This window comes from Schistocerca cancellata, chromosome 9, assembly GCF_023864275.1.
Source record: "Schistocerca cancellata isolate TAMUIC-IGC-003103 chromosome 9, iqSchCanc2.1, whole genome shotgun sequence".
NCBI classification, from domain to species: domain Eukaryota; kingdom Metazoa; phylum Arthropoda; class Insecta; order Orthoptera; family Acrididae; genus Schistocerca; species Schistocerca cancellata.
The window spans coordinates 39,826,083-39,970,261 of NC_064634.1; the positions used below are offsets into that span (position 1 = coordinate 39,826,083).

Consider the following 144,179-nt stretch of genomic DNA (forward strand, 5'->3'; position numbering starts at 1 on the left):
ATGGAAGAAGCCGACAGTCTGTTCGTTCAATAATAATGTGGCTTCCATTCCCAAATTATCCTCCAACTTTGTACGACACAATATCTGTATACTTCTTCTAACAATAAATAAAAACGCGTTTATTCACTTTCGATCAGCCACTTTATCTGAGCGCGATGAATATTCTAAAAGCGAAGGCAATAAAACATGTCGTCGTTGTACGATTAGGTGGGTTTCATCTTCTAATGTCCTTCTTGAGATGCATCGATATAATAATGGTAGGAAGTGAGAGAATTACTGTCCGCACTATTTGCTGAAAACAGTTTAGATGGAGTTTTGAGAGGGTATCGGTACGCTAGAGCAGTAAGAGCTCACAGACTGGTTCACGTGATATTGTCACATTACATCTTTCAGGAGGCTGACTTCGAAGAAGAAGTAGCGGAAACAGTTGAGGAACTGTTGCCTCCTCGTAGCAGACAATCATTATTCAAATACCATGGAAACGACGGTTACATATTTGTTATACCCAAGTTTGATAATGTGATTTGCAGCATTGAAGCAAGAGGAAAAACAACTCAGTTATGGGTGCAATATTATTGCATGGCAACGCTCACAGAAGAGCTCATTGAAGCTGAGCGTACTGGAAACTGGAGACTGCTTTTACATCTACATCTACATCTACATTTATACTCCGCAAGCCACCTAACGGTGTGTGGCGGAGGGCACTTTACGTGCCACTGTCATTACCTCCCTTTCCTGTTCCAGTCGCGTATGGTTCGCGGGAAGAACGACTGTCTGAAAGCCTCCGTGCGCGCTCTAATCTCTCTAATCTTACATTCGTGATTTCCTCGGGAGGTATAAGTAGGGGGAAGCAATATATTCGATACCTCATCCAGAAACGCACCCTCTCGAAACCTGGCGAGCAAGCTACACCGCGATGCAGAGCGCCTCTCTTGCAGAGTCTGCCACTTGAGTTTGTTAAACATCTCCGTAACGCTATCACGGTTAGAAAATGACCCTGTGATGAAACGCGCCGCTCTTCTTTGGATCTTCTCTATCTCCTCCGTCAACCCTATCTGGTACGGATCCCACACTGATGAGCAATACTCAAGTATAGGTCGAACGAGTGTTTTGTAAGCCACCTCCTTTGTTGATGGACTACATTTTCTAAGGACTCTCCCAATGAATCTCAACCTGGTACCCGCCTTACCAACAATTAATTTTATATGATCATTCCACTTCAAATCGTTCCGCACGCATACTCCCAGATATTTTACAGAAGTAACTGCTACCAGTGTTTGTTCCGCTATCATATAATCATACAATAAAGGATCTTTCTTTCTATGTATTCTCAATACATTACATTTGTCTATGTTAAGGGTCAGTTGCCACTCCCTACACCAAGTGCCTATCCGCTGCAGATCTGCCTGCATTTCGCTACAATTTTCTAATGCTGCAACTTCTCTGTATACTACAGCATCATCCGCGAAAGGCCGCATGGAACTTCCGACACTATCTACTAGGTCATTTATATATTGTGGAAAGAAATGGTCCCATAACACTCCCCTGTGGCACGCCAGAGGTTACTTTAACGTCTGTAGACGTCTCTCCATTGATAACAACATGCTGTGTTCTGTTTGCTAAAAACTCTTCAATCCAGCCACACAGCTGGTCTGATATTCCGTAGGCTCTTATTTTGTTTATCAGGCGACAGTGCGGAACTGTATTGAATGCCTTCCGGAAATCAAGAAAAATAGCATCTACCTGGGAGCCTGTATCTAATATTTTCTGGGTCTCATGAACAAATAAAGCGAGTTGGGTCTCACACGGTCGCTGTTTCCGGAATCCATGTTGATTCCTACATAGTAGATTCTGGGTTTCCAAAAACGACATGATACTCGAGCAAAAAACATGTTCTAAAATTCTACAACAGATCGACGTCAGAGATATAGGTCTATAGTTTTGCGCAACTGCTCGACGACCCTTCTTGAAGACTGGGACTACCTGTGCTCTTTTCCAATCATTTGGAACCTTCCGTTCCTCTAGAGACTTGCGGTACACGGCTGTTAAAAGGGGGGCAAGTTCTTTCGCGTACTCTGTGTAGAATCGAATTGGTATCCCGTCAGGTCCAGTGGACTTTCCTCTGTTGAGTGATTCCAGTTGCTTTTCTATTCCTTGTACACTTATTTCGATGTCAGCCATTTTTTCGTTTGTGCGAGGATTTAGAGAAGGAACTGCAGTGCGGTCCTCCTCTGTGAAACAGCTTTGGAAAAAAAGTGTTTAGTATTTAAGCTTTACGCGTGTCATCCTCTGTTTCAATGCCTTCATCATCCCGGAGTGTCTGGATATGCTGTTTCGAGCCACTTACTGATTTAACGTAAGACCAGAACTTCCTAGGATTTTCTGTCAAGTCGGTACATAGAATTTTAAACGACATTAAGAAAATACTACCATACTTCCATGCTGCTGATCATTACTTCCTGTAAGCTAGAGGTGTTCACCTTAACTTACAAGAGATGCTCACATTGGAAAACAGAATGGATGCTACTGATTTCACCAAATTTACAACTTAAGCGAAGTGATAAATTTTGGTGTGGCGTATGGCCTGATATGACAACACAGCAACTTCAATGATGACAATGAAATTTAAAGGCGGTTCAACTCATGGGCGTGGGATTCAGGAATCTGTGCCCACAAAATGGACTTCCAGGATGGACTCCTGACAGGATGTTTGTCAAAAAATGAAAGAATTCTGAGTAGGGGAACAAAGATCGTCCTGGTGCAGACTGAATTGTTGTCAAATTTGTTCAAGATGGTGGCTCTTCTTGGGTGCCCTCCAACTCCTATCCCCTGGGGTGTAGACGTGGCAATGGCCCTATTTATTCGACATACAAATTAATTAAATTGATATGCAGCTTAATTAAATTAATTGTGCAGATTAATTAAATTAAAAATGGCGGAAAATTAAAAAAGGCAGGAATTTCAAAAATGGTGAGAAATTCAAAATGATGAGAATTTCAAATTTTGGATATCTAATTCACAACACCACCACCAGTGGAGACTGTAGGACTCTCACCCCTCCCACTTCCACTCTCCCCTTCCCCACTTCCTGACTCGTGAACTGGGAAGAAAAAGTCTCAGTCTATGCTGAGATGCTGGAGAGGAAAGTATTTATTTATTTATTTTGAGGGAAAAGCTCGACTGTGGTTGTGGAAGGTGCATGCATTGGCAACTACATATTCTAATTACATATCATTATATTAAGAAAATACTACCATACGTTCATGCTGCTGATCATTATTACCTGTAAGCTAGAGGTGTTCACCATAACTTACAAGAGATGCTCACATTGGAAGTGGTTCAACTGGAGATACTGACAGATTTCAGATAGATTATATAACGGTAAGACACAGATTTAGCAATCAGGTTTTAAAGTGTAAGACATTTCCAAGGGCAGATGTGGACTCTGACCACAATCTATTGACTATCAACTGTAGATTAAAACTGAAGAAACTGCAAAAAGGTGGGAATTTAAGGAGATGGGACCTGGATAAACTGACTAAACCAGAGGTTGTATTGAGTTTCAGAGAGAGCATAAGGGAATAAATGGCAGGAATGGGGGAAAGATATACAGTAGAAGAAGAATGGGTTGCTTTGTGGGATGAAGTAGTGAAGGCAGCAGAGGATCAAGTAGGTAAAAAGACGAGGGCTAGTAGAAATCCTTGGGTAACAGAAGGAATATTGAATTTAATTGATAAAGGAGAAATTATAAAAATGCAGTAAATGAAGCAGGCAAAAAGGAATACAAACGTCTCAAAAATGAGATCTACAGGAAGTGCAAAATGGCTAAGCAGGGATGGCTAGAGGATAAATGTAAGGATGTAGAGGCTTATCTCACTAGGGGTAAGATAGATAATGCCTACAGGAAAATTAAAGAGACCTGCGGAGAAAAGAGAACCACTTGTATGAATATTAAGAGCACAGATGCAAACCCAGTTCTAAGCCAAGAAGGGAAAGCAGAAAGGTGGAAGGAGTATATAGAGGGCCTATACAAGGGCGACGTACTTAAGGACAATATTATGGAAATGGAAGAGAATGTAGATGAAGATGAAATGGGAGATACAATACTGCGTGAAGAGTTTGACAGAGCACTAAAAGACCTGAGTCGAAACAAGGCCCCAGGAGTAGACAACATTCCATTAGAACTACTGACGGCCTTGGGAGAGCCAGTCCTGACAAAACTCTACCATCTGGTGAGCAAGATGTATGAGACAGGCGAAATACCCTCAGACTTCAAGAAGAATATAATAATTCCAATCCCAAAGAAAGCAGGTGTTGACAGATGTGAAAATTACCGAACTATCAGTTTAATAAGCCACGGCTGCAAAATACTAACACGAGTTCTTTACAGACGAATGGAAAAACTGGTAGAAGCCGACCTAGGGGAAGATCAGTTTGGATTCCCTAGAAATGTTGGAACACGTGAGGCAATACTGACCCTACGACTTATCTTAGAAGCTAGATTAAAGAAAGGCAAACCTACATTTCTAGCATTTGTAGACTTAGAGAAAGCTTTTGACAATGTTGACTGGAATACTCTCTTTCAAATTCTCAAGGTGGCAGGGGTAAAATATAGGGAGCGAAAGGCTATTTACAATTTGTATAGAAACCAAATGGCAGTTATTAGAGTTGAGGGGCATGAAAGGGAAGCGGTGGTTGGTAAGGGAGTGAGACAGGGTTGTAGCCTCTCCCCGATGTTCTTCAATCAGTATATTGAGCAAGCAGTGAAGGAAACAAAAGAAAAATTCGGAGTAGGTATTAAAACCCATGGAGAAGTAATAAAAACTTTGAGGTTCGCCGATGACATTGTAATTCTGTCAGAGACAGCAAAGGACTTGGAAGAGCAGTTGAACGGAATGGATAGTGTCTTGAAAGGAGGATATAAGAAGAACATCAACAAAAGCAAAACGAGGATAATGGAATGTAGTCCAATTAAGTCGGGTGATGCTGAGGGTATTAGATTACGAAATTAAACACTTAAAGTAGTAAAGGAGTTTTGCTATTTTGGGAGCAAAATATCTGATGAAGTTCGAAGTAGAGAGGACATTAAATGTGACTGGCAATGGGAAGGAAAGCGTTTCTGAAGAAGGTAAATTTGTTAACATCGACTATAGATTTAAGTGTCAGGAAGTCGTTTCTGAAAGTATTTGTATGGAGTGTAGCCATGTATGGAAGTGAAACATGGACGATAAATAGTTTAGACAAGAAGAGAATAGAAGCTTTCGAAATGTGGTACTACAGAAGAATGCTGAAGATTAGCTGGGTAGATCACATAACTAATGAAGATGTGTTGAATAGGATTGGGAAGAAGAGAAGTTTGTGGCACAACTTGACTAGAAGAAGGGATCGGTTGGTAGGACAAGTTCTGAGGCATCAAGGGATCACCAATTTAGTACTGGAGGGTAAAAATCGTAGAGGGAGACCAAGAGATAAATACACCAAGCAGATTCAGAAGGATGTAGGTGGCAGTAGGTACTGGGAGATGAAGAAGCTTGCACAGGATAGAGTAGCATGGAGAGCTGCATCAAACCAGTCTCAGAACTGAAAACCACAACAACAACAACAACAACATTATATTGTTCAAAAAATTACATCGGTATCATAGGGAATAAAACCACATTCTTCCTTGTAAGCTGTGACACCAAAACAAAAACTGACCATCTCTGAGCGCTTCAAGAGAAGACGTGATTCACTGAAAAGGACCTTAATACTGGGGACGCTTGAAGCGTCAACGAGAGGAGGGCGACAAATGATGAGATGGGTCAATGGCAGCACAAAAGAATGGCTTCCCGCCTGGATTGCGTAGGAGGAAGTTCAAGACAGAAGAAACTGGAATGCATTAGTTCATGTTGGTTATGAAAAGTCAGAATCGACTAAACTTACAGAGAGAGATGATATATATATATATATTAGAAACATGATTTTCATGCATTCATAACTAGCACACTGTCAGGGGCTCCTTTTGTGATCTAAAAATGGTTCAAATGGATCTGAGCACTATGGGACTTAACATCTTAGGTCATCAGTCCCCTAGAACTTATAACTACTTAAACCTAACTAACCTAAGGACATCACACACATCCATGCCCGAGGCAGGATTCGAACCTGCGACCGTAGCGGTCCATCGGTTCCGGACTGCAGCGCCTAGAACCGCAAGACCACCGCGGCCGCCCTTTTTGTGACCTTCTGACTTATACAGAAAAGTGTCCCCTTTCCCAGAGCAACAATTTTCTCATCATTTAAATTCAAAATAAGGTCAACATATTACATCTAATTTGCCTTTCTAACAATAACGTTATAAATCACGAAGACAGTAAGAGGATGATGCAGTTGATTCGTTAGGAGCAGTATGTGGCAGTCAGCGTGAAGGATACGGTAACCCAAAGTGTACTTTGTGTTTTACATTAGTGTTTCCGTTCCATGTACTTGCTTGATGGTAACGCTGATTTCATATATATTACATTTTCGGCCAGTGTTTGGCAAAGGAATATAAGAGGTTCCTACCAATCGAGTTGCACAGTATTAACTCACTCCTTTCTGCAGATGACCAGGCCGTATTGGAAGGTAAGTAAGAAAGCCTAAAAGAGCTGTATGCTACATACGAGGGTTGCCCATAACTGCATTTTTATTTCTCAGCCGATAACAATACTACGAATGCGTAACGTTAGTATGTATTGTTTGAAGTCTCCTGACTGAGAGCGATAAATTTCCTCCACTTGCGTCGGATAGAGTAGCTGCAGGCAGTTTCAAAATGGCGTCTGTAGGTGATGTGCGTTAAAAGCAACGTCCCGTCATTGAATTTCTAACTGCAGAGAAAGAAACTGTGGGAATATTCACAAACGTTTGTGCAAAGTCTATGGAGCAACTGCTGTCCACAGAAGTACAGATAATGGCTGGGCACGTAGAGTGAGGTCATCAAAAGGCTGTTCGGTGGAGCTCCACGATTAGCAGCGGTCGGGGGGACCGTCCGCAGCTGTCACACCTAACATGTTGCTGCGAGCTGATGTTGTCATTCGTGACGACAGACGCATTACGACTCGCCACTTCGCGCTGCATCTTCCAACCAGCAAAGGATGTGTGGATGCAATTATCCGCACTCTTTGATATTCAAAAGCGTGTGCAAGATGGGTCCTGCGGTGTCTAATGGTGAATCTCAAATCGCACAGAAAAGACATTTGTCTCTATTTGTTGCAACGTTTTGAAGCTGATGGGGAGGCCTTCTTGTCCTGGATTGCTACAGGTGATGAAACCTGGGTTCACCATTTAAGCCCGAAACAAAACGACAGTCGATGGAATGGCGCCATTCCCACTGCCAACAGAACAAGAAATTCAGAGCAACTCCTTCCGCTGGTAAGATCATGATCACCGTGTCCTGGAAATGCGAAGTGTGATTGTCATTAACATGATGCCAAGAGGCGGTACCATTAGTTCAGAAGCATATGTCAACACATTAACAAAAGACGCGCTTCCGGCGATTTCAGCGCCACAGCAACCCAGAAGATGTTTTGCTGCAACAGGATAAAGCTCTGCCCCACACAAGTCTGACGACTGCTGAACTCATCGCAAAACAGGGTTGGACAGTGTTACCCCATCCACCCTATAGTCCTGACCTAGTTGCCAACCCCCCCCCCCCCCCCCCGCCGCCCTCCGGCACCCGGACTTCAATTTGTTTGTGCCATTAACGATTTCAATCGTATGTTACACCATAGCTCTAATGCTGTACGGGTTTATTTTGCCTTTTGTTTTGTTTTAATGTTATAACATTGAGTATCTGTACATGTTATTGGATCGAATCGATACCATGAGAGTGTTTATTCTTTTCTGTGTAAAAAACTTCGATGTCATGGTTTGATTCTATGCAGTGTAGTGTATCTATCATTTAAATTCTTTGCCTCAATTGGAGGCAGACAAAACTTACTCTATACATTTGGAATTTGTTTAAACAGTTTTTTTTGAAATGTCAGTATGTGCAAAGGTTCTGTTTTATTTAAAATGTTTGTTCTCTGTTATGTAAACTGCTGACCTTCACTTAGGGTTCTTAGTTATTTTGTATGTAAAAGGTGTTGTGGTTCCCCTCGGGAACGGAACTGTGTAGCGCGCGCAAATTGTGGTTGGCCTAGGTAGAAAAGGTGGATTTAAGAGACAGTCGGGAACGAGCTACCAAACTGTGAACTGCCCATGTAAAAGTTGTATATTGTGCTGGTTCCGAGAGAGGCTTTTCCTGACTCTTTCCAATGCCTCGGATGTATGGATAAATAGCTGGAACTATTCTGGAATTGGTATCTATCATCGCCACCAAGAAATCACAGAGTCCAGCAATTCTGCCTGCAAATCCACCTCCCAACATGCAACTGCCACCACATTGCGCAACCACTATAATGGAGCAGTACAGTAATGTACAGTGAAGGATCAGCTTATTGGATGTATCAGTGTGCTCAAATATAAGGTAATTTATAACTGAATTTATGTACCTACCTTGATTTTCTTTGCCTTATCATAAGACCTCTCAGGTTCCTCTCCGTTTGAACTAAAGTGAATACCGAGTGTCCTTACTGAAAGAACATTAAAGCCCAGTGTTTTCCTAATTAATTCCTCTTGAACATAGTGAAAAGAAAGTTAAAGTTAATGTGGCAAGAGAGTGAATTAAAGTAAATGATGCTTGCTGGAGATAATTTTCCTTTAAAACTGCTTATTAATATGTTGTTGTCATGTTCACAATTAAAAGTTCTTACGACTGAGGCTTATAAAGTTTTGGTTAGTAAATTATCACATTGCTGCCTGTTGTAAATCGCAGAAGGTGAGTCAGTATCTTCCAAATATGTTAATTTTGTGTCTCACTGTAGTAAAAGTGGAAAACTGCAGTTGTGGAAAGTTATATACTCATGCTTGCAAAGCATTTGTTTCTTTTGGGTATTTAAAGTGTATTGATAGTGTAATAGGATCCACAGGTAATCCTATATGCTCATGGTAAATAACAATTAACAGAAAGACCACTATTTATTAAAACAATAATTTCTTTATTCAAAAGATAGTGAGAAGTAAGCTGTTAGTGAATTCCATTTAATTTTCATTCTAAATAGAAAAGTATTTAACTGAGAGAGACTTAACCTGTGACCAGTTCATAATATCGCAGTGAACTACATTTACAATTTTATGTCAGCTAGGAAAATGTGTGAAATGTAATACTGAACCTATGTCTAATTTATGATTCTACAGCGAAGACCATCCAGTTTGAATAAGCCCTGAAAGTAATAGTGTGTATTGTTATCTGTTATATTTATGCCAGTAGTTTGTTCTGCTCTGTCACCTCCAATACTACCGTGAACATATGCAGGTGTCAGAGTTCATTACACTCGCGTGTGGCAAAGTATAGGTTGTGTTAGGCCGTTAAAGTTACTCATACTTATTTTCTTGAACAAGAATGTTAATCATTCTCTTGCCTAATTAGGCTGGCGACCGTTTTCTTTATTCTTTAAACAGTGTAGCCAGGTAAAATATTATTTGTTACTGTTTGAATATTTACGTAATTCTGACTTTCACTTCCGATAATCCACCTCCGTTGGGTACAATACGGTCAATATAAAAAAATTCCTCTCAGAGGGTAACACTGCTCTGTTGCTTTATACCATAATTGCTTTAACAAGATAGTTTTATTTCACGACCTGCCTCCAACTTTAAGGTTATGGTATAGCAGTAGCAGACTGAAGTGTTATACGTGGCTTTTCCGTGACAGGACTACTTCTTCTGCTGGGGCATAGTACGTAAACCAAATTTGGTGTTTCATAGTACAAGCTACGTAAATTCAGTTGTAGTGTTATACGTGGAAGACATTTTGAGGACGATGAAGGGGTGGTTCACACAGTAAAGCACTGGCTCCGCCACTAGGACAAGGATTGGTACGAACAGGGCATATACACCCTTGTGTCGCGCTGGAGGAAGGCCATAGAATGGGATGGAGATTACACAGAAAAATAGGATGTGTAGATGAAACACCATCCTTTCGTGTGTGTAAATCTCATTACGTTGAATACAGAATTGTTGAAGAAAAAATATGCGATGAACTACTTTCTGTGCGACCCTCGTACACACCATATTTGTTATACAGTGTGTTCATAAATGTATATCCTGATTTCAACGTCAAATATTAATTATGTTTAGAATAGTAACGTTCATTTTGTTACAGGTCTGTTAGCGAACTCATGAAGTTTCTCATTCAACATTTCCGCCACATCGCCACAAGGAGCGCTGTGTGATCTATACACTGTCGTGAAAATAACTCCCCCCTCCCCCCCCCCACCCCTCCCCCCTCCCGCAGGAAAGAGCTCAGTGCGTTGTGTGGCTAGCAGAAACCAAATCACTGATTACTGTGCAGCGAAAGTTTGTGTCCCATTATGGAAAGAAAGCACCTGGCATCAAGTTAATCAGAACATCGATGATAACCTTTTCAGCAACGGGATCGGTTCAGAAGCTGAGAAGCAGCAGCGGACCATCGGTTACGGAGGAAACTGTGCAGGCTGCTCAAACCACATTCACGGGGTCGCCATAGAAATCTATCAGAGAAGTTTAGTGGCGCTTCAAGTACCAAAGAGTACAGTGCATAAGGATTTTCATGAAGTCTTAAAATGCATGCGTATGCATACACAGTCAAATTTTGTTGAGGCAATAAAACCAGATGATCTACCAGAAAGTGAAAAACTTGCAGTGGACATGCAGAATCTCTTGGATAAGGATAATGATTTCTTGAGGAGCATGTGTTTTCCGATAAGGCTTCATTTCATGTTTTTGGCTGCCATAATCTCTGGATGTGAGGATCAGAAAATCTTCAATTCGTATGACAGCACATTCAGAACAGTCCAGAGGTTAATGGCTGGTGTGGGTTAATGCATGATCGAGCGATCGGCTCATTTTCCATCCTTGAAAGCCCTGTAAATGGATATCTTTAAGTAGATGTGTTGGTGAATTATGCCTTTCCCCATCTATAGCATATACAACACACTATCATCTTTCAGCTAAGTGTTCCCCCATTTGGATCTAGAAGGCCATGATTTTCTTAATAGGAGGACTGGCAGAGATGGCCCAGTTCCATGGCCCCTGAGATAGCCTGACATTACACTCTCATATTTCTTTCGTTGGGGATATATGAAAGATACTGTGTATAAAATAGCAGTTCCTGATAATGTGACATTACAACAACACTTCAGAGGTGCCATTGGCACAATCACACAAGACATTTTGCAAACTGTGTGGCATGAGATTGCATACCAGCTTAATATTTTGCTTGTTATCAGGGTTGCACATGTAACAGTGGTTTAAATGTTATGTGGGAACAGTAATAGCCTGCCAAATGAACCTGCTTTGCAGGGTAACTTCCGTGTCAGAATCAAACTACAGTATTCTGTTAATGGACATGTAGTCTGCCCTGTGTTGCAGGTTTGTTGGGCTGGAGTAGTATCAGTCTGCCTCATTGACGTGCTTTCTGTGATGGGCTGTATGTCATGGGTAAATAAAATGATTTTCATGCCTCTGATGTGTAGCCTGCCCTGCATCACAGAAGTGTTGTGGGTGCAGTATCGGCTGCGCTATCGAACTGTATTGCTGAGGCTACACATACCAATGACTGGGGACAGGTTGAAATGGATAGAGGAGGAATATAAAGCGATGGGGAGGAGGAAATGAACAGAGAGAGAGGAGGAAATGGAGATGCATGAGGTAGGTGGAAGATATAGAGGGGTGGTGGGCAGTTGTAAAAAGAAGTGGTTGAAGTGGAGATGAAGAGAGAGGAGGAGGAGGATATGGCTAGAGGGAGGGAGTGGAAGAAATAAACGATGAGAGGAGGAGGGGTAGATGAATAGACAGAGAGAGTGGGAGGAGCAGGTAGACAGATAGAGGTTGGGGAACGACGTTGACAGACAGAGGAAGGAGTGAACAAAGAGAGGAGGAGGAGGAGGAGGAGGAGGTGTGTTCAGTATACGTACCAACCGCATAAGAGGGTCAAGTTTTATGGAAAAGGCTAGTAAAGACAATAAAATGTAATTTAGCAATATGTGCGAAGAAAAGTAAATCTACAGTCTTTTGTGGACAATAATATCTTAGAACTAAAATCATAATCGAGAATAACATATTAGAACAAGTCCATATATTCAGCCACCTGGGCTGCTATATCTCTCTTGTTCATGATAATGATCCTTAAAAGAAACTACAACATAATGTACATTTGTTTGGTGTGTTTAAGTGAACGCTCCTGAACATAACCAAGAAAGAGACAGTACTTAAATTTAATAATACCATGCGGATCCGAAGTATGAACTTTAACGACCAAACAATTACAGAGGATTAGAGGGGCAGAGATGAAACTTCTAAGACCTTTGGTAAGGTAAAAATTCAAAGAATATAAGAGAAACCTGAGATGTTTCGAGAATAGTGGAAAAGATCAAACAGTACAAAAAGGGATGACATGACCTATAGCACATATTGATCAAAGTCGAATGCCAAGGAGACCTTACGAGTAGAGATAAAATGGTATAAGAAGTATAGGATGACCAGTATAGGATCACCTATAAATTACTTGGTTACGGAACACCTGTAACTGTACGTAATGATGATAATGATTGGGTTAGTATGATGAACAGCACTGTACAAAGTTTTTTAAGTTATTCGTTGGTACAAACACACAAAAGTATTCAAAACGAAAAACAAATACACTACTGGCCATTAATATTGCTACACCAAGAAGAAATGCAGATGAAAAACGGGTATTTATTGGACATATATATTATACTAGAACTGACATGTGATTAAATTTTGCCGGCCGGTGTGGCCGTGCGGTTCTAGGCGCTTCAGTCTGGAACCGCGTGACCGCTACGGTCGCAGGTTCGAATCCTGCCTCGGGCATGGATGTGTGTGACGTCCTTAGGTTAGTTAGTTTAAGTACTTCTAAGTTCTACGGGACTGATGACCACAGCTGTTAAAGTCCCATAGTGCTCAAAGCCATTTGAACCATTTGATTACATTTTCACGCAATTTGGGTGCATAGATCCTGAGAAATCAGTACCCAGAACAACCACCTCTCGCCGTAATAACGGCCTTGATACGCCTGGGCATTGAGTCAAACAGACCTTGGATGGCATGTACAGGTACAGCTGCCCATACAGCTTCAGCAGGATACCTCAGTTCATCAAGAGTAGTGACTGGCGTATTGTGACGAGTCAGTTGCTCGGCCACCATTGACCAGACGTTTTCAATTGGTGAGAGATCTGGAGAATGTGCTGGCCAGGGTAGCAGTCGAACATTTTCTGTTCCAGAAAGGCCCGTACAGGATCTGCAATATGCGGTCGTGCATTATCCTGCTAAATGTAAGGTTTCGCAGGGATCGAATCAAGGGTAGAGCCACGGGTCGTAACACATCTGAAATGTAACGTCCACTGTTCAAAGCGCCATCAATACGAACAAGAGGTGACCGAGACGTGTAACCATAGCACCCCATACCATCACGCCGGGTGATAGGCCAGTATGGCGATGACGAATACACGCTTCCAATGTGCGTTCTTCGCGATGTCGCCAAACACGGATGCGACCGTCATGATGCTGTAAACAAAACTTGGATTCATCCGAAAAATTACGTTTGCCATATGTTCACCCAGGTTCGTCGTTGAGTACACCATCGCAGGTGCTCCTGTCTGTGATGCAGCGTCAAGGGTAACAGCAGATATGGTCTCCCAGCTCATAGTCCATGCTGCGGCAAACTTCGTCGAAATGTTCGTGCAGGTGGCTGTTGTCTTGCAAACGTCCCCATCTGTTGACTCAGGGATCGAGACGTGGCTCCACGATCCGCTATAGCCATGCGGATAAGATGCCTGTCATCTCGACTGCTAGTGATACGAGGCCGTTCCGTATTACCCACCTGAACCCACGATTCCATATTCTCCTAACAGTCATTGGATCTCGATCAACGGGAGCAGCAATGTCGCGATCCGATAGACCGCAATCGCGATAGGCTACAATCCGACCTTTATCAAAGTCGGAAACGTGATGGTACGCATTTCTCCTCACAACAACGTTTCACCAGGCAAAGCCGGTCAACTGCTGTTTGTGTATGAGAAATCGGTTGGAAACTTTCCTCGTGTCAGCACGCTGTAGGTGTCGCCACCGGCGGCAGCCTTGTGTTAATGCTCTGAAAAGCTAATCATTTGCATATCACAGCGTCTTCTTCCTATTTGTTAAATTTCGCGTCTGAAGCACGTAATCTTCGTGGTGTAGCAGTTTTAATGGGCAGTAGTGTATCTTGCAGGTCAAAACAGTAATTGTAGCCGCGGAAGTTGTGGACTTGTCAGTCTACATACTAAAGTCATAGGGTCTCAATCACTTGGAAATAATAATTATATAAGTACCAAATTCGACAGTTCCTTGTATGACAGCGATATTACTTTTGTACTGAAGATTTCGTTCGTCAGTCTAATAATCAGCTGTATTTATAAGGCATGTGCTTTATTTGTTCATCAAAATCTGTAAACGCCTGACAAACTTTAGTTGATTTTCGAGAAGATTGTAGCTTTCCAGAAATAATTACACCTTACTGCCTGGAGAGTCTTCCAGGAAGTGCGTCTTCTGCGAATACCCGAACCAGTTGTCGACGTGATAAAAAATTGGTATTTCCCCGAAAGTGCGGGCACCTGTCGCTCGCCGGCCGCGGTCCAGGCGATCAGAATTTCATCAGGCCGCGGCAGATCTTGTGGGCGCGGTCGGGGTCGCCTCGGCGCCGTGGTGGGGGAGGTGGTGGGGAAGGCGGCTGGCAGCACTGACTGACCGCCGAGCGCCGCGCTCAGCACGCCAGACGCTGCCCAGCCGACGCTATGCCGCCGCGCAGCCGCAACACGACCGCCGCGCTGCGGGTAAGTACCGCCGCCAGGGTGGCCAACCCCACACGTAGGGTTCCACTAACAGTAGGTAACCCTCGCACGGCTGACAAATGCTCCTTTATCCCTTTCATGACGCGATTACCATCTATATTCCATGTTGTTGTTGGGTTCTTTCGTCTGAGGACTTGTTCGACGGAGCTCTCCGTGCTACTGGAAGTCCCTTCATCTCTGTACAACTACTGCAACCTACATCAATCTGAATCTGCCTACCTGGTCTCCCTTATAGTTTCATCCTCGACACTTCCCTCTACCACCGCCTTATGTACTACATCCCTGGATGTGTCCAATCAAACTATTCCTTCTTGTAATCAAATTATGCCATAAAGCTGATTTTGTTTCCTTTTCGATTCATGTTGTTGTTGTGGTCTTCAGTCCAGAGACTGGTTTGATGCAGCTCTCCATGCTACTCTATCCTGTGCAAGCTTCTTCATCTCCCAGTACCTACTGCAACCTACATCCTTCTGAATCTGCGTGGTGTATTCATCTCTTGGTCTCCCTCTACGATTTTTACCCTCCACGCTGCCCTCCAATACTAAATTGGTGATCCCTCGATGTCTCAGAACATGTCCTACCAACCGATCACTTCTTCTAGTCAAGTTTTGGCACAAACGTCTCTTCTCCCCAATCCTATTCAACACCTCCTCATTAGTTATGTGATCTACCCATCTAATCTACAGCATTCTTCTGTACCACCAAATTTCGAAAACCTCTATTCTCTTCTTGTCTATTTATCGTCCACGTCTCACTTCCATACGTGGCTACACTCCATACAAATACTTTCAGAAACTACTTCCTGACACTTAAATCTATATTCGATGTTAACAAATTTCTATTCTTCAGAAACGCTTTCCTTGCCACTGCCAGTCTACATTCTATATCCTGTCTACTTCGACCATCATCAGTTATTTTGCTCCCCAAATAGCAAACCTGATTTACTAATTTAAGCGTCTCATTTCCTCATCTAATTCCCGCAGCATCACCCGATTTAATTCGACTACATTCAATTATCCTCGTTTTGCTTCTGTTGATGTTCATCTGATATCCTCCTTTCATAATCACTACAGTTCTTACCCGACTCACTCATATAATTTTCAGCAGTGTCCTGCAGCATCACATCTCAATAGCGTCTATTTCTTTTTTTTTTTTTTTGCCGATACTACTTCTTGTCCATATTTCACTTTCATATAAGACCACAATCCAGAAAAATAATTATAAAAACGACTAGCTAACACTTAATTTCATATTTCATGTTAACGGATCTCACTTTTTTAGGAAATTTGATTTTGTTAGTGCCAAAATGTAATTTATATTCATTTTACTTCTTACATCATAGCAAAACTCGTCTATTAATTCCCAATCCCTTTCCCCTTGCACCATCAGACTTAATTGGATTCTCTTCCATTAATCATTACTTTAATTTGGTTCTCGTTTATTTTATAAACTATTTTCAAGACACTTTACATACACCCTCTATCCGAAATTTTTCTTGAAGACATTGTGAGTAAACCAAAGATTCTAATTTTCGCCTAATATTTAGAGTTTTAACATAATTTTTATGTGGAACTAATATGTTCAGCTGGACTCGAATAAAATTAATCCTTTCAATGAGGGAGATCTGTAGGAATAAACTAACAAGCAGTAATATTGTGTCAGACTTTAATATTTAGAAGCTGACGAGTAGGAGCTTTTTCAAAGCGAGGATGACGTCTAATGACTCCTTGCAGTGACTTTATATGATACTGATTGTTATCTCTTCCTTCCGTCTGCTTCAGTGTCTGTACCGTCTGCTTGTGCTGTTTATTGGATGCTAGTCTCCTACTGCTTGAAGCTGCACGTCTTCAAGAACACCAATTCCTGGTTTGCCAAACCGGTCTTATTATCTTACGTCTAACTTACAGCAGTCTTACTAGAGCGAGGAGAAAAGCTACTTGGTAACATTACAAGTAATTATTAAATTATTATAGCTCCACATGAAGTGTAGGTAGATTGTTGAGTGGACTAAGAGAAAATATGGAAGATAATGCCACTATCTAGTCAGCACAGCGCTCATGCTCATTTAGCATGTACGACACACTTCAGCGATAGCTTATAATTGAAAATATGTAGCTAACAGTACACAGGGTATTCCAGGAGGAATGGCCACTATTAAGGAATGTGACAGGACTGATCATTCGAAGTATATAAAAGAAAAGGCTAATTAACATGGGCTCTAAAATGCATACCTGATACGTTTTCATGTTAATTCTCTTCTACTGTCAATTATTCGCTGCCAATATTTTGAGAGGTGCTATAACGGACCAAAACAAATAAAGTATTGCTGTCATGGGCTCTAAAGTGCATGCCCTAAGAGTTATAAGCACTTCTTCAACAGGAGCAACGCGTGTCACAATAGCAAACATGACCACGTCCTCACAGCTCTCAAGGTATGCACTTGTGAGTCCAAGTTCGTTGGACAATTTTTTATTCTTTTCGTCCATACTGCCACCTATCAAGATATGGATAGCAAAGAGCTTGCAGTAGAAGAGATTTGTTTCTCAGTTGCGAAAATGAAAAATTGTTCACAGCTCCTAGGGCATGCATTTTAGAGCCCAAGGTTACTAGACTTTTTTACTTCGAATGATCGTTCTTGTCATAGCTCTGAATATTGAGCATTCCTCCTGGGACACGCTGTGTAAGAAATGTTCAGAAATATCCTCACTGGACTTATCTCTTCAAAACCGAAGCAAAACAGCGAAAAATGCGTATAAATAACTTACTCAACATATCATTATAAAGAAAAGAAAAATCCTGGGCCTGGTGACTTCAAATTAACCGTGAACACACCACTTGGCAGCAGGACAAGAAAATGGGACGATATAGTCCCTGTGAGCATTCGGAAGCAGGTATGTTGGTAGGACACGTATGTTCCACCGATCACGATTATCCCTGCATAATTTGCCACTCACTTTCAATCATTATGGTATGTCAAAGTAGTTTCCTACTACAGTTACTAAACCTCTGCTCCCCTGTGAGAAAGCATTCAAATTTAGACATTTCTGAAACACTTTTTGTTTCAGTGAATGTCTTCTACTTTGGTTGGCATTCGTTAGAGCAGCAATTTATTTCCAATAAATTTTGGCTGTGACAGCATGATTCTGTGTAACACTTTTGGTTTCTTGCCTCCATTTACGGGCGATCTTAATCTGTTGGACAATGTGTATTCTCACAACATAAGGAAGAACTCGTGTCGTAGCGACCCGAAACGTTGACTATACAGATGTAAATGCAGTTGAATAAAATTATGTCCAATTTTATTTCCCTTTGACCTTGAACTTCCCCACATACTGGGTTCCTTGTACCATGGAGAGCCTAAATCGAAGAATGACAGTTTTTTAACTAAAAACTCGTGATTAGTATTATCCGAACAATAAACTGTAATTTTTCGCATTACTGTGCATATCCACTAACGCCCATTGCGCTCATGTATTTCGTAGGTTCTCGGTTTCCTGCGGCGTGTCCCAATGAGTGTGTATCACGGAGTCACTTCTTTTGTCCACTGTTTCGCAACCAAGACGTCCGTTTTCTTCACGTTCCTCTTCCGCTTTCAGTTTCGTATTCAATTAACTGCTGCTATAATAGGCATACTTCGCTTTATTTCTAACTTAGCTCCTGAGTAACTTAGGTCTTTCTCTACTTAGTCATAGTGGACAGTTCTGACAGGTGAATCTCTGCTGACATGCTGAAGGACTACTTTACAGTACATCCACTTCACGAAAGTTTCTGTTTCGTTGATGGTATTCAATGATTAACTTTCTGCACGGTAGAAAAGAGTATTGACCAAAAAAATTAATCTTAAGTCCAGGTAAGAATCTGAATACTAAGCGCCTTTTCTTTTAATTTAACGAACGCTTTTTTCGCTCCTGAATTTTACTGTGCTGACGGGTGCCCATTCTTATGAACGTTGTGCATCCAGTTATTGAAGCTCGCTGACTTTTTCTATTGAGGAACTATTTTTCAGAAGGTGTTAGAGCAAGTTTGTTTCACGACCTGAAGATGTGTCCCCACACACTGAAAACTTTAATGAAATCGAAAATCTCATTAATTGTGGAAAAACATTTTGCAACAGATGTGATTGCTCGCACCCCCAAAACGTACCGTGTACTCTGTCACTGGGGAAACCATTCTGGGCTGAAAATATTTGTTTACTTCACATGTTTAACTAGTAATGATCACGTTCAATGTAGAGTTCATTTGCGTCCACGTGCTTCTGTGTTCAGTCCTTCTCCTGCGTCTGAACTAAATTCCCTATCTACTGCCACTTAGTTGATGAACTTTGATGAAGCTTTTCACAGAGGAAGAACACAACTGGAAGTCGATATTCTGTCTTACTCTAACAAGTCAAGAAAAAAAAATTCGTCACAGATATGAACATTCTTATAACTCTTGTAGGGGTGCATATAACGCAGGAACGTTCATTTCCGAATAGTCGTTACGTTTGTTGACAGTTCTGGCTCATAACAATGATGGAGCACTGCTTTAGAAAATATGCACCAAATACATTTGCCAGCCTAGCTAACAGGGGAATACATTTTCAAAGGCTGTCTCTATATATTTTATGTTTATTTGCCCTGATAGCGTCTTGGTATATCAAAATATGTCATCACCCCGATTATGACCACCTGGATTAGTCGAAACGCTGTAGACGTTTGCATCATAAGATGATGCTAAATGCGGCTGATTGTTATTTAGTTTCCTCAGAATCATTTCTCACTTGTAGTTCCCCGTACTCTCCAATAGAAGATCACGATCATCACCAACCGGAATATGTATTGAATTAGCGCATAATCTTTCCTGCGTGAACTATGCCCATCGATCACGAAAGTGAATTTCTAAAACACAAAGAAGCGAATTTCTAATGGTAGTTACTTGGTTACGGATACACGAAGTAGTATATTTGCATCTAAACAGAGAAAAGATGCCTGTAAACAACTGTCTGAAAATCGAAGTAAAAAAATCAATCTACACGCAAAATACGAAAGAAAGAAAGAAAGAAAGATGTGATTATGCTTCCGGTTCTTCGTAAATATTCGTGAAGAAAGTCAATGATTTGTAAAGAACAGGTGGCGAAAAACAGACACGCAAGCGTAAACGTTTTTTTTTCTTAAGTTAATGCTGTCAACATCTTGATGTTACTCTCCAATCTCTTAACACACGTCTCATCGTCATGTTTCTTCTACTCAATGTTTGCCACAGATTGCTTTTGACCGCCGATTCTGCGTAACACCTCCTTTTTTATCTTAACAGTCTATTTAATTTTCAGCATCCTTGTGTGGTACACAAACTAAATCTATTTGGTTTGTTAATTTTGTGTTTTCCCTGGTATTGATGATTCGTCCGCAGCTCGTGGTCGTGCGGTAGCGCTCTCGCTTCCCGCGCCCGGGTTCCCGGGTTCGATTCCCGGCGGGGTCAGGGATTTTCTCTGCCTCGTGATGACTGGGTGTTGTGTGATGTCTTTAGGTTAGTTAGGTTTAAGTAGTTCTAAGTTCTAGGGGACTGACGACCATATCTGTTAAGTCCCATAGTGCTCACAGCCAAGACATTGATGATTCATTTTAGCAAAATTATGTGCGGTAGACGAATATTCACAGAAATATTATTCCTGAAGAATTAAATTTGCCAAGATCGCTAATAATTATTTTTGTTACTACGGCCTGTTTCGAAGATCTACGCTATCATCATCGGATGTTGTAACATTATTGGGTGTACACGTTTGCCACAATACTGAAAGTCACATACAGATAATGCGTCAAATAAAATGGTAGAATATACAATGATGACAGCGTAGATATATTGAAACCGGTAATAGTAATAAAAAGAATTGCTAGTGATCTTAACAAACTTGATGCTTCAGGTCGCCCCCAACAATGTCAAACAAATATTAAAGGAAATGTATTTGTTAAATTAAGGCTCATGTATGACTTAGAGTTCTCTTAGACAGTAATTCCCAATTTGGCTTTCTGCTGTTTAAGTTCTCCCTGCTTCCTTCGTTATACGTCACTTTGCATCCAAGGTAGTAGAACTGTAGTTCGTCTTCTATGCGGCCCCTAATGTTAAATTTAAGTATGTCGTTAATCTTATTTCCGATACTCGTGAATACTCTCCACATTGTTTGGTTTAGTCCAAATCTATACTGTGTTGTCAGTAGACTGTTCATTCCATTCAACAGGTCCTTTAACTCTTCCGATTTTCGCAGAGGATAACCAACGTATTCAGCGAATATTATTAATGATGCCCTTATACCCAGACCTCTAATCACTCTTCTGAATCTCTCTTTCATTTTCCTCATTGCTTCTTCGATGTACTGTTCAACAGCTTTATACTGCCTCGCACCTATTATCATCTGAGCACTTCACTCGTGGTACTGAATTCTTATTATTCACTCTCAGTTCTTTTACGCATTGCAAATTACCGCTTTTTCTCACATCATATGACTGTTTGCTGAGGATTTTAAACACCTTACTATACTTAGCATTATCGGTCGTTCCTTTCATGGTCGACAAAAGTGTCTCCATTTCTCCACGATTATACTTCCGACATCATATGTGACAGTAGAACTGCCTCTCAAGTGTCTTTACCTTTCGCAAAGCCAGCTCCGTAGTTTTTTCGGTTCCTGGTATACAGTTCTGATCATCTCCCTCTATACATCAGCTGGAAATCTACTTGTTTGGTCCGTCTCGTATTTGTCTGTCCTTACTACCTTTGAGATGCTCAAAGTATGGCTCCAATCTCAAAGGCTCTACACAGTGACTTAGATAATCGTCCGGTTGCAATTCTCTGCGGAGATTTTACAAATTCCGAATCAACAATGCCTGCCCTTTCCACCTCGTTTTAGCGGAAGTCATTCCAACATCTGTCTCACTCTCATATCGGTACGATGTTACTTGTGATTTTCTTTTATAATAGCTGTCGGGATTCGTCTGCAACAATTTAGAAATTAAAATTGTGGAGGCAGATTTGGCTTGAGCCTACGTCTTCAAACGCAGCATCCAGTATGTTTGCTGCATAAATACAGTCTTCAAAACAATTAGCAGTCAATCTTTCAAATACTAACAAAGATGCGTGGAAAGAGAATCAGATTTTGTAGCACTTTTTATTCCTTATTTTTCTACAGCTCGAGTACCATACGACGTGTGCAGGTAACAAAGACCAGAGCGATCGTGCTGTTCACTTGAAATTTATTTATTCATACCCTACAGTTGGAGGAAAACGTAGATGGAGAAGTTGTTAAATCCATTCATAGTTTTTTCTACCTACTTTATGTAGGTCTTATAAAGGAAAAATTACCTAACCGACTTCGTATGTCATTCAAGAAAGCAATAATGTTTGGATGATTGCTCGTAACATTTGCAACTTAATTTCTCTAATAAATGATAAGTAATGTTGTTGTTGTGGTCTTCAGTCCAGAGACTGGTTTGATGCAGGTCTCCATGCTACTCTATACTGTGCAAGCGTCTTCATCTCCCAGTACCTACTGCAACCCACTTCCTTCTGAATCTGCTTCGTGTATTCATCTCTTGGTGTCCCTCCACGCTGCCCTCCAATAATACATTTGTGATCCCTTGATGCCTCAGAACGTGTCCTACCAACCAATCCCTTCTTCTAGTCAAGTTGTGCCACAAACTCCTCTTCGCCCCAATCCTATTCAATACCTCCTCATTAGTTATGTGATCTACCCATCTAATCTTCAGCATTCTTCTGTAGCACCACATTTCGAAAGCTTCTATTCTCTTCTTGTCCAAATTGTTAATCGTCCATATTTCACATCTATAGATGGCTACACTCCATACAAATACTTTCAGAAACGACTTCCTGACACTTAAATCTATACTCGATGTTAACAAATTTCTCTTCTTCAGAAACACTTTCCTTGCCATTGCCACTCTATATTTTATATCCTCTCTACTTCGACCATCATCAGTTATTTTTCTCCCCAAATAGCAAAACCCCTTTACTACTTTAAGTGTCTCATTTCCTAATCTAATTCCCTCAGTATCACCCCACTTAATTCGACTACATTCCATTATCCTCGTTTTGCTTTTGTTTCATATGAATTATACTCTGACGTAAGTTATTCCAATAAGTAGTTTTACGCAGTCGATCCAATTTAAATCATTCCGATTTAAATCATTCCTGCTGGCTAGTCCCGGATATGTAACGACTGCTGTTGTTGCCACTGATTCATATCCGATATCGTAATCGAATAAGAACAGACCCTTCCACCAATAAAAGCACTATGCTTATTTGTGTCTGAGATTAATTGCCAATCCTAGCACCAAGCAATAGCCTTCTCCATCTCTCCCCCAACTTCTCTAGAAAGTTTTAGATTTTACTGAACACAGTCTTCACCATGCTGAGCTCCGCATCTAACCAACATGAATATTAATGATTACTGAAAACTACCACAGCTGTATCAGTAGAAATTTATAAGGTTACGACCGCTTTCGTGGTTTTACATAATTAGGTCTAACGTTACATATGACAACCAGACGTTTTGCGATAAGACAACAGCATGTAACCTGATATTCTAAAATAACAAGACCGGTCGTGTCTATTAATACATCTGTGGTGGATTCCACTGATAATATTTCCTGTAGAAACAGCATTATCGCTGAAGAACTCCACAGAGATTCCGACGATATCGGCCTGATCGCTTATACGTACGTCGTGAGCGGTAATGGTCCTGTAGCAATCTCGGGGTCTTCCAGAAGATACTTCTACATCTGCAGATGTCGACGATTTACGAACAATACGGCGAGTTCTATCAGCTGTAACGTGTTGAATCCAGTTGCAAACTTGCTTGGATACTCCTTAAGCTCTTATTTAGTTCAATAAAAGATAGTACGAAACCGTCTTCTGGAAGTCAAGGATTAAAAACTGTACCTTCTCCAAATAATCATAACAACAGGGCATTAAGTGCATTTCGAGTTTCTGCAAGTGACTGACGTCAGTGACATAGACCTATATTTATGCGCGTATATCCGACGTACTGGAAACGGAGACAATCTGCCATTTTTTTCCAACCGTTTCAAATAGTAATATCTCCAACGACCGGCGACAAACCGTTGCTAGAGGGAGAAGTAAGAAGTTATTTCGAATCGTCTATATAGTATCAGACATGTGCTTCATAAGGTTCTGATGCCTTTGCACTGTTAACGAATTTAGTTCCTACTCCACTATCACTTATGTCAGTACCTTCTAGACTTTGCCAAACCACGTGACGCTAGATGAAGCTACATAGCTACCTCCTCGCATCACTGAAACAAGTTTGCTTCTTTGATCCTTCCAGTTTCACCTTTCTCCACACCATCAGATGCGTTTTGCACGGTGATGAGGTAAATGAGACAGTCTTGTGAAAGACACCGATGCTCATAAAGCACGACTACTAGTTCTAACTGATATTATGCATTAGGCGTAAGGGTATCCCTGTCAAACTGTGATCAGACGTTGTTTCACAGCCTATGCGTCGCTACAGGAACCATCCTGAGCTACGTTTAAATGCAGTTTACTGTTCTTGTCAAATGGCTCCTGCAGAAATTATTAGGGAGTTCTTCCAGACGATCAATCAGTTGAGTCTGTCAAAATGAGATCGTTGCTTGTGTGAGTCGTACAGACGGTTCGTCGTACGTTCTACAATGTCATACGTCTCTACACGAGACAGTACTTTTAATGAAAAACAGAAACGCCGGGACCAGCCTTGTTACCTACGGAAGCGTTGGTACTTAAGTGAACTGTTTGTCCTGTTTCACTATTTTATTTGTAATGGATATAATAGTATGATCGAACTTGACGAGTGCTCTACAGGGTGATCAAAAAGTCAGTATAAATTTGAAAACTTAATAAACCACGGAGAAATGTAGATAGAGAGGTAAAATTTGACACACATGCTTGGAATGACACGGGGTTTTATTAGAACAAAAAAAGAAACTAAGTTCACAAAATGTCCGACAGATGGCACTGGACAGCAAAACTGCTATCGTGACGGGTGAGAGTTACGCCGATATGTTACAGAATCGCATCATCCCCAGCCTGGCTGATAAACACCTGCTGGAACGTACGATGATTATGCAGGATGGCGCTCCACCCCACATTGCTAGACGCGTGAAAGATCTCTTGCGAGAGTCGTTTGGTGATGATCGTGTGCTCAGCCGCCACTTTCATCATGCTTGGCCTCCCAGGTCCCCAGACCTCAGTCCGTACGATTATTGGCTTTGGGGTTACCTGAAGTCGCAAGTGTATCGTGATCGACCGACATCTCTAGGGATGCTGAAAGACAACATCCGACGCCAATGCCTCACCGTAACTCCGGACATGCTTTACAGTGCTGTTCGCAACATTATTCCTCGACTACAGCTATTGTTGAGGAATGGTGGTGGACATATTGATCATTTCCTGTAGAGAACATCATCTTTGCTTTGTCTTACTTTGTTATGCTAATTATTGCTACTCTGATCAGATGAAGCACCATCTGTCGGACATTTTATGAACGTTTGTATTTTTTTCGGGTTCTAATAAAACCCAATGTCATTCCAAGCATGTGTGTCAATTTGTACCTCTCTATCTACATTATTCCGTGATTTATTCAGTTTTCAAATTTATACTGACTTTTTGATCACCCGGTATAACTGACACTTAGACTGTGGTACAACCTTGGTACATGACAAACTGAAAAGTTACGTAAACTGACTCATTTGCAGAGGATATGGTATCGCATTAGTAAAAGCAGCAACGAAAGAGCAAAGCCGCTGGCGACAATAGTTCAACGCCTGCTTCCCCCGTAAATATTTCCGCCATACAGTAATGCTTACAAAACACTTGGTAGAAAACCAAAGGCAGCACGCATAGTGTGAGTGGACCACGTTCGTAACTTCGAAGGCAGATGCAGCCTGGGCGATAGAACGCCAGATCGCATACCACTGTTCGTCTCTCAACTATTACCTCGCAATAAACTATTGATACACCAACTAACCAAAAAAGTAAAACACTTAGAATGGTAGAAGGAAACTGAATGAAACTTCACGGGATGAGAGAGAATCGTACGTTATTTCAGTGATTGCAAATTAGAAAGAAATTTGCTAAGAATTTTGCGGTATGAGCTGACTTACGACTGTGACGTTACTCCCCTCTGGCCTCGATGGATGCACTGATATGGTTGGGGAGGCTGTCATTAAGCCGTTGTATCCTCTCTTGAGGCACGCTGGCCCAGTCCTTATATAGGAAAACAGCGATCTGTGATTATTATAAATAAACTGGAAGCAGTCTTGATCGTTTAACTTTTTTAATGGTGACAAGTTTCGATCTGTAATTTGTTGTAATTGGTTCTTGACGTCTTTTGAGTATGGCACTGGGACGCAGTTCACGTCCGAGCTAGTCCCACGTATCACGTATGTTCTATCATATACATATCTGAGGTTGAAAACATCCGTTATGTGTTGTTCTATTAAATTAGATCACTTAACACAGTCGTGCTTTACAACAACAACAACAGATTCGTGACAGTTTAAGCCTGCAACGTTACTTACGTCTTATGTTATTTCATGTATGGGAACCTGATGATGCTCAGACTACTGAAACTAGTTGTGAAATTTAAGTTTCTTACTAGCAGCTCAAGGCAATAACATGACATTTTTCAAATACACTCCTGGAAATGGAAAAAAGAACACATTGACACCGGTGTGTCAGACCCACCATACTTGCTCCGGACACTGCGAGAGGGCTGTACAAGCAATGATCACACGCACGGCACAGCGGACACACCAGGAACCGCGGTGTTGGCCGTCGAATGGCGCTAGCTGCGCAGCATTTGTGCACCGCCGCCGTCAGTGTCAGCCAGTTTGCCGTGGCATACGGAGCTCCATCGCAGTCTTTAACACTGGTAGCATGCCGCGACAGCGTGGACGTGAACCGTATGTGCAGTTGACGGACTTTGAGCGAGGGCGTATAGTGGGCATGCGGGAGGCCGGGTGGACGTACCGCCGAATTGCTCAACACGTGGGGCGTGAGGCCTCCACAGTACATCAATGTTGTCGCCAGTGGTCGGCGGAAGGTGCACGTGCCCGTCGACCTGGGACCGGACCGCAGCGACGCACGGATGCACGCCAAGACCGTAGGATCCTACGCAGTGCCGTAGGGGACCGCACCGCCACTTCCCAGCAAATTAGGGACACTGTTGCTCCTGGGGTATCGGCGAGGACCATTCGCAACCGTCTCCATGAAGCTGGGCTACGGTCCCGCACACCGTTAGGCCGTCTTCCGCAATTACCTCGCAATTACATCGTGCAGCCCGCCTCCAGTGGTGTCGCGACAGGCGTGAATGGAGGGACGAATGGAGACGTGTCGTCTTCAGCGATGAGAGTCGCTTCTGCCTTGGTGCCAATGATGGTCGTATGCGTGTTTGGCGCCGTGCAGGTGAGCGCCACAATCAGGACTGCATACGACCGAGGCACACAGGGCCAACACCCGGCATCATGGTGTTGGGAGCGATCTCCTACACTGGCCGTACACCACTGGTGATCGTCGAGGGGACACTGAATAGTGCACGGTACATCCAAACCGTCATCGAACCCATCGTTCTACCATTCCTAGACCGGCAAGGGAACTTGCTGTTCCAACAGGACAATGCACGTCCGCATGTATCCCGTGCCACCCAACGTGCTCTAGAAGGTGTAAGTCAACTACCCTGGCCAGCAAGATCTCCGGATCTGTCCCCCATTGAGCATGTTTGGGACTGGATGAAGCGTCGTCTCACGCGGTCTGCACGTCCAGCACGAACGCTGGTTCAACTGAGGCGCCAGGTGGAAATGGCATGGCAAGCCGTTCCACAGGACTACATCCAGCATCTCTACGATCGTCTCCATGGGAGAATAGCAGCCTGCATTGCTGCGAAAGGTGGATATACACTGTACTAGTGCCGACATTGTGCATGCTCTGTTGCCTGTGTCTATGTGCCTGTGGTTCTGTCAGTGTGATCATGTGATGTATCTGATCCCAGGAATGTGTCAATAAAGTTTCCCCTTCCTGGAACAATGAATTCACGGTGTTCTTATTTCAATTTCCAGGAGTGTATTTGTGCCTTGTGTTATTTGTGGAAAAGATTACAAAATTAAATCCTGGTTTTACATTAATAATTCTTAGTTTCCGCGCTTAAATATGTTTCATCAGTTGTGCCGCAATCACTCTTTTTGGGATAGTGTGAAGGGAGCGAGGGATTCTGATGCGACTCAGAGTAGCACTTTCTTTCAAGCTCATCATTTATTTGTGGGATATATTCCATTCTCTCGGTCTCCCTACAGTTTTTGATGTGTACAATTTCTTTTCGTAAGATGGAGATTATTCTCTGGTCTCTTAACAGTTTCTTGCTGGCCATGGGAGTCCCTACAGATCACTCAGATTGTTCACAGAGACAAATGCCAGGTGTCGACGATCGCAGTCACGTTTGAAAATAGCTCTACTGTCGCATGACATATATCACACGAGGATACAGAATACCTGGATTTACCGCTAAACTTTCGTCACCCACTACCAGCCACGACCTGAAGTCATAACCGACGGGCCGGCCGCTGTGGCAGAGCGGTTCTAGGCGCTTCAGTCAGGAACCGCGCTGCTGCTACGGTCGCAGGTTCGAATCCTGCCTCGGGCATGGATGTGTGTGATGTCCGTAGGTTAGTCAGGTTTAAGTAGTTCTAAGTTCTAGGGGACTGATGACCTCAGATGTTAAGTCCCATAGTGCTCAGAGCCATTTGAACCATTTGAAGCCATACCCGATGGCTCCTCACACCGTGATGCCAGGAGTAACTAACAGTGTGCGTCACTAAGACATTGGAAGAAAGGGGCCTCTCCTCAGGTCGCCACCATACTCGATGACGATCGTCATGTGGGCAAGTGCAGAACCGCCAAGAACGCAATGCTACGCCATTCGTCAGCAGTACGTGCTTCGCAGTCATGACGTCACTCCAAAAGCAGCTGTTTGTATTGTGGTGTTAGCGACAGCTTAAGGATGGGACGATAATTCCCCAGTCCGGCCGCTCCTAATTTTCGACCAAGTGTGCGGGATGACACCTGAGTCCATTACTTGTTCTTGGACGGCAGCTACATGTATCAAAGGGTTACGGTGCGGTCTCTCCTTTGCGGCATTCGACCAGTATGCCTACCCTGACGTTCTCATGCAGCCGGTCATCAGGTCAATGACACATTCGAATTCCATCTAATCACGATATCGCACGATTCGACGAGCCAGACAAACGGATACCCACAATGAGGCCCCTTTAAAACTCTGTCAGGTGCCAATAGCGCTGTGTCACCTGAGTACACGGCATCTCCGTGTCCTTCACAGCGATCACAACGTCTGACGCTGTACACGCCACTTGTATACCTGGTAACGGCGCTAAACAAGATGTGACACTCGCAGGAGAGCTTCTGTAAAGTTTGGAGGTAGGAGACGAGATACTGGCAGAAGTAGAGCTGTGAGTACCGGACGTGAGTCGTGCTTCGGTAGCTCAGATGGTAGCCGGCACGGTAGCTCAGCATGTTCGGTCAGAGAGCCGGTTGGCCTCTGTAATAAAAAACTGAGTGGAAGGATCAACCACCGAACTTCAACAGGATGTCTTGCGACGTCCGCAACGACCGAACACAACGATCAATAATGAACAAAAATGCAAAAAAAAAAAAATGGTAGAGCACTTGCTCGCGAAAGGCAAAGGTTCCGAGTTCGAGTCTCGGTCGGGCCCACAGTTTTAATCTGCCAGGAAGTTTCAAGATGTGACACTATTTCCCGCACTACCTGTCGCAGAGAACTGCAGTTGTTATTTACATCCCATACTGATGACGCGTGCATGTACGAAGCTACATTATCACCCAGCAATGTCTTCTAGTTACCTCACTTTTTTGTCAAACAGTGTTTTAACCCAAAAAGAGGAATTCACATGGGAACTAACAAAACATGACATATGTCAATAAGAAGTCCCCTTGCAACTGTCATGCCTCAGTTGTTAGCTAGAATGTCACACATCTAATGATTCGTGTTTATTTTACCTTATTCCAGTTTTCAATTCCTTGAATACTTGAGTTCCTAGATGTATCTGCCGTTTCACTCTTCTATTAGAAGGCAACTTTAAAATCAAACGACCTTTTTATCATATTTCAGCTACTTAACGCCTCAGATTATGTTCGGCGTCCACTGCCAAACGAAAGTGTTTACTAGACTTTTACACACACATACGCTTTGCTCGTAGATGTTTTCTGATGTGTACTGCTTCATAACAACGGTAAGGCGAGGTTAGCCACAGTGTGGCGCAGCAGCTGTCGTCGTAGGGGATCTGGATAGGATCAGAAATGAGATTTTCACTCCGCAGCGGAGTGTGAGCTGATATGAAACTTTCTAGCAGATTAAAACTATGAGCTGGAGGGAGACTCGAACTCGGGACCTGTGCCTTTCACAGGCAACTGCTCTACCAACTGGGCTACACAAGCACAACTCGCGAGCGGTCGTCACAGCTTGGTAGAGAACATACCCACGAAAGGCAAAGGTCCCTAGTTCGAGTCTCGGTCCAGCACATAGTTTTAATGTGCTAGGAAGCATCATATCAGGGCACACCTTGCTTGAGAGTGAAAATCTCATTCTGGAAACATCCCCCAGGCTGTGGCTAGCTATGTCTCTGCAATATCCTTTCTTCCAGGAGTGCTACTTCTGCAAGGTTCGCAGAAAAGTTTCTGTGTAGGCTGGAAGGTAGGAGACGAGGTACTGGCAAAATTGAAGCTGTGAGGATGGGTCGTGAGTTGTGCTTGGGTAGCTCAGTTGGTGGAGCACTTGCCTGCGAAAGGCAAAGGTCCCGAGTTCGAGTCTTGGTCTGGGACACAGTTTTAATCTGCCAGGAAAAATGGTTGAAATGGCTCTGAGCACTATGGGACTTAACATCTGAGGTCATAAGTCCCCTCGAATTTAGAACTACTTAAACCTAACTAACCTGAGGACATCACACACATCCGTGCCCTAGCGAGGATTCGAAACTACGACCGTAGCGGTCGCACGATTCCAGACTGAAGTGCCTAGAACCGCTCGGCCACACCGGCCGGCAGTCTGCCAGGAAGTTTCAGGATCAGAAATGATTAACGAACACTTAAATACGAAAAAAAGAAATTTTATTCAATTCATAGCTTTCTCCAAGCGTTGCTAAGCAACTTTACAAAAGAGCAAACAGGCAATGAAGTCCAACTATTGGAAGAAGCAGAAAGACCATAATGCAGTGTGAGGCTCCCGCTACTAATGTACAGGGTTATTACAAATGATTGAAGCGATATCACAGCTCTACAATAACTTTATTATTTGAGATATTTTCACAATGCTTTGTACACACATACAAAAACTCAAAAAGTTTTTTTAGGCATTCACAAATGATCGATATGTGCCCCTTTAGTGATTCGGCAGACATCAAGCCGACAATCAAGTTCCTCCCACACTCGGCGCAGCATGTCCGCATCAATGAATTCGAAAGCATCGTTGATGCGAGCTCGCAGTTCTGGCACGTTTCTTGGTAGAGGAGGTTTAAACACTGAATCTTTCACATAACCCCACAGAAAGAAATCGCATGGGGTTAAGTCGGGAGAGCGTGGAGGCCATGACATGAATTGCTGATCATGATCTCCACCACGACCGATCCATCGGTTTTCCAATCTCCTGTTTAAGAAATGCCGAACATCATGATGGAAGTGCGGTGGAGCACCATCCTGTTGAAAGATGAAGTCGGCGCTGTCGGTCTCCAGTTGTGGCATGACCCAATTTTCCAGCATGTCCAGATACACGTGTCCTGTAACGTTTTTTTCGCAGAAGAAAAAGGAGCCGTAAACTTTAAATCGTGAGATTGCACAAAACACGTTAACTTTTGATGAATTGCAGATTTGCTGCACGAATGCGTGAGGATTCTCTACCGCCCAAATTCGCACATTGTGTCTGTTCACTTCACCATTAAGAAAAAATGTTGTTTCATCACTGAAAACAAGTTTCGAACTGAACGCATCCTCTTCCATGAGCTGTTGCAACGCGCCGAAAATTCAAAGCGTTTGACTTTGTTATCGGGTGTCAGGGCTTGTAACAATTGTAAACGGTAAGGCTTCTGCTTTAGCCTTATCCGTAAGATTTTCCAAACCGTCGGCTGTGGTACGTTTAGCTCCCTGCTTGCTTTATTCGTCGACTTCCGCGGGCTACGCGTGAAACTTGCCCGCACGCGTTCAACCGTTTCTTCGCTCACTGCAGGCCGACCCGTTGATTTCCCCTTACAGAGGCATCCAGAAGCTTCAAACTGCGCATACCATCGCCGAATGGAGTTAGCAGTTGGTGGATCTTTGTTGAACTTCGTCCTGAAGTGTCGTTGCACTATTATGACTGGCTGATGTGAGTGCATTTCAAGCACGACATACGCTTTCTCGGCTCCTGTCGCCATTTTGTCTCACTGCGCTGTCGAGCGCTCTGGCGGCAGAAACCTGAAGTGCGGCATCAGCCGAACAAAACTTTATGAGTTTTTCTACGTATCTGTAGTGTGTCGTGACCATACGTCAATGAATGGAGCTACAGTGAATTTATGAAATCGCTTCAATCATTTGTAATAGCCGTGTACGTGCGATCTTTTGAAAGCTGACTAAGACTGAAGACTGCCAATGACTGCGACTGAGACCGGGCGTGTAGCTGCCGCTGCCCATCCTTTAATGTGGTTGCAGAGGACGCTCCTAGTCGCAGCTGCTGAAGGCGTGGCGCAGCGGGCACACTTCATTGGATCCGCCGGGTCGCCACGCGCCCTGTATCGGCGCTCGTCGGAAATGTGAGTTTCCGTTGCCAACTGCGAGACGCCGGTGACAGTGGAATCAATCAGTGAAACAACATTTTCTAATGTTATCGAACGCCTTTCAGTTGGTTGTCATCACAGACGTTTCTTATCTCCTGTAATACAGGAAAGAACATCATTAATCTACTTGCCATGAATTCCTCTGAGTACACGTCTCGCCCATCTCCATAATCCAGTACAGTAATAATTACATATTCCACTTAGATCTGTCATGGATTTGTTTCTTTGTTTTCGTATTATTCCTGCTTAGTCCAACCGTGCGTCTTGTCACTGTAAACTGAGAAAATCGATTTTTGTGCGTAGTTCATGTTAAAAGTCTATATCTGTCTGGTATAAGTGAGAACTAGTAACGCACACTGATCATAAAACATTATTTACACACACTTTGGGACACTAATTTTGAAAACATAATCTACTTTCCCTAAAGGCCTTCAAGCCATTTTTATTCTGCAAATTATGTATTCTCTTTCTGTTGTCTCGCACTCTGAAAATGAGCTGTAGCGGAGCAAATATAGAAATACTGAATCGCCGTTGTACGTTTTGAGCCACGTCTTACAAGGGGAGGCCGCCAATTGTGAAATTCAGATTCGATTCATACTGCGCATAATAAAAGCTCATGGCCAGAGGTGTAATGTGGCGAAGCACCAAGATGCACTTCTCAGCCGTTGCCGAGAAAATGGACAGTTAAAAGAAACCGTTGCGGTGAAATACTCTCTACGATTAATAGTTTTCTGTAGCGTTGTGGCGCAGCGGTAAGCGCTGGGGTTCATAATCAGAAGTTCGCCGGATCGAATCCCGCGGCGTGCAACTTTTTTTTTTATTATTAGTTTTTTGTAATTCAAATATATATATATATATATATATATATATATATATATATATATATATATATATATATATATAAACTATTAATGAATTGCTTATGCATGTTGGTGAAGGCAGATCGTTCTCGAATTGTACCGCCTCCATTTTTCCGTTTGTTTAACAGGGTGTACCAAAGCTCTCACGTCCGCACTGATTTTCGACGATGTTATAAGTTGCGCTACCTTCTTTCGAAGTTAGCAGGCAACTACGCTGTTATGCGGCGGCTCGTTTCGGCCCATTCAACATCTGTCCATCAAGTGTAACGAGCGAGTAACGGAGTTTATATTTCATACCTGTCATAGCAAATTTGTGTTCGTGGGGTCTGTATTCTAATTCGAACGTTTGACTTACGCTATACGTATTCGTTTCGGAATATCGTTTCTACGTCTTCCGTTATCTATACGTGGTAAACGTTATGAAGACAATTAATAACATTTGTGAAATACAACTTTGTTTGCGGAAAACATAATGATGATCGAAGTCGCCAGTTTTTCCACGACAAACGACTTTCAACAACTTATTATATGCATAATTGTTGCGACTAATTGCCGGGAATTATATATATATATATATGTGTGTGTATACATATACTCATTTGAATTACAAAAAACAAATACTAAAAAAACAAAAAGGTTGCATGGCGCGAGATTCGATCCGGCGACTTTCGAATTACAAACCCGAGCGCTTACCGCTGCGCCACGACGCTATAGAAAATTATTAATCGCAGAGAGTATTTCACCGCAACGGTTTCTTTTTAACTGTCGGTTTTCTCGACAACGGCTGAGAAGTGCATCTTGGTGCTTTGCCACATTACACCTCTGGCCATGAGCTTTTATTAAGCGCAATATGAATCGAATCTGAATTTTACAATTGGCGGCCTCCCCTTGTTAGTGGAGATGGTTTGCCGTAGCCTTCCTCCGACCTGCTACGAAATGCAAAGTGTGTCTGTCAAGCGCATCTCTGTGATGAGTGCGTGGACAGTGTAGCGTTGGATTTGTATTGTTACGGATGAGGGGAAGGCAAGGACATCGCAGAACTCGGCGTCCTCTTCCGACGGCCGTATCACCATCGAACAGCGTCACAGGCTCTCACTTCATGAGACAATGCGGAGAGTTTTGGAATTTAATCCAGGACATTTTCGCAAAGACTAGTAGTCAAGAAGTTTACAACATCGCCTCCCTCCACTTGTCGATCAAATACTGACAGTGAATGTTGTCTACCACCAGGATTCGAACAGACGCACCTGCAAGCAAAACGCCTTTGCAGAAACTTGCATTAGCCACCTCTGCCGTAAAGGCGCTTTTTTGCTCTTGTAAGGTCTCCATTTCAAATTTTGCATCGATTGCGGTTTATTTAGTTGTTCGGCGATCGGATTTTGAGGGAGACAACTTACAACAGATCACTGTCTCCCTATTGTCCGCGACGTGTCTGTAGTTCACAGCCACGGAATTGAGAATTACGCATGATCATGATCTCCTATAAATACACAAGGTCCATAAACTTATTTTATTGCTTACCAATAATGAATGTTCCTAATGATGCCCTCCGCGCTCATATTTTTGCAATCCACGTTGATAATTTGCCATTCAGACGAAGTAAGCATGTAATTAGCACTGTTTGTTTCCTCGCCCACAGTTTTAGAGTTTACTACTGTCACCTTTTGCGTGTTAATTCCCGTAATTTCTAACTATTAGCCGGCCATTGTGGCCGAGTGGTTCCAGGTGCTTCAGTCCGGAACCACGCTCCTGCTACGGTCGCAGGTTCGAATCCTGCCTCGGGCATAGATATGTGTGATGTACTTAGGTTAGTCAGGTTTAAGTAGTTGTAAGTGTAGAGAACTGATGACAGATGTTAAGTCCCATAGTGCTTAGAGCCATTTCAGCCATCTAACTATTTTCAGTTTTAGCCACATTAGAAGGGCTCACACTCTCTCCTCCTGCTTAACTTTTATATACATCATTATTAATTAATAACCACACAGTTCTTCCTCTCAACACCGTCTTTAGCATTTACTGCAACCGAGCCTAATCTTTACGATCCGAGCAACACTTCTAGCTCCAGACACGTGGGCTCTCCAGTCTTTCTCTGCAACTGCGCGAAATATAAAATTGCAGGTACTGCTTCCATGACTTCACTGTAAATCTTTACTACTTCGTTTTCGATATTTTGGTTGCACATTACTCTGATCTTGTTATAACTGATATTCAGAACTATTTCTACAGATTCTGTATCACATGCATTGTCGACCTGCATTTGCACTAGAGACAGACAATAAACCGCTGGCCACATTCATTCTGATGCCACATATTTTGAACAAACTCTAATGTAATTTGCATTTATTCAAACTGCACGACTTGTTCGTACATAATAATTCCTTCATTCCGTAACTTTTTAAAAACAAGTTTCATAGGCAGTTTGTCTCACAAGGAGAGGACACGAGTCGGGGCAGAAACTGGACAACAAATTGGAATGTGACAGGCACGTACTTTGATATGGCAGAGACCATCCTCTGGAACAGGGCGGTATCAGTTTCAGCACGATCCATGGAAACAGACCTTACGCCAGCATTGGTTAGTTTAACAGGCCCGTTTCTGGCAGTGGTGAGTCAGTCAAGTGTCTACGATGTCAAGTAGACATGGTTGAGGAGTTCGATTCAGTACCAATTGCGCGATTATTTTATTGTTTTTATTCTCGTAAGAGAGGTATACGCTGTGCTATGCGACAGAAAATAAGTGAAATAACCGATGAATTCGTTAGACACCGGGCTATGGCTACTAAACATATGAAGAACCAATATTACACAATATTAATGACATAAGCGTCACATTGATATTTTTTAAAATTAAATGCCGATGTGGCAAGGTATCCCTTCAGTGTTCATGATGTAAAGACAATTACTTTAACCAATGCTTGTAGTAGGTCTATCACTCTAAAAAATATAAATGTAATACCACAATAAATGAATTGTTTCGCATATGCTGCACATTAATTATGAATTTATATCTATTTTCTATCTCTGTCGTCTGTTTAGAAACCATGTTAATAAAAATTGTTAACCGGAATGAAAAGAGAGCAAGAATAAAGAAAGAGAGAATAGAGTCAAAATTCACTTTGGACTATATTCGAACCCATGCTTCTCCACTTTCTGAGGACTACATCTCTTTAGTGAGAGTCTACCACTGTGAAAGGCGTTAGTACGGCTTACCTCGCACCTTAAACTACTTCTTCATTAGTCTGTTCACCGATTCCCACCATCGACCCCGCGCCCTTCCCTTGAAAGTTCTCTGCTAGCTTTGTAACCCACTTCTGTCTGACATTACCTGTCAACTTCTTGCTATGTTAGTATATATTTACGTTCGTACATAATTTTACATGTACATTCAGTGGTATACGTGGATACTGTTAGCATAATGTGCTGCGAACAGAGTTAGCAACTAAGAAGTAATTAATTAAAGCGTCGTGCTTGATGCTGAAGTTTTACTGCGTAAACAGCAGAAAGAAAGAAGTAAATGATAAACTTCTTTCCTTTCATCATTGTAAGCGAGAACATAGAGACGGCGACAAAGAAACTGGTATAAGCAAGCGTATTCAAATACTGATATATGTAAGAAGGTAGAATACGGCGCTGCGGCCTGCAACGCCTATATAAGACAACAAGTGTCTGGCGCAGTTGTTAGATCGCTTACTGCTGGTACAATGGCTAGTTATCAAGATTTTTATCAAGATCTCAGTGAGTTTGAACGTGGTGTTGCAGTTGGCGAATGAGCGATGGGGCACAACATCTCCGATGTAGCGATGAAGTGGAGATTTTCCCATACGACAATTTCAAGAGTGTACCGCGAATATCAGAAATCCAGTAAAACATCAAATCTCCGATATCGCTACGGCCCGAAAAGGATCATGCAAGAACGGGACAAACGACGACTGAAGAGAACCGTTCAACGTGACAGAAGTGCAACCCAGTCCGCCGCTCGTGGTCTCGCGGTAGCGTTCTCGCTTCCCGAGCACGGGGTCCCGGGTTCGATTCCCGGCGGGGTCAGGGATTTTCACCTGCCTCGAGATGACTGGGTGTTTGTGTTGTCCTCATCATTTCATCATCATCCAGGAAAGTGGCGAAATTGGACTGAGCAAAGATTGGGCAATTGTACGGGCTCTGATAACCACGCAGTTGAGCGCCCCACAAACCAAACATCATCATCACTCCAGAAGTGCAACCCTTCCGCACATGATTTCAGTGCTAGGTCATCAACGAGTGTCAGCGTGCGAACTATTTGACGAAACATCATTGATACGGGTTTTCGGAACAGAAGGCCCACTGGTATAACCTTGATGACTGCACGAGATAAACCATTACGCCTCGCTTGGGCCCGTCGACTCCGACATTGGACTGTTGGTGACTGGAAACATGTTACCTGGACAGATGTGTCTCGTTTCAAATTGTATCGAGCGGATGGACATGTGCGGGTATGGCGAGACATCCCCATGAATCCATGGACCATACATGCATGTCATGAGGGGACTGTTCAAGCTGGTGGAGGCTCTGTAATGGTGTGAGGCGTGTGTGGTTGGAGTGATGTGAGACCCCTGATATATCTAGATATGACCCTGACAGGTGACAGATATGTAAGCATCCTGTCTGATCACCTGAATCCATTCATTTCCATTGTGCATTCCGACGGACTTGGGCAACTCCAGCACAATGATGCGGCACCCCACAGGTGCATTATTGCTACAGAGTGGCTACAGGAACACGCTTCTGAGTGTAAACACTTCTGCTGGCCGCCAGACTCCGCAGACATGAATATTGCTGAGCATACCTGGGATGCCTTGCAACGTGCAGTTCAGAAGAGATCTCCACCCCCTTGTACTTTCACAGATTTGTGGACAGCCCTGAAGGATCCATGTTGTCAATTCGCTCCAGCACTACTTCAGACATTAGCCGAGTCCATGCCACGTCGTGTTGCGGCACTTCTGCGTGCTCGAGGGGGGCCCTATATGATATTAAGCAGGTGTACCAGTTTCTTTGGCTCTTCAGTGTTTGTATGGAGTTTTTCGGAAGTCGCTAAGTGCTCTCATCTACGAATATTGGTTGAATGTAGTCTGGGTAACTGATCTGTCGTTAATTACACTGGTTAATGCTGTATCCAGTTTCTAACTGTAATCATTGTCTTAGGGTGTTAAACCTGTAACATAAGGTTATAAACAAAAGTTTATCGCAGCATTTTAATTTTTTTTTAATTTAGTCGGTAATTGTATTAAATCCGGATACCAAATTTTTGTTGCCTCTGGAAGCTATTAGAAATACAACATATTTTATTATTTATTTTATGGCCTTCATTGGACCACTCTAGTCAAAAATACAAAGTTGTAAACAAGTTGTTACACAGGGATACAATTTGGCTGAACAATAACTTAATATGATGTTTAGGTAATATAATTATTAAGAGTCTATTCTTATATGAAAGATGTTTTGCTCTTCTATCTGCCCAATATTTTTTCATTCTTTCAGATATTTTCTTTCTTTCTTCATCTGAGACCACTCTTGCTGTACCCCTTCCATTGATTTTCATTTGGTTTGCGAGTCTTGCAGTATTCTAGTTTTCTCTGTCTTGCTTTTTAGGTCATCTACTGTAATTTGGAGTTTTTTTATATCTTCCTTAATTTCTGTGATCCATTTAATGTCGCTCTTACTGTTCCACAATTTTTGCATTATTTTTTTACTAATTCTGTTTTCTGGAGTTCTCGTCAGATGTCCAAAGAATGAGAAGCGTTTCTTCTTGATCGTGCTCATGACTGGTTCTGTTTTCTTATATACTGTTTCATTTGATGCTATTCTCCAATGTCCATTTATTTTATACTGTTTATTTATACATGTCCTAATTATTCTTCTTTCTATTTTTAGTATTCTGTCAATTTCTGCTGTATCAGTTGTTTTGAAGATAGTTTCAGCTTCATACATTATTTCTGGTTGTGTAACTGTTTTATAGTGTTTTAATTTTGCATCTATAGATAGGCTTTTTTTGTTGTATGTAGTTTTGGTAATGTAGTTTGCTTAGTTCAGTTTTTTTTTATTCTATTCTGCCATGATGGCTTCTCATTTAGATTGTATGTTATTATTTCGTCTAAATGGTTAAAATGCTCTGAGCACTATGGGACTTAACTTCTGAGGTCATCAGTCCCTTAGAATTTAGAACTATTTAAACCTAACTAACCTAAGGACATCACATACATCCATGCTCGAGGCAGGATTCGAACTAGCGCCCGTAGCAGTCACGCGGTTCCGGACTGAAGCGCCTAGAACTGCACGGCCACCGCAGCGGCAATTCGCCTAAATATTTAAATTTATCACCAATTTTAATTTCCTGTTCTCCTATTGTAATTTTATTTGCAAGTGGTGGATCAGTTAGCATAATCTCCGTTTTTTCAAATGATATTATAAAGCCTACTTTCTCTGCTATTTCTTGTAGTGATTTCACTTGTTGCCTGGCTTCTTGAACGGTGTTGGCTAGGAGAGCAAGATCATCAGCGAATCCCAAGCAGTTTACGCTAATATCATCTTTTGCACTTTCAATTCTTATCATCTTTGGATTGTCCTTGTAACAGTATATGCACCAAGAACAATGAACGGTGCTGGCCGTTTAGTAATGTAGATAGGTTTTGTAAACCACCACAAAATAATTGGCAACGTGATCTCAAGTATGGAAGCAACAAGAAACTAAAAAAAGCAAAGGTCCCGAGTTCGAGTCTCGGTCGGGCACACAGTTTTAATCTGCCAGGAAGTTTCATATCAGCGCACACTCCGCTGCAGAGTGAAAATCTCATTCTGGAAACAAGAAACTAGACAGTTTTTCGACGGTTTACCTAACGTGTAACACAAATGCCGGGCTCATTCCTAGAGTCCTGAGACGCGGCCAGAACACCGTCTCTGCGCCTTTCCCACTCCAGCCGAGCTCAAAGCGCTGCATCACCGACGACCTCGCTCTCGGAGAGGCATTCAACTCTGGCATTCCTCGTCCCCCCGCACCTGACCTTCGCGCTGGAACAACGCAGACGCGCCACCGCTCCAAAAGGAAGTCACCGCAGCGCGTCACTGAGATTCATACGCCGCCCGGCGGAGCTCCACTTGGACAAGTGGCGACGCATGCGAATGAGGCCCGGCGGGGCGCATTACCCGCCATTAGCGCGGCCACTTTGCATTCTGCGTCCGCTGGAGGCGTCCACCGCGGCCATAAATCGTGGCGTCGGGAGGCGAGGCGCGGCAGCTCCCGGTAAGGAGAAGCGACTCCGGACCGGCTTCTTGTCTCGGGCAGTGCGCGGCATTCCCAACGTCGGCAGGTGAACACAAGGCGCCCGGCCTTGGGGGGACCGCTTCTTGCGAAGAGACCAGCTGCGCTTCTGTCCCCTCTCCTTACGCCCGCGAGTCACCGCTGGCCGCTGCACAGAAACGCAGCTTTTGTTGAAAACGAACTCGGAGGTTGCCTCGAGTTCTTCTGGGAACACTTTCCGTGAGGTGTGCGAGAGTTTGCGAAGATGTGGCAGCCTATTCCTCCTCAAGAGGCGAAACCAGAGGAGAAGGCTGAAGTCTGCAGTGACGTTGACATTCTCATCTCAAATTAATGTGATCTGCATCTACACCTACATTTATACTCCGCAAGCCACCCAACGATGTGTGGCGGAGGGCACTTTATGTGCCACTGTCATTTTGGGATTCGTGCCAAGCGTTTGCTAGAGTCCCTTGGTGTGGAGCGTGTGGCACCCCAATTCCAGGTTTTACCCGCCTGCCTCCCTGATTTCTCCAGAGGCCCAGCGTCCTTTTAGACTTGTCAGAGTACCGGAGGAGCTGCACTCCTGCGTTTGTTTTTACCTCCTTATTTTACGATATTTTAAACCAGCATCCCGAACATGTACCAGTATTTACGGATGGCTCCAAACAGTGGGACTCTGTTGGTTGTGCTGTTTTCCCTGATCAAGTTACGGCTTCCTGCGGCTTTTACCATCTTTAATGCCGAATTGTTTGCGATCTTGCGGGCATTGGAGCAGATGAGATGTGTTCTCAGTCTTAAGTTTCTCATCTGTTCTGACTCCCTGAGTACCCTTCAGACCATGCAACACTTGTACCCAGTGGATACGGTCGTCCAGAACATACACGATGCCCTACTCCACCTGCAACGGTAGGGGAAGGAGGTTTCTTTCTGCTGGGTGCCGGGGCATGTGGGTATTAGGGGAAACGAACTGGCGGATGTGGCTGCCAAAGATGCATGTTCCCTCCCTCACATTGTTGAATGTGCCGTCCCCCTCCATGCTGTTACATCCCTCCTGCGTTTTCGCGTTATGCGTCAAGAGGAGTGGCTGGCAGTCGGTGAAAATAAGCTGCGTCTGGTCAAGGCCACCACGCGGCCATGGCGTACGTCCTACCAGTCATGCAGGCGGGATGAGGTTCTCCTCACTCGCCTCCGCATCGGGCACAGTCCCTTAACGCATGGTTTTTTACTCCGGCGGGAAGACCCCCCAATCTGTGCAGTGCTTGTGGCGTCCAGATTACTGTGCGCCACATTTTACTTGACTGTCTTTTATTCTCTGACCAGAGGGCGGTGGTTTCCTTGCCACCGGATTTGCCCTATATTTTGCAAGACGACGCAACGACTGTGGTTAAGGTCTTACGGTTTTGTGTCCTGTCCAATTTGTTGCCTCGGATTTTAGGGAGAGGATTTTAATGTGCTGCTGGGTGACTGGCTCGCCCAGGTTTTAGGTAAGAGGTCTGCCAGTCACGATTACCTACTTGTTTCACTTCGATTTCTGTTCTCTTTTCCTTGTGTTTCCTTTCCTTTTTAGTGCGTTTCTTCTCCTCTTGTTTTGCCTCTGTAAGTGAGGATTTGGAACTGCGACAGGTCTGTGTCTTTTAGCCGTTCTCCTTGTTCGCTGTCCGTCTTCGTCCCTTCACTGCATGTGTTCCTGTTTCTATGCGTTTGGGTGCTGATGACCATGCTTTTTAGCGACCGAACACCTCAAGCCACACACACACATTACCTCCCTTTCCTATTCCAGTCGCGTATGGTTCGCGGGAGGAACGACTGCCGGAAAGCCTCCGTGCGCACTCGATTGTCTCTAGTTTTACATGATCTCCTCGGGAGGTGTAAGTAGGGGGAAGCAATATATTCGATACCTCATCCAGAAACGTACCCTCTCGAAACCTGGACAGCAAGCTACACCGCGATGCAGAGCGCCTCTCTTGCAGAGTCTGCCACTTGTGTTTGCTAAACATCTCCGTAACGCTATCACGCTTACCAAATAACCCTATGACTAAACGATTCGCTCTTCTTTAGATCTTCTCTATCTCCTTTGTCAACCCGACCTGGTAAGGATCCCACACTGATGAGCAATACTCAAGTATAGGTCGAACGAGTGTTTGTAAGCCACCTCCTTTATTGATGGACTACATTTTGTAAGGACTCTCCCAATGAATCTCAACCTGGCACTCGCCTTACGAACAGTTAATATTATATGATCATTCCACTTCAAATCGTTACGTACGCATACTCCCAGATAATTTACAGAAGTAACTGCTACCAGTGTTTGTTCCGCTATCATATAATCATACGATAAAGGATCCTTCTTTCTATGTACCCACAATACATTACATTTGTCTATGTTAAGGTTCAGTTGCCACTCCCTGCACCAAGTGCCAATCCGCTGCAGATCTTCCTGCATTTCACTGAAATTTTCGCATCATCCGCCAAAAGTCGCATGGAACTTCCGACACTATCTACTAGGTCATTTATATATATTGTTAAAAGCAATGGTCCCATAACACTCCCCTGTGGCACGCCAGAGATTATTTTAACGTCTGTAGACGTCTCTCCATTGAGAACAACATGCTGTGTTCTGTTTGCTAAAAACTCTTCAATCCAGCCACACAGCTGGTCTAGTATTCCGTAGGCTCTTACTTTGTTTATCAGGCGACAGTGCGGAACTGCATCGAACGCCTTCCGGAAGTCAAGGAAATGGTATCTAACTGGGAGCCTGTATCTAATATTTTCTGGGTCTCATGAACAAATAAAGCGAGTTGGGTCTCACACGATCGCTGTTTCCGGAATCCATGTTGTTTCCTACAGAGTAGATTCTGGGTTTTGAGAAATGACATGGTACGCGATCAAAAAACATGTTCTAAAATTCTACAACAGATCGATGTCAGAGATATAGGTCTATAGTTTTGCGCATCTGCTCGACGACCCTCCCTTGCTTTCAGGTCGAGACAATGGGCCGGCCACTCCGTTTCTAGAATGTTACTGTCCACAGACCGTTGACTCACAAATGTTACATTATGACAACGTGCAGCGTCGTGGACGATCTCCAGAGGCCAGTAGATTGTCTACATGAGATACGTAAACATCAAAATTGTAATATTTCTTACAAAAAGATTGTTATTATATACTTTAAAGGAAAGGCCATGAACGTTCCAAAATAGTGCTAAATGTGCATGCTTTAGAACAAATTTCGTATTTTAACTCCAAAGGTTGTGACGTAAGCTACGTTCAAAATAACATTAAGAAAAATTGAATAATTATGATGTTATGTGAGGGACAAGGGGCAGAATGCTATGAAACGTAGTTTGGAAAGAACTGGAAACAAAATTGGATGCAGTAACGAGTGCACCTGTTTTGACTGCTCTGAGTCCCGGGAAACACGAAAGCAAGGCGAAACGCGTGTAACAGGCCACGTATGAGAGCGTGAGGGATCAGACTGAAGACATCAGAACTTGGTTAGGAATTCATTCATTTAACAAATTAATGAAACAAAATGGAGGAAAACAACTATAACATAAAAAAAGCAAGATCCCTTTTTTGTCTACCGAGGCCTGTGTCATAAGTCACACATGATGTTTATATTCATGTATGGAGATTACATACTACTTGTTTCTTGTGTGGAACAGGTATCTCGTTATACAGTCCATAACACTCACTGCTCACGACTTTAGAGCAACGCAATGTGATAAATATGATCGCATTATCCATATATGTATACTGTTTTATTCTGTCAGTTTCTATTACACATGACGACTGATTATTCTGGGATAATTTGGATCATTGTACCCTGCTCATAAAAACTATGATGCCATATGGCAGTTGTACACTAATCAATGTATTGGGCGATGATCTGAAGGTGGCTTGTTGATAAGACGAAACTAGTAATCAAGCAACATTAATTTTAGATCTAGACAATCAAGGGTTTTTTCTGAATGCACGGCCTTACCTCATTAACGTTCACTGTTTATCAATAAGCCTCATGGGACCAGAAGTTCAAATGGTTCGAATGGCTCTGAGCACTATGGGACTTAACATCTGAGGTCATCAGTCCCCTGGTACCAGAAATATGCAATGCTTTAGCACAAGGACTAAAGGATTTCATAACGAGAGAATACAGTTTCTATTTCATTTTTCACACCACTGTTTACACTATCAACTCCTGCTTCAGGTACTTCAAACTCACACCATGTATTTGAAGAGCCATTTGCGCTACGTTGCTCTTTGTATGTGGTATAGTTACGAAGCCTTCGGAATTTCTTGTACGCTTCATCAAAGATTGATTTTTGAGTTCTTCCACCCTAGTTTCCCAACTATTTTTTCAGACTGTGATCCTTGTATGCATGAACTTTCGACGTCCCTTAGCTCTGGTGGTAGATGTATCGCATTTATAAAATTCGCAGTTCTCTCGTTTGTCTACTTTTCCATTGCTGTTCAGAACAAGCTCATGACAAAAAACAACTGTAAAACATGTGACTATATGTACGTGCAGGAACTTTCGAGCAAAAGTGGAACGATATTATTTTCGTTGAGACACGTGACCGACAAAGATAGATCTTGGCCTGCGTTACAAAATATTCTCCACACTTGGTGGACAGCACTGGCAACCCCACGGCATCTAACTGCAACAGAGTGCAATATCAGCAAATTTTTCCAGCCGTCCATGTGACGTTATTTATTATATGGCTGCCAGTTTCGGTGTTTCAGTGCATCATCTCCAGACCTTAACTGACGCTGTGGTATTTAACTCCAATCGTATACACGAGTCATCAGTGGCCAACATCTATGAACTGGTTTTCGCAGACTACCTGTAACAACGATGCCGTGTCTCAAACCATCAATTACCCCTCACCATCAGAAAAGGACTGGAGGTGGTGCACTGAAACAACGAAAGTGGCAGCCATGTAATAAATAACCTCACAAATCGGCTGTGGGTGTTTCATTTCTATACATAAGTGAACGGCCGAAGTCCCTCAGACCTCCATTCAGAAGGATAGACATGCAAATGCCGCAAAATTCCGTGTCTTGCAGCCACACTGCAGCAATGTAGACGGTAATGCTAATGCCGCTAAAAATTGCCGTAAAATATGGCCCCCCCAAACGCACCTTAACGTACAGATGGCTTCAATTTTTTGCAAGATGTGGCGAGTACTGCTCTCTAGTACCTCAGTTAAGAGAAGCCGAACATTCTTAGCCCTTTACGATCGTCCGGTGTTCGGTTTGTCTCCAAGGGAACAAGTTTAATCAAATTTTGCGAGATGGGTTGTCTGCCTGTGTGGCGTTTGTTGAAATCCACTCGTAGTTACCAGGACGATCTCCATGGGTTTAGGCTACGCTAACGACATCAGCTTTCAAGACACCTGTAAGGAAGAAACATCAATCAGAACACGAGAATGTCTGAAGCTATGTTCGAACGAAGACTACCAGTTTTCCTCGTGTAACCTAATTCTCTGTAAGTCCGATATGTCGCGTGTCCCCCTTCGATTTGAAAATCACGAGTAGCATCGAAGATGGCCGCTTCCAAAATGGCCATGTTGATATCACAGCCTCCCATCTCATACTGCTTGACTTTTCATATCTCTTTATCTACCTGTTTTTTTGTTATGTAATGGTGGTTCCACAGCTGTTGGGCACCATATACCTATTGTTCACATGCAGACGGTTGTCTCGGTATCAATCTGAACACGCTGTTCTAGTCATGTGTAATGCGGTCGCTCGCCTTTTGTACGAAGAGGCAAACCGAGGGTGTTTCAAAAGAATGTACGTATTTCGAACGCACATTTTTATTAACGTGTCAGAAGAACCACTATGAAGTTTGGGACACATATTTACGAATCTTTCAAGTTTAGATTACAGATATTCAATATGTTCTTCATCAGCGACACGAACAATACAACATCGACACTCGAATTCATGCCGTACTCGTGTAAGCACTCATGTTAAGGCAGCATGGTTCCTGTTCTTCAACTCTTCTAGGTTCTGTGGTAGTGTTGGTGCATAAACGTACTTCTTAATGAAATCCCACAGGAAGAAGTCACAAGTGCGTCAAATCCCGTGACCTTGAAGGCCAGCTGGAAAATGTTTTCGCAGCTGTTTGAGGCCAATCCAACGGCCTGATACAATTTCATTCAGATATTCACACACTTGCCGACTCAAGTGGCTGGGTGCCCCGTCTTGTTGAAAAATGAAGTTGTCCTCCTTCAGGCTCGGGAACAACCGGTTTTATAACTTAGCAAGATACTGCTAACCGTTACACGTGTTTCCGTCAAAGAAGAATGGGCCGTAAGCATGTGAGTAGGATATCGCACGAAATTTTGGTGTACATGTTAAGTGTGTGCATGTTGGTTCTGTGGGCCCTAAATTCGTACACTGTGTTCTTTTACTTTGCCACTAAGGTGAAAAAGCGCCCCATCAGTGAACACAATGTGTTGTGCGTGTGTGTTATCATTGTCTACATCTGCATACAAACTCCGCAGGCTACCTACAGTGCGTGGCGGAGGGTACCCTGCACCGCTACTAGTCATCTCCTTTCCTATTTTACTTGCAAATAGAGCAAGGGCAAAACAACTGTCTATACGCTTCCGTGTAAACTCTGATTTCACGTCTCCTATCTTCGTGGTCCTTAAATAAATTGTATGTTGGCGGCAGTATAACCGTTCTGCAGTCAGCTTCAAATGACAGTTCTCTAAATTTTGTCAGTAACGTTTCGCGGAAAGAACATCGTCTTTCTTCCAAGGGTCAAAATGGTTCAAAAGGCTCTGAGCAGTATGGGACTTAACATCTGAGGTCATCAGTCCCCTAGAACTTAGAACTACTTAAATCTAACTAACCTAAGGACATCACAAACATCCATGCCCGAGGCAGGATTCGAACCTGCGACCGTAGTGGTCACGCGGTTCCAGACTGAAGCGCCTAGAACCGCTCGGCCACCCCGGCCGGCTTTCCTCCAAGGATTCCCATCTGATTTCCCGCAGCATCACTGTAACAGCTGTTTGTTGTTCGAACATACTGGTAACAAATCAAGCAGCTCAAGAATAGGTCGCATTAGCGTCTTATATGCGCTCTGATTTACAGATGAACAACACTTTCCCAACCTTCTCCCCATAAACAGTAATTACCATTCGCCCTCCCTATCAGAATCTTCACATGCTCGTTCCATTTGAGATCGCTTTACAACGCTACGCCCAATTATTTAAACGACGTGACTATGTGAAGCAGAACAATACAAATGCTATATCCGAACACTATGGGTTTGATTTTCCCATGCATCGGCACTGACTTACACTTTTCTATATTTGGAATTAGGTGTCATTCATCAAACCAACTAAAAATGTTGTCTGAGTCATCTTGTACCCTGCTACAGTCACCCAATTCCGACACCTTATCGTATACCGCCGCACTTTCACCTAATAGCTGCAGATTCCTGCCCAACCTATCCCCTAGACCATTGACGTATATAGAAAATAATAGCAGTGCTGTACTACAAAACTGTCTACAGCATTCTGAAGTGCGTCAGAAAATGCCACAAATTTGAGTTTGTCGTGATGACGTCAAGGCTTTAACAGCTGCAACCTGTGCGGCTTCATAACCAACCGACGTCTCTAAACACCCCTAATTGTTGTTGCAGGCAGCTGTAACTCCCCATTGGTATGACAAGTTGTTTTAGTTGGACTACGTTGGAAAGCGGTTTTGATTTGGTCTGACATTTTCGTCGGAAATGTGGGAAGGACTTTTCCCTTTACATACACATCCTGTGTCTTCAAATTGTCGATACTATCTGCGAATGTTCCATTCATTCCGAGGATCAGTTTGATACCTCAACCTCGAATGCCTTTGCACTGTAATCACGTAAAGCACGGAATTACACTATGCTGCTGAGTAGCCGTTTCGCAGCACGTGACGGTATTCAAGTAAACGGGAGACAACCGACATCTACCGGCAAGGAGTATAAGCTAAAAATGTATTCGTTCCACAAATACCCGAGCCGTCGCGCAGTGACAAATTTGAGAACAAAATACATTTTAATATGTATATTGATGGTATATTAAGAGCATATATCGTTCTTGAAACGCTCTGTATTTAACAAATTTATTCGTATTTTCCGAATGTTTTGGGCATTAGCTGCAACTGATATGAAGGTGTTATCTACTGATGACAAATGAAAATTTGCGACCCCGGATTTCCCACTTTATATGAGAGGCGTTCAGTAAGTACTGCTACACTACCTTTTCTCGGAAAATTTCGGTTGAAAAAATTCCCAATTTTTAGTGAAATGCTCCCGCTGCAGACCCTATAGTTTCACGACGTTCCGATGGGTGGTGACGCTATATTATTCTATTTTATCGCTTGCACCTTTGTCCCTCATTTTGCTCGAGTTTGGCGTGGTTAAATCGGATTTGGCATGTTAATGTGAAGGGGTGGCCAGATGCCCTTCCTGCCACCACCCCGTACCCCCAGGATGGAATCAGAGTACGCCATCTGTCTGCGTCTAGTGTAAATCATGGAAAAGTGCGGATGTGTTTCAAATGTCTGCGAGTCGTGTAAATGAGGCGGGACGTGGTGACCAGCCCGGTATTCACCTAGAGGGATGTGGAAAACCGACTAAAAACCACATCCAGGCTGGCCGGCCCACCGGCCCTCGTCGTTAATCCGCCGGGCGGATTCAATCCGGGGCCGGGGTGCCTACCAGAGTCCAGGAAGCAGCTCATTAGCGCTCTCGGCTAACCTGGCGGGTGTGGTGACGCTATGCATGGCCCACAAAATGGCGTCCGTAACGGAGGTGAGTTCCTAGCAGAGAGCTCTCATTGAGATTACTTTGGCGGGAAGCCAGAGCATCGCAGGCATTCATATGCACTTGCAGAATGTCTGTGGGAACCTGGATGTCAACAAAAGCACGGTGAGTCGTTGGGTGAGGCGACTATGATTATCGCGACAAGGTAGCGAAAATCTGTCCGATCTCCCACGTGCCGGTCGGCCGCACACACCTGTAATATTGGAACGTCCGGACACTCTCATTCCAGATGACTGACGGGTCACAGTGAAAAACATCGCTCCTCAACTGGGCGTCTCAGTTGGCAGTGATGATACGCTAGTCCACCTGTTGGGGTACACATAGGTGTGTGTTCCCTGGCTTCTTCGCCGCTTAACGTAAGACCGTAAAGAGCAATATTAAGGACCATCTGCGTGGAACTGGTTGCGCTTTACGAGTCTGATCGCGCGACTTTTTTGTCGAACATCGTTACGCTCGATGAAATATGGATTCATCACTTCGAGCCGGAAACAAAATGGCAATCCCTGGACTTGCGGCACGCCCCCTCTCTTACTAAGAAAAAGTTCGAAGCCGTACCCTCAGCCGATAAAGTCATGCTCAGGGTCTTCTTGAAGGGGTTATTCTGTTTCATGTGTTCCCTCACGATGCAACGATCAACTCTGAAGGGCACTGTGCTACCCGCAGGAAGTTGAAGAAACGACTTCCGCTTGTTCTCCGCCACTGAAATGCAAATGAACTTCTCCTTCCCAATGACAACGCGAGACCGCACACAAGTCTGCGGACCGTAGTGGAGCTCATGAAACTTATTTGGTTTATTATTCCTCAACCACCCTACAGCTCAGATCTCACACATTCTGACTTCCATCTGTCTGGCTCAATGAAGAATGCACGTGGAAGCAGCAAGCGCATGATGGGGAAGCTACTGATGCAGCAAGGCGATGGCGACAGGTGTCGACCAGTAGAGCGGTACAAAGTGGGCGTACATGTCATCCCAGCAAGGTGGCATAAGGCAGCCAAATTGAACGGAGGGAATGTTGAAAAACAGGGTTTTCTAGCCAAAAGAACGGGGAATAATATAGTGATTTGGAATCGTGAATAAGACCAACCTGTTTTCAGTAACACATTATTGGATGCCCATCGTACATCTACATCTACATGGATACTCTGCAAATCAGATTTAAGTGCCTGGCAGTGGGTTCATCGAACCACCTTCACAATTCTCTACTATTCCAATCTCGTATAGCGCGCGGAATGAACGAACACCTATATCTTTCCATACGAGCTCTGATTTTTCTTATTTTATCGCGGTGATTGTTTCTCCCTATATAGGTCGGTGTCAACAAAATATTTTCGCATTCGGAGGAGAAAGTTGGTGATTGGAATTTGGTGAGAAGATTCCGTCGCAACGAAAAACGCCTTTCTTTTCATGATTTCCAGACCAAATCAAGTATCATTTCTATGACATTCTCTCCCATATTTCGCGAAAATACAAAACGTGCTTTGAACTTTCTCGATGTACTCCGTCAGTCCTATCTGGTAAGGATCCCACACCGCGCAGCATTATTCTAAAAGAGGACGGGCAAGCGTAGTGTAGGCAGTCTCCTTAGTAGGTCTGTTACATTTTCTAAGTGTCCTGACAATACAACGCAGCCTTTGGTTAGCCTTCCCCACAACATTTTCTATGTGTTCCTTCAAATTTAAGTTGTTCGTAATGGTAATACCTAGGTATTTAGTTGAATTTACGGCTTTTAAATTAGACTGATTTATCGTGTAACCGAAGTTTAACGGGTTCCTTTTAGCACTCATGTGGATGCCCTCACACTTTTCGTTATGTAGGGTCATCTGCCACTTTTCTCACCATTCAGATATTTTTTCTAAATCGTTTTTCAGTTTGTTTTGATCTTGTGATGACTTTATTAGTCGATAAACGACAGCGTCATCTGAAAACAACCTAAGACGGCTGCTCAGATTGTCTCCCAAATCGTTTATCTATATAAAAGGGCCTATAACACTACCTTGGGGAACGCCAGAAATCACTTCTGTTTTACTCTATGACTTTCTGTCAATTACTACGAACTGTGACCACTCTGACACGAAATCGCAAATCCAGTCACATAACTGAGACGATATTACATAAGCACGCAATTTCACTACGAGCCGCTTGTGTGGTAAAGTGTCAAAAGCCGTCCGGAAATTCAGGAATACGGAATCGATCTGAAATCAGTTGTCAATAGCACTCAGCACTTTATGTGAATAAAGAGCAGGTTGTGTTTCACAGGAACGATGTTTTCTAAACCCATGTTGACTGTGTGCCTATAGACCGTTTCTTTCGAAGTAATTCATAATGTTCGAGCACAGTATATGTTCTAAAATCCTGCTGCATATCGACGTTAACGATATGGGCCTGTAATTTAGTGGATTACTCCTACTACCTTTCTTGAATATTGGTGTGACCTGTGCAACTTTCCAGTCTTTGGGTAAGGATCATTCGTCGAGAGAACGGTTGTATATGATTGTTAAGTATGGAGCTAATGCATCAGCATACTCCGAAAGGAACCTAATTGGTATACAGTCTGGAGCAGAAGACTTGCTTTTATTAAGTGATTTGAGTTGCTTCACTACTCCGAGGATAGTTACTTCTACATTACTAATGTTGGCAGCTGTTCTCAATTCGAATTCCGGAATATTTACTTCGTCTTCTTTTGTGAAGGCATTTCGGAAGGCTGTATGCAGTAACTCTGATTTGGCAGCACTGTCTTCGATGGTATCTCCATTGCTATCACTCAGAGAAGCCATTGATTGGTTCTTGGCGCTAACATGCCCTCACATACGACCAGAATCTCTTTGGATTTTCTGCCAGGTTTCGAGACAAAGTTTCGTTGTGGAAACTGTTATAGGCGTCTCGCACTAAACTCCGCGCTAAATTTCGAGCTTCTGTAAAGGATCGCCAATCTCGGTGGTTTTGCTTCTGTTTAAATTTGGCATGTTTAATTCGTTGTTTCTGCAACAGTGCTGTAACCCGTTTTGTGTACCACCGAGGATCAGCTCCGTCGTTTGCTAATTTATTTGGTATAAATCTCTCAATTGCTGCCGATACTATTTCTTGGAATTTAAGCCACATCCAGTACTTGTTTCCTGAAAGACGCAGCGAGTCAGTAACGGCGTGAAATGCTCAGCGTTTGATCACTTACGTGAAGGAGTCTTCTACAAGGCTATTACAAATGATTGAAGCGATTTCATAAATTCACTGTAGCTCCATTCATTGACATATGGTCACGACACACTACAGATACGTAGAAAAACTCATAAAGTTTTGTTCGGCTGAAGCCGCACTTCAGGTTTCTGCCGCCAGAGCGCTCGAGAGCGCAGTGAGACAAAATGGCGACAGGAGCCGAGACAGCGTATGTCGTGCTTGAAATGCACTCACATCAGTCAGTCATAACAGTGCAACGACACTTCAGGACGAAGTTCAACAAAGATCCACCAACTGCTAATTCCATTCGGCGATGTTGTGCGCAGTTTAAAGCTTCTGGATGCCTCTGTAAGGGGAAATCAATGGGTCGGCCTGCAGTGAGCGAAGAAACGGTTGAACGCGTGCGGGCAAGTTTCAGGCATAGTGATGTGAAAGAGTCAGTGTTTAAACCTCCTCTACCAAGAAACGTGCCAGAACTGCGAGCTCACATCAACAATGCTTTCGAACTCATTGATGGGGACATGCTGCGCCGAGTGTGGGAGGAACTCGATTATCGGCTTGATGTCTGCCGAATCACTAAAGGGGCACATATCGAACATTTGTGAACGCCTAAAAAAACTTTTTGAGTTTTTGTATGTGTGTGTAAAGCATTGTGAAAATATCTCAAATAATAAAGTTATTGTAGAGCTGTGAAATCGCTTCAATCATTTGTAATAACCCTGTACAGTAAGGTTTGTCTGCCCTGCAGGTATCCGCCACCTTGTGCGTCCTAGCCACGTGGTCGTTGTGCGCATGCGCCCCGGCCGGTGACGTGGGGGCGGCCGCCACGACCACAGAGGACGACGGGCTGTACAAGGCGCCGCCGCCCGGCGAGGACGGGGCCTACCTCCCAGAGCTCGACGAACAGCAGGTACTCCGACACTGGCAGTAGCAGCCTCATACTATTGAGGAAACGTTAGCGACAGCCCCTGACAATTGCACGAGCCCCGCCCATTTACCCCCCGCCACACCAACCAAGAGTGCGTCAATATGATCTTTGGTAGTCCTCGTCGGTGTCGTGTTTTTGTTCGTCGTTTTCTGTTTTACCGCGGTTGTTCATACTAGCAGTGTTGTGCTGTTAGTACTTGTTAGCAGTTTGTGTAATACTGTCAAAATGAAACATAGATATGCACTCTCAATAAAGTTATCATACACAAGGTATCTAATCTTGACTGTTGTGGCCAACTGCTGTCAAAACTGATTTCTAACAGACATTACAGTGTGATAAGATGTGTTGTGATGTGTTGGCAGAAGGGCCAACACCGTGTTGCTAGAGGAGGCCGAAATGCACGCGTTTAAGCTCACGCAGACTGGCGTGAGGTCTGGAACAATTAAAGGAGTTGAGTCTAATAAATAATGTACGAAGCTCGTGTATACTTAACTTTAATCCATAATTGGAGAACATCGCTCTTGTTTATACATTATATAATCTCAATATAAACTGGTCATGGCGCCTTGCTAGGTCGTAGCAAATGACGTAGCTGAAGGCTATGCTAACTATCGTCTCGGCAAATGAGAGCGTATTTGTCAGTGTAGCTTCGCTAACAAAGTCGGCTGTACAACTGGGGCGAGTGCTAGGATCTCTCTGTAGACCTGCCGTGTGGCGGCGCTCGGTCTGCAATCACTGACAGTGGCGACACGCGGGTCCGACGTATACTAGCGGACCGCGGCCGATTTAAAGGCTACCACCTAGCAAGTGTGGTGTCTGGCGGTGACACCACATGTTGGAATGACACTGACGAAATTATGTACAAATGTTTAACAATAGGCAGCTCTACAGCTCTCAAACACTGAAGAAGAACTCAAAGTAATCTCGTGTCTGCTATAAGCAAGCAGTCATAAGAGCTCACAAGTAAAAATTCACCCATTACACAGGTAAATATTAATGAAGAATGTCACTGTATAAATAACTGACTGCTTGTATCTCGAATTTCTACGTTATCCCACTCTTACATTCTTTAGTCTTAACGACGCAATCAGAAACAAACCAAGACATCGACTTTGCCTTGTTTATGCACAACATTGACTTTACACAATCGAGATAATGGACAGCATCCTTGGCGATACTACCAATTAATATTTTCCAATAGAATTTCTAACACTACGCGATGTGACGGAAATTTGCGCTCACTGCAGTTAACAAATATCGAATTCTTTTATATAGTGGAGATGAAAGCTCATGAAATAAAAAAGACAGTGTGGATACCATTTTTATTTTTCGTTCTTATTGATGATTTTTCAACTCGCATATTCAATGAACATATTTCTAATTCTTTTCACAATGGTACCGGAAAAACTGTATTTCGTACTAACTACTGATTTTCTCCCTTGTTATGGCTAGCATATCTGTGATACGAACAACTTTGATGTTGGAACATGCGGCAGACCATGCGCGGAGCTTAGGATATGGATCGGTGTGGAGGGGGTGATTGGGCGGGACTTGTGCACCGTCCGGGGCTGTCGCTAACGTTAAGTTACTATTGTCCTCAGCTTTTAGTCTGCTCTGCTACAGTGGTCAAGATTAAGGGCCCCCTGCCTGAAAGTAGTTGAAAATGTACAAAGTTACTTAATAATAGAAAGTTTCAATTAATCTTACCATTCAATTCAAAATCTGTACAATATTGCGTTCCACTTGCGTATTAAAAGTCCGCAGCTCGTGGTCGTGCGGTAGCGTTCTCGCTTCCCACGCCTGGGTTCCCGGGTTCGATTCCCGGCGGAGTCAGGGATTTTCTCTGCCTCGTGATGACTGGGTGTTGTGTGATGTCCTTAGGTTAGTTAAGTTTAAGTAGTTCTAAGTTCTAGGGGACTGATGACCATAGATGTTAAGTCCCATAGTGCTCAGAGCCATTTGAACCATTTTTTTGCATATTAATGGTGTAATACAGGGTGGCGCACGAAATATGTTACCAATTGTTTCTTTCACAATTTACGACGCACATTAGATATCCCGCTGGGGTCTCTACAGCAGTACCAGCAGAGCTTGGAAAAACAAATGAGTTACAAAATGACGCGTAATTCACGATACTGCCGCTAGGAGACTAGTAAGCAGCAATGGCTGACAATGAAAGACTGACGACACAGCAATGATCGGCAATTGTGTTACTTTTTCATGGAACGAAAAGCCTTGTTGTGACTCAGAGGCGTTTTCGACAACGCTTTAACACATGATGGGTCCCTTGCAAGAAGACCATCCACAGGTTGTACGATAAATTTGTACAGGAAGGAACAGTATTGGAAGTGAAGCGACCTCAGCCTAAGCCTGTTTGTTCGCCGGAGAATATTGAAGCGGTACGAGTTGCTGCACAGAGAAGTCCCGGGAAATCGTGTAGAAAGGCAGCAGTGCAACTGGGAATATCCAGGCGATCCGTTCAACGCATTCTTAAAAGTGACCTCCTTATGTACCCATACAAGATGACCTGTGCACAGAAGCTCACTGAAGAACACAAGCAGCAGAGACTACTGTTTGCTCCGTGAGCGGAGGATAGGGAAGAAACTCTCAACAACGTTTGGTTTTCAGACGAGGCGCATTTTCGTTTATACGGTGTGGTTAACAAACAAAATGTACGCTTTTGGGCCACTGAAAACCCACAAGTGCTTCATGAACGACAACATTATGCTCCAAGGATTACAGCGTGGTCAGCAATTTCCAGTCACAGACTTATTGGACCCTTTTTCTTTGAAGAAACTGTGAACAGCGAGGGTTATTTGAGCATGCTTCGCAATAGCTTCTTCCCACAGCTTCATGCTACTGCCTAGCCCTTCAATACGCAGTGGTTCATGCAAGATGGAGCAAGGCCACATACTGCAAACACTGTGTTGGGGTTTTTACACGAGCATTTCGACATGTCATGTGGATCATTTCACTCAGGTTTCCAGGTCGCTTCAATGAAAGACAAAATTGCGCCCCCCCCCCCCCCCTCTCCAATAGTCCAGACCACAATCCATGTGACTTTTTTCTTTGGGGGTACCTAAAGGAAAAAATTTTCCCGAAACGTCCACGTGATTTAATGGAGCTCAGAAGACTTATTCTTCAAGCTTGCAGTGAAATTACGGAAGACATGTGCCGTAGGGTAATCACTAACTTCAGTGTTCGTTTGAAGGATGTTAGGAAACGAAATTGTGGATATATTGATCATGTGCTGAGTTAGACCAAATCTCCATGGACGGTTCTTCATTGCCGTATAGGTTCCTTTCAGATTGTATTGACAATAAAGTTTATATTCAAAAACAAAATGTTAACACATTTCGTGCGCCACCCTGTAGGATCCACAGTTCATTCTTTATGCTCATGATAAATAGCAATTAATAGAAAGACCACTATCTATGAAAACAGTAACTTCTTTTACTCAAAATTCAGTGAGAAATTGTTTGTTAGTGAAATACATTTAAATTTCATTCTAAATAGAAAAGTATTTGGCTGAGAGAGACCTAACCTATGACAAGTTCATAATTTTGCAGTGAACTACATTTACAGTTTTTGTCAGATAGGAAAATGTTTGAAAAGTAATTTTGAACTTATGCCTATTTTAAGATTCTACAGTCAATATTGATAATAATATTATTGAGACCATTCAGTTTGACCAAGCCTTGAAGGCAAAAGTATATGTCATTTTCTGTTATCATTATGCAAATAGCTATGTTCTCTTATAACTGTTAGCACTTTCTTTAACGTGAACATATCCAGGTGCCACGTTCATTGCACTCGTGTGTGGCAAAGTATAGGTTGTCTTTGTCTGTTAAAGTTACTCATATCCATTTTCTTGAACAAGAATGTTACTCGTTCTTATGCTTAATTAGGCTGGCGACCGTTTTCTTTATCCTTTGAACAGTGTGGATAGGTAAAATATTCTTTGTTACTGTTTAAATATTTACGTAATTCTGACTTTCATTTCCGATAAGCAACCCCCGTTAGGTATTTCACGGTCAACACAACTAAAATCCTTTCAGAGGAAACACTGCTCTGCTTCTTTTTACTATAATTGCTTGAATAAAAATAATTTCACTATACGAACTGCTTCCAGTTGTGAGGTTATGGTACAGCAGTAGCAGACGGTATTGTTATAAGCTGAATAACTGCATCAGAGCCATCCAGAAAATTCATTCATTTGTATTTGATATTCGAATACTGGAAGAAAACTCACCAGTGAACATTTAAGTCTGACCCTTAAAAGAGCTCACTCGTCGTTCTGGGGCGCTGTAGGTGCTGCAGAATGGAAGGGGTCGGTGGACGGTAGTGGTAACATACGAGAGACCAGTTTTCAGTCATTTTGTTTTATATTTTTGGTTAAATCTGGAAATCATCTGTAAACGTTTGCTTTACAGTGGACTTATTTGTAAGTTTTTCTGCAAATTGTTACACTCTTCTTTACATACGTAATCTGAGATATGGCTAAAAAAATTGCTAACATATTCTACAAAATTGATTACTTTTAACACTGTCCCCACTATAATGCGTTAGCATCGCCTTCGTCAAAAAGTACCTGGCGAAGTTTTGGGAGCAAATGTGCGTCTTTTGCTACCTTACATCACAGACTAGGACCATAGGGACGCTAAACATAAGAAACAAGTAAAAATTCTTACAACAAAATTAACAAAGTAACAATGTCAAACTTTCTGTACTGAGTGAGTAAATACACCAAGTGGTTCCGACTTTTGAATTAAAAAGTAGAAAGCTAGAAGACCAAACCTCGTCACATAAATAAATTACAATGCAAAATGTGTGAATGACTCATGAAGGGACTGCGGGAGTTTTTGTTAGGTGTAGTCGTAATAAAAAAAAAGGTTCATATGGCTCTGAGCACTATGGGACTTCACATCTATGGTCATCAGTCCCCTAGAACTTCGAACTACTTAAACGTAACTAACCTAAGGACATCACACAACACCCAGTCGTAGACGTAATACTAATAAAGCAATTTAGTACTTTAATTTTATTAATTTTTTTTTACTACAAGACTTTCAGTATGGCAATATTTTTAGGAGATACGTAGCGATCAACAATGTGCTATGTACTTTTTTATTTTACTTCTTTTTAATAGAATGTGGGCCAACATATTTTCTTGCTAACTTGAAGTTTTAGAAATTGTCTCTCTTCTTATGTTTCTTTGTAATGAAAAACTTACTTGATGCTTGACCTTCACTGAAATTGTTACCTGCTTCCTACTTCTCTTTCAGTGGATCTAGATAGTGATCCTTCCTAAAAATATATAGATACAATAGTTTGTAGAGAAAAATAGTGCTAACACACTATGTGTAACGTTAATGCCGAAACAATGTTAACCCTCCAAAATGTTTAACTGAGGCTCTTGCATTGTTAAGAGGTAAAACGAACCAGTGACTGCAACAACCTTACAGGAGTTCATTGGTATCTATTACATTACATTTATGTAATGATAACATTAAAGAACTCCCCAAAATTGTAACAAAGGCTTTTCCTATGCATTTCTGCATTGGACTGGTGCCCATATAGTGCTAACCCACAGTGATGAATTCCGGTGCATAACCTGTCATCAAAAAGTAAATCACTGCTGTAATTAACATCCCCCACCAAACATCCTTCTCAATAGAGGGGTGACAGCAGCAGAGGCAGCCAGAAACATTTGCATCGTGTGTGGGATAATGCCATTGGGCACGGTTTATGGAGGATCATTTTGACATTAGTGACTCTTCACGTTCATGAAGACCATCGGGGTTTGATGAGACCATTTAAACGCATTAATAGACAATGATCCAAGTCAGTACTCGAGAACTGGCAAATGTGATGAAATGAGGTCATTTCACAATAGTGCGACATTTGCATCTTATGAGCAAGGTTCAAAAATCGGCTGTATGGGTACCGCATGCTATAAGCCAAAATCACAAAAATCAGCTGGTGCGCATAAGTACATCTCTGCTTGTTCATCATAAATTGGCTCGTAAACAACACCCGTCATTCCCGCCCTTTATCGATTCTGATGACGAGAAATGGTCTCTTTATGATAAAATAAGTAAAAGAAAGATATGGTTGAGCCCGAAAGAAACAGTTACTCTCCGTACAAAGACTTTGCATTGTGCATCCATAAAAGATAATGTTATGCATCTGGTGAAACAGCGACGGTGTGGTGTACTTCCTTGAGGAGTAACCATCACCGCTGACATTTGTTGACGACAGCTGACACGCACGTGTTGCAGACGCAGTCCAAGAACAACGACCAGGAAGACAGCGTGAAGTGATGCTACTCCAAGATAACGTTCGCCTGCATGACGCTAGAGTGACAAAAAACACTGTACAGGGACTGTTTTGGGAAGTCATTACCCACAGACCTTTTTCACCAGATCCTGCGCCCTCATATTTTCACCTTTTCTGCCCTCTGTCAAACAATCCTCTGTCTCAAAACTACGTTATTTCTGCAGAGGCGGAATCTAAAAGTTACTCCAGTCTTGGCAGACAGTTTAAATAATGAATGAGAATATATTGTTGATGACTAAACTCTCAGTTGTGCGTATCTATTGTGTTTATAAACTTATTGCAAAACGCTGCTAATTTATGCACCAACCCAATTAATATTGTAAACCAAAGCAATGTACACTGCTGGCCATTAAAATTGCTACACCGAGAAGAAATGCAGATGATAAACGGGTACTCACTGGACAAATGTATTATACTAGGACAGACACCTGATTACATTTTCACGCAATTTGGGCACATAGATCCTCAGAAATCAGTACACAGAACAACCACCTCTGGCCGTAATAACGGCCTTGATACGCCTGGGCATTGACTCAAGCAGAGCTTGGATAGCGTGTACAGGTACAGCTGCCCATGCAGCTACAACACGATCGATACCACAGTTCATCAAGAGTAGTGACTGGCGTATTCTGACGAGCCAGTTGCTCGGCCACTGGAGAATGTCCTGGCTAGTGTAGCAGTCGAACATTTTCTGTATCCAGAAAGGCGGGCACAGGAGCTGCAACACGCGGTGGTGCATTATCCTGCTGAAATGTAGGGCTTCACAGGGATCGAATGAAGGGTAGAAAAAAATGGCTCTGAGCACTATGGGACTTAACATCCATGGTCATCAGTCCCCTAGAACTTAGAACTACTTAAATCTAACTAACCTAAGGACATCACACAACACCCAGTCATCACGAGGCAGAGAAAATCCCTGACCCCGCCGGGAATCGAACCCGGGAACCCGGGCGCGGGAAGCGAGAACGCTACCGCACGACCACGAGCTGCGGACAATGAAGGGTAGAACCACAGGTAGTAACACATCTGAACTGTAACGTCCACTGTTCAAAGTGGCGTCAATGGGAACAAGAGGTGACTGAGACGTGTAACCAATGGCACCCTATAACATCACGCCTGGTGATACGCCAGTATGGCAATGACGAATACACGCTTCCAATGTGCGTTCACTGCGATGTCGCCAAACACGGATGTGACCATCATGATGCTGTAAACGAAATTGGAGTCATCCGAAAAAATTACGTTTTGCCATTCGTGCACCCAGGTTAGTAGTCGTTGAGTACACCATCGCAAGCGCTGCTGTCTCTGAAGCAGCGTCAAGGGTAACCGCAGCCATGGTCTCCGAGCTGATAGTCCATGCTGCTGCAAACGTCGTCGAGCTGTTCGTGCAGATGGTTGCTGTCTTGCAAACTCAGGGATCGAGACGTGGCTGCACGATCCGTTACAGCCATACGGTTAAGATGCCTGTCATCTCGTCTGCTAGTGATACGAGGCCGTTGGGATCCAGCACGACGTTCCGTATTACCCTACTGAAGCCACCGATTCCATATTCTGCCAACAGTCATTGGATCTCGACCGACGCGAGCAGCAATGTCGCCATACGATAAGCCATAATCGCGATAGGCTACAATCTGACCTTTATCAAAGTCGGAAACGTGATGGTGCGCATTTCTCCTCCTTACACGAGGCATCACAACAACGTTTCACCAGGCAACGCCGGTCAACTGCGGTTTGTGTATGAGAAATCGGTTGGAAACTTCCGTCATGTCAGCACGTTGTAGGTGTCGCCACCGGCGCCAACCTTGTGTGAATGCTCTGAAAAGCTAATCACTTGCATATCACAACATGTTCTTCCTGTCGGTTAAATTTCGCGTCTCGAGCACGTCATCTTCGTGGTGTAGCAATTGTAATGGCCAGTAGTGCATACAATTGTTTCCGTAAGAGCGGCAAAAGTTTTACAGGACACAGAGGATGCTTCACTGAACAATTTGAGGTAGGGAGCCTGGGGTCGAAGAAGCCATCTTAAGGAGATAACAGGAATAAAATCGCGTTACTGTGAACTTTTAAATTTACATTAGTTACACTTAACTGCAAATACAATAATTGACACAGTGAGCGTACTATTTGTAGTCTTTCTTACAAAACGTTCTGAAACTGACGATCATCAGGCTCAGTGCAAGGATGACATCGGTGAACAAGATTTTGATGCACCCTGACAAATATCCCTGGTGTGTTTCGAGTCACATCACCGCTCCGATTCAGGCAACTAATTTCATCTTCGTATCCACTGGGGTCCCATAGACAAGTGACTTTAGATATCCCCACTGGAAAATAATCATGCAGATTTGGGCCATGGAACAGGAAATCCCCTGCCAGTCCAGCGGATAGGAAATACAGCAATGAGATGGTTGCGGACATTCACATTGAAGTGAGGCGGTGCGGCGTCATGTTGTATTCATATCCTATCATGAACAGTCAGGATTACGTCCTGCAACAATTCAGGTAGTACTCTTTGTACGAACCCCAATTACATGTAGCCATTCACACGGCCAGGTAGAAGATATGGCCAAATGAGATTGTCGCCTACACTGCCGGCCCAGATATTCACAACAAAACGTACTTTACGCTGTGACTCTACTACAGAGTGAGGGTTTTCCTCATCCCACACGTGGCTGTTCAAATGGTGCAAATGGCTCTGAGCACTATGGGACTTATCATCTTAGGTCATCAGTCCCCTAGGACTTAGAACTACTTAAAGCTAACTAACCTAAGGACATCACACAACACCTAGCCATCACGAGGCAGAGAAAATCCCTGACCCCGCCGGGAATCGAACCTGGGAACCCGGGCGTGGGACGTGGCTGTTCCTGCTGTTCTAAATTCCATCGCGATAAAATGAGGCCTCGTCAGTAGACAGCACGATCTGGAGGAAATCTGATCGATAAATCCACTGTTGGAAGAGTCACTGACACAATGCGACCCTTGGTGCAAAGTCAGTCACATGCATTGCATCGACTTGTTGTGGGTGATACGGGTGTAATTGTTGTTCGTAGAGGACGCGCCGCACGCTACTATATGCAACGCCCATTTCACGTGCAGTACGACGATTACTCGCAACTGGCGGCCGCTGCAACACGTTACAGCACCTCCTCTTCAAACCCTGGTGTGCGACTGACCCTCAGTTGCCAGGTGCCTCGTTTGTTCATTCCAATGAACCAGCCTCCCGAATTCGTCGATCGAGAGAAATGAGCACTCGACGTGAGTTCGAGACTCGGTCCGGCACACATTTTTAATCTGCCAGGAAGTTTCATATCAGCGCACACTCCGCTGCAGAGTGAAAATCTCATTTTGGAGACTCGTCGTTACGTATGACGCCTGTTAGGAAATCGTTCCCCGTACAGCCTCTGAGCAGCGAGAGTATTGCAACGTACTTCCCCATACAGCCCGCATCTCGTGGTCGTGCGGTAGCGTTCTGGCTTCCCACGCCCGGGTTCCCGGGTTCGATTCCCGGCGGGCTCAGGGATTTTCTCTGCCTCGTGATGGCTGGGTGTTGTGTGCTGTCCTTAGGTTAGTTAAGTTTAAGTAGTTCTACGTTCTAGGGGACTTATGACCACAGCAGTTGAGTCCCATACTGCTCAGAGCCATTTGAACCATTTTTGAACTTCCCCATACACAAGGTGCGTGTTTGTGAGTTCCGCGAAACTGCACCGGTGCTGCTCCATCGTATTGTACTGTACGTCTCTGAATAGCCCTAGGTAATGAATGGGTCTGTCGTTGACTCATAGCACATTCTGTCATGAGTCAATGTAAATACGATATAGCAGAGCAGCCTTATGGACAACTAAAGTAAACAAAACTTACATCATGACTTATTAGTAATGAGGCTCGTTCTCCTTGTTTCCTTGCAGGAAACAAAGAATGTACATGTACGAGGGTTGGAACTTTAATAGTGGCAACTATTTATTTACAGCTCGTACAAAATAGATACGTGTTTCAAAGGTTTACTGACCTTCAAAGTAGTCACCAGCATTGTGTATAACCCGTTGCCAGCGATGTGGAAGTCGTAGGATACTCTCAGCAGTGCCAGTTGTGTTGACAGTTCGAGCGGTGTGGTCTATTGCCCGACGATTTTCTAGCAGTTCTGAAACGAATGCCGTGAAGTGTTTCCTTCAGTTTAGCAATCGAGTTGAACTTACGAGGGCTTAAGTCAGGCGAGTGCAGTAGGTGGTATAGCACTTAGCAGCCCCATCAGTCAAACAAATCAGTAACAGCTTGCACTGCACGTGCTTGAGCAATGTCTTGCAAAATGATGGTCAGGTCCTGCAGAAAGTGTCATCACTTCCGTCTCCAAGCTGTTCATTTCTGGGACACAATCTACGACCGGCCTAGAGACAGAAGTGATGACACATTCTGCAGGACCTGACCATCATTTTGCAAGACAATGCTCAAGCACGTACATTGCAAGCTGTTACTGATTTGTTTGACTGATGGGGTTGCTAAGTGCTATACCACCTAGTGCACTCCCCTGACTTAAGCCCTAGTGAGTTCAACTCTATTGCTAAATTGAAGGAAACACTTGACGGCATTGACTTCAGAACTGCTAGAAAATCGTAGGGCAATAGACCACACCGCTCGAACTGTCTACACAACTGGCACTGCTAAGAGTATCCTACGACTTCCACATCGCTGGCAACGGGTTATACACAGTGCTGGTGACTACTTTGAAGGTCAGTAAACCTTTGAAATACGTATCTATTTTGTACGAGCTGTAAATAGATAGTTTCTAGTGTTGAAGTTCCAACCCTCGTAAATAAACAGCACATTACGTGTCAAACTGTACGCATGTTAGTTGTAAATAAGCTGGAAGAAAAATAATGCAAGACAAAGTAGTGGACAAATTTACTTCCACAGCTCCTTAAGCTGGCTTTACCGACTACCGTTCCCTACCCCAAATTGTTCAATGGGGCATTCTCTGTGTCCTGTTACCTTTTTGCCATTTCTTACGGAACACCCAGTATAGACTACGAATGCTTCCTAGCACTTCAAATGGAACTTCTTGTCGCCAACTTACAATGCAGCTGAAGCCACTAGAGACAGCGTGACCACACGAATTCTCACTAAATCGAGGAACTGTGTTTCATTCTGTCGCTGCCGGCCGGTGTGGCCGAGCGGTTCTAGGGTCTTCAGTCTGGAACCGTGCGACCGCTACGGTCGCAGGTTCGAATCCTGCCTCGGGCATAGATGTGTGTGATGTCCTTAGGTTAGTTAGGTTTAAGTAGTTCTAAGTTCTAGGGGACTGATGACCTCAGATGTTAAGTCCCTTAGGGCTCAGAGTCATTTCAACGATATTCTGTCGCTCCTTTCAATTAATCCTCTACCGCTGATGGAAGTCGCGGTAGAGTCGCCTGTGTGTCAATCGGTTATAGCCGGCCGCAGTGGCCGAGCGGTTGTAGGCACTTCAGTCTGGAACCGCGCGACCGCTACGCTCACAGGTTCGAATCCTGCCTCGGGCATAGATTGTGTGATGTCCTTAGGTTAGTTAGGTTTAAGTAGTTTTAAGTTCTAGTGGACTGATGACCACAGACTCAGAGGGCCATAGACACGGGTTCACAGGTAGATGCCGTGTTTCTTGACTTGCGCAAGGCGTTCGATACAGTTCCCCACAGTCGTTTAATGAACAAAGTAAGAGCATATGGACTATCAGACCAATTGTGTGATTGGATTGAGGAGTTCCTAGATAACAGGACGCAGCATGTCATTCTCAATGGAGAGAAGTCTTCCGAAGTAAGAGTGATTTCAGGTGTGCCGCAGGGGAGTGTCATAGGACCGTTGCTATTCACAATATAGGTAAATGACCTGGTGGATGACATCGGAAGTTCACTGAGGTTTTTGCAGATGATGCTGTGGTGTATCGAGAGGTTGTAACAATGGAAAATTGTACTGAAATGCAGGAGGATCTGCAGCGAATTGACGCATGGTGCAGGGAATGGCAATTCAATCGCAATGTAGACAAGTGTAATGTGCTGCGAATACACAGAAAGATAGATCCTTTATCATTTAGCTACAAAATAGCAGGTCAGCAACTGGAAGCAGTTAATACCATAAATTATCTGAGAGTACGCATTAGGAGTGATTTAAAATGGAATGATCATATAATGTTGATCGTCGGTAAAGCAGATGCCAGACTGAGATTCATTGGAAGAATCCTAAGGAAATGCAATCCGAAAACAAAGGAAGTAGGTTACAGTACGCTTGTTCGCCCACTGCTTGAATACTGCTCAGCAGCGTGGGATCCGTACCAGATAGGGTTGATAGAAGATATAGAGAAGATCCAACGGAGAGCAGCGCGCTTCGTTGCAGGATCATTTAGTAATCGCGAAAGCGTTACGGAAGTGATAGATAAACTCCAGTGGAAGACTCTGCAGGAGAGACGCTCAGTAGCTCGGTACGGGCTTTTGTCAAAGTTTAGAGAACATACCTTCACCGAAGAGTCAAGCAGTATATTGCTTCCTCCTACGTATATCTCGCGAAGAGACCATGAGGATAAAATCAGAGAGATTAGAGCCCACACAGAGGCATACCGACAATCCTTCTTTCCACGAACAATACGAGACTGGAATAGAAGGGAGAACCGATAGAGGTACTCAAGGTACCCTCCGCCACACACCGTCAGGTGGCTTGCGGAGTATGGATGTAGATGTCGAAGTTAAGTCCCATAGCAAATGAAAAAATTTAAAAAAAAGACGGTTATACGAAATCAACACAGTGAAATATGTAGACGTGGAGATATGACACAATCGCAGAAAAGAGTAGAGTTGAGGTGTCTGGACGTACCTACGGCCGTACCGTCAATGCAGTTCCCTGATTTGCTTCTTTATCAACGCGGACTGTCGTACATGTCACAAGGAATGGTGAGCCTCTCGCAACCAAATAACACGGTGCAAGAGCACCGCTCGAGGAAATATCTTAACCGACAGCGGCAGAAGGCGACTGTCACGCCTTGTCAATAGCTGTAGCTTTTCAAATCCGACACGAACTGCCGCTGCGTATCAGCGAATGCTGGTCCATCTCAAGCAGTTTCCGAGAGAGTACTGCGGAGGGAAATGCACGCTATTGACGAATAGGTTAACATTTGGAGTCGGTTACCGGACAAAAGGGCACAAAGAGCTTCATTAAATCAAACAACAAAGAAACTAGACAGTAGCGTATTGTAGGCGATTTGTTTGGTCCTAACAGCTCCAATTTTGCCACTTTTCGAATGATGTAAAACGTCAGTTGCGCCAACGGGGCAATAACGCATTTAAAGCACAGTGTGGGGACGGGTAATTTAGGCCTGAGGTGGTTCTGTGACGTTTCAGGGATATTTTGATGTTTTTCGTACCAAGGCTTGGGCCAACCCATGCTCTTCAGCACGAGCGTAATGCAGGATTAGGAAAGGTATTTGAAATCTATCACTGCAACTGCTAAAAATTACATATTTATACCACCATGAGTGTTTCCACTTACAGAAAATATTATCAGTGTACTAGAATAAAAATAATGTCATATAGCTCAATGGCCGAATGCAATCTTTCAAGTGAAAGGCACATCAGCTATTTTCCGCATCCTGCCCCACTTATCTACACAGAAAAAGGGCACCCACAGTTTAGCGTGGAATCCAAAAAACGTTCCTAGCGAGTATTCCCATCGTTTAGAGGTGAATCTAAAGTAAAGTCAGACTGAAAATTTCCTTGCTCCGACTGGCATTCGACGCCGCGACTTCTCAGTTTCCACGCACACGCTTTACCAGTAGACCATCAGGTCCGACAATGGTCTGGAATGAAGCATATTTTCAGTTTTGGTTTGCCTTCTAGATCTAACACGTTTCGTTGCAAAAGCAGCCGACACTTTCAGATGTAATAGGAAAATCAAGAAAAACAAAAGAAGTAAACATATTTCCTAACGAACTGTTTTGGATTTAGAAAGCAAACCAGCATTGTAAACGTGTTTCAAAATGGTTCAAATGGCTCTAAGAACTATGGGACTTAACATCTATGGTCATCAGCCCCTAGAACTTAGGACTACTTAAACCTAACTAACCTCAGGACATCACACAACACCCAGACATCACGAGGGAGAGAAAATCCGTGACCCCGCCGGGAATCGAACCCGGGAACCCGGGCGTGGGAAGCGAGAACGCTACCGCACAACCACGAGCTGCGGAGTAAACGTGTTTCATTTCATAGAAAAGCTGATATCTTTCATCAACGAAACGAAACCCGTATGGTGATATACTTGTTTGTTAGTGGCTGCAAACACGAATTTTACATACTTTTAATAATTGTACAGCACCTACAAACACTATTACTACACAGCTGGGACCAAGCAGCAATCGGTATTGTAATTGTAAACTGTCGAAGCTGCGTTGGTAAAGTACCGGAACTTCAAGCGCTGATAGAAAGCACCGAAGCTGAAATCGTTATAGGTACAGAAAGCTGGCTGAAGCCAGAGATAAATTCTGCCGAAATTTTTACAAAGGCACAGACGGTGTTTAGAAAGGATAGATTGCATGCAACCGGTGGCGGAGTGTTCGTCGCTGTTAGTAGTAGTTTATCCTGTAGTGAAGTAGAAGTGGATAGTTCCTGTGAATTATTATGGGTGGAGGTTACACTCAACAACCGAGCAAGGTTAATAATTGGCTCCTTTTACCGACCCCCCGACTCAGCAGCATTAGTGGCAGAACAACTGAGAGAAAATTTGGAATACATTTCACATAAATTTTCTCAGCATGTTATGGTCTTAGGTGAAGATTTCAATTTACCAGATATAGACTGGGACACTCAGATGTTTAGGACGGGTGGTAGGGACAGAGCATCGAGTGACATTATACTGAGTGCACTATCCGAAAATTACCTCGAGCAATTAAACAGAGAACCGACTCGTGGAGATAACATCTTGGACCTACTGATAACAAACAGACCCGAACTTTTCGACTCTGTAAGTGCAGAACAGGGAATCAGTGATCATAAGGCCGTTGCAGCATCCCTGAATATGGAAGTTAATAGGAATATAAAAAAAGGGAGGAAGGTTTATCTCTTTAGAAAGAGTAATAGAAGGCAGATTTCAGACTACCTAACAGATCAAAACGAAAATTTCTGTTCCGACACTGACAATGTTGAGTGTTTATGGAAAAAGTTCAAGGCAACCGTTAAATGCGTTTTAGACAGGTACGTGCCGAGCAAAACTGTGAGGGACGGGAAAAACCCACCGTGGTACAACAACAAAGTTAGGAAACTACTGCGAAAGCAAAGAGAGCTTCACTCCAAGTTTAAACGCAGCCAAAACCTCTCAGACAAACAGAAGCTAAACGATGTCAAAGTTAGCGTAAGGAGGGCTATGCGTGAAGCGTTCAGTGAATTCGAAAGTAAAATACTAGGTACCGACTTGACAGAAAATCCTAGGAAGTTCTGGTCTTACGTTAAATCAGTAAGTGGCTCGAAACATCATGTCCAGACACTCTGGGATGATGATGGCATTGAAACAGAGGATGACAAGCGTAAAGCTGAAATACTAAACACCTTTTTCCAAAGCTGTTTCACAGAGGAAGACCGCACTGCAGTTCCTTCTCTAAATCCTCGCACCAACGAAAAAATGGCTGACATTGAAATAAGTGTCCAAGGAATAGAAAAGCAACTGGAATCACTCAACAGAGGAAAGTCCACTGGACCTGACGGGATACCAATTCGATTCTACACAGAGTACGCGAAAGAACTTGCCCCCCTTCTAACAGCCGTGTACCGCAAGTCTCTAGAGGAACAGAAGGTTCCAAATGATTGGAAAAGAGCACAGGTAGTCCCAGTCTTCAAGAAGGGTCGTCGAGCAGATGCGCAAAACTATAGACCTATCTCTCTGACGTCGATCTGTTGTAGAATTTTAGAACATGTCTTTTGCTCGAGTATCATGTCGTTTTTGGAAACTCAGAATCTACTATGTAGGAATCAACATGGATTCCGGAAACAGCGATCGTGTGAAACCCAACTCGCATTATTTGTTCATGAAACCCAGAAAATATTAGATACAGGCTCCCAGGTAGATGCCATTTTCCTTGACTTCCGGAAGGCGTTCGATACAGTTCCGCACTGTCGTCTGATAAACAAAGTAAGAGCCTACGGAATATCAGACCAGCTGTGTGGCTGGATTGAAGAGTTTTTAGCAAACAGAACACAGCATGTTGTTCTCAATGGAGAGACATCTACAGACGTTAAAGTAACCTCTGGCGTGCCACAGGGGAGTGTTATGGGACCATTGCTTTTCACAATATATATAAATGACCTAGTAGATAGTGTCGGAAGTTCCATGCGGCTTTTCGCGGATGATGCTGTAGTATACAGAGAAGTTGCAGCATTAGAAAATTGTAGCGAAATGCAGGAAGATCTGCAGCGGATAGGCACTTGGTGCAGGGAGTGGCAACTGACCCTTAACATAGACAAATGTAATGTATTGCGAATACATAGAAAGAAGGATCCTTTATTGTATGATTATATGATAGCGGAACAAACACTGGTAGCAGTTACTTCTGTAAAATATCTGGGAGTATGCGTGCGGAACGATTTGAAGTGGAATGATCATATAAAATTAATTGTTGGTAAGGCGGGTACCAGGTTGAGATTCATTGGGAGAGTCCTTAGAAAATGTAGTCCATCAACAAAGGAGGTGGCTTACAAAACACTCGTTCGACCTATACTTGAGTATTGCTCATCAGTGTGGGATCCGTACCAGATCGGGTTGACGGAGGAGATAGAGAAGATCCAAAGAAGAGCGGCGCGTTTCGTCACAGGGTTATTTGGTAACCGTGATAGCGTTACGGAGATGTTTAACAAACTCAAGTGGCAGACTCTGCAAGAGAGGCGCTTTGCATCGCGGTGTAGCTTGCTCGCCAGGTTTCGAGAGGGTGCGTTTCTGGATGAGGTATCGAATATATTGCTTCCCCCTACTTATACCTCCCGAGGAGATCACGAATGTAAAATTAGAGAGATTAGAGCGCGCACAGAAGCTTTCAGACAGTCGTTCTTCCCGCGAACCATACGCGACTGGAACAGGAAAGGGAGATAATGACAGTGGCACGTAAAGTGCCCTCCGCCACACACCGTTGGGTGGCTTGCGGAGTATAAATGTAGATGTAGATGTAGAACCAGGATGTTCATTTCAATGTACCCAGTAACTGAATGTTCCAATTTTTTCTACATATTTGTGATAAGAACGCTGTAGATACTACCGTCAAACAATAAAACAATCAGTAAGCAGTAAACATTCATTCCTAGTTTGACTAACACTCATCGCACCGCCCATCGACTGGTCCACTGTATCAAGTAAACAAGAAAAAAAATTTAGACAACATAGTTGTATGGAGATAACCGCGATTAATTAACTTATAATCAATTATTCAAAATGACAGTCACAATCAGGCAGCAGTTAGAGTTGACGGTAAATTGAGTTCATGGTTCAGAGTAGTTTCAGGGGTAAGACAAGGCTGCAACCTGTCTCCACTGTTGTTCATATTATTTATGGATCATATGGTGAAAACAATAGACTGGCTGGGTGAGATTAAGATATGTGAACACAAAATAAGCAGTCTTGCATATGCGGATGACAGTTGTGATGGCAGATTCGATTGAAAGTTTGCAAAGTAATATTTCAGAGCTATATCAGAAATGTAAGGACTATGGTATGAAGATTAGCATCTCCAAAACGAAAGTAATGTCAGTGGGAAAAAAATATAAACGGATTGAGTGCCAAATAGGAGGAACAAAGTTAGAAAAGATGGACGGTTTCAAGTACTTAGGATGCATATTCTCACAGGATGGCAACATAGTGAAAGAACTGGGAGCGAGGTTTAGCAAAGCTAATGCCGTGAGCGCTAAGCTACGATCTACTCTCTTCTGCAAGCAGGAAGTCAGTACCAAGACTAAAGGTAGGACTAAGGGTAGGAGGAGTCGGGGCAGACAGAGGAGAAGGTACCTGGATTCGGTTAAGAATGATTTTGAAGAAATAGGTTTAACATCAGAAGAGGCATCAATGTTAGCAGTGAATAGGGGATCATGGAGGAACTGTATAAAGGGGGGGGGGGCTATGCTCAAGACTGAACGCTGAAAGGCATAACCAGTCTTAAATGATGATGATGATGATGATGACAGTCTCAATCACATTATTTATTTTGCTGCCAACCGGTTTCAACCCGCGATGAGGTTACCTTCAGGGCAATTTAGACCAATTGGTCGCTCGCTGGAATCGTCACCCTGCCTGTGCACGGTTGATAACTATCACAACCGTGCACAGGCAGGGTGACGACACCAGCTAGCGACCAAGTGGTGTAAACTGCCCTGAAGGTGACCCCTTCGCGGGTTGAAACCGGTTGGCGTCAAAATAAATAATGCGATTGTGACTGTCATTCTGGATAATTGAAAACAAGCAAGAATCGTGACCGACCATGTCGTCCTCCGACAGCAGCGTCATCTGAACATCGTAAGAAGGGTCAGCACGCTTCTCCCAGTCGTTGTTGGTTTTCTTGACTTAGAGACGCTGCTAACCAACCGCGCGGCTTCTCAATAGCTAATCTCACGAGACCGAGTGCACCGCATTCCGGTTTTCCCAGGAAGGAGAAGTCTCTGGGAGTACCGGGATCGAACCAGTGTTCTCCGCTCAGCAACCAGACACGCACAGTGGCGCTACAGAGGCGGGATGGTCCAGTGTACCTCCAGATCCTAATGCAATAGACAAATGGGACTACTTGCAGCAGTAGGTGAAACATAGCAATCATCATCTTGGCAGCTTGGTAGCTGTGCGTGATCTAACCATCAATGGGTCGCATCAGCTGGATATGATGTATCTGAAGAATCTTGTGGAATCTTTCCCTCGTCGAATTTCGGCCATTGTCGAGCCTATCAGTGTGATGCCTCCAGGGTGAATAATTATTTGTGCGTTGTGTTATTTGTGGAGAAGTTTACAAAATTAAATCCTGGTTTTACATGAATAATTCTTAGTTTCCGCGCTCAAATATGTTTCATCAGTTGTGCCGCAATCACTCTTTTTGGGATACTGTGAAGGGAGCGAGGGATTCTGACGCGACTCAGAGTAGCACTTTCTTTCAAGCTCATCATTTATTTGTGGGATATATTCCATTCTCTCGGTCTCCCTACAGTTTTTGATCTGTGCTGTTTCTTTTCGTAAGATGGAGATTATTCCCCGGTCTCTTAACAGATGCCCTACCATCTTCCTCCTAGTTCGGTTGCCGAGGTATTGCTTTCCTGGCCAAATCTCCGGAGCACCTCTTCATTTTTCATCTTATTAGTCCTCCACACTATGGTTTTTGGTTTTTATCTCGCGAATTAACATTGTGTCCTGTACATACACTCCTGGAAATGGAAAAAAGAACACATTGACACCGGTGTGTCAGACCCACCATACTTGCTCCGGACACTGCGAGAGGGCTGTACAAGCAATGATCACACGCACGGCACAGCGGACACACCAGGACCCGCGGTGTTGGCCGTCGAATGGCGCTAGCTGCGCGGCATTTGTGCACCGCCGCCGTCAGTGTCAGCCAGTTTGCCGTGGCATACGGAGCTCCATCGCAGTCTTTAACACTGGTAGCATGCCGCGACAGCGTGGACGTGAACCGTATGTGCAGTTGACGGACTTTGAGCGAGGGCGTATAGTGGGCATGCGGGAGGCCGGGTGGACGTACCGCCGAATTGCTCAACACGTGGGGCGTGAGGTCTCCACAGTACATCGATGTTGTCGCCAGTGGTCGGCGGAAGGTGCACGTGCCCGTCGACCTGGGACCGGACCGCAGCGACGCACAGATGCACGCCAAAACCGTAGGATCCTACGCAGTGCCGTAGGGGACCGCACCGCCACTTCCCAGCAAATTAGGGACACTGTTGCTCCTGGGGTATCGGCGAGGACCATTCGCAACCGTCTCCATGAAGCTGGGCTACGGTCCCGCACACCGTTAGGCCGTCTTCCGCTCACGCCCCAACATCGTGCAGCCCGCCTCCAGTGGTGTCGCGACAGGCGTGAATGGAGGGACGAATGGAGACGTATCGTCTTCAGCGATGAGAGTCGCTTCTGCCTTGGTGCCAATGATGGTCGTATGCGTGTTTGGCGCCGTGCAGGTGAGCGCCACAATCAGGACTGCATACGACCGAGGCACACAGGGCCAACACCCGGCATCATGGTGTGGGGAGCGATCTCCTACACTGGCCGTACACCACTGGTGATCGTCGAGGGGACACTGAATAGTGCACGGTACATCCAAACCGTCATCGAACCCATCGTTCTACCATTCCTAGACCGGCAAGGGAACTTGCTGTTCCAACAGGACAATGCACGTCCGCATGTATCCCGTGCCACCCAACGTGCTCTAGAAGGTGTAAGTCAACTACCCTGGCCAGCAAGATCTCCGGATCTGTCCCCCATTGAGCATGTTTGGGACTGGATGAAGCGTCGTCTCACGCGGTCTGCACGTCCAGCACGAACGCTGGTCCAACTGAGGCGCCAGGTGGAAATGGCATGGCAAGCCGTTCCACAGGACTACATCCAGCATCTCTACGATCGTCTCCATGGGAGAATAGCAGCCTGCATTGCTGCGAAAGGTGGATATACACTGTACTAGTGCCGACATTGTGCATGCTCTGTTGCCTGTGTCTATGTGCCTGTGGTTCTGTCAGTGTGATCATGTGATGTATCTGACCCCAGGAATGTGTCAATAAAGTTTCCCCTTCCTGGGACAATGAATTCACGGTGTTCTTATTTCAATTTCCAGGAGTGTATAATAACACTTAACAAGAACAGAAATAATCTGTACATAAGAGCTAAATGGTGACTTATTTTAAACCTCGTCACCTTCCTCCATTCCGCATTCGAAGTTAGAATTCTGATTCAAAGGTGCCTACAACCACCCTTTGTGATGGTACAAAAGCCTGTCGCCCTGTGACGTCACCCTGGGGCTGGCTGACGCTTCAGACAACAAAGTGCTGACTCAAGCGAAATAAACGCCATAGCTCAGGTGGGTGCGTTAATGAGGACACAGTGGCACCAAATTTCATCAAAATTCTGCTCAGCGCCACATTGGACGAATCATATGATAGGAAGGTCGTCACATGCCGTCTTACCCACATTTTACCCCTTCTCTTGAAGCCTCTGCGATAGAGGTCATAACCACAACGCCCAATGTTGAAATCTGAAAAATTTCAGATACATCGCCTGGCAGTACTGACAAGAAGAAGTCTCAGGAGTTGGCATAAAGGGCGTCAGTGAAACCGCTGTTTCCGTTGGGTGTTTATTTACAAGCATATGCTGTGCGACATTCATGACAACTTCGACATTGCTGACACTCCCAGGCAATTAAACCCTCCTCTAAGGACTTTGTGGGCCAGCAAACCTATCGTACATGACATGACTCCTTTAGAAAGTAGTGCGACCAAACTTTTCTCTGGCATACAGGGTGAAATCACAGAAGACCATTCGACGAAATTTGAAACTGATTCGAAGCAGTAAAACGTGTTTCTCTTGTTCAGCCCTCCTGTTTCGCTCTGTCCTGTGGCATGATTACAGGTCGAGGTGACGGGACAGGGGAGTGGGGCAGGGGGGGGGGGGACGGGAAGACATTGACACATGCATAAATAAAACGTAAAATGATCCCTCTACGATTGTCCAATTGTGCAACGCCTTCAGTGTCGCCAACACATATTTGTTGACCACTTTTAAAATGTACCTGTACAGAGATAACCCTTGATCAACTCCTAAGCACCTGCAGGCAGGCAACTCCTTTACACCCTTAAGCTGAATGGTGCTAAACTCCTGCTCTGGCTTCTGCCTGTGGGGAGGCAATGAAGACGTTTCAAAAAGTAATCCTTCAGTTCTTTTGTGCAGTGTGTGTCCTTCTCATTCACACTGACACAAGTAACAAATCAAAGACAATTTAATCCTTAGCAGCCACTATCCGTTTATGTTAGTCCAAAACGAATCTCATAATAAGACAGTAATGTCGCCCATAAATTACGCCAATATCCTTGCTGGCAATTGGTTCTCAGCTGTTTAAGTTCCAATCTGATACCATTAATTAACTTCTGCTCAACACGAAACGCTCTCAAATACAACTGTCTAAATATTTTCAACTTAAACTTCACTTGTCCGTTTCCAGCGAGCCTTTCGTCAGATTTTAGTCAGTCGGGGAAAACTAGTGACTTTGCTCGCTCGTTACTGCAAGCATTGTCGCTGCGGCTCTACAGTTCCCCAGGCCTCCACAAAGAGGCGTGCAACAAAAAATATTTGAAGGTACCGCTCACCGGCTAGCGCACGCTAAGTCAAAGAGTTAAAGTGCAGAAGAGACAGTACTATGTGACGTCCCTTCTCCACCACGTGCTGGTGTTGTCGACGCCGTGGTGCTGTTATTGCTACAGCTCGGTCGGTGGAGCCGAGACGCTATGCGCGGTGATGGATGTCTTCATCGGTCAACGAGAGACAATATCTGAAAAGGCTCTTAAGAAATCGTTCCTCGCGTAATGAGTAAAGTTTGATTGCGAGTCTTCAAAGTTTCCTTATTAATGCAAACTGCGCACACTGATTGTCTCCTATGGTTTGAAGTTGAATTATTATGTGCCCGGTTAACATTTTAGTGCAGTAATTGATGACTCTTCCCTCATGCGCATCGTCCACATCACCAAAAGCGAGGAAAAAGTTCAATTGCTGATCGTATTGGTCGTTGTTTGTTCGCTGCTAAGTAAAATTGTTCGCTCTATACGACGCGAGATCCACAGATACTCTTTAACAATGTCTTAATTATCTTGCGTCGTAATATTATGTATGTCCAAACCTTCCTTGTCACAACTAACAGTCCACGAATTTACTTCCAAGTTAAATAGTCACTGTTCATTAACTTTTGATGAGCAGTTAGCAAATATTCATAGAATGATGGAGGCGACACTTTGAATTTCCACTTTTGACGAACAATTTTATTGTTCCTTTTGGCTAAATACTTTATAAACATCACGCCACACGCACACACGGTTAATTAGCACTGGCAGTTTTGTTAGTTTCAAGTATCGTGACAATTAAGACAGCTTTAACCCTCGGCGCAGTTGTATCTTCTGCATGTATTCGTGTCAATGTCTCCTACTCGAGACTAAACGTGTATTATAGTCTTCTGAAACTTTCTATAAGTTCACTTATATGAATGTTGAGTCCAATATTGCCTACTTCCGTTAATAAAGTCCAACAACTCGGTATACACAATCAGCATACTATCTCGGTTCAAGTCTCTAGTCTGAATGTCAGTTCACAAAATCCGTGTGTCTACGTCACGCAACAACGACTCTTGAAAGTAAATCAAACTCGTCGCACTGCGTTCGGTCAACTATGGCAAGACCTGCTCTCCTATGACTTGACAGCACGATAGCTAACAAGCGACTTACTTTTTCCGTGAATGAGTATTGTAGGCACACTCAATTTCTTCGTTGTGTTTACAACTCTCTTCCACATAAAAGTTATCTCTGACCGACATTTCTTTGGACTTAACTTTCATGGTATTAATTTGCAATTATTACTTAGAGTTTGGCAAATAACCAAAGATGAGCTTTCTTTCTTCTTCCTTTCTACCAAAACACACTCTTTAATGCTTAATGCTGGTATTTATCAAGACTTTCTGGTGTTATATCATCGGCAAAGTTGTCGTACCAGTCAGGATAATTTTTCCCTACTTTACATCATGATGGTCTTTCCTAATTGGGTTTTGGGGTTCATTAGGGTGTTACAACTATTACAACGAGACTGATGCTGATCAAATGGATAGGTCGAGTAAAAAAAATTGACGCTCTGCGACGAGCCAATTACAAGAATGCCTAATAGAAATGGCTAGTAAAGAAATCGAAGAAGAGAACATTTCAGAATTATATGCAACTGAAAACTGTGTTTTTAGGGGCTGGTGGAAGGAAAGAATTCCAGGGGCAGGCCTTGGTATGAATGTATAAGGAAGGTCGCCGATGGGGTTGGATGTAGCAGTTTTGCTGCAGTGAAGAGGACAGCCGGCAGTCATCAAAGACACAGACCTGTATCTAGTCAATCTTTTGTGCTGATTACCGAAACGACAGTGGAGTATCCTCTCCAGGTCCAGAAAAACGGTTCATGCCACACAAAGTTCCTGCACCAGTGGGCTGCCTCTTGCGGGAACTCGGCAGTCCCTGCACCGACACCTATCCTTGAAGTGTTTTTCCATGTGGAGTGTGTTTCGTCACCACGGGAAGCGCCGACTGGTTTTGAATTGCTGCCAGACATACGGTACAGTGTGATTCTCCTTACAGCTTCGTGTTCGATGTTACCAGACTGCATACTTGTTATTACCAATACCGCTCCAGATTCCTTTTCTGTTCCAAGCATGATCCCTTTCAAAGTACAAAATATCTTTTTTGGTATGAATTAATAAATTCGCTATAAGACTCACTAGGATTCGAGCATGGTCGCTAGTCTTTGGTACTATAATCGATATATATTTCTCTGATTTTATTATTTATTTCACCGTCCGCAGCTCGTGGTCGTGCGGTAGCATTCTCGCTTCCCTCTCCCGGGTTCCCGGGTTCGATTCCCGGCGGGGTCAGGGATTTTCTCTGCCTCGTGATGACCGGGTGTTGTGTGATGTCCTTAGGTTAGTTAGGTTTAAGTAGTTCTAAGTTCTATGCGACTGATGACCATAGATGTTAAGTCCCATAGTGCTCAGAGCCATTTGAACCATTTTTTTATTTCACCATTGGCTGCATTACCGGCTGGAGTCGCAAAAATGCATCAGTGGGGTTTTTAAGGCCCCTACCTCATAACGTGTACAAAAACGTATATTTTCAAACAATATTATCTGATTATGAGTTTTGTGACACAAAGTCAATAACACAGTACACTCTAAGACGAAAATAACGACGCACGACGAAGAGGTTATGCAAATTGGTCACAAATTCGTATAGGTATCTAAGAAAAGTGCAAAACTTTGGTGACCGATGCATGAATGTATGATGCTGCAGCGCAATTTCACCTCTCAGCTGGGAAGGTTAGTAAACGTGTGACATATCGATACCAGGGCATAAAGTGTTTGCGAATTTCTTGCCTGGTACTCAGTTAGACAATAACTACAGTATGTGTTCAACAGTATCCGGACCCCGCCCCCCCCCCCCCCAAATAAATAAATACATAAATAAATAAATAAAATAAAAAACACACGTTTTTCATATCAGGTGCACTGTGCTGCCACCTACTACCAGGTACTCCATATCAGCGACGTCAGTAGTCATTAGACATCGTGAGAGAGCAGAATGGGGCGCTCCGCGGAACTTACGGACTTCGAACGTGGTCAGGTGATTGGGTATCACTTGTGCCATACGTCTGTACGCGGGATTTCCATTCTCCTAAACATCCCTACTTCCACTGTTTCCGATGTGATAGTGAAGTGGAAAGGTGAAGGGACACGTTCAGCACAAAAGCGTACAGTCCGACCTTGTCTTTTGATTGGCAGAGACCACCGACAATTGAAGAGGGTCGTAATGTATAAGAGGCAGACATCTATCCAGACCATCACACAGGAATTCGAAACTGCATCAGAATCCACTGCAAGTACTATGACAGTTAGGTGGTAGGTGAGAAAACTTGGATTTCTCTGTCGAGCGGCTGCTCATAAGCCACACATAACGCCTTGCTTGGTGTAATGAGCGTAATCATTGGACGATTGAAGGGTGGGAAAACGTTGTATGGAGTAATGCATCACGGTACACAATGTGGCGATCCGATGGGAGCGTATGGGTATGGTGAATGCCCGCTGAACTTCATCTACCAGCATGTGTAGTGCCAACAGTGAAATTTGGAGGCTGTGGTATTGTGATGTGGTAACGTTTTTTCATGGAGGGGGCTAGCACTCCTTGTTGTTTTGCGTGGCACTATCATACCACTGGCCAACATTGATGTTTTAAGCATCTTCTTGCTTCCCACTGTTGAAGAGCAATTCAGGGATGGCGACTGCATCTTTCAACACGATCGAGCACCTGTACACAGTTACACGACAATAACATCCGTATAATGGAATGGCCTGCACAGAGAACTGACCTGAATCCTAAAGAACACTTTTGGGATGTTTTGGAACGCCAACTTCGTTCAGACCTCACCGACCAACATCGATACCGCTCCTCAGCGCAGCACTCCGTGAAGAATGGGCTGCCATTCCCCAAGAAGCCTTCCGGCACCTGACTCAACGTATGCCTGCGAGAGTGGCAGCTGTCATCAGGGCTAAGGGTGGGCCAACACCATATGAAATTCCAGAATTACCGATGGAGGACGCCACGAACTTGAAAGTCATTTTCAGCCAGGTGTCCGGATACATTTGATCACATATTGTAGACAGGCCCGTGAACAACATATGCAGACGCCAGCATTTTTTGGAGGACAAGTAGCTCGGCTCAATGAAGCCAGTTGGAGTAATCGCCCGACATTCGAACAGGAGCAGCCCATTACTCGACGATGTTAGCAGGAATGGGTGAACCCCTGGCCGAATACAACGCCAAGAAGGGAGCGGTAGATCTAGCGGGACAACAGAACGTAGGGACAAAGGAGTCGGCAGAGAAAGACTCAGAGCGCCGTATTCATAATACGGTGACTACAAGTATCATTAACAGGCGGTTGACGGGGGAAAGGGGGCTGAGCTCACGTCGCCCCTTTCGCCGACTCCCATTGTCCTCTGGACACCAGCAAGCCCGTCTGCAGTGGTGCCGGGCACATTCGGCCTGAAATCTCATTGAATGTATTTAAATTGTCTTCAGTGATGAGTCCCGCTCCGAAATGAGCCCCTATGACCAGAGGAGACGAGTCTGGATATATCCTGGGCAGTGGTCGGTTACCAACCTGACTTTCGTCTGCCGCACGGCCTCACAACCAAGAGTGAGTATGGGGTGCCATGATTTTTCATAGCACGACCCCTTTGTTTGTCATATGCTGCACCCTTACAGCACAGCGTTAGTCGATGATATTCTACTGCCAGTTTTGTTGCCCTGCATGGCAAGTCATCATGAGCTGACATCTCAGCAAGGTAATGACCGCCCGCACACGGCGAAAGTATCTATTGTTTGTTTTTGTGATTGTCAAACCCAACCTCGTCCATCAAGGTCACCGGATCTGGCTCCAACTGAGGACGTTTGAAGCATTATGGGCAGGGCTCTCCAATCAGTTCGGGAGTTTGACGATGTAATTCGCCAGTAGGGCAGGATTTGGCACGATATCCCTCGAGAGGACATCCAACAAATCTGTGAGTCAATGGTGAGTAACTACTTTTATAGGGGCCAGTATTGGACCAAAGCGTTATTGACTTGCTCAATTAGTAAAACTCTTTCTCTTGAATAGCTAATCTAATTTTTATGAAACTGTTATCCTTTGTTTCTCTGCACATGGACATCACATCTACCAATTTCTGTCCCATTCGTACATTTCCTTCGCGGGGCGTGCCAGTTTTCTTTCTTGGAGTGTGGTTATTATCATATTTGATCCTAATTTTACTACATGAAGTAAATTCTTTTTCGAAGATTAACCAGCAAAATTTCAATTTTACTGGGCTTACGCTAGAAGTTATGGTCCTGGAAATATACGCCTTACAAATAAGTACATTTGGTGTTTGTGATTTTTTTGTGCATTTACTGTGTGTTTGATCGCTTTTTCTGTCTAATCTACGTGGGCGCACGAAACACCATTCTTTGCCGATCTTCCAGTTCGCACATACAGCTGTTAGCGAGTACTTCCATAGTGTGCCACGGCTTGAAGCTTGTCCATACGGAGATGTAACATTTTGTGTTCTCATTCTTGAGAAAAATTCTCCTTTTGTCAGATCTACCTTCCTGTTATTTGGGATGTTCCTGTGAGAATAAAAACACTACGTGTTTTTAGTGCTACACCCATTGCATCTGTACACAGTCAAAAGGTTATAGTCTTCACCGCCTCGTGCACTTACGTGTACGTGCTTTCTGGCTTCTTTTCACGGCCTTGAACGACTATGACCCTCTGATGCAGAGAACGGAGGAGTATGACACTTTTTGTCTCTGCATGAAGTGATAATGATGAAGACATTTCGTACTTAAACTGACACTCGTCACTGTTCCAAACATTTCCTTTCTGCTCCTCCTGCTCTTTCATAAACATGTTCACTTCCTCCACAAATTATTGTGCCTTCTGACGTATAGTGCTGAGGTGTTCCTTTGTTTGCCGATGGAAGGCGTGGGTGTATGTGTGTGTGGTGAGGCGCGACTGTATGTGTATGTGGTCAGGCAACTTCAGTATCACTTTCCTGACAGCTCCTTCACAATAGATAGAACAATTCTGTAGTATGCAGATGTATGCTATTAACTACGCCCTCTCCTTCTACCAAAGCTTTTTTATGCAGTTTACTAGATTGCTACAGTAGTTAATCATCCAGAAGTTTGTTATTGTGTGTGTGTGTGTGTGTGTGTGTGTGTGTGTGTGTGTGTGTCAATGTCTGTTGCCTGCGGTCTGTGTACACAAGGTAATTTGCATGCGTTGATTGTTAAGTGAGAAGGAAGGATAAGGTATAATACCCCACCATTGGAGAAGAATTGCGGGAAGATGGAGAAGGAAATCGATCGTGCTCTTTCAAGGGAATCGTCCGACCCCTTGCCCTCAGTGAAAGCCTAAATCTAGACGGCTGGCCGAAATCTTCAGCCACCGTAATTCACAATACAACCTGTCATACCTGTGCGGCACCGCGCTAGCATTTTAGCCGGCCGGTGTGACCGAGCGGTTCTAGGCGCTTCAGTCTGGAACCGCGCGACCGCTACGGTCGCAGGTTCGAATTCTGCCTCGGTAATGGACGTGTGTGATGTCCTTAGGTTAGTTAGGTTTAAGTAGTTCTAAGTTCTAGGGGACTGATGACCTCAGATGTTAAGTCCCATAGTGCTCAGTGCCATTTGAACCATTTTTGCTAACATTTTGGATGCAATATGTGCTCTGCGTATTTCGTACAGAGACCTCAATAGATCTGTTCATTACATTCTGATTTCCATCGAGCTGGTAATCATCAGTTATATAAAAGCTTTTCGAGTATCAGGACTCGAAACGGCTACCTACCGGTCAAGCGCCAATGCAAAAGAGTGATTCAGCGGCTTCTATTTAGGCAGGTGGGGGTGCATGAAATGTGCGGCTCCAGGTGTGACACATCAATCAAGTTTACGAAATAACAACTTATCAGCATGAGTCACGTTTATTTTTAGTGTTTGTTGGCAGGACGCGTTTCGGCACCATACTGCCAATATCAGGTGCCGGACTGTTTTTCATACGCCAGTAGTTAATTCACGTGAAGCCCGGAAAAATGTTATGCTGTATGTGCTACTAATGTTATGTTCTGAAATGTTGTTACACCTGTTTAGAAAGGTTTCATCACAACTTTACACTACATCCAGCATAAACGATTTTGGCAGTTCACTTTAATCTGTAATTACCAGCTGATGAATACAGCTGGCTACCCGATTATAGCAACATTATACCGAAATATGTCGTTTCAATAAATATTGGAAAATAAAGATGACTGAAGCTATTATTATTTTATAAATTTTATTATACAGTCGTAGACGTCAATGAATTCTAAGTTCAACAGTAACCAAGTAGTCAAACACTGTAATCACTTTTGTCCGTGAAGTGGACGACTTTGCATTACCTTTCGTGAGAGTTAGTTGCCAATATTTAAAAAAAAAATGGGTCAAATGGCTCTGAGTACTATGGGACTTAACTACTGAGGTCATCAGTCCCCTAGAACTGAGAACTACTTAAACCTAACTAACCTAAGGACATCACACACATCCATGCCCGAGGCAGGATTCGAACCTGCGACCGTAGCGGTCACGCGGTTCCAAACTGAAGCGCTTAGAACCGCACGGCCACACCGGCCGGCCAATACTTTTAATATACGTACAATGTATGTAGGTCTGAGACGGGGCATCCCATCAGCAGACGCCTAGAGGACACGAATGACACACTCGACTCGAACAACGAAGCAAGTCAGCGGTGGCGCAACAGTATAATGAGTGCGGCAGAAATATACAGTTGCTGTAAGTTCGTTAGGCAGTCAGTTACATCTAAGAGAAAGACACATGAGGAAATTGTAACTGCGGAGTTGTCTGCCAGCATGAATCGCGAATGGTGGGTGCAGGCTGCCATCGTCTCGACTGCAGACTTAACACTCCATGCCGCGCGCGGCAGTGGACGCAGCCGCTTGAAGGCACCTAGCTCACTGAGATGTCGCAGGCAGCCATCTTGCACCATAGCAGCAAAATACAATGTCATGTACTGTCTTACCCCTCATTTGCGAGTGCCATTTGACAGCAATTAATATAAAAACTACACCCAAATGAAAGACGCTAGTACCTACCTCCGTACTCCAGCCATCCTACCGGAATTCAGCGTCACAGAAATTGACAAAAGCGGAAGAATTAAATGTAGCACCTGGAATCACTGTCACAGTGGTAAACACAGGTTGTTAACAAAAACCATCCCATATCACTACAGAAGGAAGAAAAATCAAAACTAGAAGAAACGTTACTACGATGGCGTGTCAGGAAACCAATACCTGTTGAGATGTAGGCCAAACTGCCCTCCCTCTCCCATATGTCTGTTACGTATAATTAGATACTGTAGACAATGGTGCGTGTAGTTACTACTCATCCTGACACATCCTTCAGCCCTTGTTAACAGTGAATCACACATTCTTTCAGATACACCTGGTCCCATTCGGAGTGCATCAGATACGTCGGTCATACGTACCTGTTCACATGTGGGCCAAACTGCCCTCTCTCTCCCATTTGTCTGTTACGTAGAATTAGATACTATAGGCAATGCTGCGTGTGGTTACCACTCATCCTCACAATGTAACGTATTGCGAATACATAGAAAGAAGGATCGTTGATTGTTTCATTATATGATAGCGGAACAAACACTGGTAGCAGTTACTTCTGTAAAATATCTGGGAGTATGCGTGCGGAACGATTTGAAGTGGAAAGATCATATAAAATTAATTGTTGGTAAGGCGGGTACCAGGTTGAGATTCATTGGGAGAGTCCTTAGAAAATGTAGTCCATCAACAAAGGAGGTGGCTTACAAAACACTCGTTCGACCTATACTTGAGTATTGCTCATCAGTGTGGGATCCGTATCAGGTCGGGTTGACGGAGGAGATAGAGAAGATCCAAAGAAGAGCGGTGCGTTTCGTCACAGGGTTATTTGGTAAGCATGATAGCGTTACGGAGATGTTTAGCAAACTCAAGTGGCGGACTCTGCAAGAGAGGCGCTCTGCTTCGCGGTGTAGCTTGCTGTCCAGGTTTCGAGAGGGTGCGTTTCTGGATGAGGTATGGAATATATTGCTTCCCCCTACTTATACCTCCCTAGGAGATCACGAATGTAAAATTAGAGAGATTTGAGCGCTCACGGAGGCTTTCCAGCAGTCGTTCTTCCCGCGAACCATGCGCGACTGGAACCGGAAAGGGGGTAATGACAGTGGCACTTAAAGTGCCCTCCGCCACACACCGTTGGGTGGCTTGCGGAGTATAAATGTAAATGTAGATGTAGATCCTTCAGCCCTTGTCGACAGTGAATCACACACTCTTTCAAATACACCAGGTTCCATTCGGACTGTATCAGATATGTTCGTCACACGTTTCTGTCTTCTGCACATTGTCGATGGGTTAGAATCATACCACTGCATGTAAATGTCCCCACGCTCCGAAATCTAACGAATTCAAGCCGACGAATGAAAAGACCATCTATCGGATCTCCTGGACCAATCCATCAACCATGAAACGTTGGCAGAGAGAGCGGCGTACAATCTGTGTGGTGCCCTGTCGAGCATAAATTACAGTTGTTGCCTTTGAGCAAGGGTAACGTTCTCCAGTGGCGTCGGTAGTTCATCGCGAAGAACCCCTTAAACTGATTCTTAAAGTATATGGCCCTAAGAGTCTGTCACTGACAGTTCACTCCCATACATTGATACAGAAGCGATTCTGATGCCTCCACCTCTACGATTGCTAGAGGGTTTGCATTTGCCTAAACGTGTGTATTATTGTAATTTGCTAGGCCACCTCTAGTGAATCCTGCCCCATCTTTAAAAAAAATGCAGCAATGTGTTGCAGAAGCCGTTAGCAGAACTGTAATTTGGCAAGGTGGCCTTCTGAGCGAAGAACTTGTACACGTTGCATATGATAGTGATAAAGCAACTGCTCGCGCAGAGCTGACAACACAAGACTGTGGCTGATACCTACAGTAACTATGGTTTGCGTACTATTTTCAGGATCATTTTCTACATGTGCCACTACTTGTTCTTCCATCTCTGGCGTGCGAACTTTGCTAGATCCATCACAGTTCGTTGTCTTTACTGCGAATTATGAAATGTCTATAGTTCTCTGAAACAGCATTTTGAACATTCTTGCATAAGGAATAGAGCTTCTTTGTGCATGTCGTTTGGAATACAGTTCACGGACCTGGTTATGACTGTCATCAGCTAACCCATAACAAACTGCTGTGTCTTTCGTTATCCTTGTGGAACATTGGGCCTCCATTGCACTGTTTAGAGTACAGAATGTTCTCTAATCCTCTTCTGACATCGTCTGACTGGTCTGGCAGATCCTTGCCTTGTTATCTGCGCCACAGTGGTCGATAAAACAACATGACGACGATGTCACATACCCACAAATCTTTTGTTGAAAGTGGCTGAATTTTACTACTAAGTTTATCGGATAACACTTTCTTGTAGACGTGGGAATCAAATCCTCGAGTGGAGTATGATGAGCATAAAATCCTGATGACGTGAGGAAATTTTTGTTTATCGTATAATTTTACTCAATATTTACCTAAACAAACACACTTTCAAACTCACTAGGCTTTAAATGCTTTTTCCTGGATATACCTCTAACTAGATTAAAAATACAGTAGTTCCTTTCCCCCGGTTCTGACCAAGGTTCCCAGAAGGTTTCTTCTGGATGTAAGGCTACTGTAGGAACTGGAAATGCCTCCAAAATATTTCCTATTGAGCCCCCCCGCTCCTCCTCTGTCCCACCTCCTACTACCTAGCTCGGTTTTTGGCTGAAAAGTCTAAGACTTACTCAAAAAGCTGACTCGCTTTAGAAGGAAAAAAACCTTCCTCTTTGAAAGCAGCCCGTCAAATTTGTGATCATTCCATTTTCTCCATAGGTTTCACTTATTTACATCTGTCTTGGGCTACACAGAAGGCGATAGTATCACGTACATAAGATATAAATGGGAGCAGTGGAGCTGTCATTTGTACTCAGGTGATTCATGTGAAATGGCTTTCGACATGATTATGGTCGCACGACGGGAATCAATACACTTTGAATGCCGAATGGTAGTTGGAGCTAGACGTATGGGACAATGCATTTCGTAAATCGTTATGGATTTCAATATTCCGAGATCCAAAGTGTCAAGTGCGTGCCAAAAATACTACATTTGAGGCATTATCTCTTACCTCGGACTACGCAGTGACCTATCCACATCTACATCTGCATCCATACTCCGCAAGCCACCTGACGGTGTGTGGCGGAGGGTACTTTGAGTACCTCTATCGGTTCTCCCTTCTATTCCAGTCTCGTATTGTTCGTGGAAAGAAAGATTGTCGCTATGCTTCTGTGTGGGCTCTAATCTCTCTTATTTTATCCTCATGGTCTCTTCGCGAGATATACGTAGGAGGGAGCAATATACTGCTTGACTCCTCGGTGAAGGTATGTTCTCGAAACTTCAACGAAAGCCCGTACCGAGCTACTGAGCGTATCTCCTGCAGAGTCTTCCACTGGAGTTTATCTATCATCTCCGTAACACTTTCGCGATTACTAAATGATCCTTAACGAAGCGCGCTGCTCTCCGTTGGAGCTTCTCTATCTCTTCTATCCACCCTATCTGGTACGGATACCACACCGGTGAGCAGTATTCAAGCAGTGGGCGAACGAGTGTACTGTAACCTACTTCCTTTGTTTTCGGATTGCATTTCCTTAGGATTCTTCCAATGACTCTCAGTCAGACATCCGCTTTACCAACGGTCAACTTCATATGATCATTCCATTTTGAATCACTCCTAATACCTACTCCCAGATAATTTATGGAATTAACTGCTTCCAGTTGCTGACCTGCTATATTGTAGCTAAATGATAAAGGATCTTTCTTTCTATGTATTCGAAGCACAATACACTTGTCTACAATGAGATTCAATTGTCATTCCCTGCACCATGCGTCAATTCGTTGCAGATCCTTCTCCGTTTCCGTACAATTTTCCATTGTTACAACCTCTCGATATACCACATCATCACCCACAAAAAGCCTGAGTGAACTTCCGATGTTATCCACAAGGTCATTTATGTACACTCCTGGAAATGGAGAAAAGAACACATTGACACCGGTGTGTCAGTCCCACCATACTTGCTCCGGACACTGCGAGAGGGCTGTACAAGCAATGATCACACGCACGGCACAGCGGACACACCAGGAACCGCGGTGTAGGCCGTCGAATGGCGCTAGCTGCGCAGCATTTGTGCACCGCCGCCGTCAGTGTCAGCCAGTTTTCCGTGGCATACGGAGCTCCATCGCAGTCTTTAACACTGGTAGCATGCCGCGACAGCGTGGACGTGAACCGTATGTGCAGTTGACGGACTTTGAGCGAGGGCGTATAGTGGGCATGCGGGAGGCCGGGTGGACGTACCGCCGAATTGCTCAACACGTGGGGCGTGAGGTCTCCACAGTACATCGATGTTGTCGCCAGTGGTCGGCGGAAGGTGCACGTGCCCGTCGACCTGGGACCGGACCGCAGCGACGCACGGATGCACGCCAAGACCGTAGGATCCTACGCAGTGCCGTAGGGGACCGCACCGCCACTTTCCAGCAAATTAGGGACACTGTTGCTCCTGGGGTATCGGCGAGGACCATTCGCAACCGTCTCCATGGAGCTGGGCTACGGTCCCGCACACCGTTAGGCCGTCTTCCGCTCACGCCCCAACATCGTGCAGCCCGCCTCCAGTGGTGTCGCGACAGGCGTGAATGGAGGGCCGAATGGAGACGTGTCGTCTTCAGCGATGAGAGTCGCTTCTGCCTTGGTGCCAATGATGGTCGTATGCGTGTTTGGCGCCGTGCAGGTGAGCGCCACAATCAGGACTTTATACGACCGAGGCACACAGGGCCATCACCCGGCATCATGGTGTGGGGAGCGATCTCCTACACTGGCCGTACACCACTGGTGATCGTCGAGGGGACACTGAATAGTGCACGGTACATCCAAACCGTCATCGAACCCATCGTTCTACCATTACTAGACCGGCAAGGGAACTTGCTGTTCCAACAGGACAATGCACGTCCGCATGTACCCCGTGCCATCCAACGTGCTCTAGAAGGTGTAAGTCAACTATCCTGGCCAGCAAGATCTCCGGATCTGTCCCCCATTGAGCATGTTTGGGACTGGACGAAGCGTCGTCTCACGCGGTCTGCACGTCCAGCACGAACGCTGGTCCAACTGAGGCGCCAGGTGGAAATGGCATGGCAAGCCGTTCCACAGGACTACATCCAGCATCTCTACGATCGTCTCCATGGGAGAATAGCAGCCTGCATTGCTGCGAAAGGTGGATATACACTTTACTAATGCCGACATTGTGCATGCTCTGTTGCCTGTGTCTATGTACCTGTGGTTCTGTCAGTGTGATCATGTGATGTATCTGACCCCAGGAATGTGTCAATAAAGTTTCCCCTTCCTGGGACAATGAATTCACGGTGTTTTTATTTCAATTTCCAGGAGTGTATATTGTGAATGGCAACGGTCCTACGACACTCCCCTCCGGCACACCCTAAATAATTCTTACTTCGGAAGACTTCTGTCCATTGAGAATGACATGGTGCGTTTTGTTATCTAGGAACTCTTCAATCCAATCACACAATTGCACTGATAGTCCATATCCTCTTACTTTTTTCACTAAACGTCTGTGGGAACTGTATCGAACGCCTTGCGGAAGTCAAGAAACACGGCATCTACCTGGGAACTCGTGTCTATGGCCCTCTGAGTCTCGTGGACGAATAGCGCGAGCTGGGTTTCTCACGACCGTCTTTTTCGAAACCCATGCTGATTCCTACAGAGTAGATTTCTAGTCTCCAGAAAAGTCATTATACTCGAACATAATACGTGTTCCAAAATTGTACAACTGATGGACGCTAGAGATATAGTTCTATAGATCTGCACATCTGTTCGACGTTCCTTCTTGAAAACGGGGATGACCTGTGCCCTTTTCCAATCCTTTGGAACGCTACGCTCTTCTAGAGACCTACGGTACACCGCTGCAAGAAGGGGGGCAAGTTCCTTCGCGTACTCTGTGTAAAATCGAACTGGTATCCCAACAGGTTCAGCGGCCTTTCCTCTTTTGAGCGATTTTAATTGTTTCTCTATCCCTCTGTCGTCTATTTCGATATCTGCCATTTTGTCATCTGTGTGACAATCTAGAGAAGGAACTACAGTGCAGTCTTCCTCTGTGAAACAGCTTTGGAAAAAGACATTTAGTATTTCGGCCTTTAGTCTGTCATCCTCTGTTTCAGTACCATTTTGGTCACAGAGTGTCTGGACACTTTATGTTCCACCTACCGCTTTGATATAAGACCAAATTTTCTTAGGATTTTCAACCAAGTCAGTACATGGAGCTTTACTTTCGAATTCATTAAACACCTCTCGCATAGCCCTCCTCACACTACATTTCGCTTCGCGTAATTTTTGTTTGTCTGCAAGGCTTTGGCTATGTTTATGTTTGCTTCCGCAGCAGTTTTCTAACTCGGTTGTTGTACCACGGTAGCTCCTTTCCATCTCTTACGATCTTGCTTGCACATACTCATCTAATGCATATTGTACGGTAGTTCTGAACTTTGTCCACTGGCCTTTACTTAACGACCGACAGCAGCGGCGCTTACATAGTGTTGTCACTGCTAACAGACGAGCAACACTGCGAAAAATAACCGCAGAAGTCAATGTGAGAATGTACGAAGAACGCATCCGTTAGGACACTGCTGTGAAGTTTGACGTTAATTGGCTATGACAGCAGGCGGCCGCCGAGGGTACCTTTACCAACATCACGACATCGCCTGCAGCACCTCTCTTACGCTAGGGACCATATCGGTTGGACCCTAGGTGACTGAAAACCATGACCAGCTCAGATGAATCTCGATTTCAGTTGGTAAGAGCTGACGGTAGAGTCGAGAGCCATGGACAGAAATTGGCAATAAAGCATTGTGCAAGTTGGTGGTGGCTCCATGGTTTCGTGGTCTGCGTTTACGTGGAACTGACTGGGTCTTCTGGTTCAAGTAAACTGATAATTGACTGGAAATAGTTATTGTTGGCTACTTGGAAACCACAGGCAGCCACTCATGCTTCGAAGCAACGATGTCATGTCACTGGGCTACGATAGTTCGCGACTGGTTTGGAGAATATTCCGGATAATTCGAGTGAATGATTCGGCCAACCAGATAGCCCGACGTGAGTACCATCCAACGTTTATTTGACGTAATCGAGAGGTCAGTTCGTGTAGAAAATACTTCACCAGCATGCCTTTATAACTATAGAGGCAGTATAGCTCAATATTTCTCCAGGGGACTTCCAACGACTTGCTGAGTCCCTGTCACGGCGCGTTGCCGCGCCACATCGGGCAAAACCAGTCTTCAAGAAGGGTCGTCGAGCAGATGCGCAAAACTATAGACCTATATCTCTGACGTCGATCTGTTGTAGAATTTTAGAACATGTTTTTTGCTCGAGTATCATGTCGTTTTTGGAAACCCAGGATCTACTATGTAGGAATCAACATGGATTCCGGAAACAGCGCTGGTGTGAGAACCAACTCGCTTTATTTGTTCATGAGACCCAGAAAATATTAGATATAGGCTCCCAGGTAGATGCTATTTTTCTTGACTTCCGGAAGGCGTTCGACACAGTTCCGCACTGTCGCCTGATAAGCAAAGTAAGAGCCTACGGAATATCAGACCAGCTGTGTGGCTGGATTGAAGAGTTTTTAGCAAACAGAACACAGCATGTTGTTATCAACGGAGAGACGTCTACAGACGTTAAAGTAACCTCTGGCGTGCCACAGGGGAGTGTTATGGGACCATTGCTTTTCACAATATATATAAATGACCTAGTAGATAGTGTCGGAAGTTCCATGCGGCTTTTCGCGGATGATGCTGTAGTATACAGAGAAGTTGCAGCATTAGAAAATTGTAGCGAAGTGCAGGAAGATCTGCAGCGGATAGGCACTTGGTGCAGGGAGTGGCGACTGACCCTTAACATAGACAAATGTAATATATTGAGAATACATAGAAAGAAGGATCCTTTATTGTATGATTATATGATAGCACAACAAACACTGGTAGCAGTTACTTCTGTAAAATATCTGGGAGTATGCGTGCGGAACGATTTGAAGTGGAATGATCATATAAAATTAATTGTTGGTAAGGCGGGTACAGGTTGAGATTCATTGGGAGAGTCCTTAGAAAATGTAGTCCATCAACAAAGGAGGTGGCTTACAAAACACTCGTTCGATCTATACTTGAGTATTGCTCATCAGTGTGGGATCCGCACCAGATCGGGTTGACGGAGGAGATGGAGAAGATCCAAAGAAGAGCGGCGCGTTTCGTCACAGGGTTATTTGGTAACCGTGATAGCGTTACGGAGATGTTTAACAAACTCAAGTGACAGACTCTGCAAGAGAGGCGCTCTGCATCGCGGTGTAGCTTGCTCGCCAGGTTTCGAGAGGGTGCGTTTCTGGATGAGGTATCGAATATATTGCTTCCCCCTACTTATACCTCCCGCGGAAATCACGAATGTAAAATTAGAGAGATTAGAGCGCGCACATAGGCTTTCAGACAGTCGTTCATCCCGCGAACCATACGCGACTGGAACAGGAAAGGGAGGTAATGACAGTGGCACGTAAAGTGCCCTCCGCCACACACCGTTGGGTGGCTTGCGGAGTATAAATGTAGATGTAGATGTAGAAAACGATGTCCGAAACGATATCAGGAGGTCTCCCATGACATCTGTAGCCTCAGTGTATATTCTTTATACACTACTGGCCATTAAAATTGCTACACCACGAAGATGACGTGCTACAGACGCGAAATTTAACCGACAGGAAGAACATGTTGTGATATGCAATTGATTAGCTTTTCAAAGCATTCACAAAAGGTTGGCGCCGGTGGCGACACCTACAACGCGCTGACATGAGGAACGTTTCCAAACGACTTCTCATACAGAAACAGCAGTGGACCGGCGTTGCCTGGTCAAACGTTGTTGTGATGGCTCGTGTAAGGAGGAGAAATTCGTAGCATCACGTTCCCGACTTTGATAAAAGTCGAATTGTAGCCTATTGCGATTGCGGTTTATCGTATGGCGACATTGCTGCTCGCGTTGGTCAAGATCCAATGAGTGTTAGCAGAATATGGAATCGGTGGGTTCAGGAGGGTAATACGGAACGCCGTGCTGGATCCCTACGGCCTCGTATCGCAGTCGAGGTGACAGGCATCTTATCCGCATGGCTGTTCAAAATGGTTCAAATGGCTCTGAGCACTATGGGACTCAACTGCTGAGGTCATTAGTCCCCTAGAACTTAGAACTAGTTAAACCTAACTAACCAAAGGACATCACAAACATCCATGCCCGAGGCAGGATTCGAACCTGCGACCGTAGCGGTCTTGCGGTTCCAGGCTGCAGCGCCTTTAACCGCACGGCCACTTCGGCCGGCTCCGCATGGCTGTAACGGATCGTGCAGCCACGTCTCGATCACTGAGTCAACAGATGGGGACGTTCGCAGGACAGCAACCATCTGCACGAACAGTTCGACGACGTTTGCAGCCGCATGGACTATCAGCTCGGAGACCATGGCTGCGGTTACCCTTGTCGCTGCATCATACACAGGAGGGCCTGCGATGGTGTACTCGACGGCGAACCTGGGTGCACGAATGGCAAAACGTCATATTTTCGGATGAATCCAGGTTCTGTTTATAGCATCATGATGGTCGCATCCGTGTTTGGCGACATCGCTGTGAATGGAAGCTTGTATTCGTCATCGCCATTGGCGTATCACCCGGGGTGATGGTATGTGGTGCCACTGGTTGCACGTCTCAGTCACCTCTTGTTCGCACTGACGGCATTTTGAACAGTGCACTTTACATTTCAGATGCGTTACGACCCGTGGCTCTACCCTTCATTCGATCCCTGCGAAACTCTACATTTCAGCAAGATAATGTTGCAGGTCCTGTACGGGCCTTTCTGGATACAGAAAATATTCGACTGCTTCCCTGGCCAGCCATTCTCCAGATCTCTCACCAACTGAAAACGTCTGGTCAATGGTGGTCGAGCAACTGGCTCGTCACAATATGCCAGTCACTACTATTGATGAACTGTGGTGTGACGTTGAAGCTGCATGGGCAGCTGTACCTGTACACGCCATCCAAGCTATGTTTGACTCAATGCCCAGGCCTATCAAAGCCGTTATTACGCCCAGAGGTGGTTGTTCCGGGTACTGATTTCTCAGGATCAATGCACCCAAACTGCGTGAAAATGTAATCACATGTCAGTTATAGTATAATATATTTGTCCAATGAATACCCGTTTATCATCTGCATTTCTTCTTGGCGTAGCAATTTTAATGGCCAGTAGTGTATACATAAAAAATAGACGATTTATGAGAACTCACTGTCTTTCGTTCCCCTCTGAAACGTATTGAATCCTTCGTATAACTTCAGAAACGGATGTAGGTGCCAAGACGAACACTTCAGCCAACTGGTAAGAATATGTACAGTTTATTCGTTGCAGCTTAGAGTCCGGCGCCTAGGTCCGCGTGACGTCACTCTCCATTCAGTGGATCGAGCCTGCCAGCAGGTTTGGCTGCAGCGCCTTGACCTTTTGCTGCCAGAGGTCAGGCAAGCGCTATGTTTCCGTGTCACTAATGTCACGGGCAAGAAGCAGCTATTTTTCCTTACTCAGGGTGGCGAGTTTGTATATTTGCGTCTGTAGACAAATCGGATGCGCTGTTTTGAGACCTCTGCCTATTTTACCAAAAGGACTGCAGTCCATTCTTACTTCTTTGCTTATTTCTTTTCCTGCCCATCCAGTCACAGAATTCAGCCTGTAAGTGAATACCTAGTCATAACGCAGTTATTAAAACCCCAAAATTGCTTCTCCATCTATGAAATTTGACAAAGCGATGTGACTACTTTTAAATGGAACATGAGGTAATGTGCAGTTTTTCATAATGCGACGAAACAATAAAGGAACCTGTAACATAATGTAAAAGAAGACCAATTGCAGCCAAGGTTTCCTACTGTCATAATAGAACCTACCAAAGTAAGTGCATCCCTCCTTGTAGGAGACACATGCCCAATGCTTATATGACTGCATGCGGTGTGTTCTAACGTCTAACAAAATAAAAATGATTCATTTGAAAGTAAAGTTTCGATTCTTGTTTTCTACACGTGTCCTGGATTTCACTGTGACTTGCAATCACCTTATTTATCTGGAAATTGTACATAATGCCGGAAAATAATGCGATTTCTGAAGAAAGTTTCTAGAAATATTAATTATGCTGAAATCTATTTATTTCAATCATTTTGCTCTCGTATATGGTGCTAGGAGAACAACGCATAAACGAGCGCACGTGGAATTGACTGAAAACAATGACTTTTTGGGAAAAACAATCATGACAGTTTTCATTTTGCATTTAGTTAATCTTCAGAAAATGGATAGGAAAAGTTCGTGAATAATACGTAACATTTCAATGTACAATACCACACATATACCTAAGACAGCAGTCGATCCCACATCCTTTCTAACGCCCGTAATACCTTTGAAAAAATAATGTAACAGACGATTGATATGCTTGGATGAGTCAATGGAAAGTATATACTGTACGTAGTTTAATCAAGATAAGACTCGAATAAATCAAAGTACGCCCCAAAAATGAACCTGAAAATCGTGTAATATATAATTACGCCAGAGTAGCGCGACCAAACAACGCTCTCACCAATAAACCTGGACAAAGCAGCTTCTAAATGTTCCTCTCAGTAAAACACAATAAAAGTTTTATTTTTTACACTGCTTCGGTAAGTAGTGCATCTTCGCACCTAAGGCGAAGAAGAACGCCTGTCCACGGTGTCCAAACAAACTCTAAACTCGGCACCAAGCTATCTGATTGGCTGGGTAAGCTCTGTGCTGAAAGTACTGCTTAAAGACAAATTTTTCAATACTTAGGTAAAGATAAGGCCACCGTAGCTGAATAAAACATGGACTATGGAATCTTTCACTTGTACTGTCAAAAAAATTGTTCAAATGGCTCTGAGCACTATGGGACTGAACATCTGTGGTCATCAGTCCCCTAGAACGTAGAACTACTTAAACCTAACCAACCTAAGGACATCACACACATCCATGCCCGAGGCAGGATTCGAACCTGCGACCGTAGCGGCCACGCCGTTCCGGACTAGTTGTACTGTCACACAACATCAAAGTCATTATAACAAACTGCTTCCAAACTACCAGAAATACAATTGCTCGTCAACGTTTTCTATTACTTCAATGTAAACTAATGCAGTTTTGTTTTACTCGCATTCATTAGCCATTATTATTGTGATTCTATATGTGATTTTAATGCCTAATTTCAAACTGGCTGTGGTAAATTCTTCCGTTCGATGTGAAATTTTTCTTCACTTGAGACTAGAGTTTCAGATGTGTTTCATTAAGACCTGTAACATCTTCGTTTTCTCATACTAAGAATCTGTAAACATCGTCCAGGAATTATTTATGGCAATAATTTTGTCTCATTGAAATTCTGAATTTCTCTTGTGTTTCTGGTAGTTAATGATGCGGTCAACTTAAAATAAGGGAGTATATTGCTTGGTTCATAATGTCATTCACTGAAATATTTATTAAGAGCAGTAATTGCAGGAAAAGGTTGAAGCAAGAGCATAGAATAAAATATTGTGACTGTACATCTTTTTATAGAAACTGATGAAAAGAGATGTATTTCAGGGAGCAGACGATGCTGGCGCCTACATTCCGGATAAATACGAGACGGACGAGTCAGCTGGGGAAGAAACTTACGATGCGAAGAAATATGAAACGGTTGAGGGCTTCGACGACGGTATGTACCACCCACAGGCTGATCTGGAGGAACACGACGACGGGTCCTACCACCCCGAGATTGCCGAGAAAACTGTCGGGGACGACGGTTCGTACGACACAGAAAGTGATGGACAGTCTGTAGGAGAAGACGGTTCGTATCGGCCGGAACAGTACGAGAGAAGCGTAGGAGATGATGGATTATACAATCCACAACTTTATGAATCTGTCGTTGGGGACGATGGAGCTTATCACCCGGACATTGCCGAAAAAACTGTGGGAGACGATGGCTTGTATCATCCTGACCCAAGCGCGCATAGTGAAGATCATGAAGGTGACTATAACCCAGAAACGTACGAGAAGGTCGTCGGTGACGACGGTTCTTACCGCAGCACCGAAGAAGATGACGGATCACATCATGAAAACGTCGGCGATATCTCTCAGGACGACGATGGACTATACCACCCTGAGATCCATGAGAGGTCATTTAGTGAAGCAGACGCTCTGAAGGCGCCTAATCTTAACGCTGCCATCCAGCTACAACCGGATGTCTACAATGGTGTTGTAGACGTGGGGAGGCAAACACCCACCACACGCGTGAGGCGACACGTAAGAGCCGATAGTTTTCAGTTACGAGCAGCTTCTTACGACTGTGAGATTTATACCGTAAGCCACAGTGGGAACTCGGACCGGGATGGGACTGGTGGTGCGCTGCGTAAGCCAGGAGCAAACAAGAGAATTGTAAGAGAAACTCATAGTGATGTGTACCGTTTACAGACATTGGAGGAGAAAATGCAGCAGAGCGACGACGGAGCCTACCAGCCGGAAAAGCACGAGACGCCTGCTCCAGAGGCGGCGCAGGACTGGGACAGGTACTGGACGGAGGGGTCGGTGACCGCCGGCGGCGACTGCGCCACGCCCAGCGAGGAAACGTCAGAGGCTTCTGATGATGGGTCGTACAGGCCGGAACACCACAAGGTAGGTACAGCCGCCGGAAACGTTGCTAGCATAAAAAAAAGTGTGTGAAATGGTATGGGACTTAACTGCTAAGGTCATCAGTCCCTAAGCTTACACACTACGTAAGCTAAATTATCCTAAGGCCAAACACACACCCGTGCCCGAGGGAGGACTCGAACCTCCGCCGGGACCAGCCGCACAGTCCATGACTGCAGCGCCCTAGACCGCTCGGCTAATCCGTCGTCTGTTGCTAGCACAGTTATGCTTCATGAATATACGTTGAAGTGACGTAAGGTCATTGAATGCCTCCTAATATCGTTTCGAACGTCCTTTTGCCCGGCGTACTGCAGCAAAAGTAGCTCTGAGCACTATGGGACTTAAATTCTGAGGTCATCAGTCCCCTAGAACTTAGAACTACTTAAACCTAACTAACCTAAGGACATCACACATGCCCGAGGCAGGATTCGAACCTGCGGCCGTAGCGGTCACCCGGTTCCAGACTGAAGTGCCTAGAACCGTTCGGCCACACCAGCCGGTTACTGCAGCAACTCGACGTGGCATTTACTCTACAAGTCGTTGTAAATCTCCGGTAGAAATACTGGGCTAGCCTGCTTCTATAGCCAGCCACAATAACGAATGTTTTCCCGAGGCAGGATTTCGTTCACGAATTGACCTCTCGGTTATGTCCCACAAAAGTTCAATGGGATACATCTCTGGCGATCTTTGTGGGTAATTCATTCGATCGAATTGTCCCGAATGGTCTTCGAATCAATCCCGAACAAATATGGTCCAGTGACTTGGTGCATTGTCATCCGTACATGAATGGCTGTCAAAGTAGTCGCACACAACTATTTACAGTAAATGATCCGTTAAGGTGGACCAGAGTACCCGATCAAATCCATGTAAGCACATTCAACACTGTTATGCAGTCACCACCAGCTTGAACAGTGCCTCATTCACAACTTGCTCCCATGTCATCGTGGGGACTGCGCCACTCTCGAACCCTACCATCAACTCTAAGCAATTTATTTATTTATTTATTTATTTATTGTTCCGTGGTACCAAATTAAGGAGAAGTCTCCATGGTCATGGAACGAGTCAATACATGAAATTATAACACGATATTAGAAACAGATAAAATGAAATATAAAAAAACATATTCAGGTGACAAGTCGTAAGTTTAAATGAAGAAAATCAACAATGTAACACTGGATTTGCTTAATTTTTTAGCTCTTCCAGGAGCTCCTCGACAGAATAAAAGGAATGAGCCATGAGGAAAATCTTCAGTTTAGACTTAAAAGAGTTTGGGCTACTGCTAACATTTTTGAGTTCTTGTGGTAGCTTATTGGAAATGGATGCAGCAGAATACTGCACTCCTTTCTGCACAACAGTCAAGGAAGTGCATTCCACATGCATATTTGATTTCTGCCTAGTATTAACTGAGTGAAAGCTGCTAACTCTTGGGAATAGGCTAATATTGCTAACAACAAACGACATTAAAGAAAATATATACCGTGAGGGCAATATCAGAATTCCCAGATTTTTGGATAGTGGTCGACAAGAGGTTCTCAAACTTACACCACATATAGCTCTAACAGCCCGTTTTTGAGCCAAAAATACCCTTTTTGAATCAGAAGAATTACCCCAAAAAATAATACCGTACGACATAAGCGTATGAAAATATGCGAAGTAGACTACTTTTCGTGTTGAAGTGCCACTTATTTCAGATACAGTTCTAATGGTAAATAGAGCAGCCTTTAGCTTCTGAACAAGATCCTGGACATGGGCTTTCCACAACAGCTTACTATCTATCCGAACGCCTAGGAACTTGAACTGTTCCGTCTCGCTTATAATATGCCTATTCTGTCTGATCAAAATATCGGTTCTTGTTGAATTGTGAGTTAGAAACTGTAAAAACTGAGTCTTACTGTGATTCAGCATCAAATTACACTCCTGGAAATTGAAATAAGAACACCGTGAATTCATTGTCCCAGGAAGGGGAAACTTTATTGACACATTCCTGGGGTCAGATACATCACATGATCACACTGACAGAACCACAGGCACATAGACACAGGCAACAGAGCATGCACAATGTCGGCACTAGTACAGTGTATATCCACCTTTCGCAGCAATGCAGGCTGCTGTTCTCCCATGGAGACGATCGTAGAGATGCTGGATGTAGTCCTGTGGAATGGCTTGCCATGCCATTTCCACCTGGCGCCTCAGTTGGACCAGCGTTCGTGCTGGACGTGCAGACCGCGTGAGACGACGCTTCATCCAGTCCCAAACATGCTCAATGGGGGACAGATCCGGAGATCTTGCTGGCCAGGGTAGTTGACTTACACCTTCTAGAGCACGTTGGGTGGCACGGGATACATGCGGACGTGCATTGTCCTGTTGGAACAGCAAGTTCCCTTGCCGGTCTAGGAATGGTAGAACGATGGGTTCGATGACGGTTTAGATGTACTGTGCACTATTCAGTGTCCCCTCGACGATCACCAGTGGTGTACGGCCAGTGTAGGAGATCGCTCCCCACACCATGATGCCGGGTGTTCGCCCTGTGTGCCTCGATCGTATGCAGTCCTGATTGTGGCGCTCACCTGCACGGCGCCAAACACGCATACGACCATCATTGGCACCAAGGCAGAAGCGACTCTCATCGCTGAAGACGACACGTCTCCATTCGTCCCTCCATTCACGCCTGTCGCGACACCACTGGAGGCGGGCTGCACGATGTTGGGGCGTGAGCGGAAGACGGCCTAACGGTGTGCGGGACCGTAGCCCAGCTTCATGGAGACGGTTGCGAATGGTCCTCGCCGATACCCCAGGAGCAACAGTGTCCCTAATTTGCTGGGAAGTGGCGGTGCGGTCCCCTACGGCACTGCGTAGGATCCTACGGTCTTGGCGTGCATCCGTGCGTCGCTGCGGTCCGGTCCCAGGTCGACGGGCACGTGCACCTTCCGCCGACCACTGGCGACAACATCGATGTACTGTGGAGACCTCACGCCCCACGTGTTGAGCAATTCGGCGGTACGTCCACCAGGCCTCCCGCATGCCCACTATACGCCCTCGCTCAAAGTCCGTCAACTGCACATACGGTTCACGTCCACGCTGTCGCGGCATGCTACCAGTGTTAAAGACTGCGATGGAGCTCCGTATGCCACGGCAAACTGGCTGACACTGACGGCGGCGGTGCACAAATGCTGCGCAGCTAGCGCCATTCGACGGCCAACACCGCGGTTCCTGGTGTGTCCGCTGTGCCGTGCGTGTGATCATTGCTTGTACAGCCCTCTCGCAGTGTCCGGAGCAAGTATGGTGGGTCTGACACACCGGTGTCAATGTGTTCTTTTTTCCATTTCCAGGAGTGTATTTTCCACAAGCCACGAACTTATTTCATGAACTACATTATTTGTTTGTTATTGAGATCGGTACTCATCTGACCAGGCTCTCCCAGCCGTCTAGGGTCTAACCGATATGGTCACGAGCACTAGAGAGTAGCTGCTGCCGGTGTCGTGCTGTTAGCAAAGGCAGTAGCGTTGGTCGTCTGCTGCCAAATTTCGCCTCACTGTCCTAACGATCGGGACTGCTACGGTCGCAGGTTCCAATCCTGCCTCGGGCATCGGTGTGTGTGATGTCCTTAGGTTAGTTATGTTTAAGTAGTTCTAAGTTCTAGGGGACTTATGACCTAAGACGTTGAGTCCCATAGTGCTCAGAGCCATTTTTTTGTCCTAACGGCTACGTTCATTGTACGTCCCACATTGATTTATGTTGTTATTTCTCAAAGGTCTGCTTGTCTTTTAGCACTGACCACTCGAGTCAAACGCCGCTACCCTCCGTCGTTAAGTGAAGGTTGTCGGCCACTGCGTCGACCATGGAGAGAGGTAAATGCCTGAAATTTGGTGTTCTCGGCATAACATGACACTGTGGATCTGGAAATACTGAATGGCTGTGTGTGCGCATATTGCTATTCCACTACTTTTGTCACTTCGGTGTAACTGTACAAGTACACACTGTTGCCGTGTATGAAAAACATTAGAGATACAAACCTCTGTGGCAGGTAGATCTGCCACCACAGTGCATTAGTATTGTTAGTATTTAGTGTTGTTCGTGTTGTCACCAGACCTGGTAGGGCATATAACGGACGTCAGAGCTTGAGCGATTACTGTGAAGGAGACTGAGTACTCGTCAGAGACAGGAGTATCAACACTTGACAGAGCTTGAAAGGCGTTTCCTTGTGGGTCTACATTTGGGCAGCTGGTTAAGTCGTGGAACATCCTGAACTGTGTGGTATTCGGATGTGGCAATGACCCGATGTCGGACTACATTGAGACGCGAGGCAAACATACTTGCTGTCAAAGTTCCGGAGAGCCGGCCGGAGTATCCGTGCGGTTCTAGGCGCTACAATTTTTTTAAAGTTCCGGAGGACTACGTCTGACCACCACAAGTGAAGATTGTGCACCATTTACATCCGAAATATGTATATTCTTTGCACTTTGCGATCATGTCTTCTCTTCTGCTATACAAAAATTGCACCCAGCTGATTCCAGACGCCATATTTGTTTACAAATGTGGCAGTATACGTGTGATGTGTTACGACAGCAAAAGGAACCTGTAACCACTGAAGGTACTCTCGTTTACTTACTTACTGTTTACCATTAGATATCAGTTTAATTTTTTGTCAAAAGTAATCCTAAACCGTATTCTGAAATAGAGTCTTGTTTCTCCACTAGGCAGTGCCACAAGTTCCTCCAAAAATCGTAACACAACACACACACAAATGTAATACTTACTAATGTAGATCCACCCGATGATGGAGGTTTAAACCTTCGAAACGCGTCGTGGAAATAAATAAAACTGTGACTGGTAACAGTGAACTTGTTGTTTCATTTAATGTCAGTAACAGTCACGGTAAAGCCTAACCTAAAAATGTTCGCATTTAAAGTACAAATGTCATAATATCGAATGATCTCAGACCTTGTACTGGTGCGACAATGAAATGGGCAAGGTGCACGATATCTTGGCCACTTTGTGGGAGCTCGACATGAGTCGTGGCGGCACAGAATGGTATGCTGTAGGTACTTCCATCCCAGGTAAACTGCCAGATGCTCACTTAACTGCGGTGTGCGAGAGAGCAAGCAAATAGCGAAGAGCGTAACAGAAGCTGTGTGCTGGACAGAGAGTACGTCAATACGGAATTCACTCAGTTTTACGAAATTATTCGCTGATGGTGAGTTCTTTGACATTAGCTGTGTCAGATATAGATACAGTATCCATGTGTGACACATGAAAATTTGTGGCGGACCAGGACTCTAACCTGGATTTGTTTCTTATCGTGAATGGTCTCCTACCTATAAACGCTTCCAGGACCGAACCGAACCTCCATATGTCACACCGTCTATAATTCTCCCCTCCCCTCATTTTTACTCATCACTCTTTTGACTGGTTTGACACGGCCCGTCACGAATTCCTCTCCTGTGCCAACCTTTTCGATTAGCACTTGCAACATACCTTCTTATTTATTTTCTGGAATATTCCAGTCTCTGTCTTCCACTACAGTTCTTAGTCTGTACAGCTTCCTCTAGTGCCATAAAAGTTATTACTTGGTGTCTTAACAGACGTCCTATTATCCTGACCCTTATCAGATCAGCTAATTATCAACATTCTTCTGTGTACCATATCTCAAATGCTTTAGATTCTCTTCTGTTTCGGTTTTCCAACAGTCCTTGTTTCACGACCATACAGTGCTCTCCTTCAAAAGAACATTCTCAGAAATTTCTTCCTCAAACTGAGGCCTATGTTTGATACTACGAAACTTCTCTTAGCCAGCAGTGGCCTTTTCGCCAGTGTTAGCCTACTTCTTGCGGCCTTCTTGCTCCGGCCATTATGGGTTATTTTGCTGCCTGGGTAGCAGCTTCCCCTGACTTAGTCTGTTGTGATCCCCAAGTCTGATATTAAGTTTCCCGGTTCTCTCATTTCTGCTACTTCTCATTACTCTTTCTTCGGTTTACTCTCAGTCCACATGTACTCACTAGGTTGTTCATACCATTCGGCAGATCCTGTTATTCTGTTTTACTTTCTCTCAGGATCTTATGCACGTACGTTACGTAGTCCCCGTGACATATGAGGCTAAAATGAAGCAAGATCAGTATTAGTCTCGTCATTTTGTCTGTCCAGGCATTTAACAATTATTTCACTTACAAAGTCTATTGCTTCAGACATGCTGACATCCTGACATTGTAAGTTAAATAAGTATCATTAAGCTGTGCCCACCTGCGCGTAGGAGGCCAAGTCACAGTGTGTGTAGGTTCCTTCAGTCACACTGTGTGTAGTTTCCTTCAGTTACCGCTACACGTAGTGTTGCGATGTGAAGTTTCTAATCCCCATGTTTTCTTCCCCACGTAGTGAGACCACTCTTTTGTTTCGCATGCTGCCCGATCTCGCCTGGGTGAAGGTGAGTGGGAGATCTACCACCAGAGTGACGCCCACCTGCGTGAAAAGTAAATGACAGAGACCCACTGCCGCTCATGCACCTTTAATGTGTGGACGCAGAGCTCTAACAGAAACTTGCTATCTGACCATGCACTCCTGTTTGTCCACCTACAGTTTCCAATAGGCACGTGTACATTGAACGAGACACTGCAGCTCGCCCCCGAATCCAAATCTCGCCAAAATAGTTTTAGGATTGCTTCGTTTTCTTGGTTCACCTGACATCTGCCACATTGAGTACTTCTTGGATACTAACGTGACAGATACACGCTCCTTGGATTCTTCTCCTAAAATTCCAATAATTGTCGATTGGTTGCTTATTGGTCAGGATGGCCGCTGGCATCAGGTTGAAAAGGGGTGCAACGCGCTGCTGGACAATCTGACGTCGTTTAATTGCCTACGTGCGAGTACTTGAAACTGATATTACTTTCAAACGCTGTTGAAAGCTGCATATGTTTTATGGTTCTACTTCGTCGTGATCATTCTTCGAAGTGAGCCCTGTAATTATAAATGTTACATAAATTATACTGTTACACATACGATAACTTCAATTTAATAAGTGAAACACAGGCATGGTTTGGGTCATTTCACACTATGATCTACTCAGTTTCCTAGCAAGCAGTTCGCCTTTTCAGTAATGTGAGAACGTTCAATAATCTGACTGTTTCTGTCTATATTTCTATCAAATCCGTTGTGATTGGGGATATAGTCACTATGCTGGAGTACTATGAGATTTATAATAAGGTTTTGCCGTTGCAGGAAACCAGCTGTCCTATCCGTTTTTTGAACAATGTTGCCAGACAGACTGTTGTAAAGCGTATGATTTTTTACTGACACAATAAATCGTTTTATGATAACTGAAGACTATCAGCTTAGTGAAACAGATAGTTAATAAAGAGTTATCATCAGCTCTTGATGATTCTGAAATTTTACTTTTTTTCAATTACTCTCGAGCTGTGACATACTACCTGCACAAAACAGACTGAAATGTAGGTGCATGTAGTAAAAAAATATAACAGTGGTGAGTGGGAATGACACATAATGAAGGAACCTAAAATATAACAAAGGGAAATGATACAGACTCATTTCAGACTGTGTCAGTAAGGACTGTATCATCACCAGCCATTGAGTACACTGTCCTCTTTTTTGTGACGGACTGCTGTGCCTGAGAACACTAAGGGTGTTGGTAAGAATTAAGCTTCCTTGGGATGTCATGACTGTTTATCCCTATATGAAGGACTTATTTCAATATTGGTGCAAGCCCATTTTTGTTCATATTGAGATGCAGAATAGTAAAGTTAAATGAGCGCTGAAAAATCTGCAGCTGAGATACCAGAAATAATCAAGCATATGGCTTCTTGGTAGAGATGAACATTTCTTTCTGTTTGTTTGGATCATTTATTTCAGAAGCATTATAGGCAGAAAAGTGGAGGTAATGGACTTATACCACTATTGATATAAGCCCTTCATATACTGTACATCACATATTACACAATATGTGATGGCAAGCTGTGGTTCACAAATTCTCAGCTTTCCATGAGAGCCTTGAACAGATCCTAGAATGTACAGTGTGTCCCAAGAGGAATGTCCAATTTTTAGGAATATGGCAGGAACGAACGCTCATTTAAAGTAAGAAACTTCATACCGACATAAATCTCTTTCTTAATGATATCCGACATAGAACACACTTAATGTACATATGTTTCGGGACTGGTGGTACGCTCATATGTATCTTCCCTACCCAACGTGTGCACAAATGTATCATCCGCAAAAAGAACTGCTGGAATGTTGACACCGATGAGCAAATCATAAAGAAAGATCAGAAAAAGCGGGCTAAGAACAAAACCATGAGGGACGACTTGCGTCAGTGTTGAACGAAGGCAGCAAAGGCTGTTTTGAAGGTTTTTTAACGTGAATGTACCGCATGTCTGGTACTTCACTTTTCTTTTACGTGTGTAATCGTCTTGGTGAATATACGCTAATAATTTTGAAAAAGCATATTTGAGCCATCAGCTGTATGTTGATTCACTGCCGGTTTCTGTTATTACAGCCATATTCACTGGAGAGAAATATTGTACATCAATGGATCCAAAAAAAATATATTTTCGTCGTATGTACGTACAATTGTACAGCTGATGGCACAACTATGCCTTTTTCTTTTGACAATAATTAACAGCTGTTGAGAGTCATCTACGAATAATTTTATTTACGTGTACATCAGGCTGACCACACCAATGACAATTTGCGTTCTGTTACGCAACCGTTCAGAATATAAGTTTCTTGTTCCAAATTATCGCTCCTACCATACATGTATACAGCGCCATTCCTCCTGGGAAGCCATATACATCAGCGCTTCATGTGTCTTAGTATCGCCCATATCAAATTGTGAATATATATAAAACATGGTGCATTTTGAACACACGTATCTAAGCTACGCTACTGGTCACTGGACAAATATATTATATTAGAACTGACATGTGTTTACATTTTCACGCAATTTGGGTGCATAGATCCTGAGAAATCAGTAACCAGAACAACCACCTCTCGCCGTAATAATAGCCTTGATACGCCTGGGCATTGAGTCAAACAGAGCTTGGATGGCGTGTACAAGTACAGCTGCACATGCAGCTTCAACACGATACCACAGTTCATCAAGAGTAGTGACGTGCCAGTTGCTCGGCCTCCATTGACCAGACTTTTTCGATTGGTGAGAGATCTGGAGAATGTGCTGGCCACGGCAGCAGTCGAACATTTTCTGTATCCAGAAAGGCCCGTACAGGACCTGCAACATGCGGTCGTGCATTATCCTGATGAAATGTAGGGTTTCGCAGGGGTCGAATGAAGGGTAGAGCACGGGTCGTAACAAATCTGAAATGTAACGTACACTTTTCAAAGTGGCGTCAATGGGAACAAGAGGTGACCGAAGCGTGTAACCAATGGCACCCTATAACATCACGCCTGTTGATACGCCAGTATGGCGATGACGAATACACGCTTCCAATGTGCGTTCACTGCGATGTCGCCAGACACGGATGCGACCATCATGATGCTGTAAACAGAAATTGGATTCATCCGAAGAAATGACGTTTTCCCATTCGTGCACCCAGGTTAGTCGTTGAGTACACCATCGCAAGCGCTGCTGTCTCTGAAGCAGCGTCAAGGGTAACCGCAGCCATGGTCCCCGGGCTGATAGTCCATGCTGCTGCAAACGTCGTCGAGCTGTTCGTGCAGATGGTTGCTGTCTTGCAAACTCAGGGATCGAGACGTGGCTGCACCATCCGTTATAGCCATACGGGTAAGATGCCTGTCATCTCGACTGCTAGTGATACGAGGCCGTTGGGATCCAGCACGACGTTCCGTATTACCCTACTGAAGCCACCGATTCCATATTCTGCCAACAGTCATTGGATCTCGACCGACGCGAGCAGCAATGTCGCCATACGATAAGCCATAATCGCGATAGGCTACAATCCGACCTTTATCAAAGTCGGAAACGTGATGGTACGCATTTCTCCTCCTTACACGAGGCATCACAACAACGTTTCACCAGGCAACGCCGGTCAACTGCTGTTTGTGCATGAGAAATCGGTTGGAAACTTTCCTCATGTCAGCACGTTGTAGGTGTCGCCACCGGATCCAACCTTGTGTGAATGCTCTGAAGAGCTAATCATTTGCATATCACAGCTTGTTCTTCCTGTCGGTTAAATTTCGCGTCTCTAGCACGTCATCTTCGTGGTGTAGCAATTTTAATGGCCAGTAGTGTATCCTTATGTTCCTGTCTGCTGGAGAAACACGAGTAGCACTTTGGTTGCAGGGGGAGGACTACGACGAGCGGGCGGACAGCGGTCAGAACTCGGTGACGCCCCCAGTGGAGCCTACGGAGGCGTCGGACGACGGATCGTACCGGCCGGAGCAGCACACCGAGACCCCAGCGGAGGACTACGACGAGAGGGCGGACAACGGCACCGACTGGAGGGACAACGTCGTGGAACAGCACGTGAGTAGCGCGGCCTGTCTGAGGGAGGCAGCGAGGGGGAAAGATTAGCTTGTAATGGGCGGTGGTCGACGAGGTCACTGGTTACCACCTAAGCTCGGATTGCGCCAGTGTAGGGAAGAAACAATCCCAACGATTTCCTTGATCCATTCAGAGAAACTACGGGAGGCTTAGTTCTGTACGGGTTGACGTGAATTTGTGTTCCTTTTCTCTGAAATACGAGTGAGGTTTCTTAATCACTGCTCCACCTCACGCAAAGCGAGCTGACGATTAGTCCTCTCTGCCTTCTGGGTGGCTGGTCACCAAAGATTAAGTTGTGTTTTATTTGTTGCCCCTCAACTAGACCTGTACTGACATGGAAAAGAATAAGGAAAAGTGGTGTAATTTGCCGTCTTTGTGGATGCCAGGAAATGTAATCAATACACATTATAATAGTGAATGGATGTTCCACATCTCCTCCTAAACCACTGGATCGATTTCAGAGAAACGTGATACAAATATCAGTTACTATTTGGATACAGATATGGTGGGAGTAAGAAAGAGCAACCTCCTATAGGGGTGATGAGGTACACAGAGAAGCGGTGAAAAAAGATGGACAGACAGGGAGGGGAAAAAAGGAGAAGGACACAGCTATGGGGGAGGAGGAAACAGACTAAGAGAGGGTGGAGGAGGACTGGAAAATGGGCAGGAGGTAATGGACAGAGAAAGGGAATAGAAGATGGAGAGAGAGAGGGGACAAAGTGAAGGACAGAGGGGAAAGAGCAGATGGAGAGGGACTAGGGGCAGGAGGAGCAGATGGACAGACAGAGGGGCCGGAAGAGATGAATGTAGAGAAGGGGGGAGGGAGAAGATGGACAGAGAGAGGAGGCAGAAGGAGACTGGCAGAGAGCGGGATGGAGCAGATGGACTACTCATCTAGCAAAGGATATAAATTTTGCGCAATAAGTAATATACTTAGACTAACATGCTTCATTCCGAAGTTCCTTAATGAAGCATCAGTCAAGGATGTGGGACAAATTAAAATATTTAAAACTAATTTGAGGGTAATAAGTTAGTTATAAAAAACAAAAGTAATTCATACGGCATGATTCGCTACGAGTCCTTCAAGAGGGTTGTTCACGCACGTGTTTGCAGTTTCTTTCAACTGGACGCTACTTCGTGCACTTGCACGCCCTTAAGCCACCGCAGCAATCCCACTGGAGAATGAATACCTACAGTTTAACTGGAATCCGTACGAAGTGGAGTTCTCGCCATGCCTTCGTATCATTGAGAGGTAAACTCCAGCGCAAAGGTAGATACAAAAATTTTGTTACTTGATCGGGATTCGATTCATTGATCTCGGTCTCCAGGTCCGTACTTTAGCACTAGACCAACAAGTCAGACTATGGTAATTATAATAAACATATAAATCATTGTAGCTTTATCACAAAGTAAATGATTGTAGCTAAGAATTATCAGATGGTAAAATATTTGTAACGCTAGTTTATGTTCATTTAATTGGTTCACTTACTACGCGAAGAAGTGTCGTAAAACAGTATTATATATTATTAAAGGATAGTTTTGCTAAGGCGTTTCATGCTCTCTGTAAACACTACATTTGTTTTTACACAAACATAACTCCTGTCAATGTATGGATACGTGTGGTCCTGAACGATGGACATCTTTCCGTATTGAGATACATTCATGAGAAACTGAATTAGGGGCAGCTCCTGTGAGCCCTGCTGTAATGACGGGTAAGTAAGTACACCGTCTCACGTGACTGCTTTTGTCATGTCGTCAAACCTTGAATTACCACCGGTGTAGCATTCGTAACCACGATACACACGATATCTCGTGACGGCCGAAATGGGTAATTTCTGTGGAATTTATACGTAATTTTTTTAGTGAATAAGGAAGAAGGGAAAATTTAAAATTCTGTCAATGATGGACTGGTTTCCTTTAAAACACATGTCGCTCTGTCAATATTATTTCACCTTCATACCATGAGACACTTCGGAGATGTTTGAGTTTTAATGCAAGACAGTGGCTCGTGTCCTAATGACGAAGAAAAGTGCACAACAAATTTCCCTCCATTTCTTCTCCAAATCGCCGTGGCGAATCTTTTATTCCATCTCTGAGATTCAGATCAGCTGTCTCTGAGATCCCGATCATAGTAACGCAGATGGATGTTATTGCCTCGAAATGTACGTTTTCCTCTATGAAGCCAGGCACTCAGCAAACCACGTGAGTGAATACTTGCTTCATTAATTTCAAAGTTGGAGATTGCCAGTGACTAGTAAGACGGATGCCTATTTTACTGACACATGCATATGCTTAGAACGGGTTGAAGTACGTTGATGTACATCTGAAACATTTCTCAGTTATTGGTGGGAAGACTGGCCCAGGCCTGTTTGCCTATAGCCATCGATACTACTTGCAACAATAACTCCTAATGCCAAATGGTTATTATTATTTCATTCTCTCTTTGTCTGAACTGCCTGCTGTATATTGTCGTTCTTCAGCCAAGAGAATTTATCAGATTGGTGCTAAAGTCCGTAGCGCCCTTCCATAAGTTTAATAAACACAACAGATACACTTGACAGAGCCATTAGTCATCAATAATATATTCTCCTTCACTGTCTACGACAATCTGTCAACGTTGGGGTAACTTCTCGATTCCACGACTGTAGGAATCACGTGGTTTTGAGGCAATAAACTCGTTGACCCATATTAGGTCAAAATGACTTCCCAACCCATCTCCCGTATAGCAGAATACGAGAGGGCGTTATCGTGCAGCACCATCACGTGACACAGTCTTCCTGGTAGTTGTTCTTGGATTTAGTCTGCAAGACGTATCAGTTGTTGACAATAAATGTCAGCAACAATGGTTACACCAGATGCATAACATTATCTTTTGTGGATGTGCGCGTGTCTTTGTATGGGGAGTTGCTTTGTTTGGGCTCGACCATTTCTTTCTGTCATTATGTTAGCTTGCTGCTCTGTTTGGGCTCGACCATGCCTTTCTTTTCGTTATGTTAGCTTAAAGGTACAATTTATTTCTCGTCCCCAGTAATGATACTGGATAACAATGGTCCATGCTGATTTTCGTGATTTCGATTTAGAGCATGAGGTGCCCGTACATCTTTTTTTGAACCTTCCCCATTGCTTGCAAATGTCGCGCGGATGATCACAATTCATCACATCTGGCAGTTCTCGAGCACACTGACGTCGATAATTGTAGATTAGTGCGTTTAAACGATCTTCATCAAACCCCGATGGTCTCCCTGTAAGAGGAGATGCCAAAACCATCCTCCTAAAACGAGAAAACCATTTTATTGACGTGCTCTCTCCAATGGGATTATCCCCATACATGACACAAATTTTTCTTGCCGCCTCCACTACTCTCACATCTCTGCTGAACTCACACAGAAGACTATCTCGGAAATATTCCGACCTCTCCACTTGGCTCTTTATGTTGTAGCATCCACAGTTCCACTCGCTATCTCCAAATGACAAAGTGACAATACGTAATAACCTCAGATAGCAAAAGTGAACTACAAATCAGTAATGACAATCGATAAATAAGCCCGTAACAACGAGAGTGCTAACAAGCAAAACAAAAACGCTACTAACTTTTGCACCAACCTGTTATAAAAAGTTAGTAGGATAGTTTTAACAACATTAAAATGATAAAATATATTTGAAATCTCTAAAGTATTGAAAAGAGTGATTGTACACTGAGGATGTTAGAAAACTCATTTTTATTTATCGTCAACTCACAATAACTTGCAAAAATTTGTAACTACAGAGGTAACGATTGATTTTTTTGTACAAAGTTTGCAGGATGTGTATCACATTTGTAGGTATTCTATATGGATGAGGAGGGACAGAGATTGTATAAGTTAGCATGGAATTCAGACAGAGGAGTATGAGTTCTGGTAGATCAATTGAATGTATTGTATTCAATTGTTTGAAAGGATTGACAGAAGGTGGTTGGAACAAATATTGAGGGTATTGCTATAGGACAGGAAGGTTCGGATCAAGTCTATGTAGAGGTGGATATTGATGGAGAGATTATAACACTGCAACTGCATTTACGTAGCTTATGTAATCAAATACCAAGTTTGGATTATTACGTAGTATGCCCCAACAGAACAAATAGTCCTGTCACGGAAAAAGCCACGTATAACACTGGCGTCTGCTACAGCTATACCATAACCTCGAAGCTGGAGGCAGGTTGTGAAATAAAACTATCTTATTAAAGCAATTATGGTACAATGCAACAGAGTAGTGTTACCCTCCGAGTGGAATTTCGTTAGGTTGACCGTGTTGTACCCAACGGAAATGGCTTATCGGAAATGAAAGTCAGAATTACGTAAATATTCGAACAGTAACAAACAATATTTTTGCCTATCTACACTGTTCAAAAACAGTCGCCAACCTAATTAGGCAAGAGGATGATTGACATTCTTGTTCCAGAAATTAAGTATGAGTAACCTTAACGGACAAACACAACCTATACTTTGCTACACGCGAGTGCAGTGAACTCTGAAACCTGCGTATGTTGACGGTAAGATTTGAGCTGACAGAGCAGAACAAACTATTTGCATAAATATAACAGATAACGAAACACGCTATTACTTTTAGGGCTTATTCAAACTGAATGCTCTTTATATTATTACTATTAATATTCACTGCAGAATCATTAATTGGACATAGGTTCAGTATTATTGTTCAAACATTTTCCTAGCTGACCTAAAATTATAAATGTAATTCACTGCAAAATTATGAACTGGTCACAGGTCAAATATCTCTCAACTAAATACTATTCTATTTAGAATGAAAGTTAAAAGGAATTCACTAACAGGTTACTTCTCATTGTCTTTTGAATAAGGAAATTATTGTTTTCATAAGTAGTGGTAAAGGATAACCTGTGGATCTTATTACACTACTAATATGCACTTTCAATACCGAAAAGAAACAAGTGCTTAGCAAGCATCCAACTTTCCACAACTGCAATTCACGACTTTTACTGCAGTGAGACACAATGTTGACAAATTTACAAGAAACTGATTCACCTTTTAAAATTTACTAGAGGCAGAACTATGATCATTAACTAAGCAAAACTTTATAAGCCTCAGTTTTAAGAACTTTTAGTTTTTAAAAGAAACAGCAAATTGTCTTTATTACCACAGTCTTATACTTTCAAGTAAATGATTAAATAAGTGACTTTCAAACTCCAAACAAACTTTAAAATTGACTGTTTCCATCACTGGGAGGCTTTCACAAGACTACATTTACTACCTCCCACAATTTCACTAAATCCACAGTAAATCTGAATACTCCCTTCTTACCGAAGGTCAAACAACATTATTTAATTAACTATTTGGCTTTGAGGCTTTCATTTTTTGCACAAACTAGGACACTCGGTTATCATAGTTCAAATGGAGAGGAACCTAAGGGGTGTTGTGATAGGAAAAAAATCAAGGTTACCTTATATTTGTGAACACTAAGACATCCAGTAAGCTGATCCTTCAGTGTACATGACTATAGTGTTCCATTACAGTGATTGCGCAATGTGGTGGCAACTGCATGTTGGTAGGTGGATTTGCAGGTAGAATTGCGGGACTCTGTCATTTCTTGGTGGCGATGATAGACATCAATTCCAGAATAGTTCCAGCTCTTTATCCACCCATCCGAGGCACTGGAAAGCGTCAGGAAAAGCCTCTCTCGGAACCAGCACAATATACAAGTTTTACTTGGGCAGTGCACAGTTTGGTAGCTCGTCCCCAACTGACTATTGTTCCACCTTTTCTACCTAGGCCAACCACAATTTGCGCGCGCTACTAAGTTCCGTTCCCGAGGGGGACCACACTATCTTTTACATACAGGATAACTAAGAACCCTAAGGGAGGATCAGCATTTTAGATAACAGTAACCAAACATGTTAATTAAAACAGAACATTTGCATATATTGACATTTCTATAAAAAATTATTTAAATAAAATTATTTAATTTTAAAGATACCCAAAGAGATTATGCAAGAAAGACAAAACATATCATTACAGAGATTATACTTCATTACAGTATCGAATTAACCGTGCACTAATTGCTGAAGTTCAACGATGGGATGTTGAACAAAATAAAAAGCTAAATGAATCAACAAAAGGAACGTAGTGTCTAAGCTATGGTGTTACAAGATGTTCAACCAGTAATGTAGTCTGCTGTAGGCTTTCTTTTGGATGCTTATTATGTTGCCTCTGTATGCTAGTTGACAAGCTACAGTTGGTTCGTAAATTATTAGGTAAAAGTCTTGTAGCCTAAAGCTGCAAGTAGTTCATCCAACAGCATAGCCTGGATTTTGAAAAGAGCTTATCTAAAGGAGATACTTGTTGCACAAAGATGTAAACTGGATATGATGGAATTTGAGGGAGCTTTTGTGACTTCCAGAGTGTATGATGGGTGGAGTGGAGCACCTGCAGCTGCGGCAGTAAAACCTGCGCTCACTGTTGCAGGACGAGGGCACCGAGGCGGCCGACGACGGCTCCTACCGCCCCCAGGAGCACGGAGCGCGCGAGCGCCGGGGCGCCTCGGACGACACGGAAGAAGTGCAGCTGTCGCCAGTCGTCTTCCACGTGGGGCCCAAGCCGGCCTCTGACGTCAGCGCCAAGGCCAGCGGCAGCGTCAGCGACGATGACGCCAGCGCTGGTCCCCCACAGCCGGCGGACCTCCCGCTTCCAGATCCCGCCGTCTGAGGGCAGCACCCGCGACGACGCGAGTTTCGCTCCGTCGTCCATACACCGCCAGCGAGAGGGGTGGATTGTAAGCTCTCAGAAGATTGGGTGGAGTGTAATACGAACCACAGTGAAGAACTCTTTATGGAGAGAAAAATACAAAGTGGAGAATTTCTTCGTAGGCCTTTTTCTATTCCACACTTTGAAAATAAACTTCACCACTTATTCGTGACTGATATGTTTCGTATTGAGGTATCAGTATGGCTGCAGTAACCGCATGGATGCATTCAAATTGTTTCCAATATTCATAGCATAACATCACGAGACGGGGGAATGTTTGCTGACTTTCTTGGATAGTTCTTATACATGCCATTAATATTTGATACAATATTGTATTTTCTTTTGTGTTTCACAGTATCCTATTTTGAACAATAGGCAGGTGTGCAGTAGACAAAAGAAAGAATGACATTAGAAACGCTGACAGTTGTATTTAAAATAAGTATCATGAGACAAACAATGCTGTTTCGTCTTTCAAAACTTTGGCAGTCAGCGTTTCTAATGTCATTTTATTTTAAGATGTGAGAATCTACTTCAAGAAGACAATAAATTGCGATTTATTCATTACCTGCTATTGCATTGAGTATTCAGTGAAATATATAAATTATTTTCCTTTATCCACTAAAGAAGACTAATAAAAGAAGATACCAACAACTGCGCTCTGTGAAAGGGTAGTATGTGATGTAAAGATCTGTGAAGAAGCCGTAATTAGGACAGCCATTCTATTCTCTCTGTGGGAGACTAAAATCAACTTAACGCCTCTGGTACAAGCTCATGACCGGGCTATTGGCCTGGCTGTAGGCAAAATACAGCCTTTCTTTGCCACGGCACAAGGAGGGGTGGCTGGTGACCTCAGCGCTCCGGAAGTGTTCATTTGCCTTTTCAGACAGACCAAAATCCTTATCAAATTCAATAAGCGGTATGTATCACCAGAGTCAAGGACCTTGTGGTCTATTATGTCAGAATGTCGATTTTACCTCAAGATATAAATCCTGTATTTGAAAACATGGCCTGTTTAAACATTCATCAAATATTACCATAGGTACTCTTAAAAGCACACACATTAGGCTATTGCTGTACTTTTAAAAAAAATACGTACTAGAAACTTCATTACAGGTATCAGCAGTTCTCCTGTTCAACAATTCGCTTGTACTGCTTGTATCGGAAATGCAGCCCAGGCATTGGCATGGAGCTTAAACTTTGTCATCACAGAGTGCCTGTACATGCAAGAAATCGCTTATACTTCTTTTACTCAGACTAGATCCACACTTTCGCTTACCAAATTTATATTTAGATCATTTTTTTGCGAAATACCATCTGTATCACCTTTTGTACTCTCAGCGCCTCAATCTCTCCCATTACCTAACATTATTTATACAGGGTGATTTTGCGAAATGGTAGCACACTGCAGGAAATGGTCCCTGAGATGTTAAGGAGTAAGAAATATCATACGGAGACATGGCCGGCAATGCATTCCAAGGGAGATACACCCACTTTAAAGTGGAGGTAAATGACCTTTGACAGTGCAGGTTTCATTGACTGAAAACAAGCGTAAAGGGTCAGTGGAAACCGAGTTACAGCTACAGTCCAATTCAGACTGATCATACATGAATGTTAAAAGGCTAAAGGAGAAAAAAAATCCTAAACATTTCCAGAGATTTTCTGTAAGGGGAAAGAACCAGTTACGTCAATTTTTCAAGGGAAAGGAGCAGACAAATCAGTGATTACTCATCCAGCCACAAGAGGGCAGAACAAACAGAATACTGATGCAGTCACTCCCCCCCCCCCCTCCCCCCAATGAACTTGAGACAAGGAAAAACAACAATAAGGTCGCTATCTACATGTACTTTGCAAAAAAATGTATCTTTAACAAATACGGCAACCAATGATGTATATGTTGGGCGGCAACTTCTGATGTATTCGATCAGTATCGATATTCTTCACACAGGAAAACCGTTTTTCTTTTATGCTCCTCCTGAATGCACTGCGAAAAAATACGCAAATGAAGTGACGTCATTCCTGTTTTCACTCATAACTCATGCCTTGTGTGAGGACGATGAAGAGCTTTATAAAGGGCGTCCCAGAACGAATGGTCATTGTCTCCACTTATTCTGTTTCTATGTCCCCATTTTATCTTTTTATTAGTATAGTTTTCTCCTTTTTTTGTCATGTCACTCAACTGAAGGTCAGCGGACTGTGCCACTGCCAGCCCTCCCCTACCCATATGGGGTAGGGGAATGAAATCACAATTGAGAAAAAAAGAATGGTCACTGTTTAGTGATAATGACAGCAATAACGTGATTAGATTAGATTAACACTTGTTCCATAGACCATGAATACGACACTTCGTAATGATGTGGAACGTGTCAGGTTAATAAAAGATGTCTGTACAAGATATTACATTACACAAAATATTGCATGACACTAATGTTTAAGTTTTTTCCCCTTAATTTATATCTACAAATTCATCCAGTGAGTAGAAGGAGTTGTCATCTAGAAATTATTTTAATTTATTGTTAAATGCTGTTTGGTAGGTGACCAAAGACTTTTGTGGCAGCATAATTTACCCCTATCTGTGCCAAAGTCCGACTTAATCCTGCATAGTGAAGATCATCCTTTCTCCTGGTGTTATAGCTGTGCACACTGCTATCACTTTTAGACTGGGTTGGATTATTAACAACAAATTTCATACGTGAATACATATACTGTGAGGTTACTGTGAGGATCCCTAGATCCTTAAATAGATGTCTGCAGGATGACCATGGGCGGGCTCCAGCAATTATTCTGATTACACGTTTTTGAGCAATGAATACTTTTCTACTCAATGATGAATTACCCCAGAATATGATGCCATACGAAAGCAGTGAATGAAAGTAGGCATAGTAAGCTAATTTACTGAGATTCTTATCACCAAAATTTGCAATAACCCTAATAGCATACGTAGCTGAACTCAGACGTTTCAGCAAACGATCAATGTGTTGCTTCCAGTTTAACCTCTCATCAATGGACACACCTAAAAATTTTGAAAATTCTACCTTAGCTACAGACTTCTGTTCAAAGTCTATATTTATTAATGGAGTTGTGCCATTTACTGTACGGAACTGTATATACTGTGTTTTATCAAAATTTAAAGAGGGCCCATTTGCTAAAAACCACTTAATAATTTTGTGAAAATCATCATTTACAATTACATCACTTAGTTCTTGGTTTTTGGATGTTATTACTATACTTGTATCATCGGCAAAAAGAACTGACTTTGGATCTTCATCAATGTGGAATGGTAAGTCGTTAATGAATATTAAGAATAGTAAAGGACCTAAGACCGAACCCTGTGGGACCCCATACTTGGTTAGCCCCCCCAGTTTGAGGAATCAGCTGTTGTTTTAACATTACATGAACCACTTATTTCAACTTTCTGCATTCTTCCAGTTAAGTATGAATTAAACCATTTGCGCACTGCCCCACTCAAATCATAATGATTTAGCTTATCTAAAAGAATTCCATGATTTACACAATCAAAGGCCTTTGAGAGATCACAAAAAATACTAATGGGTTATATCTGGTCATTCAGAGCATGCTCTAAAGTGCATAAGTTAAGAGGTATCAGTACTTGTTCAGTAGAAGATGAGCAAGTGCTCATAGCTCCTAAGGCGAGCAGATGTTTACCGGACTTCTTTGTGAATATTGACTATGCTCACTGGGACATCTATATTTTGTGATTCTGTTGGTGGTCAAAGTAAAAATTTCACCGTGTGTCCCTTCATTAATTACCTAACTATCAATCAAATTAGTGACCTGAAGAAGATAAAAATTACGTTCCCTGTGTGTTGTCATTCGTACATGCAGTGCGATAAAAACGTTGGATTATGGAACGTAAAGGCACTGATTGAAACACCTGAAAATTTGAAGGAAGTGATAGTAGCATCCACATGCAAGCCATCTTTTTGACTGTGAACAGTGGCAATCAAGGAACGGAAAACACTGCTGTACTCAAAGTACGCTGCAAAATTCCCTTTCAAGTCTCAGCCTATTAAGATAGCATCATCTGAATCAGGTACTGTCGTATGTTGAAATATCAAAGGACTTATCACGGAGGAATGCAAACTGACATCATTAGGACACCATGACAATGTCTGAACTGACCATACCTGCTCATAACGGTATTTTTAACTTTATAATTCCTTAACTGTCTAGTGCACAATAGCTTTATAGTTATCTTATGTTCGTTGTAATCCAACTGGAACAACTTCTGACAATTTCCAGACTATAGTATAACGATTTGCAAGGTCTCATTAAGTTATTCTGACCTAGTACTGTGAAGTTATTCCGGCAGCTGTCTGTGATATGAGTACTGGTGTTATCACAACCAGACATTTGTTTGGCCGTGATTATTACGGGATTACTGCGTCTGTTTTCCTTGAATTGCCTGTTTATTTCCACTTACAAAGTGACGTTTGTCAACATTTTGAGGAATTACTTCGTTCTGGGTATGCTTCAGATGTAATAACGCTGTTTCCACATTCGATGAAACCGAGATATTTAATTTATTACATAAAAAGTATGGTACGTTCTTATATATTGATGTAATCACAGTTTATAATAAAAGAGCGTGTCCTCGAATTTCGTAAAAACTGACTTACCTGCTTCTATCCCCTGAACCTTCACATGAGGACACACCAGGGAAGTAGGAATGTTATGCCTGCACTTGTACTTCAGCTCCACTCTGAACACAGCAGAATGTTGTCCATGACCAGAGTGCGCCATTAGGCAGGAAATGAATAGACAGTAGTCGAAAATGAAGCATTTGATGACGTAGAACGTAGAAAAAAATGTACGTCATGTTATTCAAATGGAGCATGGCTTGATATACATAATTTTCAACAACAAAAAGCAGTTAGAAAGGGCGAATCTCTACATATGTGGTTTTATAAAAGGTAGACATTGATAACCTTTATTTTAAACGGAAGATCTATAGTAAAATATACATTATTATAAACTCAGTTTACATATGCAAATATAAATTAAATCTAAAATCATCAAATGTAACAACGAGAGCATTGATAAACTTTAACCAAGATTGCAGCTCTGAAGATAATGGTGTTTATTATTACAATTATGTTACAAACAACGCTATTTTGAGTGTATAAAGGAAAAAGATGGAAAAGGAAACTAAGGAAAGTCGAGGAACAGAAATGCTTTAAAATTAAGAAATAAATAACCTGCAGCAGCTGGATTCAAAGGAAATGAAGAATAATTTAACAGCTTTAAGTATGAGCATCGATGCATAGGTGAGTTTTCTGAGGCAAGTGTGTAGACCGCTGTCTACAGATAGAAATATAAAGTCAGAAACCAGAAAAGAGCTGAAAACAAAGAAATTAAATAGAAGCAATAAGTAGTTTAAAACGTTCCCTTACAACAATTTTAGAATTACTGTGCTGATAAACCTCTTACATTATATCCCTTTCAAACAGCTGAGCAAAACTGAACGTACTGAAACAATCATTAAAGTGACACACAATATTTTTAGCGCAACGCAATCTGACTTTCAAAAATCCCTACAAAAGAATGGCCCTGACTAACATTAACCTATGCCTTTCACAAATCACTTACCTCACAAAAATCTTCGTTACTCAAGCTACAGCAATACAGCGAGCGCCACTACTGCCAGCTAAATAACAGATTCAAACTACGGAAGGCACTAACTACTAGTAGGCATAGTTAGCAAATGAAAGACTTTAATAGAGAACAAACAATGTATTTACCTTAATAGTCATCAAAAGTCATAATACACTCCTGGAAATGGAAAAAAGAACACATTGACACCGGTGTGTCAGACCAACCATACTTGCTCCGGACACTGCGAGAGGGCTGTACAAGCAATGATCACACGTACGGCACAGCGGACACACCAGGAACCGCGGTGTTGGCCGTCGAATGGCGCTAGCTGCGCAGCATTTGTGCACCGCCGCCGTCAGTGTCAGCCAGTTTGCCGTGGCATACGGAGCTCCATCGCAGTCTTTAACACTGGTAGCATGCCGCGACAGCGTGGACGTGAACCGTATGTGCAGTTGACGGACTTTGAGCGAGGGCGTATAGTGGGCATGCGGGAGGCCGGGTGGACGTACCGCCGAATTGCTCAACACGTGGGGCGTGAGGTCTCCACAGTACATCGATGTTGTCGCCAGTGGTCGGCGGGAGGTGCACGTGCCCGTCGACCTGGGACCGGACCGCAGCGACGCACGGATGCACGCCAAGACCGTAGGATCCTACGCAGTGCCGTAGGGGACCGCACCGCCACTTCCCAGCAAATTAGGGACACTGTTGCTCCTGGGGTATCGGCGAGGACCATTCGCAACCGTCTCCATGAAGCTGGGCTACGGTCCCGCACACCGTTAGGCCGTCTTCCGCTCACGCCCCAACATCGTGCAGCCCGCCTCCAGTGGTGTCGCGACAGGCGTGAATGGAGGGACGAATGGAGACGTGTCGTCTTCAGCGATGAGAGTCGCTTCTGCCTTGGTGCCAATGATGGTCGTATGTGTGTTTGGCGTCGTGCAGGTGAGCGCCACAATCAGGACTGCATACGACCGAGGCACACAGGGCCAACACCCGGCATCATGGTGTGGGGAGCGATCTCCTACACTGGCCGTACACCACTGGTGATCGTCGAGGGGACACTGAATAGTGCACGGTACATCCAAACCGTCATCGAACCCATCGTTCTACCATTCCTAGACCGGCAAGGGAACTTGCTGTTCCAACAGGACAATGCACGTCCGCATGTATCCCGTGCCACCCAACGTGCTCTAGAAGGTGTAAGTCAACTACCCTGGCCAGCAAGATCTCCGGATCTGTCCCCCATTGAGCATGTTTGGGACTGGATGAAGCGTCGTCTCACGCGGTCTGCACGTCCAGCACGAACGCTGGTCCAACTGAGGCGCCAGGTGGAAATGGCATGGCAAGCCGTTCCACAGGACTACATCCAGCATCTCTACGATCGTCTCCATGGGAGAATAGCAGCCTGCATTGCTGCGAAAGGTGGATATACACTGTACTAGTGCCGACATTGTGCATGCTCTGTTGCCTGTGTCTATGTGCCTGTGATTCTGTCAGTGTGATCATGTGATGTATCTGACCCCAGGAATGTGTCAATAAAGTTTCCCCTTCCTGGGACAATGAATTCACGGTGTTCTTAATTCAATTTCCAGGAGTGTATATACAGCAGTTCATGACATCCATTTTTACAAATTTCAAAACTCCGCTATATCTCTCCCCACATCCACCACTGCTGGCGGCTCACCTTCAACTGCGCAACGCTACGTGCTGTTAACAGCCAACAGCCCAACACTACAATAGTGCATATGACAACAATGCAAACCAGCCACAGACTGAACACAGCACAGCCAGTGATTTTCATACAGAGCGCTACATATCGTTCCCAATATAAAAACCTAAACAGCCTACTTACAAGTTTAAAGAACAAAAAAGGGGTCTGATGTTAGTTTTATCAGTGACTGATTAGCCACTAGAAGCACGACACAGTGTTGTAGCACTTGAGCTGACGTGAAATGCAAATAAAACATTTTCTCTTAAATGCAAAAAAATGGAAGGACGGATTACGTATGACGAGCGTGAAGTTAATATCTCATGTGCCACACCTGAATGCTGTAAACGAATCTTCTGATTGTAAGATTAATGACAACCTTGACAGCTATCGAGATGCAGACAAAACAGGAACTTGGAAAAAGACGACGATATCTTGCACTGATGGATGGACATACAACGTTGTACACTTTTCCAAAAAAACAGTGACTTGACCATTGTGCAAGTTTACTGATGTAAAGCGAAAGGAAATAATTCATGAACTGATTTGATCCATTATAAATGGTTCTGAAAGCCTGCGACTGTGAAAACAATCGGTTTGTTTATAAATAATTCTTCTGCTGCCACCCACGATTTTCGTTATTTTACTTTTCACACCAAGCGTTCCAGGAAATGATTCCCATTTTGAAGTACGTTTTTTTTGCGTTTGTTATGCCATTTCTATGTGATGTTGTCTATGTGTTCGAGTCTGCTTCACTTCATTGACTTTACTGCAATATATAAGAAACACGAGATTTTTTAGTTAGTTGTGGGTCTTTTTGTTAAGTTAGTAGCGAAATTTAGAAGAATTTGTACCTACAGTTTTCTTATGGTCCATTTGTACAGAGTGTCACGCACACTACACATCACACATAACCTGCTGTACACTTTAAACATCGATAATATCTTACATAAACAAAACAGTTACAAAGATATTACTACAAGTAGTCAACAGAAATAACATTATAGGTCTTCCACAGAGTATGATTGCTTTTTTACAGAACTTATTGATCTTAACAGTTTAGATCATAATTTACTTATGCCGATTTTACATGCCAGGAATGCTCCATGTTCTACCTAGGACAAACAGGCTGAAATTTCAACACCAGGTACGCAGAGCACATCAAAGCCTACACACAACAGAAAAACTACATCAGCCATAGCAACACACATACATAGTACCCATTTGGAAAAACAGAGCAAAATGTCAAGGTACTCCACCGGCTAAATAAAGGACATAAAATGGATTTTCTAGCAGAACTCTAGATATATTCATATTACAGAACATACGAAGATAAAATATTAAACTAAGACCTTGAAAGTGAATCAGTGAATTTCTTCAGGTGTTTCGACAGTACACTTCAATAAAAATAGTAAGATATAGAAATAAGCACAATCCAAATTGTTAAGATAAATAACCTCTGTACAAAAGCACACCACACACTGTGGAAGACCTATAATGTTATCTCTGTTGACTACTTGTAGGAACATCTTTGTAACTTTTGTTTATGTAATATATTTTCGATGTTCAAAGTGTACAGCAAGTCGTGTGTGTGAAAAGTAAAAGAAAATCGTGACAGGTAGCAGAAGAATTATGTATAAACAAACCTCACTCATGAACTACCTTGTTGTGGAAGCCATTTCTCGCAGTAGCTGTGTGAGCTACTGCAATTTAATTCACAGACTGGTATAAACATGAAAAGTGAATTCTGACATGACTATTTCATCGGGCAACTAAGTAATTTCTTAATAATATTCAAGACCTATTACAAAGAGATGTATATTAGAATTCATTAGAAAATGAGGTCAGTTGTTGCATAGCATGTACATAGAATAACGGATAACCACAAACAAACACTTTCAGAACTCATCTTAAAGGATATGTAAGGTAGTGAGTAATCAAAGCGAAGCAAAAACAGATGAGTAATGTCACTATCTACATTACTAAATCGGAATTCAGGTTGCAGGTGGCCTATCAAACGGTTTCCAGCGGCCACAAAACTTTGAGTTTTGATATTTCATGCTATTATTAGCTAAAATGCCATCATAATCTACTCATTAAGAGGTATAATTTTGTGTCAAAAGTGTAACACAATAAGATAGTTGTTACAGTTAGAAACTGCGTGTTTGTCTTGAGGCAGCGTAACTGATGTCACGCATAAATATAGACTGTATTAGCCCAGCACTTGAGGATGAAAGCATTTACTGAATTCCAACCAATTTTACACATAATTTTTAACCTTTAGGAAATTTTACTCGCTGATGCCTCCCCACACTCCCACCCCAAGGTAAAAAAAAGAATTATGAAATAAAAACAGTTTCAGCTTTCTAGATTTTCGCTGCTCGTGCAGTTGAACTCCAGCATCTGGCATGACTCGTTATTTTATTACTCGTACACTACTAACTCTTTTCACAACAGAGTTTCAGTTTACATATGTCACTGAATGTACATGCAAAATTATAACATTGTACAATACACATTTTAGGAAATATGCTTACATTAACATGAAGATGCGTGAGAAACTAGCTTCTGCTTAAAATGGTGCCCAGTGAAATTTCAACATCAGATGTGACTTTTATTACTTCTTTACTACCGACTCGAGGTATGACATTTTATTACTTCTTTACTACCGACTTTATTGGTAACATATTTCGCAGACAGTTTCTATATGTACCATTGAATGTACCTGCAAAATTATATCACTGTCCGGCACATAGTTGAAGAGATACGACGTCATAAACATTGAAAGACGTTAGAAAATAGAGTTTACTTAATTGTAGCGCATATTATTCACACTATATTCATTCAGTATTGGGCCGGCCAGAGTGGCCGAGCGGTTCTAGGCGCTTCAGTCTGGAACCGGGCGACCGCTACGTTCGCAGGTTCGAATCCTGCCTCGGGCATGGATGTGTGTGATGTCCTTAGGTTAGTTAGGTGTAAGTAGTTCCAAGTTCTAGGGGACTGATGACCTCAGAAGTGAAGTCCCATAGTGCTCAGAGCCATTCAGTATTTGATAATGAGAGCACTCAACGATTTCCAACGAACTATAAGCATAATTTCATGTATTTCCTAAATTTTTTCACACTTACATGCTTAATGTCAAATATTTAACACATTAACTCATTTGTAAAGTAATCAAAGGTTATAAGTTGTTCCGTACATTGCAGTTCATTTCTTTAAAGAATCGGAGTTTTGCTGGTAACAAAACAGTGATTTACATAAAAAAATAAAGCATTATGGCACTCAAATAGCGCCTGTTGCTAGATATCCTCAGTGTTCTGAGCATGATAATACTTGTAGAGCAGATAATAAGGGTTAATTAAGTGCCTTTCAGTTCAAAATAAAGTATTGGCAATATCGTAAAATAACTAAATGAATAAATCACGTATTTTGAGTAGGTGGACCATTCAACACCGTACTGAACCTGTGGTTGAGCTAGCGTGATTTGTAAGAATAATGGAAAAAATTACATTTACCATATAGAAGCATTAATTTGAAAGAAAATGACCGAAACAGTTAATTAGCTAAACAAACGTTCAGTTACCGAGGCTTCCTGGTCATACCAGAGAAGATGCGAGTGTTAATAAAAGACGTAATGCCGTTTTTTCACGGTACAGGTAGCATGTTCGTGTGATATCAAATAGGAAGACTTACTATGCCCAGATGTTCCATACTTTATCGTTCTAGGTACGCAAAACTCTGTCTGCCATTGTCAATAAGTATAGGGAGGACAGATACCCAATTATCGCTATAAATTGGGACTGTAAAGATCTCAATAGCTCATGAGAAAGCTACACGTTGAGTTCACGGAAAATAATGACAGAGTTCTTAAACACAGATTGTACAATGAATTAAGAACGTCTTAACGGCAGCATAACAGTGCATCATTTTTAGTAAATAAATATTAATTAATGCATAAATATTAAATATTTCTGTAAAATCAAAATGTTCAGTGGATTTTCGACAGACTCGCTACAGGGCTGCATAATCTTTGAATTATTCATTTGTTTCTTCAATACGGAGACCTGTACGTATTCAACGCATATAGGCTGTGTGAACGAGTTCCTGCATCGACAAGATTGTGCCATTTAGTAAGTGGAATTAATCTCTTATTCATTTCACATCGAATGGTGATTGAAGCATGAAATACAGAGTTTCAATGACGGGATGCAGTTTCACTGGAATAACGTAAGCTACCAAGAGATTTCAAAGACATGAAATACATGATACAGGTATATGTGATCGCAAACTGTAGGCCTGAAACGTTACCATTCACTATAACGTATACGAGGAATGACTGTTTACATTAAAACATGTGAAACTATGGAGAGCAGTTTGCAACAAAATATGCTGTCTCCAAACGTAAACTGGCGATAAAGGAACTGCATTCTATATACATCACCGAAAAATTGTCAGTGCGATAATACGAAAATGAAGCAACCGCAAAATTCGTAAAATATGTCCGCAAGATGTATTATAATTCTTCTCATGGCAACACATTCGTTGGCTTCATCAGCTCACAACTGTCACGTTTCACTATGGCTAAGGTGGTAAACTGCATATCAATCTGCCATAGTAACGAAGTTATTGTATCTACATTCGTTGGTTTCATCACACTCACTTGCTGAGTAACAATGATTATAGTAAAAAGTTATTATTGTTGGTCCATTACAATGCCATAAACAACGTCAAGCATTAGTAGCATAGCATGTATTGTCATATATGTAAAAATTTCAGTGAGTTAACTACCAATCCGCTACTTTATGTTATATTTAATGAATTTCTTCATTTGATAGCATCAATGGGCACGAAAGAAGTCATACATTGTTTGTTTCACTCTGTCTTCAGGAAGGTCTTGTACCACGAGTAGAATCTTTTTTAATAATTTATGGCCTATGTGATCACAACTGCTCATATCACCTTCCAACCTAATCTACATCTCAGGTTATGTTACATATCAACCAATCTCTACAGCCTTCATTTTAGAAAATAGCTTTTTGTCATGACGCATTCCTTGGCCTAGCCACCGGACAGACTACCAACTACCAACGCAGCCTTGACCTCGCTACTCTACATGTCAGAGTGTTGCCACAACTTAAAAAACGTAAAATAATATGCAAGCAGAACAAACATTTTAAAGTTCCTGATGTATCTTCGGTTGAGTTCGAATACCAGCTCTCAACGATACAAAAGCACCATGAGAATAGACTACTAGTGCCAGTTAGTACATTTTCCTAAAATAGGCCTCACCACTTCCAGATTTCTTTCAGCCACGGCTGATACATAAATTTAGCGCCTTTTTCATTATTCCAAAAGGAGCTGTAGCCTCAAGAAAGTGTAATGAAATCCACGAATACGTGTTTACCACGGTACAGTTAAAAGAGTAATCAGCAGCAGGAAACTTTAAAATTACTAAAACTAACCGTCGTAGATTATTCACAGGTGCCACCTTGGTAGAAGGAACAAGTCATTATAAATTCTTACTGGACAGCGAAGAAAATGGAAGTTGACAAATTAAATTCTTGTGTTTCGGTATTTCGCGAGTATTTTGGATTCGTTATATTTCTTTTCTTTTCTTTCTTAAGGTTTTAAATGGTTTACTGAAAACGTAGAAGATACCGAAATTTATTCTGTTAAAAACTGTACTTTTGTTACCTTGACTGCAACTAATCTGAATATCTGTTATATAAATTTACGCTTTAAGTTGGAAATAAAATAAAAGAAGCAAGAGCTGTCAGTGTTAAGTATTGGTCTTTCACGTTAAGTAATGTTACTGTATCCTTGTAAAGGTAGTGTGTCCTTTTTCCAGAGACATATCGATTCCTTCAAGTAGTCCTTATTTAGAAGTTGGTTTATTTATCTACGCAGCAAACTACGAGACAATCCGTGACGTTGACAGATATCGTTATCACTGCCTACTTACTGTCAGCAGTACTGCTAAAATGACTTTATTATGTTGGGAAACCAACTTTAATGTGTTTAAATTCTTGTAAACTAGTGATAAAAAGCGATAGAACTGTTACGTTCCCACAGGAGAGAAATATCACAATTGGTAGCCCAGTTAGCTCATTCATTTACAGTATCTACAATATCGTCTGTGGGATGGCATTATCAACAAATAGGAGGGAGAATCACACTATTAATTATGTTTTATGTGTGGAGGTTTTGTTTTCGCTGTAATATTTCGGTTTAGAGACAATAATTCCTTCAAACGTACGGTTGTCTCGTAACTCGTATCAAGTATTTTCGTGCTGCTACCTGCACATATAATAGAGATTCTTAGTAGGAGGCCAGACCAAAATTTTAATGAGCGAAACAAAAAGAATATTTAGGAAAAATTATCAGTTCACAAGAAGAAGTGATTGCTTGTAATATTTCGTTATCATGCAATTAAAGAATGTGTTCCACAGTTACTTGTCCGTATTTTTTTTATTCTCGTTGTATTTTTTTGTCTTTTTCCAAGATGAGATGAGCAGACTTACCAGGTTCTCTAATTTTCCATGGATTATTAGACAGTTCGACGTCCGTCTCTATTTATTTGCCTCTCTGTTGATCGAGTATCTTACACTTCTCATATTAGAGTTTTTTGTTAAATAACAGAAAAACTTTCAAATATATAATAATGAGATAGATTTAGTGAGACAGTGATCTCTGTCTAAACTGGAAGTCGAATTCCTGCTGTCTGAGCGAACTGGCCATAGATTTTCGTCTTACGTTTCCCGCACAGTTACAAAACGTAATTACAAAATAGCGGTCACGAAATGTCACTAGAATGTGAGAGCAATTACCCTCCGATTTTTTGTCTACATGAGCCGATTAAATTGAATGTCGAGATTTCTAGCGAGAGACAGAGAAGAGAGAGAAATAGAGAGAGAGTATAGAGAGAGAAAGACGGGGACGAGGGAGAGGGAGATAGAAAGAGATCAGAGAGAGAGAGAGAAAATGGAAATGTCAAACTTTCTAGGTGCATGTTTTCGCAAAACGTTTTTCTGTGCTGTCGTGTACTCGGTACTCTGTTGCATCTTCCTACACTTCTTTCAAGTGCCAGATCATTAAAAAATTTCAAACGTTCAGTTCTAGATCGCGCATAGTAGAGGAAAGATGAGTAGAGCCTTTCTTCCACAAGATGTACACAAGATTGCTGAGCCTGCTAAAGTTGTGGACCCATTCTATGTAATTCCTACACTTACAACTGACACCTTTGAGTTTTAGACGCAACTGAAACGTTGTTGTCGATGCAGGTGTGTAAGATATACAAACGTAGTATTATCGAGGTGATTCATGGTCACTCATCTCAAACAGCTATTAAAAATTCTTATTCTGAAGCAGAAGAATGGAACGGAGAAACGTCAATGACTTCAACATAAGTTTGGACCATGACTGATGCTCTACTTCGTCCTTCATTTGAAACAACTGCCACGTCAGTCTGCTGCAAAACGAAAAGATGTACTGCGATGTTGCAGTATCTTTCTCAAAAGCACAAGGAGTTCTATAAAGTAAACTCTACAGGATCAGTTCCTAAGAATGGAGTTCCGTAGGCCACAGAAGTTAATATTGAAAAAATTTTCTTGAATTTAATTTTGTTCTTCTTTTGTAAAAAATTTAAAACATGTGAGAAATGGTTTTTGTTGACACAGTTCTACTAGTTAAAACATTATTGCTCTGTTTCTGTAACTCGGTTGTCATAAATAAAACGTAGTGCCTCAGTATTAATGGTACTTGAAACTAAAACATTCTTATTGGCCCTTTGAACCAGCCAGTTCCCTGGAACGGCACTCAGAACGTTCTGAATACGTTATTTATTTTCTAATTTGTCTCATTATTTTCGCACTGATGAGGTCAACAGCATAATTATGTACTATCAGAATACCATCTACATTTTTAGGATACAGTTTAGTTACGTTGTATAAAAAGAGATACTTTCTCTTTTTGAGTCTCCAGACAATTGTGAAGTCTGGCACTTAGAACGATCGACGTTTCGTGTGTCACAAAAGAGCTCTTCTTTATTTAAAAATCTGGGAAATCTTACATTATCCAGTTCTAGTTCCAGGTATACACACGTGTTTAATAATACTTAAATCAAGTGTTTCCAAACATTACTTTATGCTCTGTGCAAACCATGCCCCTTCCTCTCTCGTTACTTTCCCTAACTCCATGTTTTGCTACTATTTTTCCTACTCTTCCGTTTCCCGGTATAGAAATCCAGTCGCCCCCCCCCCCCTCCCAGCACTATCAAATTTTCGTCCTCAGTTATTGCCTGAATAATTTATTTTAACTCTTTAGGCTTTGTTATTATCTATTCAACATCAGCGGAGCAAGAAGGCACGTACTGCCGTGTGTGTTGGCTTTGTGTCTATCTTGGCTGTGACAATACGTTCACTATGCCGTTCATAGCAGCTTACACGCATTGGTATTTAGTTGTATGTAGTTGCACGGTTTTAGATACACTCCTCCATTATCATTATTTCATTTTGTATTGATAGTGCGGTACTGACTTGAAAATAATTCCAGTCTTTCCTGCAACGAAATTTCATTAGTTCCCTCTATTTCCAACTTTATTCTATCCATTTCTCTTTTTAAAATCTCTAATTTATCCATCACATTTACGTACATACTCTGCAAATTACCGCATAATTCATGGCAGAGGATACAGTACAGCTACTAGTCATCTCCTTTCCTGTTTCACTCGCAAATGGAGATACGGAAACGACAGGCTATATGGGTTCGTATGAGCCCTAGTTAGCCTTATCTTCGTGATCCTTGCGCGAAATGTGCGTTGGCGGAGCAGGATCTTTCTACAGTGAGCTTCAAATTCCAGTGCATGCTGCACATTAAGATTTTTTAATTTTTTTAATCTCGTTTGCCCAAAGGCGTTCCGTCTTAGCTACGATGCATCTTCAATGGGTGTCTTGAAATATAACACGATGTTCGTTTTACTGGGTGTCGAATGTTCTGCTAATTTGTCCAACATATCTTCTGTTATATATGTCGCGTTATAGTTGGTACATTCCTGATTTCTGGTAGATGTATTTGTCTTTTATTATATTTCGAATGCATTTTTGATTGAACTGTCTGTTTTGAATACTATGTTTATGCCTTGTCTTTTGAAAATATTTGTTATTTCATGTGTGATATTGTAGTTTTGGTTATTGCGCGCCATCGTGAATCTTCTTTCTTGTTTTGATGTATTCTTTGTGTCATTATTGATATGTTGCTGTGTGTGGTTCTTTGTTTGGTGTTCCGTTGCGCTGTTTGTTTTGGCAGCTTATGTGTCATGTTTATTGCCTGTATTTGTTGTTTAATTCTTCAAATGATTCAAATAGCTCTGAGCACTATGGGACTTAACATCTATGGTCATCAGTCCCCTAGAACTTAGAACTACTTAAACCTAACTAACCTAAGGACATCACACAACACCCAGTCATCACGAGGCAGAGATAATCCCTTACCCCGCCGGGAATCGAATACGGGAGCCCGGGCGCGGGAAGCGAGAACGCTACCGCACGATCACGAGCTGCGGACGTTTAATTCTTGTTTAACTTTGCGACTAGATTATTAATGTACTCATTGTATGTTAATGTTTGTGTGGTGATGTCTAGCTTTTCCTGGTAGGTTTCTGTGCTTAGTTGTACTGCACTGAGCCTACAAAGCGTGTATGTGAATGCTTATTGCTTTTTTCAGTGTGGGTGATTTGAAGTCTGATGTAAGATAGTGTCCATTGCAGTATACGTACGGTGAAATCCAAAGCTATGCTGCTTGTTTTCTTTTTTAATGGTTATATCTAAAAAGTTCATTTGGTTGTCATGATTTTTCCGTTGTAATTTTCCTCTTTTGGTGTTGTTGTTGTTGTTGTTGTCGTCGTCTTCAGTCCTGAGACTGATTTGATGCAGCTCTCCATGTTACTCCTGTGCAAGCTTCTTCAGCTCCCAGTACTTACTGCAACCTACATCCTTATGAATCTGTTTAGTGTATTCATCTCTTGGCCTTATGAATCTGTTTAGTGTATTCATCTCTTGGTCTCCCTCTACGATTTTTACCCTCCACGCTGCCCTCCAATGATTAATTTGGGATGCCTTGATGCCTCAGAAGATGTCCTACCAACCGGTCCCTTCTTCTTGTCAAGTTGTGCCACAAACTACTCCTCTCCCCTATTCTATTCAATACCTCCTCATTAGTTATGTGATCTACCCATCTAAACTTCAGCATTCTTCTGTAGCACCACATTTCTAAAGCTTCTATTCTCTTCTCGTACAAACTATTTATCGTCCATGTTTCACTTCCATAGATGGCTACACTCCATACAACTAATTTAAGAAACGACTTCCTGACACTTAAATCTATATTCGATGTTAACGAATTTCTCTTCTTCAGAAACGCTTTCCTTGCCATTGCCAGTCTATAATTTATATCCTCTCTACTTCGACCATCATCAGTTATTTTGCTTCCCAAATAGCAAAACTCCTTTACTACTTTAAGTGTCTCATTTCCTAATCTAATTCCCTCAGCATCAGCCGACTTAATTCGACTACATTCCATTTTGGTGTATTGTGTTTATATCTACAGGCAATTTATAAATTTGTGCTGTAGGTTCACCAGTTAAACAAAGAATATCACCCACGTACCTTATACAATAAAGTATATTATAATTACCGAAGCACGACTCACGCCTGGTACTCACAGCTTTACTTCTGCCAGTATCTCGTCTCCTACCTTCCAAACTTTACAGAAGCTCTCCTGCGAACCTTGCAAAACTAGCACTCCTGAAAGAAAGGATATAGCGGAGACATGGCTTAGCCACAGCCGGGGGGATGTTTAAAGTTTGGAAGGTAGGAGACGAGATACTGGCAGAAGTAAAGCTGTGAGTACCGGGCGTGAGTCGTGCTTCGGTAGCTCAGATGATAGAGCGCTTGCCCGCGAAAGGCAAAGGTCCCGAGTTCGAGTCTCGGTCGGGCACACAGTTTTAAGCTGCCAGGAAGTTTCATATCAGCGCACACTCCGCTGCAGAGTGAAATTCTCATTCTGGAAACATCCCCCAGGCTGTGGCTAAGCCATGTCTCCGCTATATCCTTTCTTTCAGGAGTGCTAGTTCTGCAAGGTTCGCAGGAGAGCTTCTGTAAAGTTTGGAAGGTAGGAGACGAGATACTGGCAGAAGTAAAGCTGTGAGTACCGGGCGTGAGTCGTGCTTCGGTAGCTCAGATGGTAGAGCGGTTGCCCGCGAAAGGCAAAGGTCCCGAGTTCGAGTCTCGGTCGGGCACACAGTTTTAAGCTGCCAGGAAGTTTCATATCAGCGCACACTCCGCTGCAGAGTGAAAATCTCATTCTATATTATAATTACTTGTGCGCTTGACACAGGGATGCTATTGATAGCCCATATTCTTGTTAATAGTACCATTATTAAACTTAAAATAGATCTGCGTAGTTATCAGTTCCAGCAATGTGTGTATTTCTGTGATGTGTTCATCTGGCAGTTGTCTGTTATCCTTGAGGTTTTGTTGTATGATGTCTATTGTTCCTGCAGATGGTCGTCAAAGCATGTACACTCCTGGAAATTGAAATAAGAACACCGTGAATTCATTGTCCCAGGAAGGGGAAACTTTATTGACACATTCCTGGGGTCAGATACATCACATGATCACACTGACAGAACCACAGGCACATAGACACAGGCAACAGAGCATGCACAATGTCCGCACTAGTACAGTGTATATCCACCTTTCGCAGCAATGCAGGCTGCTATTCTCCCATGGAGACGATCGTAGAGATGCTGGATGTAGTCCTGTGGAACGGCTTGCCATGCCATTTCCACCTGGCGCCTCAGTTGGACCAGCGTTCGTGCTGCACGTGCAGACCGCGTGAGACGACGCTTCATCCAGTCCCAAACATGCTCAATGGGGGACAGATACGGAGATCTTGCTGGCCAGGGTAGTTGACATACACCTTCTAGAGCACGTTGGGTGGCACGGGATACATGCGGACGTGCATTGTCCTGTTGGAACAGCAAGTTCCCTTGCCGTCTAGGAATGGTAGAACGATGGGTTCGATGACGGTTTGGATGTACCGTGCACTATTCAGTGTCCCCTCGACGATCACCAGTGGTGTACGGCCAGTGTAGGAGATCGCTCCCCACACCATGATGCCTGGTGTTGGCCCTGTGTGCCTCGGTCGTATGCAGTCCTGATTGTGGCGCTCACCTGCACGGCGCCAAACACGCATACGACCATCATTGGCACCAGGGCAGAAGCGACTCTCATCGCTGAAGACGACACGTCTCCATTCGTCCCTCCATTCACGCCTGTCGCGACACCACTGGAGGCGGGCTGCACGATGTTGGGGCGTGAGCGGAAGACGGCCTAACGGTGTGCGGGACCGTAGCCCAGCTTCATGGAGACGGTTGCGAATGGTCCTCGCCGATACCCCAGGAGCAACAGTGTCCCTAACTTGCTGGGAAGTGGCGGTGCGGTCCCCTACGGCACTGCGTAGGATCCTACGGTCTTGGCGTGCATCCGTGCGTCGCTGCGGTCCGGTCTCAGGTCGACGGGCACGTGCATCTTCCGCCGACCACTGGCGACAACATCGATCTACTGTGGAGACCTCACGCCCCACGTGTTGAGCAATTCGGCGGTACGTCCACCCGGCCTCCCGCATGCCCACTATACGCCCTCGCTCAAAGTCCGTCAACTGCACATACGGTTCACGTCCACGCTGTCGCGGCATGCTACCAGTGTTAAAGACTGCGATGGAGCTCCGTATGCCACGGCAAACTGGCTGACACTGACGGCGGCGGTGCACAAATGCTGCGCAGCTAGCGCCATTCGACGGCCAACACCGCTGTTCCTGGTGTGTCCGCTGTGCCGTGCGTGTGATCATTGCTTGTACAGCCCTCTCGCAGTGTCCGGAGCAAGTATGGTGGGTCTGACACACCGGTGTCAATGTGTTCTTTTTTCCATTTCCAGGAGTGTATTTTCTATGTTGAAAAGGAAAGGGTAGTTGTGTCTGGGATTTTTGTAGCTTTTATGAGTAGTATTAGCTGTCAGTTGTTTCTTACAGTTCTGGCGTCTTTTTTTTTATAGGTTCCAGATAATCATTTGAGCAATTGCCCTGCTGGTTTGAGTGTAAGAGCTTTTTTGCGTTTTACAGTCAACCTTAGTGGGATATTTGGCTTATGAATATTTGGTTAACATCAAAGGCTGAATGCAGTGGGATTACTCAGTATTAATTTTTCTTCTTCTTGCCATCTAGTTTGTGTAGTCAACATTTTTTAATATTTTTTTACCTTTGCCTGAAATCTGTATGTTGCCTCTGATTTCAGTTTTTCAATATTATTTTGTGAAATCAACTCTTGTCTTTGTCAGTTTATTGCTGTTTAATCCGTAAGGACAAGTGTAATTTCTGTATTAACAAAATAAAGAAATACAGACACACACACACACACACACACACACACACACACACACTCACTCACACACACAAAAATTACGTCAGCACACATGTCGTCACAGAAAAAAGCAACTGAAAGTAAAACCTGACAAAGCCGGCAACACTTACAGAAACGAATGACAATCTAGACACAAAAATGGTAGTTAAAGTGCTATGTTTTGGAAACAATGAGCAAAAGGAAAACTTCAAACTCTCATACAGTTTGTTACATGACAGAAACCTGTTTGGCTTACAAAAAATGTATCAGACGCTGATCTGTAAGAACTTTTCCTTTTTATTGTAAAAAACCTCAATGAACTGTTTCGAATCCGTAACCTGTATGTGCAAACGACAACCTAGATGTGCAAACGAGATGATCGTGTAATATTTCAAGACACCCACTGAAGATGCCATGTAACTAAGGCGAAACGCGTCTGGGTGCACAAGATAAATAAAAAACTTAATGTGCAGCATGGAAATGGTATTTTTATTTTAAGCTACTGTAATTAACATGTATAGCTGCTGCGAAACCGGTCAGAAAAAGAAATTTCTCAGTAGTCCCCCCAGCAATGCCCATTTGCTTTCGTGAAGCACTTGCGTGCTGATCGAACCTACCGGTAGCAAATCTAGCAGCATCCTCCTGAAATGTTGCGATGTCTTTCTTTAATCCTATCCGGTGGGAATTGCACACGCGCGAACTGTACTCAAGAATAGGTTGCACTAGTGTTCTAAGTGCGGGCTCTTTTACAGATGACGTACACTTTTCTAATATTCTCCCAATAAACAAAAGTCGAGCATTCGACTTCCCTTCTGCCTTTCTTAAGTGCTCGTTCCATTCCGCATCACTTTCCAACATTACGCCACGATATTTAATCGCCGTGATAGTGTCAATCAGCAAGCTACTAATGCTATATTCGAACTTTAGAGGATTGGTTTCCTCGCTCATCTGCATTAATTGACAAGTGTCTACACTGTAATGGCCTCGTTGTTGACGGGAATTTAAACACTATTGTGTCTCCATTTAGCGCAATTTATTATTCGTCCCATCACCTAAAAATTCTGCCCAAGTCGTTTTGTTTCCCCCTAGTATGACTCAACGACTACATCTTCCCTTACAGCACAGATTTATCAGCAAACGTTCGCGAATTGCGGCCCATCCTGTCCGTCAGATCATTTATGTGTATGGGGGGATAAAAGCTGTCCTGTCACACTTCCCTTGGACACTCCTGACGGTACCCACTTCTCTGCTGAACCCACCCGATTAAGGAATGTGACAGTCTATCCCCTGGCCAGTAAAGCACCAGATACCAGAGTGGGAAAGTATTTTACCTTCGGAATATATATAGTAAGCCTGTGTATCTTTGGGAACTATAACAGCTGTAGTTACCCCTTGCTTTCAGCCGCTCCTAACAGTGTAGCGAGACCATGTGCTTATCTTACACGCCATAATATACTTTAATACGACAGGCTGTTGACTCTACAATTACCGGGAACCATAGGTTAGTCACCACAGATACAACTTGTTCTGGTGGCACATACAGTATTACTAGCTCTACCGTTGACGTATTCGGCAAGATCTAATGTTTGTATGGTAGCACAGTGCTATTGGAGTTTCCTGACAGAATCTTGCAGATGTCTTTGAGTGAATTAACATTATCTTCTGTAATTAACATTCGGGACTTTACGCACAGAGATGTCAAAGTCAAAATTCAAAGGCACTGTAAGGTTTTTATCTGTTTTCTGTAAATAATTCACTTTTACTATGTTCGGACAAAGATGAATGAGCGCGCTGTGCATGAAGGTAAAAGAAAAAGATATTTATTACGTCACAAAGTTGAAGCTGACGTCCGCCATGTTATATAGCCCAAAAAAACTAGGTTTACAGCTCCAGGTTTCCACCGCGATGGTACTTCTTAGTGACGTAACTCTGACATGCCCGTGCCCAATTTTGACTGTTGGGGATGTCTATTGACTTTCGTAGCCGTATCTCAACCAGCATCTAGTGCTTTGACTGTGTGCAGACGTAGCTTCTTTATCAAAAATCAACAGCTTGCGTTGTTTACGGGTGTAGTAATCGATCCGATAGTAATTTAAAGTTTGAAGGATTGCGTTTCATCCTAAATGGAGCCGTTCAAGCAATATTTTCTGTTGTATACATGAACTGTGTTAGCGCTGTATACTTTTATTGTAGTGGTTTTATTTCTATCACTTGACGCTATATTTTCTGTGAACTACAATACATTTGTGATTATTTAGTGTCCTAAGAACCGTGGCAGATAGGAAAGGGGCACTACAAGACAGTTTATTTACGATTCTTTCGTAGCGTACGGACATTTACTGAATAACGTCGTTTTCCTTGAATAACAAAAAATTGCTAATAAATTCCAGAAGGCCTGGCCTTTCACTGCTAAGAAAGTAGGTTAATTTATAGTGAACAGTGTTGGTAATTTCAAACAATTATTTTTCTTCTGATTAGGGCAGCAGATTATTTCTGTGTACATTTCAAGTCAGAAATTGCACTTCATGTAAGGCAACTTTATTAACGTACTTTAGCATTGAGTTTCAGTTGAACAGTTTTCACTGAGTGCATATTTAGTTATTTTTAATTAGGTTTGATTCGATTATTTCAGATTCAGTATTTCACTGAGTTTAAAGTTTTACTTCACGACACAATTCACCTGTGCAACAGATGGTAAACAAATAGTTAGTATTGATCAACAATTGAATACGATGTCTAAAGAACATGTAACACGAGGAGAAAGTCTTTAAAAAATTAATTTTCAGTATTTTCATTTATAGGCAAGTTTCAATGGAAAGCTTACAACATTGAACGATGCGTTAAATAAATTCACAGATTGTTCTGGTCGACCTTTCCTGGTTTTATGTATCACAGTAACCAAAGGAAATAATCTTTGATATTCTGTACCACCTCCTGTGCACATATTACATAAGACATCGGTTTTCACAGAACTAAATTCTTTCAAGACTGCTTTTAACCTATGTTCAGTGCCAAAAATTTAACATTTTCTACTTTATTATGACATTATCTGTCCAGAAAAATATCCTTCTCACGATAATTACGTCAGATATTGTAGGAATTGAGTTGTATATTAAAAAATTTAAAAATTTGGTCAGACTTTTGCCTGTTGCTTGTCCATATGCTACCGTCAACAGATAGGTTTAGTAGAGGACAAAGGAAATATCGAAATAACAGAGTCACGCTTCGTCATTGGCTAGAATAGTAAGCACGAAAGCGATAAAAACATGCTATTTGATGACACTTTGTACATCACGGAGTAGTTCGCTGTTCAAACTCAGAGAGAGTACGTTCCATGAAGAGTCAAGCAACATATTACTTCCTCCTTTGTACATGTCGCAAAATGATACAGAGGATAAATCAAAGAACTCGTTCTTCCCGCGTAAATTTCGGTATCTAAATTAAGGAAACTCGGAGGGTGGGTAGCAGACACACATCATATTGTCACTCATGGAGTATAGATGTAAATATAAGTACTGAGGTTGTGTCACCGTATGCGTTCCAGCGTCGTTCGTTATCGTCCTGTCGACGACGTGCTAATCGGAGATGGAGCGCAAGCAGGGAATGCGAGACTACGAGGAAGGAAAAGGACTCTACACATTCAAAGAAACATTCTGGTATTCACCTTAGGTGGTTTAGGATAACCGGAAGAGGATTTGTATAGCTGTCCATATTACGAGCCAAATGTCTTACCACAGCACCGTCACGCTCGGTTCAAAATTCGCGGCAGAGTCGTAGAAGTTTCACCCGGCTACCGCGAGATGGTACTGTTTTCCAGCTGACACCCAAGTGGTGGAGCCAAGGTACCGCGAGAGGTCTCTGGCCGCCTCGTTCGCCATGATGTTCGTCGCATTGCATCTTCCAGAGGGAATGTGCTTCCATAACAATGTGGTAACAAATACTGTACAATGAACACAATTTTGCTACTTTAACCTAAGTATGTGTGTAATCAATTACTTGGAGTTGCTAGTCCCGCAAATTCGTGTCTATCAAGGGAGTCAGTACTATACAACAATGTTATAAATCGTTGATGGTGTCAGCAACCAGCCACAAATTTGTTTTAGCTTACTTTCCTTTCAAATAAAGTATTTATTTTTAAATAAAGTAATCTGAAACAAATTTGTGGCTGATTGCTGTACACCATCAACAATTTATTTCATATAATACCCACGGTCTCCAAACATGTCTTTATTTGATAAAATTGAACAAAAACTTTTATAACAAAATATCATTCCTTAGAAATATAATCGCATTATTCCAATGCAATTGGCGTACGTGAATATATGCGTTAGGAACATTAGAGTTAGAACCGATAAAAAATATTAATAAATCGGCAATTGAATGACTATGAGGTATCTGTTAGACAACAGAATAACAGATGGAAAATTTAAATTCAGGTGTATCACAGGAAAATATAATATGTAGTACATTACAGATGATTAGAAAAATAGTTTGATAGTAGTAGGCTGATCGGATATATGTATGAAATTTTTATAAAATTAACAAGTTTATTAATAACTTGAATATGCAATATTGATGTTTCACAATAATATTTATTTTATAGTGAGATTATGAAGCGGTTTTCGGCTTTCTAGGCGACCATCTAGTAATTTCACATCAGCGAGGGCTTACAGCTGCATAAAGGCGGGTTTTCAAAAATCTGCAACATCTTACGACTATACATATCGAGACAAAAACACAAGCTGAATTTAATTCACAAAGAAGCACTAAACAAATAAAGCTTGTATTTCTTTATACATAAATATTGTCAAAGATTGAACGAATGGTTGTGTATAAAATCAAAATCGCTGTATAATTGAGCACTGGTAGAGGTTACTGTTAAAGGGTCGCTGATGATTGTGATGAACCGGTCAAAAAAAGAGGGGGGGAGGGGGGGGAGTGGATGCAAAAGAGAGAAAACACTCTGTGGAATCTCAGTGGGGAACAGTTATTACAAACATATTATTTACTGGTGAGAAATATATTAACTGCCTGCTGCTACTTCAGTAAGGGTGAATGATGAAAGTGTCACCATTGAGGACCAGATCAGGATTCTTTGATTGGTGTTTGTTAACTGCCACAGTTTCGAGTCTTCTGCCTTTAATTCCTTCACGAACAACATCACATTTAATATGATAAGAATGACATTCATTCACGGCATGTTCTGCAGAGACTGTTTCTTTTGCAGTCTCCAGCTCCTATCGCACTCAGTCTAATAGTTATAGCCCTGCCTGACTGACCTACATATAATTTGCCAGGCAGATTGCAGGAAATCCTACAAATTCCACTCTATTCGAAGGGTGGCATCTTGTCTTTACTGTTGAACAAAACGTGGGCAACAGTAAACCTTGCATAAAAAGCTGGAGTATATTTTCTGGACTTTAGTTTGCTGGCGACTGTCTGTTAGGTCTTTCCTGTATATAGCATAGGGCACATGTGTTATTAACGTCGTTTGATGCTTTCTGAGGAGGATACTGAAGTGCTTTTACCCTCTGTCTCTTCTTTCTGCTGTGTATATTGTCAATTAGCATAGGACTATAACATTTGCTGTATGATAGTTCTTTAATTATTTTCAATTAATTTTCAAAATATTACAAAATTGTTAAGGTTTCGTGGCCACTTGTTGACCAACTGCCTAGTGGTTTCTGTATCGGGTTCTTCGGCCGACGTTCATCTAATGATTTTACTGACGTTTCGCCAGCACGAGTGGCTGGCATTGTCAAAGCTTCACCCTCCATTGCCGGTTCACCACCGGCAACGGAGGGTGAACCTATGATTTCTTACAGTGTCATGTTCTCACATGTTGGAAGAAAGTGGAACTATTTTATTTTCAGTGTACTCCACGAGTACTGTCTTTACAGTCTTTACTGTGTCACGCGCCAGCGACGCCATCTGGAAGCATTCGATCCCGCGGACTGCAATAGTAATAATATTTTGGTCATCGGTGCATCATGGCTGTGACGATAAGTTCACTACACTCTTCACACCAGTTCATGGGAATTTATTACATCATTATTATTATTATTATTATTATTATTGCTTTTATTATTACTATTCATTACATTATTAGACTTACTCTAGCATTACCCCTGTTTGATTTTGGGTTGCTAATCCTGAATTCATCAGACCAGAAATGATTTTCTTCCTGCAGAACTCACACTCCTTCAAGCCTAAACCTATAAATTTATATTTTTTAGGTTACTAACCAACCACCCCACCCAGTTGAGGAACCTAACATTCCAAAATGGTTCAAATGGCTCTGAGCACTATGGGACTTAACTGCTGAGGTCATCAGTCCCCTAGAACTTAGAACTACTTAAACGTAACTAGCCTAAGGACGTCACACACATCCATGCCCGAGGCAGGATTCGAACCTGCGACCGTAGCGGTCCCGCGGCCCCACACTGTAGCGCCTAGAACCGCTCGGCCATCCCGACCGGCCCTACCTTTCCACATCACAGGCTGTAGAACATGACAGGTGTTTATTGTAATGGGCAATCTTTCTTATTTCCTATTTTTATGTAGCTACGTCTCGCGAGCGTGTGGCACATTGATCGGTTTCCGCCCGTTCACAGCTGCTTACACTACACAGTGTGTATGCTTGACGTGTGCGAGGCATATGTGGCTTCGGCAAATGAAAAGGGAGGACGTGGTCGCCACACATGGCTTGCTCGTTTTAGGTGAAAACAATGCGTTCTGCTTCAGTCTATTCCGTTTGGTTTGCTGTGAAAGGAACGTGAGTTTTACTAGTGAGTGCTATGGTGTGGTAACAAGGGTAGCAGGGTTAACATATTCTCAGAGCAAGAGAGGGAACCATGCGTGAAAGCGGTAAGGGACTTACATTGCCTAAGTAATTATAACAAGTATATGCAGCTCCTCTCTAATACATCGAATCGGCAACACGAGGTAACATGTTTCTTTAGGAACTGGTGAGTTATACTGGAATAGAGTGGTTGCTTAAGCAATGTTATCGATTGGGTATCAGAGTGGCGATCGCAATTACAATCAATGTGGAGTGGCTCCCGTTTTGTTTAAGCGTTGTTTTGACTGATGATCGGGTTTAGCAAGCCGCTATATCATTCACCACATACTTTTTACGTTTTCTATGCCTTCACAAACGTATGTTAACGAACTTTCCTTTGTGCGACTGTGTTGGGAGTAATAGTTATTTCGAATAACAGTAATCTTGAACTATGTCAGACGTTAGAAATTTTGAAACACAATTATAATTATAAAGCTAACGCAAATCTCAAATCATTATTTCAAATTCACACCTTTCATAAGTTTAAAAAAAATCGCTCTGAGAACTATGGGATTCAACATCTGAGGTCATGAATCTCCTAGAACACCGCACACATCCATGCCCGAGGCAGGATTCGAACCTGCGACCGTAGCGGGCGCGCGGTTCCAGACTGAAGCGCCTACAACCGCTCGGACACAGCAGCCGGCCACAAGTTTAATTAACTGTAGTACTAGTTTTATCAGATAGTAGAAACGAACACCTCTCAGGTATAGCACAACGCCCATATGGAGGAAATTAAAGTAAATATTATTTTACCTAATCCAAATCGGCTAATTCAATCGAATTTAGCTTCTAGTATATGTTGACGAAGACACACTTGGTACATCATTTTCAGATCACAGATGGTAAGTTACTTCGAGAGTTTCGAGTCTGCGGCTATTCGACATTTTATGTACTGGGTTCCTGATGCTGTGGCGTTGCTGAGCGAAATTTAGTATCTTCATATACGA

At 43.2% G+C, this 144,179-nt stretch overlaps 1 protein-coding gene across 2 annotated transcripts; it reads left to right on the forward strand.

Annotated features, from left to right (window-relative positions):
• The first annotated feature begins 14,797 nt into the window (after positions 1-14,797).
• LOC126101138 (uncharacterized) lies at positions 14,798-116,181 on the forward strand. 2 transcript variants are annotated; one of them, XM_049911819.1, is made up of 5 exons: positions 14,798-14,927; positions 53,701-53,862; positions 97,315-98,382; positions 108,665-108,847; positions 115,339-116,181. In XM_049911819.1, exons 1-5 carry the CDS (start codon positions 14,889-14,891, stop codon positions 115,576-115,578), a joined length of 1,692 nt encoding a protein of 563 aa, XP_049767776.1. In that variant the 5' UTR covers positions 14,798-14,888; the 3' UTR covers positions 115,579-116,181. The 2 variants fall into 2 exon arrangements, with proteins under 2 accessions (XP_049767776.1, XP_049767777.1); XM_049911820.1 differs by having other exon boundaries at positions 98,182-98,382.
• The last annotated feature ends 27,998 nt before the right edge of the window (positions 116,182-144,179 follow it).

Coding starts and splice junctions, on each gene's coding strand:
- LOC126101138 (XM_049911819.1), top strand. CDS start 14,889: ATGCCGCCGCGCAGCCGCAACACGACCGCCGCGCTGCGG. Junction 14,928..53,700: donor ACACGACCGCCGCGCTGCGG/GTAAGTACCGCC, acceptor TCTGCCCTGCAG/GTATCCGCCACCTTGTGCGT. Junction 108,848..115,338: donor ACAACGTCGTGGAACAGCAC/GTGAGTAGCGCG, acceptor TCACTGTTGCAG/GACGAGGGCACCGAGGCGGC.